The 120,506-nt window shown below is 43.2% G+C and overlaps 1 protein-coding gene across 5 annotated transcripts; it reads left to right on the plus strand.

Annotated features, from left to right (window-relative positions):
- The first annotated feature begins 38,525 nt into the window (after window positions 1-38,525).
- kat2b (K(lysine) acetyltransferase 2B) lies at window positions 38,526-120,038 on the plus strand. 5 transcript variants are annotated; one of them, XR_010967226.1, is made up of 18 exons: window positions 38,526-38,856; window positions 41,304-41,430; window positions 51,260-51,405; window positions 56,513-56,602; window positions 58,931-59,112; window positions 73,107-73,298; window positions 77,355-77,458; window positions 77,724-77,879; window positions 80,022-80,158; window positions 81,196-81,404; window positions 83,286-83,412; window positions 89,912-90,022; window positions 91,732-91,875; window positions 107,639-107,771; window positions 107,891-107,927; window positions 108,647-108,748; window positions 112,713-112,776; window positions 112,886-112,902. XR_010967226.1 is itself a non-coding variant. In XM_068006214.1 (18 exons), exons 1-18 carry the CDS (start codon window positions 38,530-38,532, stop codon window positions 114,707-114,709), a joined length of 2,565 nt encoding a protein of 854 aa, XP_067862315.1. In that variant the 5' UTR covers window positions 38,526-38,529; the 3' UTR covers window positions 114,710-120,038. The 5 variants fall into 5 exon arrangements, 3 of the variants coding, with proteins under 3 accessions (XP_067862315.1, XP_067862325.1, XP_067862334.1); XR_010967227.1 differs by having other exon boundaries at window positions 107,639-107,753; XM_068006214.1 differs by lacking the exon at window positions 108,647-108,748 and adding an exon at window positions 114,516-120,038 and having other exon boundaries at window positions 112,886-112,970.
- The last annotated feature ends 468 nt before the right edge of the window (window positions 120,039-120,506 follow it).

Raw genomic sequence — 120,506 nt, forward strand, 5'->3', positions numbered from 1 at the left:
GGCCATTGTCCGCTGTTCTAGAATCAGAACGGGCAGCTCCTTGGAACCGAACTGTGCCGCGGACATTCCATGACAGCCATCGAAGAGCTCCGGCCGCCGTCAGAATCCACAAAAAACATAAGCATCCCGGATTTGCAAAGAGCATTCCTGTCCTGACAGATGCCGAGGGATTTTATGCAGGCGGCTCCAGGGACTTCTTCACTGCACGCGACGGGCTTTTTCATTTGTAAAGCGGCCGCGTTAGACAGACTTTTGCAACTCGTACCCGAAGTCGATCGTCTGCGGTTCGAGGGGGACTCAAATCTCTTCGAAATGATGCTCCGTCGGTGGAGCCTGGGGGGGGGGGGGGTGGATGGGTCGGGTGCAGGCTGACCGGTACCGCAGCGCGGGTAGGCGCCAGGTGCAGCGCCTTGTGGTGACGGACACTCGGCGCGTGCAGTCTCTGGTCACAGACGGAGCAGAGCGCGGTCAGCACGTCACAAAGAGGCAGATAGTGCAGCCCCCGGGGGGCTGAAGGCATCTTTTGGGCTGAGCTGGGAGGCTCTTCAATCCCCTGCATGGAGGTACAAACACTGGCCCTCAAGGAGAGACCGGGCAGCAACTGCAAAAAAAAGCGAAATAGTGCGCTGCAACGGAATCGGGCTACGGTCGTATACAGGAGGAAGACTCTCCGTTGGCGCGAACTTGAACGAAGTGCAGAAACAATGTTCCGTAGACACGTAAGAAGACATAAAATGAGAAAAATGTTATATTTCAATTAGTCATAAACATACGAAGCAAGCCCCCCCCCCACCCGATCTAGTAGTCATGTTGTTACAAAAGAGCGTTCGAAAAACCTATCACAAAAAACACAGCTCTGAACAAATGTTTGACAGAATTTTGCAAAAAGTAACGTGAGCACCAAATTAGAATTATTTCACATATTTTTAATGTGACCAAACCAATACCTAGAAAAAGAACTTGCATTTACCCACAACGTTTTAGAAAGCAACTTGTATTCAATTACTCTGAAGATCTCTCCCGGTAAAAAAAATAGAAACAGATCCATTTGACGAACAGATCAGCCCTCAGGAGTGTATGTTCAGATAATTCTTTAAAATTATTGTCATAAACACAAAATATTTACTTTGCAGGAGTTTGATGTGAAATAAAGTCTTTTGGCTAAACCTTAATTATCTGCTGGGTGCCCCTTTTATTTTATGAAGGAATATTTTGTTGCTAAACATTGTCATGGAAACAGTTTCTTAGAAACTAGAGTAAGGAGGCGTGACCTGCTGTCGGCATCTGTTACCTAAATTCGATTATAATTATGGATTATACATAGGTGAAAAATAGCACAGCTTCGGTAGTCAGAATCTTTTCTCCGTGTAAACATAGTTTGCAGAGTCCTTAGTAAATTGATCTGCTGGGAGAGAGTAAAGGTTTTGTTGGGAAATGGACATCAAAAACGACAATGATGAAGTGGTTGAGGAGATGGGTGACTGCAGAAGACGACCTAAGCAGTTGGGAGTTTGAAAGTGCAGTAGTAAGTGACTTGGGGGACAGTTTTTTCCAGAAGTGGTTGTGGAATGAATTGTGATTGGTATGGGGTAGGGGTATATGGGTGGTGAGGGAGAGAAGGAAGTGGTCAGAGATGGCCTTGCCTGTGATTGAGAGTCCGCAGGAGATGGCAAGGTCGGGGAGTGGCTGTAAATATGGGAAGCAAATTATATGGAGGGAGAATTTTAGGGAGTCCAGGGGTGCAGTGAATTCAGAGGAGAGAGAAAAAGGGGAGTTGAGATTGAAATCACAGAGGTTGAGGAGTCGCTCAGTGCAAAGGCTGAGGGAGGAAAGAAGGGAAGATATCACGGTAAGAAATTTGGGGTGGAGCTTAGGGGGGACGATAGACAATAAGGATTTTAAAGGAGTGATGAGGCGGGTAAAACAAGGTGAGAGTCTCAAAGGAGGAGAAGGTTCGAGAGATCGAAGTGTGATTTGATGATTAAGGCCACACTGCCACCACGAGGTTTGGGCAGGTGCTGGAAAGTATAGTCTGGCAAGGAGACTTCATTAACAGGCAAAGTGTCACCACCTATGAGCCAAGATGCAAAGCTGTCGTCCACAATAAGATCACGGATGGCAAGTTTTCGTGAGTGAATCGACATTCTGGAGGGAAAGGCAGAGCGAGGCATTGGCAGAGTCCAATGGAGCAGTGGGATGAGTGGAATGAGTAGGATGGGAAGGAGGTTAACGAGGTTAGCTTCCAGTGGGCACTCTGGGTGGGAAGATCAGTGGGAACAAAGGATGGGGCAATTGGGGTTGCTGCTTCTAAGGAGGCAGCGCCAGGTGCCTTGATGGGGCCTTCAGCGATAGCAGTGAAAACATCAGTGGTGGACTCCGCCACCTGCTCTGACAATTCTCATAGTGTATGGGAGGCTGCCCACAGAACATCCAGGTATTCTTGATGCTCAGCCATTGATGGATGTTGCTGGACCGTTTGATCCTCAGCTACTGTCTCACAGCCACAACTCCCTCATCTTGACACCTAATACTTTATGACTCACCCAGTGAAATCCCTTGATTTGTGCTATCTATGGGCCCCTGTGTGCTTTGATCTGTGATGGTGTCTTCCACCAGATGTATCCAAAGAGGTGTCAAGGGATTCATAGATTTTTGTCAGTTTGATGTTCCAGCTTGTTCTTCATCTTCATCTTATGCCTCATCATCTGCATTTTCTTGGGACGTAGAGGGATCTATGACATTACACATCACACTACAAAAATATAAACACTCACATAATGATGATCACATTTCAGAGTTTCAATGGAAGCTTCTTGGTTATTTGGCTTTCATATGACCTGGTTTGTTCATTTGGAATAGGATGACAGTTCTTCTGCTGTCAACCATGGCTCAGTTGGTGGCACTCTCGCCTGTGAGTCAGAAGGCTGTGGGTTCAAGCCACACTCCAGGAACTTGAGCACAAAATCTAGGCTGACACAGCGCAGTTCTGAGGGAGTGCTGCACTGTTGAAGTTGCAGTCTTTTGGATGACACGTTAAATCGAGACCCCGTCTGCCCTCTTAGGTGGATGTAAAACTCTCAGGTGGATATAAAAAAATCCCATGGCACTCTTGAAGAAGAGCAGGGGATTTCTCCCTGGTGTCCTGGCCAATATTTATTCCTCAACCACACCTAAAAAAACGAGATGATCTGGTCATTTATCTCATTGCTGTTTGTGGGAACTTGTGCACAAATTGGCTGCCACGGTTCCTACATCACAACAGTGACTACACTTCAAAAGTACTTCATTGGCTGTCAAGCGCCTCGGGACCTGAAAGACACTATATAAATGCAAGTCTTTCCTTCTTGTTATGGGTTCTCTCATTTCTCAGTTACCAATGCCCTCTGTGGCAAGTCTCCCAGAATCTCAATTGTTTCCTCTTAATGAGGGGTGTCAGGGATATGGTGAAAGCCTATCCCCCACTCCATGGTCTTCCATTCCCATGCATTGTGAGCACTCTTCCCCTAAGACGGTAATGCAAGTATTCTTTGAGGCATGACAACTGTGCAATGCAGTGATGGGCAAGTGGATGTTGTGACGAGAATCATTTGGGTGTTTTAAACAGTAACCCAATAGCATCATCTATGCACCCACAGCTACGAACATATGGACATACAAAAATGACAGTTAAGAAAAGACCATCTGATCCATCAAGCCTGCCCCACACAGTCGTGATGCCTCAAGCATCATGATTAGACACCCCCGACCGGTCAACAGTCATGTAATCTCCTGGGAGAGGCAAAAAACAGATGAAAGCCCAAGGCAATTAGGGGAGGGGGGGAAATCTGGAAAATTCCTCTCTGACCCCCCCCCCCCCACCTTAAGTGATCAAAGTCCAGGAAACTACATTGACCATGCTTATATTACCTGATATTTCACCTAGCTTTTATAAAACATGATCTCCGCCCCAGCCAGGAACTGGTCCAGCTTTCTTTTGGAGGTATGCAGAGAGTAAGCACTCATGTCATGAGCCAGCAACTTGTTCCATAGTTCTACTATCCTCTGGGAAAAGAAAAACTGCCTAACACCTAACCTAGCCCTACCCTTGCGTAATTTATATGCATGACCGCTGTTCTTCCCCAATCTATGAAATTGAAATAATCTATCAACAGGAACACAATCTAGCCCCTTAACTATTTTATATACCTCTACCAAATCACCAGAAAGTCTATACATCTCTGAAGTGAATAGACCCAGCTTTTTAGGCCTATTTGAGTTACTACGGTTGTTTAAATTGGGAATCATTGTTGTGGTCCTCATCTGAGCCTTTTTAAAGCCTCTGTATTGTCCACCATATGAGGGGAATAAAACTGGGCATAATATTCTAAATTTGGTCTAACCAAGGCCTTGTACAAGGACAAAATGATGTGCTTTGTTTTATATTGAATACAACTATTTGTTTTGGTTATGGCATCTTGGCATTGCTCATGAACCTTTAGAGAATTATGAACTATAATGCCAAGATCCCTTTTATCTCTCAACCAATTTCAGTTCTGTTCCATGTAAAGTGCAAGTATTTTTGGTGCTAATTCTACCTGCATGCATAACACTGCACTTTTCTAGGTTAAATACCATTTTGCTAGAATTTGGCTCATTCTCCCAGCGCATCTAAATCTGCTTGTAGAAATTTGTTCTCTTCCACAATTCTAATATTTACAGGCATGTTCATGTTACCTGCAAACTTGCAGATCATTGCCCCAACGCCCATATCCAAATCATTTATGATGATAGTAAAAAGCAATGGCCCCACATCAATTCTTATGGAACACCACTGGTAACCGGCCTCCAAGCAGATCCGCAGCCATTAATAAAAACTTTCTGCCTATGGGAATGCAGGCATTTCTTAATCCATTGTAGCAACTTCCCACTGATTCCACAAGATTCTGTCTTGCAGAGTAGCCTATTGTGAGGTACCCTATCAAAGGCTTTCTGAAAATCCAAGTCTACTGGGATATCATCATTCACTAATCTAGTAACTTCTTGAAAAAATTCTAGCAAATCAGTAAGACTCGGCCTTTTCCAGAAGTTGTATTGAGTGTCTCTGATGACTCCTTCCATATCCAGCTGGTGATCATTCCAGTGTGAGACCAATGGTGCACATGTCCCTGTGTGAAGGGAAGGTGCCAATGTACATGTGGGAAGATAGGAACATAGGAATTGCTAGACAAAAAAAGACCACGGTCCATCTAGCTCATCTTCTATCATCTTGGTAGTTGCATGATACAATGATGGAGTTGACTAATCATGGCAATCAATCTCTTACCAATTAGTTTACAACAGACCAAGATATGAGGCGAGGAAAACCCCCAGTAGTGGAAAGCTTTGGAACAAAAGTCACATGTTCATCCCACAAATGCTACACTTACCATATGTTGTGTCTCAAATTACTCAAATCAGTATCCCAAAATGTTATTTTCTGAAAGAAATCTATTTAATTCGCCTTTGAATTAATCAACATTATCTGCTTCCACCATCTCCCTAGGAGCCTGTTCCAAATATTTATCTCTCGCTCATTGAAATAATGTTTCTGCAAATTAGTTTTGAATTTATCCCCCTACGAGTGCAGGCCATGTCCTCTGGTTCTACTGTTCTGGACAAAGTGAAATGGCTTGTCATGATCTACATTATCTAGTCCCTTTAGAATTCTAAAAACAGCAATCATATCACCTCTCAATCATCTCTTTTCCAATGTGAGCAAGCCCAATTTACATAATTAAATCTCTCCATCCCCTCCATCATTTTGGTTTCCATCTTCTGTATCCTTTTTGTGCTGCAGTGACCAGAACTATACACAGTATTGTAAGTGCAGTCGCACCAATGATTTATAAAGTGGCCTCACTATTTCATCTCAATATTGACCTTTTAATACATCCCAAAATCTGATTTCCTTTACTCACTGCCACAGAGCATTGTTGTGATAGCTTCAATTTATTGTTATTCAGGACCCCCTGATCTCTTTCATTTCTCATACACATTATTTTCTTTCCATTTAAATAATACTTCCTGGATTTTTTTTTGTCCCCGTGTGAAGCACTTTGCATTTCTTTACATTGAATTTCATCTGCCACCTGTCTGCCTGATTCCCAAGTATAGTCAAATCCCCCAGTAGCTTATCCTGCTCAGCTTTGCAGTTTACCACATTCATTAGTTTTGCACTATCTACAAATTTAGCCTCTGTGCTTGGGACTCCTAGCTCCAGGTCATTTATGAAGATATTAAACAAAAGAGTTGTCAAAACAGATCGCTGTGGGACCCCACTGGTAACATTCTCCGAGCTGATGACAATCCCTGTACCGTCACCCTCTGAGATCTGTCAGTCAATGAACTGCATATCCATTGCAAAATATTTCCACAAATTCCCACTTTCTTTATTTTCAGTACCAGCCTTTCCAGAGGAGCTGTATCAAAGACCTTATTGAAATCCAAGTACACCACATCCACTGCCTTACCTCTCTATCAAGCTCCTTTGTCACACCCTCAAAGAAAACCAGTAAACTAGATTAGCAAGACCTCCCCTCCATGAACCCATATTGGCTAACTTTTATGATTTTATTTCTATCCAGATAGGAACATAAGAACAAGATCAGGCCATTCAGCCCCTAAAGCCTGTTCCACCATTCAATCATGGCTGATCTGTATTTTAACTCCATCTACTCTTAATACACTTGCCTAACAAAAATCTACCAATTTTAGTTTTGAAATTTTCAATTGACCCAGCCTCAACAGCTTCTGGGGGAGAGAATTCCAGATTTCCACTACCCTCTGCATGAAGAAGTGCATTCTGACATCACCCCTGAACAGCCTAGCTCTAATTTTAAGATTTTGCCTCCTTGTTCTGGACTCTCCCACAAGAGGAAATATTTTCTCTCTACTCTATCAAATCCTTTAATCATCTCAAACACCTCAGTTAGATCATAGAATCGTAGAATGGTTACAGCACAGAAGGAGGCCATTCGGCCCATCATGCTCTTTGTAAGAGCAATCCAGTTAGTCCCATTTCCCCTGCTCTTTCCCCATAGCCCTGCAAATTTTTTCCCTTCAAGTATTTATCCAATTGCTTTTTGAAAACCACATTTGAATCTGCTTCCACCGCCCTTTCAGGCAGCCCATTCCAGATCATAACTACTTACAGAGTAAAAAAGTTTATCCTCATGTCGCCTTTGGTTCTATTGCCAATCACCTGTGTCCTCTGGTTCTCGACCCCTCCACCAATGGTAACAGTTTCTCTTTATTTACTTTATCTAAACCCGTCATGATTTTGAATACTTCTATTAAATCTCCTCTTAACCTTCTCTGCTCTAAGGAGAACAACCCCAGCTTCTGCAGTCTATCCACGTAACTGAAGTCCCTCAACCTTGGAACCATTCTAGTGAATCTTTTCTGCACTCTTTCTAAGACCTTCACATCCTTCCTAAAGTGCGGTGCCCAGAATTGGACACAGTACTCCAGCTGTGGCCGAACCAGTGATTTATAAATGTTCAACATTACTTCCTTGTACTCTATGCCTCTATTTATAAAGCCCAGGATCCCGTATGCTTTTTTAACCACTTTCTCAACCTGTCCTGCCACCTTCAAAGATTTGTGCATATGTATCCCCAGGTCTCTCTGTTCCTGCACCCCCTTTAAAATTGTACCATTTAATTTATATTGCCTCTCCTCATTCTTCCTGCCAAAATGTATCACTTTGCAATTCTCTGTGTTAAATTTCATCTGCCATGTGTCCGCCCATTCCACCAGCCGGTCTATGTCCTCTTGAAGTCTATCACAATCCTCCTCACTGTTTACTACACTTCCAAGTTTTGTGTCATCTGCAAATTTTGAAATTGTGCCCTGTACACTCAAGTCCAAGTCATTAATATATATCAAAAAAAGCAGTGATCCTAGTACCAACCCCTGGGGAACACCACTGTATACCTTCCTCCAGCCCGAAAAACATCTGTTCGCAACTACTCTCTGCTTCCTGTCATTTAGCCAATTTCGTATCCATGCTGCCACTGCCCCTTTTATTCCATGGGCTTCAATTTTGCTGACAAGCCTATTATGTGGCACTTTATTAAATGCCTTTTGAAAGTCCATTTACACAACATCAGCCACAAGTAGCAAAAGTGATCCAGGAAACTACAGACCTTTAGTTCGTTAAACTACAGACCAGTGAGTTTGGATTAATAAAGGAAAGCCAGCACGGATTTGTTAAAGGCAAATTATGTTTGATGTCCATTGTGTGTAAAGTTATGGAAACCCCTTATTGGAGGTAAGGTCACTGAACATGGAAACTAGGAACTGTGGATGAGCAGACAGATTTAAGGGTCCAAGTATAGAAATCACTAAAAGCTAGTGGACAGGTACAAAAAATAATTTAAAATGGAATGTTGACCTTTATCTCAAGAGGTTTGGAATATAAAAGGGTGGAAGTTATGTTACAGCTGTTCAGAGCTTTGGTGAGACCCCATCTGGAGTGCTGTATACACTTCTGGGCACGGCACCTCAGGATTATTTCTTCTGGTTGCTGGTGCAATTGTACGTGTTTTTGGAGGTTTCCTCTACTTGGATAACGTTTCCGTTCTCTATAGGGAGAGTGGTCTGGCTGGTTTTGCTGTACTATTTGTGTCTTTTAAAATATTGTGCCAAAAAAAGTTGCTTCTAGACATGGGTGGTCTGGTAGGGCTTCCTCTGGGAATTGAACATGACTTGGAGAATGAAGAGAGGCCACAGAGAGCAGGACAAGCTGCTAGAAGAGAGAGGAAGAGGAGGAGCAGGGCACTCAGCAAGAGGCCATATCCGCGAATGGTCTTCAGGAACCAATTCTCTTACCTCAACTTCAGCGACGACCAGTGCACCAGATGTCTTCAGTTCAGGGTATCCCTGGATTCAAGGTGTTCAGGAAAGATAGGGAAGGAAAGAAAGGAAGGGAGGGGTGGCAGAATTGATTAAGGAGAATATCATAGTGCTGGAGAGAGAGGATGCCCTTAAGGGGTCAAGGACAGAATCTATTTGGTTAGAGTTAAGAAACAATAGAGGTGCCATTACACTACTGGGTGTATTCTATAGGCCACTAACTAGTGGAAAGGATATAAAGGAACACATTTGCAGGGAAGTTACATAGAGGTGCAAGAACCATAGAGTAGTGATAATGGGGAACTTCAACTATCCTAATATAGACTAGGATAGTAATAGTGTAAAGGACAAAGAAGGGGAAGAATTTCTGAAGTGTGTTCAGGAGAACTTTCTTGATCAGTATGTTTCCGGCCCAACGAGGAAGGAGGCATTGCTGGATCTGGTTCTGGAGAATGAGGTGGTTCAAGTGGAGCAAGTGTCAGTGGGGGAATATTGAGGGAACAGTGATCATAGTAGCATAAGGTTTAGAATAGCTATGGAAAAGGACACAGAGCAATCTAGAGTAAAAATACTTAATTGGAGGAGGGCCGATTTCAGGGGGTGCAGAAAAGATTTACTAGAATGGTTCCAGGGATGAGGTACCTCAATTACATGGATAGACTGGAAAAGCTGGGATCGTTCTCCTTAGAGCAGAGAAGGTTGAGACGAGATTTGATAGAGGTGTTCAAAATCATGAAGAGTCTAGACAAAGTAAATAAAGAAAATCTGTTCCCACTGGCGGAAGGGTCTCAAACCAGAGGACACAGGTTTAAGGTGATTGGCAAAAGAACCAAAGACAACATGAGGAAAAATATTTTTACGCAGCAAGTGGTTGTGATCTGGAATGCACTGCCTGAAAGGGTGGTGGAAGCAGGATCATTTTCGACATTCAAAAAGGAATTAGATAGGTACCTGAAGGAGAAAAATTTGCAGAGCTACAGGGAAAGAGCGAGGAAGTGGGACTAGCTGGATTACTCTTGCAGAGAGCTGGTGCAGGCTCGATGGGCCGAATGGCCTCCTTCTGTGCCGTAACCATTCTATAATTCTATGACTGAAACTTGTCAACTGCTGCAGCCACAACTGCAGCCTTAAAGCAGGGTAAGGACAACATTACCTGTGGCTGTCAAGGTGACCATGGCTCTTAATTTTTATGGCTCTGGCTCCTTTCAGGCTACTGCTGGAGATATAAGCAACGTCTCATAGTTTGCAGTGCACTGCAGTATAAGGGAGGTCACTGAGGCTCTCTATACAATGAGAAACACATTCATCTCATTCCTTCTTGCCAGAGACAAACAGGAGGAGCGAGCACAAAGTTTTGCTCGCATTGCAGGCTTCCCCATGGTACAGGGTGCTATTGACTGCACACACATTGCCTTGCGTGCTCCTCATCTGAACTTGGGCACATTCATGAACAGAAAGGGATTCCACTCCCTCGATGTGCAGTTGGTGTGTGACCACAGGCAGCACATCATGCAGGTGAATGCCCGCTATCCTAGCAGCAGTCATGATTTGTTCATTCTGAGGCAGTCCTCTGTTTCACCTGTATTTCAACCAGCGCAGCAAGTCAAAGGCTGGCTACTGAGTGACAAGGGTTATCCCCTCATTACATGGCTCTTCATTCCGGTCAGGAACCCACGCACACGTGCATAGCAGGCCAACAATGAGAGCCATTCTGCCACAAGGAACTTCATAGAGCATACCATAGGCGTCCTCAAGCAACACTTCTGCTGCCTGGATCGCTCTGGAGGAGCCCTGCAGTATACAGCTGAGCGGGCATCAAGATTTTCATAGTATGCTGCATGCTGTACAACCTGGCCATTATGAGGGAACAGCCTTTGCCACTAAGAGAACATGAAGAACATGAGCAAGAGGAGGAGGAGGAGGAGGAAGTGCAACAGGATGTGGAGGAAGAGGAAGGGAAGCTACAACATTGACAGGCCCTATCTGCCGGGGCTGTAGGTGATCAGATTATTAATGAGCAATACCAGTAACCTCAACTACACTTCCCCATTCACCAACAGTCCCACACTCCTTACCTTTCCTCTCTCACATGATCATCAAATCGTCCTCCTTAAGATTACACATTGGTTCCTCCCTCAGCTCACCACAGAAATAAAAACCACCACAAAATGCAAATTGAAATCCACTTTTACAAATTAACACGTGAAATTATGTAAACAAAATGAGACTATTCACCCTTGTGCATTCCCTTATTGCCTATCTTTCGCGTGCCTTTACCTTTTCTACTGCTCCTACGAAGTACTTCCCCAATGGCTGGAGCATGGGAGGTGGAAGGCTGCTGACATTCAATTGAGGAGACTGCAGGTGGCCTTGGAGGACGACCACGAGCAGCCCTGGGCCTGAAGGGCCTGGCTTCAGACTGCACCATCTTGGCCTGAGCCGGCTGGCTAACAGGCAATAGCAAGGGCACTGACGGAGTGGCAGGGGTGGGAACAGGAATGCTGTCATCCTGAGAGAGGACAGCAGTTCCATGGAGCCACTGCCACTCTCCCAGGGCAGCGCCTCAGCATCTCTGGTGATCCGTTGGAGAACAGATTGCTTAACTGCTGTGACGCTCTGGAGCCTCTTTCAACAGCAGTACCCTGAGCCATGATGGCAGCAGTCTGAGCTTGCAAGGCAGCAGTCTGAACTTTGATGCAAGATGTTTGTGCTGCAATGGAAGCTGTGACATCGGTAATCTGATGCTGTATCATGGTGGGTTTCAGAGGTGTGCTGATGGAGGTGACCACCCATTCCAGGTTGGAAAGGATGGGCTCCAAGCTCTGCGCAAAGCCCTCTGCCAAGTTGGAGCTGGACTCCCCCATGCTCCTTGACATTGTGTGCAGGCTTTGTGGCAGGCTTTCCAAGCATTCAGTTGTGTACGCCCATCAGCCTTCTTCTGTAGCCTGGCCTATCGAAGTCATTATCTGACTCCTCTGCAGCAGAACTAGTTTGCGACCTCGCCCTCTGGCAAGCTGGCACCTGCGGTATCTGTTCAACCCTCCTGGCTCCTATGCACTTGTGTCCAGTGTCTCACCATGTGCAGATCCTTCCTCTATCCTAGCCTCTAAAGTATGCTCAGTGTCAGTATATGAGCTGGTGTCTTTTCATCATCACTGTATGCTTCCACTGACTGGAAAGGTTCCAGTTCTTGGGTATCTGAAATGACAAAGGGTCAAGGGTTAGGTTGTGATGAGGGGAGAGGAGAAAGTAAGATGTGTGTGCTTACACTATCTGCAGCTTGTGAGTCAGAAAAGATTGTGGGATGAGGGAGATGTGGGAAGAGAGAAGAAGGATTAGGTATGCAGAGACCCTCATCATCGATCCCTCCAGCACCGCCAGTGGCCATGGCCTCAGCGATGGTGCTTCCCATGATGGCCAGCATTGTTTCCTCCATGGGGTTGAAATGTGTAGGTGCGCTTGTCCTCCTCCAGTTGTTACTTGCTGCCTCCTGTTACGCGCCATCTTCTCCTGCAAGAAAGAGAGAAGTGTGTCAGTGAGTGTCCTGCAAGATGTTTGGGTGATGTGGCTGACATGGTTGAATAGCTGCTAGTGTGTGTGAACTGTTAGTTGTGGGTATGAGGCTTGCAACAGTGCTAAGTGTGTGAGGATGAGGTAAACCATGTGAATTGAAGGATTGAGTACTGATTGAAAGAGATTGTTGGTAGGTGGGTGATGGGGGGTGTAGTGCATTGAACAACGGATGACGCCAGTGGTGCGGTTGGTAAGATATGCCACTTGAAACTCACCTTGACAACTCGTGTTAAATCATTGAACTTCTTCCTGCGCTGCATTCATGTTCTTAGAGCTATACTCCTGGCATTTACCTCTTCTGCTATTTCTTTCCACTGCCTCTTGAGTATATGTCTGGAGGGCCTCCTGCCCCACTGTGGACACAGGATGCCCCTCCTTCTCTCCATCTCTTGCACCAAGGCCTCCAGTGCATTATCATAAAATCTTGGTGCATGCTCTCTCATATGTTCAACCATTCCTCAAAGTATCAGATTCAGTTTTCAAACAGCTGCCACCACTTCTTGCAGGCACAATGCACCACCCCCTTAAAAGGTGCGGGCTGCCTTTAAGTTGCGCTAGCCACTCATGATACCGGGCCCCCTATTGATGCGTGCAGCCAATGAACAGCGCAGGTAGCGCTGGCTGCATGCAGAAATCATGGAAATCAGCAGGCAGCACCAATTTAACGTGCTGCCTGCATCGCAATGAACGGGTGCAGGTCAATCGCGGACCTCAATCCCTGTGCCCATTTTCGGGTGTTATCCAATTTAACCCCCCAAGTCTGGATAAATCTGCCATTGCCAATATATGCAGTTAGAAGGGAAATGGTTCCCCATGGACAGCCATCAACAGCACAAGAGAGGCCTTGAGTTTTTTCAAGTGCTGGATTCTCTAAATTCCAGGGTATCATTGATTGCACACAAGCTCCTACACGCAATAGTGGAGCATATACATAGTGAAAAAGCCATCAATTTATCAATGTGCAGGTAGACTATGACCCTCTGCACAGAAATTTGCTTGCTTCCTCTGCAGCAGTTTTGATAATTTAAGGTAATCTGCCTTTACCCTCTTATTTGTCTTGCTAAGAAAAGTACAAAGTTTGCTTCTAGGAGACAGTAGCTCATGACATTTCTGTCGCAGCCCCATACAACCACAAAGCACAAGTATAAACAGGTCTTTGCATCTACCTCAGCCATCGTTGAGTACACCATAGGCATGGTGAAACAAAGATATTTATGGCTTGACAAATTAAACAGTGTCCTACAAGAACAACCTAGTCAAAATGTCATGAATCATCATTATTTTTTGCATGCTGCATAACTTTGCTTTTAAACAAGGAATGAATGTGGACCAGCTGGAGCAGGAGGACATTGAAGATCACTAAGGAGATTTCATTCAGGAACCTGAGGAGCTAGACGATTCATTTGCACAAGCATCTTTGCCTGCTGTGAAAGCCATTCTGCAGGTTTTCATAGATGGTATCTTCTCATAATTACTACATCTGCCCTTTGGATGAACAAACCCTCCATCTTTCACATGCCATGGAAAAATATTCTCAATCATAGAGCAACATACCTAATTACCAGCTGTACCACTCCTCTCAACTGCACATATAATTCCGTGAGCCATACAAATGTTACTCTCAGCACAAACTGCCACATTTTATTATACAAAATGTGATGTGTCACTGATTTTGGTACCTGCTACCATAATGCTTACTCTTGCTAGCAATATGTGTGTGTGTTTGTTCCGTACTACCTTAGGTGTCAGCCTTGGCTCAGTGATAGCCCTCTGAAGTCCCACTTCAGAGACTTGAGCGCATAATCTAGGCTGACACTTCAGTGCAGTACTGAGAGAGTGCTGCACTGTCGGAGGTGCCTTCTTTCGGGTGACGCATTAAACTGAGGCTCTATCTGCCCTCTCAGGTGAACGTAAAAGACCCCATGGCACTATCTGAAGAAGAGATGGGGAGTTCTCTTTGCATCCTGGCCAATATTTATCCCTCATCTAACATTACTAAAACAGATTATCGGGTCATTACCTCATTGCTGTTTGTGGGAGTTTGCTGTGTGCCCATTGGCAGCCCTGTTTTCCTACAGTGACTACTCCAAAAGTACTTAATTGGCTGTGAAGCACCTTGGGATATCCTGAGGTCGCGAAAGGCCCTATGTACATGCAAGTTCTTTACTTAATCTTGTGCTTCGTCACAATGTTATTTCTGTAGCTGAGTCTGTGAGGTGCTGGCAACTGTATGTCCATGAAAGGCTGCTGGAGTTGAGGTGGCACTTGACCTCTATGAGCATGGGGTTGAAATGGTTCAGCTGCAGGTTGCAGCATTTCCACAGCTGTGTGTGCACCTTGGCCCTGCCCACATCCCGGCACATATTAAGTAATCGGAGGTGATGAAAAATGGTGCGTATTTATCATTTGGAGAGAGAGCAACATCATCCATTACCATTTTACACCTGGCCCAGCATCTGATCTCCATGTCACGATGCCTGTGATTTGCTAACCAGCAGATCCCATGACATCATAGTATATACTATGGTACAGCACCGAAGAAGGCCACGGCCCATTGCGCCTGTGCCAGCTCTTTGAAAGAGCTATCCAATTAGTCCCACTCTCCTGCTCTTACCCCATTGCCTTGTAATTTTTTTCACTTCAAGTATTTAGCCAATTCCCTTTTGAAAGTTACTATTGAATCTGCTTCCACCATCCTTTCAGGCAGTGCATTCCAGATCATTACAACTCGCTGTGTAAAAAAAAGTTTCCTCATGTTCCCTCTGGTTCTTTTGCCAATCACCTTAAATCTGTGTCCTCTGGTTACCGAACCTTCTATCACTGGAAAGAGTTTCTCCTTATTTACTCCATCAATACTGTTCATGATTTTGAACTCCTCTATCAAAACTCCTCTTAATCTTCTCTGCTCTAAGGAGAACATCCCCAGTTTTTCCAGTCTCTCCACATATCTGAAGTCCCTCATCCCTGGCACCATTCTAGTAAATCACTTCTGCACCGTCTCTAAAGCCTTGACATCCTTCCTAAAGTGTAGTGCCCAGAATTGAACACAACACTCCATCTGAGGTGAACCAGTGATTTATAAAGGTTTAGCATAATTTCCTTGCTTTTGTACTCTATGCCTCTATTAATAAATTTAAGGAATCTTACAACACCAGGTTATAGTCCAACAAATTTATTTTAAAATCACAAGCTTTCGGAGATTATCCCCTTCGTCAGATGAATGAGTGAAAAGGTTCTCAAATCGCATATCTTATACTATGTTGGGACAGCATCACACCAATCAAAAGGTGTCGTTGTTATTCAAACAGGCTCTATTAATAAAGCCAAGGATCCCATATGCTTTTTTAACAGCTTTCTCAACTTGTACACCTTCAAAGATTTGTGTACATGCACCCCCGGGTCTCTCTGTTCCAGCACCCCTTTTAAAATTGTACCATTTACTTCATATTGCCTCTACTCATTCTTCCTACCAAAATGTATCACTTCACACTTCTTTGCATTAAACTTCATCTGCCATGTGTCTGCCCATTTCATCAATCTATCTATGTCCTCCTGAAGCTTGTTACTATCCTTTACATTGTTTACTACATTTCCAAGTTTTGTGTCATCTGCAGACTTTGAAATTATACCCTGTAGACCCAAGTCCAGGTCATTAATATATATCAAAAAGAGCAGTGGTCCTATTACCGACACCTGTGGAACACTGCTGTATGTTCCCTCCAGTCTGAAAAACAACTGTTCACCGTTACTCTTTGCTTTCTGTCCCTTAGCCAATTTTGTATCCACACTGCCACTGTCCCTTTAGTCCCATGGGCTTTAATTTTGCTAACAAGTCTATTATGTGGGACTTTATCAAATGCCTTTTGAAAGTCCATAAACACAACATTAACCGCAATAACCTCATCAACCCTCTCCGTTACTTCATCAAAGAACTCAATCAAGTTAATCAAACATGATTTTCCTTTAACAAATCCATGCTGACTTTCATTTATTAGCCCAAACTGATCGAAGTGCCAATTAATTTTGTCCCAGATTATTGACTCTAAAAGTTTTCCCACTACCAACTGGCCTGTAATTGCTGGGTTTATCCCTCTCCCCTTTTTTGAACAGGGGTGTAACGTTTGCAATCCTCCAGTTCTCTGACACTGCCTCTATATCTAAGGAGGATTGGAAGGTTGTGGTTAGAGCCTCCACAATTTCCACCCTTACTTCCATCAGTAACCTAGGATGGATCCTATCTGGACTGGGTGACTTTTCTACTTTGAGTACTGCCAACCTTCTAAGTATTTCCTCTTTATCTATTTTTATCCGATACAATATCGCTAATACCTCCTCCTTTATTGCTACAATGGCAGTATCCTCTTCTCTAGTGAAGACCGATGCGAAGTTGTCATTGAATACATCAGCCATACCCTCTGCCTCCACAATCGGACCCACCCTTCCTTTGACTACCTTTTTACTATTTATATGTTTATAAAAGACTTTTGGGCTCCCTTTTATGTTAGCCGCTAATCTATTCACATACTCTCTCTTTGCCCCTCTTATTTCATTTTTTAGATCTCCTCTGTACTTTCTGTATTCAGCTTGGTTCTATACTGTATTATGAACCATACATTTGTCATAAGCCTCCTCTTTCTGTTTCATTTTACTCTCTATGTCTTCAGTTATCCAGGGAGCTGTAGCTTTGGATGCCCTTCCTTTCCCCCTTGTGGGAATGTGTCTACTCTGCACCCGGACCATCTTTCTCCTTGAAGGCTTCCCATTGTTCAATTACTGTTTTGCTTACCAATTTTTAAACATAAGAAACATATGAAATAGGAGCAGGAGTAGGCCATACGGCCCCTCGAGCCTGCTCCGCCATTCATTAAGATCATGGCTGATCTTCCATCTCAACTCCACTTTCCCTCCCGATCCCCATATCCTTTGATTTCCTTAGAGTCCAAAAATCTATCAATCTCAGCCTTAAGTATGGTCAACGACTGAGCATCTACAGCCCTCTGGGGTAGAGAATTCCAAAGATTCACGACCCTCTGAGTGAAGAAATTCTTCCTCATCTCAATCCTAAATGTCCGGCCCCTTATCCTGAGACTATGTCCCCTAGTTCTAGACTCTCTAGCCAGGGGAAACAACCTCTCAGCATCTACCCTGTCAAGCCCTCTCAGAATCTTATTTGTTTCAATGAGATCACCTCTCATTCTTCTAAAGTTCAGAGAGTATAGGCCCATTCTACTCAATCTTTCCTCACAGGACAACCCTCTCATCTCAGGAATCAATCTAGTGAACCTTCATTGTACCGCCTCTAAGGCAAGTATATCCTTCCTTAGGTAAGGAGGCCAAAACTGTACACGGTACTACAAGTGTGGCCTCACCAAAGTCCTGCACAGTCGCAGAAAGACTGCCTTACTCTTGTATTTCCAATCCCCTTGCAATAAAGGTCAACATACCATTTGCCTTCCTAATTGCTTGCTGTACCTGCATGTTAACTTCCTGTGTTTCATGTACAAGGACACCCAAATCCCTCTGAAAACCAACATTTAACAGTTTCTCACCAATTAAAAAATATTCTGTTTTTCTATTTTTCTTACCAAAGTGAATAACCTCACATTTCCCTACATTATACTCCATCTGCCACCTTCTTGTCTACTCACTTAATCTGTCGATATCCCTTTGCATCCTCCTCACAGCTTACTTTCCCACCTAGCTTTGTATCGTCAGCAAACTTGGATACATTACACTCGGTCCCTTCATTTAAGTCATTAATATAGATTGTAAATAGTTGAGGCCCAAGCATCGATCCCTGCAGCACCCCACTAGTTACAACTTGCCAACCCGAAAATGACCCATTTATTCCTACTCTTTGTTTTCTATCCTTTAAGCAATCCTCTATTGCTGCTAATATATTACCCCCAATCCCATGAGCCTTATTCTTTTGTAACAACCTCTTATGTGGCACCTTATCGAATGCCTTTTGAAAATCCGAATATACTACATCCACTGGTTCCCCCTTATCTGCCCTGCTAGTTACACCCTCAAAAAGCTCTAATAGATTTGTCAAACATGATTTTGATTTCAATCCACCAGGGTAAAATCCCTTTTTAACTCACTGAAATTAGTCCTCCTCCAGTTAAGTATTTTTATGTTTGATTGTTTCTTTTCCAAAACTAGTCTAAACCTGATGATATTATGATCACTGTTCCCCAAATGCTCCCCCACTGAAACATGCTCCACTTGCCCCAATTCATTCCTCAGAACTAGATCCAGCACAGCTTCCTTCTTCATTGGGCTGGTAACACACTGATCAAGAAAGTTCTCTTGTACACATTTCAGGAATTCCTCCCCCTCTTTGTCCTTTATACTGTTATTATCCCAGTCTACATTGGCATAATTGAAGTCCCCTATTATCACTACTCTATAGTTCGTGCATCTTTCTGTAATCTGCCTGCAAATTTGTTTTGCACCTATTGAAATCAATAGATGGAAAATAACCATTTGGCGCACCCACAGTTTTCTGATCCACACTTGTAGCAGGCCAGATACCTCGCCATGGGTAGGGACTCAGAAAATCTACCCTATTGAGTTGAAAAGACAGCTGTAGACTGTCATTATCCTATCATTTCTGAGGAGGAGAAAGAAAACAGGTAAAAGATAGGGCCTGAAATTTTTGGGGGTAAACACTACCAGCACAGGTGCGGCGGAGTGGAACCCCTGCCTGCCCTAGCCCCAACCGGAGATTAGGCACATCGCACCTAAAAAGGCAGCCTGATTCCTCTACCAAATGGTGGAGCAACCAAAAGCTGCTCTGCTAGGCCGATCCCCGAGGCCCATCCAAGAATCAAAGAGAAAGCAATTAAAAATACCTTCAGTGCCAAAGGGAGCCATGAACTACTTTAAAAGAAGATAATTGATCCGTTCTGGGTTGATTATCTTTTTCTCAGGGCCTCACCGGTGTTCATGCCAGCTCTCTGCTGAGGCCTGTGGATATGTTAATGGAGAAATATCCAAGGAAAACCCATGAACTCAGGCCCCTAGATGTTGAGGAGGGGGGGGGGGAGGTGAGCAGAAGATCCATCCACGGCCCCACATCCAGAATTTAAAGAGGTTTAAATAGGATGGAATCCTGGTAGGTTACACCTCAAATTCCTGCCCCCCCTTGCCCCACCCCCCTCCCCCCGGTGGAAATTGAATTTTCTGTGCCCTCCTAGCCCAGGAATTGAAGGACCATAGTTTCTGTTTTCCAGTGCCAAACATTCAAAATGAAAGTTTGCAATTTACTCATTTAATTATTTACTTTATTTTTACAGTTATATTTGATTAGTTTCCAGTATTTTTAAATTGACTTTATAATCCAATAAATTTATTTATTAGACCAAATAAATTGTTTTTGAGTTAATGTAGCTTTACATTTAATCAGTATATTGCCATTTAGATAAAGTAAATAAAGAGAAACTGTTCCAATTGGTGGAAGGGTCGAGAACCAGAGGACACAGAACCAAAAGCGACATGAGGAAAAACTTTTTTACGCAGCGAGTAGTTACGATCTGGAATGCACTACCTGAAAGGATGGTGGAAACAGATTCAATCGTGGCTTTCAAAAAGAAATTGGATAAATACTTGAAGGGAAAAACTTTGCAGGACTATGTGGAAAAAGCGGGAGAATGGAACTAAATGGATTACTCCTACAAAGAGCCAGCACGGGCTCGATGGGCCAAATGGCCTTCTTCTGTGCTGTAACCATTATATGATCTGGAGAAGGAGCTACTGCAATCTAAAACTTTTTTCTAAGAGATTGTAATCCTCTGTTCAAATTTATGAGTCTGAACCATTATTGCTAACAATGTGATCTATTCAGAATTTCTCCCTAATCAACTGCAGGTTCTTTCTTAATAATGGAATTATAACTATCTTTCATTTTCAAGTGAATGAGCACAATGGCAGTGACTGTCTACATTGACACCTGCTGCTAGCACAAAATCTTGATGGTGAGCTGAAGGATGGCAAATGGATCCTAGGAGGCCTGAAGAAACTTTATGGAGACACACTGGTAAGCCATTTTATACTTGCACCAACCTTATCACTCACCAGAGGAAGGTATTCCCTCTTGAAGTAGAACCCGTTACATCAATGGTGATGTTCATGACATTAAAACAGAAAATGCTGGAAATACACAACAGTAGAAATGTGGAATTTACAACACAGAGGGAGGCCATTTGGGTCATCGTGTCTGTGCCAGCTTTTTGCTTGAACAATCCAAAATAAATTCCACTGCCCCACTCTGTCTGTTGCCCTGTATCTTCCTCTGTTTCAAATGTTTATCCAATTTTCCCTTAAAAGATGCAATAGTCTCTGACTCAACACTCCTTGTGGCAAAACATTCCATGCACCAACAAATCTCTGCAGAAAGAAATTGATCCTAACCTCTATCCTCACTCTCCCCCCTCTATCCCACAATGGCCTACTCCTGCTCCTATTTCTTATGTTCTCAGTGACACTTTTAAATTGATGACCCCCGTCATCAATTTAAGTTACTGACTCCCCAACCAGAGGAAATAGTGTTTCCATATGCTATCAAAATCTATTCACTCTATCAAAACCCTTTAAAATGTCTTTAAAACCTCTTCTCAGCTTTCTCTGCTCTAATGAAAATAGTCCCAGTATTTCAAGTCTTCCCTTGTAACTATAGATTACCATCTTTGGCATTATCCTGGAGAACCTATCTGTATGCTTGCTATGGCTTTAGTGGCCAATAATAAGGTGCCCAAAACTTCACACTCTATTACTCTATGCCCCTATTTACAAAACCCAAAATGCTGTTGACCTCTTTGTGGCTTTATCTACCTGCGCTCCTAGGTCTCTCTGTTCATCCACGCCCTTCATCATCTTTCCATTGAGTATATACTCCCCATTCCATGTTTTGCATCTCAAAGTGTAGTACTTCACACTTCCAACCTTTCTCCAATCTGAACAACTTCCATTTATCCTTTACCCTTTGTTTCCTGTCTGTCATAAGAACATAAGAAATAGGAGCAGGAGTAGGCCATTCGGCCCCTTGAGCCTGCTCCACCATTCAATAAGATCATGACTAATCTTCGACCTCAAATCCACTTTCCCACCCAATCTCCATATCCCTTGATTCCCCTAGAGTCCAAAAATCTATCAATCTCAGCCATGAACATACTCAACGACTCAGCATCCACAGCCCTCTGGGGTAGAGAATTCCAAAGATTCACAACCCTCTGCGTGAAGAAATTCCCCCTCATCTCAGTCTTGAATGGCCGACTCCTTATCCTGCGACTATGACCCCTAGTTCTAGACTCTCTAGCCAGGGGAAACAATCTCTCAGCATCTACCCTGTCACACCCCCTCATAATCTTAAATGTTTCAATTAGATCACCTCTCATTCTTCTCAACTCCAGAGAGTATAGGCCTATTCTACTCAACCTCTCTTCATGGGACAACCCTCTCATCCCTGGAATTAATCTAATGAACCTTTGTTGCACCGCCTCCAAGGCGGTGCAACGAAGGTTCCTTCCTTAGATAAGGAGACCAAAACTGTACACAGTGCTCCAGGTGAAGTCTCACTAAAGCACTATACAACTGTAGTAAGACTTCCTCACTCTTGTACCCCAACCCCCTTGCAATAAAGGCCAACATGTCATTTGCTTTCCTAGTTGCTTGCTGTACCTGCATACTAACTTTTTGTGTTTCTTGTATGAGGACAGTCAAGTCTCTCTGAACACCAACATTTAATAGTTTCTCACCATTTAAAAAATATTCTGTTTTTCTATTCTTCCTACCAAAGTGAATAACCTCACATTTCCCCACATTATACTCCATCTGCCACCCTCTGGCCCTCTCACTTAATTTGTCCATATCCCTTTGCAGACTCTTTGGGCTCGATTTTTCAGTGAAGTAGTGGGTGCGTTGGGGGTGGGGGGCTCCGAAAATCGGGGAAATCCCGTTTGGGTTCGGAGCCCAGCTCCAAACCGCAGACTTCCGGGTTCCCCACTGACGCGTCTGGATGCGCACGCACCTCCCGAATGTGGAGGTCCCACTGGCAATTAAAGCCAGCGGGATGATCATTTACATAGCTGTTGAGGTAGTTTAAGTACTTGAAGTACTTAATTTTCTCCACATTTTGGCAGGGGTGCAATTTTGAAGCATCCTCTGCGTGTTTCCCGTGATGTGGGGAACACTCCATGTTGCAACAGACGTATTTTAGCTAACAGCCAGTGGGACATTCAAATACTGATTTGACAGTTGGGGAGAAAAGGTCACTTATTGCAGCAGAGCACTCTGTTATTTCAGACGAAGTTTTGGCTGCACGATCTTTGTGTTCGTACTAAAAATTCTTACTTTCCACTCAAAATTCTGCTGTTCAAACATATTTAACTACTTTGCGGACCCCTTCAAACTCACACCGTCAGGATGGGGGGCGCCATGGCTGCATTCACCATTGTATCCGAGGACGAGCAAAATCACCAGCCTCGCCAGGCATGTCGTCCACCTCCGCCATGTGGAGCTCCACAACACAATGCTGCACCACAGGCACCTGCACAAGAGCATAAAGGGCAACAACAGAGACATGCACCGCTTGAGGAGGCCCCATCCACATCTACCACCCATATTGAGGAGGAGGAGGGGAAGCAGGAGTAGGAGCAACCCATGGGCAGAACAGCGGCTCACCTGGCTGCTCGTGAGGCCATGGAGTCACTGATATGTGAATGGTTCTCTGAACATCAGACAGTGTGAAGAATCCAGTCCTCACCACCTGGATAGAGCAGCACCCACACCAGCCTCCCCCCACCCCTCCCTGCACAAAACAGGTAGCCATGATGTGGAGATGCCGGTGATGGACTGGGGTTGACAATTGTAAACAATTTTACAACACCAAGTTATAGTCCAACAAATTTATTTTAAATTCCACAAGCTTTCGGAGGCTTCCTCCTTCCTCAGGTGAACGGTGTGGAAAACGGTTTTCCACACCGTTCACCTGAGGAAGGAGGAAGCCTCCGAAAGCTTGTGGAATTTAAAATAAATTTGTTGGACTATAACTTGGTGTTGTAAAATTGTTTACAATTGCACAAAACAGTGGTGCAACCACACATACACCCACTGTAGAGTGACCCAATGGGTGGCACCAAGTATTGCCGTTTATGGTGAACCTCATGAGAGGGCCTTATTACAGAAGCCAGTCAAGAATGGCCAAGACGTGGCAGTAGTGGTGACAATAATAATATTTAATGTGAGTTTAACAAAAAGCAAATATAAATAAAAAACATGACCAACCGTCAAACACTCTTGTGCCTACCCTTAGTGCTTACAAAACCTTCACCTTTCTCTTCCGACTACTTCTACGAGGTGCATCCCCTGTGGCTGCAGCAGAGGTAGTGGCAGGTTGCTCTTGTTCATGCCCTGACCGATTAGATGCTTTGGCCCTATGCCCTCTGGGTTTCGGTGCCCGTGAAGGCCCCTCCAAAGACTGCTCCACCTGCACCTGTGCAGGGGCAGTCTCGGCCACCTGGAGAGGAGGCAGCATTGTGGGTACTGGTTGAAAGGGGGGCAACGGGTGAAACATGGGAGCACTTTGAGTGGCGTCCCCACTTCCATGTCCCCTTTCGCCATCATCCCTCCCCTGGGCCAGGCCGACATCACTCCTACCACTCTGCTCGACAACAGTTTGGAGGACATGTGTGAAGCCTTGTAAGGCCAGTGCTAGTTTATCTGCCTGCCTGTTTAAGGCAGCAGAATGTTGTTCATTGTGAGTGTGAACGGCCGTTGTCAGTTCCTGAATGGACTCATTTGTGAGCAGTGCTTGAAGCTCAATGGAGGCTAGCCTTCACTCCATTACAGACATTCCCGCACTTACCCATGACAGTATCTCAGGGTGTTGCTCACGTCCCTGTGACAGTATCTCAGAAATTCCCTCCCGTACCTTTGCCACCATTCCACTCATGCAGGAGTTGGACTCCTCTATCCTCTGCGCTATTGTGGAGAGTGTGCGTGGCACCTGTTCCAGCACCTCACAAATGTGCTGCTGTCCCTCGATCATTCTCCTTTTAAAGGATGGCCCCCAGGGTTCAGCATCTGCGTCCAGCTGAGCAGAGCCTGGAGAGGAGTGCTCCCACCGACACGGACTCTCCACAGCTGCCCCTGCCACCAATATCTGCTCGTGTTCACATGTGTGTGGTAACTCACCAGGTGCGAACCCAACTAACTGAGGACTAGGACCCACCGAGGTGTGAGTATCTGCGCTGGTGGATGGCTCGCTCAGATGTGATGGTGCGCCCTCAGAGACCGGCAGGTTCTCTGAGGAATCGCCCTCTGCCGTCATGGCGGTCGCTGAAGGCCCTGTAAGAGAACAGAAGGCAATGTTAAGTATCATCACAGATATGTCATGTTGTGATGAGCATACTGAGGTGCTGAAGATGGCAAGGCATGTTAACATCAATTCATAGTGTGTGTGCTGAATGTTAAAGTTGTGTCACCAGACGTTTGTCGGGTGCCAGTCTTGGCGCACGACGGACAGGCACTCGAGGGTTCGGCTGAGCTCCAGCGCCGCCTGTGAGGACGACGATTTGTTGCGGCCCCCCCTCCGGTCCTCGCCCACTCACGTGCATTCAGGGCTGTCTTCTCCTATAAGGGGAGAAAGTACAGATGCGTGAGTGAGCGATGGTAACGTGGCCAACCGATGAATGCATTGGTTTGGGTGCAGCTGACCGTAGAAGAGATGCATTAGAGGGTGAGTATGAGACAGAGGCATGACATTGTATGAGGATTGGGTTGACTGGTAGTGGTGAGGTGAGTAATGGGGAGGTGAGAAAGTGCTGAGGAAGTGCAGGTAAGTTGAGGATGAGCCTTAAGTGTGTGTGGGGAGTGATGTGATAGAGTAGTGTTGGCAGTGCAGAATGAGTTGGGGGGTGGGGGTGGTGATGTGGAAGATGGAATGTAGGAGAATCAGTAAGTGTACTCACTTTGGCTGAACTAATTAGGTCATTGAAACGTTTCCTGCACTGGACTCAGGTGCAGTAGATGTTGCTGCTGCTGGTGACCTCCTCTGCCACCTCGAGCCAGGCCTTCTTGGTGACAGAGGCAGGCCACTTCCTCCCATCCGCTCGGTAAAACACATCCCCCCTCCTCCTCACCCCATCCAGTAGCACCTCAAGTGAGGCATCGCTGAATCTTGGAGCAGCCTTGCCCCTGTGCTGCTCCATTGTGGTGTGTGGGTGTTTGCTCCAGGAGCAGCCATTGGAGGACTGCCCCTTTAAATAGAGCTCCTCCAGCTGACAGCCTGTGATGCGGGTGCGCAGTCCGCAATCTTCCTGCTGCGCAGCTTTCAGGCAGCAAACCCGGAAGCCATGTTAAGTGGCTTCACAATTGACTCGCGATCACATGGGAAACGGACATTTGTTATTGGCCTTTGTTTCCTCCTCACAGCTTGCTTTCCCACTAGCTTTGTATCGTCAGCAAACTTGGATCCATTATACTCGGTCCCTTCAACTAAGTCAATAATATAGATTGTAAATAGCTGAGGTCCAAGCACCGATCCTTGCGGTACCCCACTAGTTACAGCCTGCCAACCTGAGAATGACCCGTTTATCCCTACTCTCTGTTTTCTATCCTTTAACCAATCCTCTATCCATGTTAATATATTACCCCCAACCCCATGAGCCCTTACCTTGTGTAACAACCTTTCATGTGGCACCTTATCGAATGCCTTTTGAAAATCCAAATATTCTACATCCACTGGTTCCCCTTTATCTACCCTGCTAGTTACATCCTCAAAAAAACTCTAATAAATTTGTCAAACACGATTTCCCTTTCATAAAACCATGTTGACTCTGCCTAATCATATTATGATTTTTTAATTGCCCTGTTACCACTTCCTTAATAATGGATTCTAGCATTTTCCCGATGACTCATGTCAGGCTAAGTGGCCTGTAGTTCCCTGTTTTCTCTCTCCCTCCCTTCTTGAACAGCGGGGTAACATTTGCTGCCTTCCAGTCCACTGGGACCATTCCAGAATCTAGAGAATTTTGGAAGATCATAACCAATGCATCCACTTTCTCTGCAGCCACCTCTTTTAGAACCCTAGGATATAGGTCATCAGGTCCAGGGGATTGGTTAGCTTTTAGTCCCATTAGTTTGTCCAGTACCTTTTCTCTAGTGAGATTAATTGTTTTAAGTTACCCACTTGGTTCCCCACTATTTTTGGTATGCTTTTTGTGTCTTCTACTGTGAAGACAGATACAAAATATTTGTTTAACGCTTCTGCCATTTCCTGATTTCCCATTATAATTTCTCCTGTCTCAGCCTCTAAGGGACCAACGTTTACTTTTGCTACTCTCTTCCTTTTTACATACTTACAGAAGCTCTTACAATCCATTTTTATATTTCTTGCTAGTTTACTTTCATATTCTATTTTCTCCCTTTTTATCAAATTTTTGGTCCTCTTTTGTTGGTTTCTAAAACTCTCCCAATCCCCAGGCTTATTACTCTTCGCAACATTATAGGCCTCTTCTTTCAATCAAATACTCTCCTTAACTTCTTTAGTTAGCCATGGGTGGATCACTTTTACCATGGAGTTTTTATTTCTCAATGGAATGTATATTGAGAATATTGAAATATTTCTTTAAATGTTTGCCATTGCTTCTCAACTGTCAAATCCTTTAATTTAATTTCCCAATCTATCTTTGACAACTCGCCCCTCATACCTATAGAATTGGCTTTATTTAAATTTATAAGTCTAGTTTCTGACTGAAGTATGTTACTTTCAAACTCAATGTGAAATTCTATCATATTATAATCACTCCTCCCCAGAGGTTCTTTAACTGTGAGATTACTAATTAATCCTATCTCATTACATAATACAAGATCTAAAATGGCCTGTTCTCTGGTTGGGTCCATGACGTATTGCTCTAGGAAACCATCTCGAATACATTCCATGAACTCGTCTTCCAAACTACCTTTGCCAATTTGATTTGTCCAGTCCATATGCAGATTAAAGTCCCCTATGATGACTGCATTTCCTTTGTTACAAGCTCCCATTATTTCATGATTAATACTCTGTCCAACGGTGTTGCTACTATAAGGGGGCATAAAAACTACTCCCACCAATATTTTCTACCCCATGATATTTCTAATTTCCACCCACATTGATTCTACTTCCTGATCTTCCGAGCCAAGGTCTTTTCTCGCCACTGTCCTTATTTCATCCTTTATTATTAGGGCTACACCCCCTTTTCTAAATGTCATATACACTGGAATATTTAGTTCCCAACCTTGTCTCTGTAATGCGTATTCGGTCAAACCCATTTATCTCTATTTGTGCAATTAATTCATCTATCTTGTTACGAATGCTCAGTTCATTCAGATAAAGAGCCTTTAATTTTGATATTTTACCATTTTTTCCTACGTTGGCCTTACTTAGCCTTACTTGTTGTTGCACTAAAATTGGTAAACTCTCTGTTCCTTCCTGCCACACACTGCTTATTTTTTTTATTCGTTCATGGGATGTGGGCGTCGCTGGCAAGGCCAGCATTTATTGCCCGTCCCTAATTGCCCTTGAGAAGGTGGTGGTGAGCCGCCTTCTTGAACCGCTGCAGTCTGTGTGGTGAAGGTTCTCCCACAGTGCTGTCAGGTAGCGAGTTGCTGCAGTGCATCCTGTAGATGATACACACTGCAGCCACGGTGCGTCGGTGGTGAAGGGAGTGAATGTTTAGGGTAGTGGATGGGGTGCCAATCAAGTGGGCTGCTTTGTCCTGGATGGTGTCGAGCTTCTTGAGTGTTGTTGGAGCTGCACTCATCCAGGCAAGTGGAGAGTATTCCATCACACTCCTGACTTGTGCCTTGTAGATGGTGGAAAGGCTTTGGGGAGCCAGGAGGTGAGTCACTCGCCACAGAATACCCAGCCTCTGACCTGCTCTTGTAGACACAGTATTTATGTGGCTGGTTAAGTTAAGTTTCTGGTCAATGGTGACCCCCAGAATGTAGATGGTGGGGGATTCGGCGATGGTAATGCCGTTGAATGTCAAGGGGAGGTGGTTAGACACTCTCTTGTTGGAGATGGTCAGTGCCTGGCACTTGTCTGGCACGAATGTTACTTGTCACTTATCAGCCCAAGCCTGGATGCTGTCCAGGTCTTGCTGCATGCGGGCATGGACTGCTTCATTATCTGAGGGGTTGCGAATAGAACTGAACACTGCAATCATCAGCGAACATCCCCATTTCTGTCTTTATGATGGAGGGAAGGTCATTGATAAAGCAGCTGAAGATGGTTGGGCCTAGGACACTGTCCTGAGGAACTGCTGCAGCAATGTCCTGGGGATGAGATGATTGGCCTCCAACAACCACTACCATCTTCCTTTATGCTAGGTATGATTCCAGCCACTGGAGAGTTTTCCCCTGATTCCCATTGACTTCAATTTTACTAGGGCTCCTTGGTGCCACACTCGGTCAAATGCTGCCTTGATGTCAAGGTCAGTCACTCTCACCTCACCTTTGGAATTCAGCTCTTTTGTCCATGTTTGGACCAAGGCTGTAATGAGGTCTGGAGCCGAGTGGTCCTGGCGGAACCCAAACTGAGCATTGGTGAGCAGGTTATTGGTGAGTAAGTGCCGCTTGATAGCACTGTCGACGACACCTTCCATCACTTTGCTGATGATTGAGAGTAGACTGATGGGGCGGTAATTGGCTGGATTGGATTTGTCCTGCTTTTTGTGGACAGGACATACATGGGCAATTTTCCACATTGTCGGGTTGATGCCGGTGCTGTAGCTGTACTGGAACAGCTTGGCTAGAGGCGCAGCTAGTTCTGGAGCACAATTCTTCAGCACTACAGCTGATATGTTGTCGGAGCCCATAGCCTTTTCTGTATCCAGTCCACTCAGCCGTTTCTTGATATCACTTCATCCAAGCCACTACACTGTTCTATTGTCTTAACTTTTCTCATTAGATTTCTAAATTTCCAAACAACTTTCTAGCCATGCTGCTACATTTCCTCTCAGACCATGGGCAGCATTTTAGCACCCACTATCGGGTGCGTTCCTGGCGGGGGGGCCCCGAAAATCGTGAAATCCCAGAGCGGGACCGGAGCCCGCCTCGAACCCGCGCACTTCCGAGTTCCCCGCTGACGCACCGGCGTGCGCGCGCAGCCCCCGCTGGTGGGAATCCCGCAGGCAATTAAAGCCAGTGGGATGCCACTTGAAAGTATTTATTTGGCTTGTTCAGGTCATTAACTGACCTGATTAAGGGATTATGTGAGGGGGGTGGGATTTTTGAGCAAACTGGGACTGTTTCCCACACTGGGGGCAACACTCCCAGTTCAAATGGACCTATTGCAGCCATCAGCCTGTGGCAGCTGCAAAGGTCCATTTGACAGGTGGGCGGAGGAGACCCTCACTCATTGCAGGAGGCCACTCTGTCACTTGGGACAAAGTTTGGCCTCCACCACCGTCCTCCTGACAATCAAAGTCACCAACTTGCACACTTACCCCAGTGTTCAGACACATGTACCTACCTTGCGGACCCCCTCAGATGTACATCTTCCAGATGGGGGCCGCCGTAGCTGCAGTCATGACCTCCTCGGAGGGCGAACAGCATCACCAGCCTCGCCATCCACGCCATCCACCTCTGACACGTGGAGCTCCACAACACAGTGCTGTGACACATCCACCTGCACAGTAGGAGGGAGGTCTACCGCAGAGAGAGATGCGTCACAGAGGGCACTACCCTCGCCACAGGGTCCACAGACCGAGGCTCAGCTTCCTGGACCTCTCTGAGCAGCAGTGCACATGGAAGCTCAGAGTCACTCGACATGTAGTCGTGGACATCTGCAGCCTCCTTCATGCCAAGCTGCTCCTGGTTGGCCCGAGCACCATCTTCTTACCTGTCGCTGTCAAAGTCACCACTGCCCTCAACAACCTCTCCTCCGCATCCTTCCAGGGTGCCACCGGGGACATCGCCGACGTCTCTCAGCCGTCTGCACAAAAGAGCCCTGCAAATACACCTACACCCACTCTGCGGTGACACAATGGGTGGCATCAGTTGTGGGTCTTCATAGTGATCCTCAGGAAAGGGCATTATTGCACAGACCAGACAAGATTCGCGAAGACATGGCAGTAGTGGTGCCAATATAATATGTGATGTGAGTTGGTCAGAAATTCAATATAAGTAACAACCATGACAAACCCTCAAACACCCTTGTGCATCCCCTTCATGCTCACGACACATTTGCCTTACGCTGCCTACTGCACATATGTGATGCATGCCCTGTGGCTGCAGTACAGGTAGTCGCAGGTTGAGTGAGGCTGGCCGTGAAAGAGATGCATGAGAGGGTGAGTACGAGATAGAGCCATGAGATTGTATGAGGATTGGGTTGAGTGGTAGTGGCGGGATGAGTACTGGCGAGGTGAGTAGATGCAGGTATGATGAGGATGAGGTTTGAGTGGGTATGAGGGGTGATGTGACAGAGTAGTGTTGACAGTGCAGAAGGAGATGTGGTGTGGGGATGGTGATGTGGCAGACGGAGTGTAGGGGAAAGACTATGTGTACTCACTTTGGCTGACCTACTGAGGTCATTGGAGCACCTCCTGCACTGTATGCAGGTGGGCGATATGTTGGTGGTGCAGGTGACCTCCTCTGCCACCTCGAGCCAGGCCTTCCTGGTGGCTGAGGAGGAAGATCTCTGTCCTCCCCCTCCTCCTCACCCCATGTATTGATACCTGGAGTGAGGCATCATTAAACTGGGAGCAGCCTTCCCCCTGGGCTGCTTCATGCTGTGATTTTTTTCTATTTGTTGCAGCATCTGTCAGTGGAGGACTGCCCCTTTAAATAAAGCTCCTCCAGCTGACGGATCTTACTGCGCATGCGCAGTCCGCCCGACGCGCAGATCAGCAGTGGGGAACCCGGAGGACAAGGTAAGTGGATCCAATTAGTGGATTGTCTGCTACAATCGCGCGGGGAGCTGACTAATTTCACCGGGCGCGATAGCCCCCACACCGAGAACCCGCAGCCATGCTAACATCGGGCCCCATATGTCTGAATTTTTGTAACAAGCCTCTTGTGAGACACCTTATCAAATGCCTTCTGAAAGTCCATATACATTACATCTGCTGCACTCCCTTTATCTATCCACTTCTTCAAAAAACACTATTAAATTTGTCAAACACAAATTTCCTTTAACAAGTTCATACTGACTATCCTTGATTAACCACAACATTTCAAAATACTCACTAATTTTATCTTAAATTTAGGAGTTTGCCCACAACTGACGATAGGCTAACTGGTTTATAGTTATCCAGTTTATCCTTCTTGCCTTTCTTGAACAATGATGTTACATTGGTTACTCTCCCGTCCTATGGAATTATTTGCATATTTAAACAGGATTGAAAAATGGAGGCCAGAGCCTCTGCTCTTTCCTCTCTGATTTCTTTCAGCAGCCTAATGTGCAAGTCATTAGAGCTTGGTGACTTATTCACCCTGAGTTATTCTATTTTTTTCCCAAACCAATTCCTTTTCTGTAGTTATTTCTAACAATTGTTCTATATCATTCTCCATTACACCCACATTCTTAACTTCCACCATCACTTGTAAAAATTGGTCCAAACTGTGTATTTATATCTCCACCACAACTTCATTCTCCACAATTAGACTCTTCCCTTCATCCCTGAGAGGTCCCACCTTCTCATTCTTTTATTTTTTTACATCCTTATAAAATTCCTTACTATTTCCTTTTATATTTTCTGTTGGCCTTTTTCATATTCTATTTTAGCCCTTCTAATATCTCTGTCAGCATCTGAAAATAGAAAAGTTAGGTTAACATTTCAGAATGAGACCCTTCGTCAGAACCATAAGGGAGATTCTGACAACTTGTTGCATGAAGTGGTGCACAGTTGTTCAACTAACGATGAAGACATTTGAGCAACACTGCATTCAGGAAGTAAATGCAAGAACACCAAGAATGGAAACTATACCCACAGCAGCCCACAGCAAGGGGGCTTCAAGTGTGCAATATGAGAAGGTGGTGCCTATCTTGTATTGGCCTGAGGAGTTAGACATAAGAACATAAGAAAAGTCAGGGATTAGAATGCCTATCCAGCCCATTGAAGTTTATCCCTCCAGTAGAATAGCAACCATGTATATGGAAGTGTCTTTGGTGACAGAATCTGGATTATATTCCAGGTCAAATTGATGGTGTGGTGTTCTGATATGATGAATAAATATGTCACCATTTCCAGAACTGCATACATTAGACCCTGTTTCAGTAACTTGCTACACATTATGCTGGTTTGACGAGTTATATTTATGTGGCTGCCACGTGTTTGTTGTGAAAGGACAACGTGTAAGACCGTCTGTGGCTTCAATTATGCCACTATCCTCCAATTCTTTTAGCTGGTTGTCTACTTGGTCTACATACAGCACACACGTTAAAACTCATTAGTCTACCTTCAGCAGCAGTATGTAGCATGAATATACCAACATGCTTTTTGCAGTGAATTCTCTCAATTATTGCTAGATTTAGGCAAGCTGAAGGGTTTGCAGGTCCAACTGCATATTGACAAGTCTGTTGTTCCTGTTGCTCAGCATCATCGCAATATATAATTTCCTCTATGGAAGAAAGTTGAAGCAAAACTAAAAGAGTCGGAGAAAAGTGGTATAATCGAAAATGCAGATGATCTACAACTTGGGTCCCCCCTCTAGTAATCATTCCAAAGTCCAAGAATCCAAATTCTTGTGTCGATATACAAGCATCAAACAAAGCAATATAGCATGAACACCATGGACTCAATTTTCAAAGGGCAACGGGATGGCTGCGGGGGTGGGGGGGGTCAATGGACGCGCGGCAAACCTGGATAATAAAAATTTACCGTTCCCCACGCAATCGCAAGTTAATTGGTGGCCCTTAATGTGGCTTCTGGGTTTGCCGTCCGGAAGCTCCGCAGTGGACGGACTGTGCACCCGCATGACAGGCTATCAGCTGGAGCATCGCTATTTAAAGGGCCGTTGCTCCAATGGCTTTTGCTGGAACAATGACCAAGAACACACAATATGGAGCAGCACAGGGGCAAGGCCGCTCCAAGATTTATTCGTACCTCATTCCAGGTGCAACTGGCTGGGGGAGGAGGGAAATTTTTTACCCGGCTGACAGGAGGAAGTGCCCTGCCTCTGCCACCAAGAAGGCCTGGCTCAAGGTGGCAGAGGAGGTCACCAGCAGCAGCAACATCCCACACCTGAATCCAGTGCAGAAAGCGTTTCAATGTCCTAACTAGGTCAGCAAAAGCGAGTACACTTACTGATTCTCCTGCATTCCGTGTTCCACATCACCGCCTCCCCCCCCCCCCCCCCGCCAACTAATTCTGCACTGCCAAGACTACTCCATCACATCACTCCTCATACCCACTTAAGGCACATCCTCAACTTACTTGCACTTCCTCAGCACTTCCTCACCTCCCCATTTGTCACCCCACGACTACCACTCACCTCAATCCTCATCCATTGTGATATCTCTGTCTCATACTCACCCTCTGATGCTGCTCTTTCATGGTCAGCCTCACCCAAACCAATGCATTCATTGATTGACCACTTCACCATCACTCACTCAGTCTGTACTTTCTCCCCTTCTAGGAGAAGAGAGCTCAGAATGTACGTGAGAGGGCGAGGACTGGAGGGGGTCCTCCACAAATAGTGGTCCTCACAGACGCGGAGGAGGAGGCCATGCAGATCAGCTGCTCCCTCGAGTGCCTGTCCGTCGGGGACACCGAGACTGGCGGCCCACAAACGTCTGGTGACACAACTTTAACATTCATCACACACAACATGAAATGATGTTAACAATGCTTGGCATGTTGAACACCTCAGTATGCAGAAAACAAAGAGTCGCGATAAAAGGGTCATTTTCAAAATGGCAATCTGTAACTAGTGGGGTGCACAGGGATTAGTGCTGGGGCCTCAACTATTTACAATATAAATCAATGACTTGGATGAAGGAACAGAGTGTATTGTGGTCAAATTTGCTGATGATACAAAGAAAGGTGGGAAAGCAAGTTGCGAGGAGGACACAAAGTGTCTGCAAAGGGATATTGACAGGTTAAGCGAATGGGCAAAAATTTGGCAGATGGAATATAATGTGGGAAAATGTGAAGTCATTCACCTTGGGAGGAAAAATAAAAAAGCAAAATATTATTTGAATGGAGAAATACTACTAAATGCTGCAGTACAGAGGGATCTGGGTATCCTCGTACATGAAACACAAAAAGTCAACATCCAGGTGCAGCAAACGGAATATTGGCCTTTATTTCTAGGGGGAATGGAGTATAAAAGCAGGGAAGTCATGCTACAACTGAACAGGGTGCTGGTGAGACCACACCTGGAATACTGCGTACAGTTCTGGTGCCCTTATTTAAGGAAGGATATACTTGCATTGGAGGCAGTTCAGAGAAGGTTCACTGGGTTGATTCCGGGTATGGAAGGGTTGTCTTATGAGGAAAGATTGAACAGGTTGGGTCTATACTCATTGGAGTTTAGAAGAATGAGAGGAGATCTTATTGAAACATACAAGATTCTGAGGGGACTCGATAGGGTAGATGCTGAGAGGATGTTACCCCTCATGGGGGAATCTAAAACTAGGGGGCATAGTCTCAGAATAAGGGGTCGCCCGTTTAAGATGGAAATGAGGAGGAATTTCTTCTCCCAGAGGGTCATGAATCTTTGGAATTCTTTACCCCAAAAAGCTGTGGAGGCTGAGTCATTGAATACATTCAAGGCTGAGTTAGACAAATTTTTGATCAGCAAGGGAGTCAGAGGATATGGGGAAAAGGCGGGAAAGTGGAGTTGAGGTAAAAATCAGATCAGCCATGATCTCTTAAATTGCCTACTCCTGCTCCTATCTCTTATGGTCTTACGCTCATTGCAAAATGACACATCTGTGATGATGCTTAATATTGCCAGTGATGGCAGAGGGTGATTCCTCAGAGGAGCTCCAGGCCTCTGAGGGCACACCGTCACATCTTAGCGAGTCATCCACCAGCACAGATACTCACACCTCGGTGGGTCCTAGTACTCAGTTAGTTGGGTTGGCACCCGGTGAGTCACCACACATGTGAGCACGAGCAGACACTAGAGGCAGGGGCAGCTGTGGAGAGTCCGCGTCGGTGGGAGCACTCCTCTCCAGGCTCTGCTCAGCTGGATGCAGATGCTGAACCCTGGGGGCCATCCTTTAAAAGGAGAATGATCAAGGGACTGCAGCACATATATAAGGTACTGGAACAGGTGTCACGCACACTCTCCACAATAGCACAGAGGATGGAGAAATCCAACTTCTGCATGAGTGGAATGGTGGCACAGGTACGGGAGCCATCGCGTTCCCCCACCCTGATGGTGTCAGTTTGAGGGAGTTGGTCAATATGTGTAATCAGAAGAATTCTGCGTGGAAACCAAGAATTCTCAGTCTAAACACAAAGATCTCCCAGCCAAAAGTTTGTCTGAGAGAACTGAGTGCCCTACTGCAATAACTCACCTTTTATCCCCATTTGTCAAACAGGCATTTAAATGTCCAAATGGCTGCTGGCTGAAACACGGCTTCTTCAACATGGAGTATTTCACGCAGGACGGGAAACATGCTGAGGCAGAATGAAAATCCTTTCCCTGCCTCAATCACCATAAAATTAAGTACTTTAACAACTTTAACTATCTTAACAACTGCTTTAAATATCAGCCTGCCGGCTTTAATTACCAGTGGGACTTCTGGATTCCTGAAGCGCGCGCACACAGATGCGTCTGCGTGAAACACGGAAGTCGGTGGGTTGGAGCCGGCTTCTTCACCCGCTCCAGATTATCCCGATTTTCATTCCCCCCCCCGCCCTCAACGCACCCGGACGTCTATTTGAAAATTGAGCCCAATGATACTCCAACCTTGGATGAGATTATCACAGAGGTAAACCTATACAATCCCACCTGGTAAATTGTAAATTACTTTGGGGGCTAATACCAGCCTCAAAGGGTTGCGAAACCCAAACTGATTCACTAATGTTATTTGGAAAAGGGAACCTGCCATCCCTTTCTGGTCTGGTTTACATATAACTCAGAACCCACTATGTAGTTGACTTTTAATGGCTTAGCAAATCACTCAGTAATAAATTGCTGCAACTAGGGATGGGCGCTAAATGTAGCCTTGCCAGTGTCACTCACTGAGAACAAATAAAAAAAATACATTATATTGCTGCTCCATATCATTATTTGGCCAGGGAAAACATGCATTTGGAACTATACTCAATGGTGTCCAAATACTGGTTAAATTTATGCTATGATGTGGAGATGCCAGTGATGGACTGGGGTTGACAATTGTAAACAATTTCACAACACCAAGTTATAGTCCAACAAATTTATTTTAAATTCCACAAGCTTTCGGAGGCTTCCTCCTTCCTCAGGTGAATGTGGAAATGGAATTTTCAAATCCTTCGCATTTGAAAATCACAGAACAATGCCTGGTGATTACTGCCCGTTGCCAAGGCAATCACAGTGTGCAGACAGAAAGGTGTCACCTAAAAGGCCACCGAATATACAAACCCCCAAAAAAAAGAGAGAGAAGGAAGACAGTCAATGACCCGTTATATTAAAAACAGATAACATTTGTTCGCTGGTGGGGTTACGTGTAGTGTGACATGAACCCAAGATCCCGGTTGAGGCCGTCCTCATGGGTGCGGAACTTGGCTATCAATTTCTGCTCGACGATTTTGCGTTGTCGTGTGTCTCGAAGGCCGCCTTGGAATATGCTTACCCGAAGGTCGGTGGCTGAATGTCCATGACTGCTGAAGTGTTCCCCGACAGGGAGAGAACCCTCCTGTTTGGCGATTGTTGCGCGGTGTCCGTTCATCCGTTGTCGCAGCGTCTGCATGGTCTCGCCAATGTACCATGCTCTGGGGCATCCTTTCCTGCAACGTATGAGGTAGACAACGTTGGCCGAGTCACATGAGTATGAACCGTGCACCTGATGGGTGGTGTCCTCTCGTGTGATGGTGGTATCTGTGTCGATGATCTGGCATGTCTTGCAGAGGTTACCGTGGCAGGGATGTGTGGTGTCGTGGACGCTGTTCTCCTGAAAGCTGGGTAATTTGCTGCGAACGATGGTTTGTTTGAGGTTGGGTGGCTGTTTAAAGGCGAGTAGTGGAGGTGTGGGGATGGCCATAGCGAGGTGTTCGTCATCATTGATGACATGTTGAAGGCTGCGGAGAACATGGCGTAGTTTCTCCGCTCTGGGGAAGTACTGGACGACGAAGGGTACTCTGTTGGTTGCGTCCCGTGTTAGTCTTCTGAGGAGGTCTACGCGATTTTTCGCTGTGGCCCGTCGGAACTGTCGATCGATGAGTCGAGCATCATAAATTTATGCTAATAGTGAAAAGCAGACTGTGCAATTCATGTTGTGCTAAAATTAAAGAAGTTAAAGATTTAAAAAGTTCCTAGATTTTCAGTTGGATTTCTGGGAAACATCTTAAACTTCATTTTGCACTGATTGTGTCCATATTACTTCCTCAACCTCACAAAGCTCGCTCAAGTTTGATCCTGGGGCTTCACACAAGAAACTATAGATTTAGCATTGGTTGATGCCAAGTGGAGGTATCAACTTAAGACGTGTAGTAGAACCAGCCTGAGGAAGAAGGGACCTCATGTTGAGCCAATACAAGACAAACAAAAACAATAACCATGAATTAGGTAAGAACTGAGTTCAGGGGCAACAAAACATGGGACAACCATGTAAACCGATTCCTTGCGTGAAAAAAAAGTATATTAATTTCACTTTAGCTGATAATTTTTCATTTGATTGTCATTGTATTGGTGTTTCCAATATATGCAGTTCGACATGTTGCTTTTTTTGATTGTAGTGAATAGATACAAAAATAACCGGGTGTGCGCCTGTGTGACAGCTTGTGCTCTGTACCGCCCCTGGCGGGGTGCTGCCAGCGCTGAGGATTACACACAGGGAGGCAGGGCAGTGAGCTGCCACCACGGCTGTGGTCACCATTCCAGCCCGGATCACTTCCTTAAAAAAAACACCACACCGCTGCTGCACGTACAGAGCGGCAGGGAGCCATGGCGGAGAGCGGCGGCGGTGGCGGAGGAGGAGGAGGAGGTGGAGGCGGCGGGCTGCAGCAGGGATCTCCGGTGGTGTGTGTCGGCGCCGGTAGCGGCTCGGACTCGGTGCCGCCCGTGTCGGTCTCGCTGGCTGTGTCCGTGCCCGTTCCCGTTCCCGTGCCCGTGCCGGTTCTCGGCTGCGCTGTGGTTGCGGAGAGCGGCCGTCCCGCCTGCTCAGGGAGTCAGCAGCAGCAGCGGGAGAGGATCGCGCTGAGGAAGGCGCAGCTCCGCGGCTACCCCCGGACAAAGAAACTGGAAAAACTCGGCGTTTATTCCGCTTGCAAGGTACCGACTACAGCCTGCTACTCTCCAAGAAGGGAATTAAATAGTACGGGGCCCGAGCACTAGCAGCAAACAAACTAACTCGCTTTAAAAACAAGCTGTCCAATGAAGTGACATGTCAGAATTAATTTTGTTTTGACCGTATTCGTGTCAGGTCGGGTTGTTTTGCAGTAAGGGGCGGGTTTGTTTTTGTTTCTGGCGATTATGTGTTGTAAACAATGTTGGGATCGCTACATGCTGTGTCATTTTCTAAAACTCGATGTCAGGTTTTTAGGACTGTAATGTCATGTTCTTGCAATTTTCTCGCACGGCAGTGTGGCAGACTCTGTGATGGGTTGTGTACTGTAAATAATGTCAGTGAGGAAGTTTTTATGTCAGTTTGACTATTGGCACTGTTGAACTGCCAGAGGAATATATTGCTTAATTGTAATCATTTTAATTGCCTACAAAAAAGGGGAACTAAACAAATAATATGTTTCATAATGGTTAGGTTCCTTAATATGTGGCTAGTTGAATTCATTGATATATATACTCTACTAGCAATCTTTGTTGGTATGTTTGTTGTTAGAGGTAATCAACTTACTGCAAAGTATTAAAGAAAAAACTTAACTGACATTGAAGTCAGATCAGGAAATATGAGACTGGATGAACACTCTGGCAAAGCCATTTAGTTTATTTTGTGAAATCCAAAGTTTGCACACAAATATAATTGACAACAGGCACTGCATTGCAAAGTCTGAACTGAAGGGATAGTGGTTGGAAAGAGTAATATGTGGTGAACATACTTCAGTTCTCAACTCTTGTTACCTTTTATCAGAACGAAAATTAAGATTCCAAGTGCATGCACCAAGTTTCACCAAATCTGCCTTCTGAAAGCAAGTGCAAGATGTTGGGTGTACCGTGAGCAGAATATGGAATCGGGTAGATAATATTTTTGTAACTGCCACCTTGACTGTATAAAGGTATCTTGTTTATGAAGTGAAATTGCAAAAAAATATTAGCACTTTCACTCTATGTAAGAGGTGCTCTGATTTTTCACCCCCAGCACGGAAGATAACTACTTTTAAAGTAGTTATTAATCATAGAATGGTTACAGCACGGAAGGAGGCTCATTTGGCTCATCGAGTCCGTGCCGGCTGTCTGCAAGAGCAACCCAGCTAGTCCCACTCCACCGCCCTATCCCCGTAGCCCTGTAAAAATTTTTCCCTTCAGGTACTTATCCAATTTCCTTTTGAAAGCCACATATGAATCTGCTTCCACTGGCCGAACCAGTGTTTTATAAAGGTTCATCGTGACTTCCTTGCTTTTGTACTAATGGTTTACTTTTATTAGTCATAAGAACATACAAATTAAGAGCAGGAGTAGGCCATTCGGCCCCTCGAGCCTGCTCTGCCATTTGATAAGATCATGGCTGATCTGATTGTGACCTCAACCCTACTTTCCCATCTACCTACTATAACCTTTGACTCTCTTGTTATTCAGGAATCTATCTAACTCAGCCTTAAAAATATTCAATGACCCTGCCTCCACCGCTCTCTGGGGAAGGGAGTTCCACAGGCTCATGACCGTCCTGAGAGAAAAAATTTCTCCTCATCTCTGTCTTAAATGGGAGACCCCTTATTTTCAAACTATGTCCCCTAGTTCTAGTCTTTCCCATAAGAGAAACATCCTCTCAGCATCTACCCCTTCGAGTCCCCTCAGGAACTTATATGTTTCGATAAGATCACTTCTCATTCGTCTAAACTCCAGTGTATACAGGCCCAACTTGTCCCACCTTTCCTCATAAGATAACCCCCTCATCCCAGGAATCAGTTGAGTGAACCTTCTCTGAACCGCCTCTAAAGCAATTATGTCCTTTCTTAAATAAGGAGACCAAAACTGCACACAGTATTCTAGATGTGGTCTCACCAATGCCCTGTACAACTGTAGCAAAACATCTCTACTTTTATATACCATTCCCCTTGCAATAAATGACAACATTCCATTTGCCTTCCTAATCACTTGCTATACTTGCAAACTAACTTTTTGTGATTCATGTACTAGGACATCCAGATCCCTCTGTACCTCAGAGTTCTGCAATCTCTCTCCATTTAAATAATATTCTGCTTTTCTATTTCTCCTGCCAAAGTGAACAAGTTCACATTTTCCCACATTATACTCCATCTGCCAATTTTTTGCCCACTCACTTAACCTATCTATATCCCTTTGCAGAGTCCTCTTCACAACTTACTTTCCTACCTACCTTTGTGTCATCAACAAATTTAGCAACCATACATTTGGTCCCTTCATCCAAGTCATTGATATAGATTGCAAATAGTTGAGGCTCCAGCACTGTCATATCTTTATATTAGTGAATTTTAATGATCACACCATTTAAATGCAGAATTTACACACTGCAGAGGATCTGATGTTTATCCCATGTGAATGTCATGTGTTCCTAATCCCTTTAGGCTGAAGAATCCTGCAAGTGCAATGGCTGGAAGAATCCAAGCCCCCCTCCCACTCCTCCAAGAGTAAACCTCCAGCAGACAGCAGTCAGTCTTACAGAACCGTGCAGGAGCTGTGGCCATACACTGGGTAAGTACAGAGCTTTCTCTCACCTCCTCAGCAAGAGAGGGGAAGATCCAGGGGAAATCTACAATACAAATGGTACAAACAGTTGTTCAAGAACAAGTGAGAGGGAAAAGCGTAGAGCAGCGGAAAGAAAGTGTACTTTAGGCACGACAGATAAAATAAAAACTAGAAGGCGTAAGGCGATTAACCCAGCATCAAAGCTGTGGCAGGGGGTTGGGAACCTGAGCAGGGAGACAGAGGTAAGCGTGTCAGGGAGGGACAGAAGGTATGGAGTAAAAGGTAAAGTGTTAAAAAAGGAAAAAGTAGGAACTAAGTGTCACAAAACATACTTGAAAGTTCTTTATCTGAATGCACGTTGCATTTGTAACAAAATGGACGAGTTAACGGCACAAATAACTACGTATGGGTATGATCTTGTGGCCATTACAGAAACATGGCTGCAGAGTGACAACGACTGTTAAATACCCTGGCATATTTAATTCCCAATCAGGAAGGACAGGCAGGAAGGAAGGGGAGGTGGGGTGGCTATGTTAATAAAGGAAGGAATCACTGTAATACAGAGAAATGATATTGGGACAAAGGATCAGGATAATGAAACAGTTTGGGTAGAGATAAGGAATAATAAGGGGAAAAAAAACATTCATGGGCGTAGTATATAGGCCTCCTAATAGTTGCAACTCTGCTGGAAGAAGTATTAATTAGGAAATAGTCGGGGCATGTAATAAGGGAACAGCTATAATTATGGGGGATTTTAACTATCATATTAACTGGACAAATCAAATTGGGCAGGGCAGCCTTGAGGAAGAGTTTATTGAGTGTATTAGGGATGGATTTCTTGAGCAGTATGTAACTGATCCTACAAGGGGGCAAGCAACCTTGGACCTGGTCCTGTGTAATGAGCCAGGATTAATTAATAATGTCCTAGTTAAGGATCCCCTTGGAATGAGTGACCATAACATGGTTACATTCCATATCCAATTAGAGGGTGAGAAGGTTGGTTCTCAAACAAGCGTACTGAGCTTGAATAAAGGAGACTATGATGGTATGAGAGCGGAATTGATTAAAGTGGACTGGGAAAATAGATTAAAGGGTAAGACGGTACATGAGTAGTGGTGTTCATTCAAGGAGTTATTTTACAACTTTCAAAAAATATATATTCCACTGAGGAAAAAAGGGTGTAAAAGAAATGACAGCCATCCGTGGCTAAGTAAAGAAATTAAGGATAGTATCCGACTAAAAACAAGGACATATGAGGTAGCCAAACTTAGTGGGAGGATAGAAGATTGGGAAGTCTTCAAAAGACAGCAAAAAGTAACTATAGGATTGATTAAGAAAGGGAAGATAGATTATGAAAATAAATTAGCAAAAAATATAAAAACAGATAGCAAGAGTTTCTACAGTTATATAAAAAGAAAAAGGGTGGCTAAGGCAAACGTAGGTCCCTTTAGAGGATGTGACCGGGAAATTAATGGTGGGAAACATGGAGATGGCAAAAATGCTGAACAAATATTTTGTTTCAGTCTTTACGGTAGAGGACACTAAGAATATCCCAACACTGGACAAACAGGGGGCTCTAGCGGGGGAGGAGCTAAATACAATTAAAATCACTAAGGAATTGGTACTCAGTAAATTAATGGGACTCAAGGCGGATAAATCCCCTGGACCTGATGGCTTACATCCCAGGATCTTGAGGGAAGTGGCAGTAGGGATTGTGGATGCTTTGGTAATAATTTTCCAAAATTCTCTGGACTCGGCAAAGGTCCCGGCAGATTGGAAAACTGCTAATGTAACACCGTTATTTAAAAAGGGTAGTAGGCAGAAGGCTGGAAATTATAGACCAGTTAGCCTAACATCTGAGGTGGGTAAAATTTTGGAGTCTATTATTAAGGAGACAGTAGCGGAACATTTGGATAAACATAATTTAATAGGACAAAGTCAGCATGGCTTTACGAAGGGAAAGTCATGTCTGACAAATTTGCTTGAGTTCTTTGAGGACATAACGTACAGGGTGGATAAAGGGGAACCAGTGGACGTAGTGTATTTAGACTTCCAGAAGGCATTCGACAAGGTGCCACATAAAAGATTATTGCTCAAGATAAAGAATCACTGGATTGGGGGTAATATTCTGGCATGGGTGGAGGATTGGTTATCTAACAGGAAGCAGAGAGTTGGGATAAACGGTTCATTCTCAGACTGGCAACCAGTAGCCAGTGGTGTTCCGCAGGGTTCGGTGCTGAGTCCCCAACTCTTTACAATCTATATTAACAATTTGGAGGAGGGGACCGAGTGTAACATATCAAAGTTTGCAGATGATACAAAGATGGGAGGGAAAGTAGAGAGTGAGGAGGACATAAAAAACCTGCAAGGGGATATAGACAGGCTGGGTGAGTGGGCGGAGATTTGGCAGATGCAATACAATATTGGAAAATGTGAGGTTATGCACTTTGGCAGGAAAAATCAGAGAGCAAGTTATTATCTTAATGGCGAGAAACTGGAAAGTACTGCAGTACAAAGGGATCTGGGGGTCCTAGTGCAAGAAAATCAAAAAGTTAGTTTGCAGGTGCAGCAGGTGATCAAGAAGGCCAACGGAATGTTGGCTTTTATTGCTAGGGGGATAGAATATAAAAACAGGGAGGTATTGCTGCAGTTATATAAGGTATTGGTGAGACCGGACCTGGAATACTGCATACAGTTTTGGTGTCCATACTTAAGAAAAGACATACTTGCTCTCGAGGCAGTACAAAGAAGGTTCACTCGGTTAATCCCGGGGATGAGGGGGCGGACATATGAGGAGAGGTTGAGTAGATTGGGACTCTACTCATTGGAGTTCAGAAGAATGAGAGGCGATCTTATTGAAACATATAAGATTGTGAAGGGGCTTGATCGGGTGGATGCGGTAAGGATGTTCCCAAGGATGGGTGAAACTAGAACGAGGGGGCATAATCTTAGAATAAGGGGCTGCTCTTTCAAAACTGAGATGAGGAGAAACTTCTTCACTCAGAGGGTAGTAGGTCTGTGGAATTTGCTGCCCCAGGAAGCTGTGGAAGCTACATCATTAAATAAATTTAAAACAGAAATAGACAGTTTCCTAGAAGTAAAGGGAATTAGGGGTTACGGGGAGCAGGCAGGAAATTGGACATGAATTTAGATTTGAGGTTAGGATCAGATCAGCCATGATCTTATTGAATGGCGGAGCAGGCTCGAGGGGCCGATTGGCCTACTCCTGCTCCTATTTCTTATGTTCTTATGTTCTCATGTTCTTTCTGGCTCAGGATGCATAATGTAGTCTAACCTCTTAATTCAATTGTAAACAATTTTACAACACCAAGTTATAGTCCAACAATTTTAGTTCAAAGTTGTTTAATTCAAATGATCTGAGAATTTCAACTTATCACTTCTTCGGTTTATCAATGTCAATAGAAAGTTCTCTGCTACTTTGGACCAGACAATAGTATTTTTCAGTGGAAAGTCTATGTTACAGTTGAAGCTAGTGTAGCAATTTTATTTTTGAAAACACAAGAGGGATTGTACTCTGTATGCTCACAAAATTGTTAGATTCCTGTTCCGATGATATTGGTTGATAAGTGTTCCTTTTTAAAATATATATTTTTTTAAAGATAACTCTTTAATGCCAAAGTTGCCATATCTAATTTAGTGACTATTGCTTTAAGGCCATTGCCCACAGGTGTTTTTTTTCCTTCAAATTTCTTTGGTCTTCCCTTTCGGAAAAGCTGTCTTTAAGAAAACAGCTAAATTGTCATACACGGCAGAGCGATATTGAAATTTGATGTTTCGTAACACCCCTGGGCAATAGCAATCATTATATGATTACATCTGGCATGATCTGGTATAAACTATAAATCAATACTCAGTTGACTTCAAAAGAGCCAACTCCAAGAGGTTGAGGGACCTTTAACTAATCAGAGGTAGTATTGAAGAAAACCTCAATTCAGAACAAATGGAGTACCTTCAAAGACATTCACCTGAACATATAAGATAAATACATACCAAGGACTGGTAAGCACAAAGGTGATCCCAGACTACCCATGAGAAAAGGAATAGGAAATCTATTAATATCAGCAAAATGTTCATGGAATCAGGTGTATAATTTGCACTTTAGATCCTGAAAATTTAAGAGGTTTATTTGTGCACATTACACTTCTACATTGTCTAACTTTGCTAGGAGGATGGTTTAATTTTATCAGAGGTGTAATATGGCCCTCAAGATGTCATCTAGTTCTTTATCTTGGAACATTTTTTTCTAAAGTCTGGCTGTGCAATGTTGCCGTCTCTATGGAATTTGTAGATTGTGGTAGCTTTATAAAAATGGGAAAAATTTGACTGACTGAAAATGGTAGTGAAATAGTGTATATTTGCTGATAGGTCTTTTCTTAGAATCATTACAGCACAGAAGGAAGCCATTTGGCCCATCGAACCTGCGCCGGCTCTTTGTCAGAGCAATCCAGTTAGTCCCATTCCCCCGCTGTTTCCCTGTCGCCCTACAATTTTTTTCTCTTCAAATATTCATCCAATTAAGAACATAAGAACATAAGAAATGGGAGCAGGAGTAGGCCAATCGGCCCCTCGAGCCTGCTCCGCCATTCAATAAGATCATGGCTGATCTGATCCTAACCTCAAATCTAAATTCATGTCCAATTTCCTGCCCGCTCCTTGTAACCCCTAATTCCCTTTACTTCTAGGAAACTGTCTATTTCTGTTTTAAATTTATTTAATGATGTAGCTTCCACAGCTTCCTGGGGCAGCAAATTCCACAGACCTACTACCCTCTGAGTGAAGAAGTTTCTCCTCATCTCAGTTTTGAAAGAGCAGCCCCTTATTCTAAGATTATGCCCCCTAGTTCTAGTTCCACCCATCCTTGGGAACATCCTTACCGCATCCACCCGATCAAGCCCCTTCACAATCTTATATGTTTCAATAAGATCGCCTCTCATTCTTCTGAACTCCAATAAGTAGAGTCCCAATCTACCCAACCTCTCCTCATATGTCCGCCCCCTCATCCCCGGGATTAACCGAGTGAACCTTCTTTGTACTGCCTCGAAAGCAAGTATGTCTTTTCTTAAGTATGGAGACCAAAACTGTATGCAGTATTCCAGGTGCGGTCTCACCAATTCCTTTTTGAAAGCCATGATTGAATCTGCTTCCACCACCCTTTCAGGTTGCGCATTCCTCTGTAAAAAAAATTTTCCTCATGTCGCCTTTGGTTCTTTTGCCAATCACCTTAAATCTGTATCCTCTGGTTCTCGACCCTTCTGCCAATGGGAAAAGTCTCTCTTTATTTACTTTATCTAAACCAATCATGATTTTGAACACTTCTATCAAATCTCCTCTCAACCTTCTCTGCTCTAAGGAGAATAATCCCATCTTCTCCAGTCCATCCACGTAACCGAAGTCCCTCATCCCTGGGACCATTCTAGCAAATCTTTTCTGCACCCTCTCTAAGGCCTTCACATCCTTCCTAAAGTGCGATGCCCAGAATTGGACACAATACTCCAGTTGTGGCCGAACCAATGTTTTATAAAGGTTCAACATAACTTTGTTGTTTTTATACTCTATGCCTCTATTTATAAGCCCAGGATCCCGTATGCTTTTTTAACCGCTTTCTCAACCTGTCCTGCCACCTTCAAAGATTTGTGCACATATACCCCCAGATCTCTCTGTTCCTTTAGAATTGTACGATTTGGTTTATATTGCCTCTCCTCGTTCTTCTTGCCAAAATGTATCACTTTGTACTTCTCTGCATTAAATTTCATCTGCCATGTGTCTGCCCATTCCACCAGCCTGTCTATATCCTCTTGAAGTCTATTACGATCCTCCTCACTGTTTACTACACTTCCAAGTGTTGTGTCATCTGCAGATTTTGAAATTGTGCCTTATACATTCAAGTCCAAGTCATTAATACATATCAAGAAAAGAAGCAGTCCTCATACCGACCAAGTTTCTTGACTGAGCTAGGTGAATTACTCAGCATAGCAAACTATTTGAAAGATGGACCCCATGCTGGCATCAGTTACTCGGTTCTAATGCCACTTGAAACTCATCATTCTACCATGGCAGGATCTATCACCGAATAAACACTTCATGTTGCTTTGTTTTTTTTCTTACAGTAGTTGCTGTAAACTTTTGAATGCCAAATTACTCCCAGTGTGTGAATTCCAGTAACAATGGCCAGAAGGCATTAGTAGCAATAGCACCAATGGAGCAATAAAAGATATTGGCACTCTTTGAAGGTTCATTTTAAGAAATCAGGCCAAACACACAGGATAACATTCTGATCATACATATTGTAGGACAGCAGTTTTATTAAAACAATATTGATAAAATGGTTGGTGGGGGAAGGAAAGAAGAAGAATTCATACACAGGTGCTATTTTTACATTGGAGTTTTAAATGCCTTTAATTTCTTTTCTGTCAAATCCTGTTATTATCATTACTTTGTTTTGCAACATTTCTGTGATTTCAACTTTTGTCAATACTTTTTCTTTATATCTGTGTCAATTTTTTCAGTTGCTTTTATTGTACAGTGTTGCTTGAATAGGGCAAATTTATATCACTATTCACCTGTCTTTGTATCTGTGGACATTTTACCTTGCCTTAGTCAGTGGGCAGCTTGATATCGTAACTACACCCCCACCCAAAAGCTAGAGACCCAGGTTGAAATCACTGCTTCCTCTAACATTCAGACACAGAATGAATCTTGCTGTTGTTTTCTGTTTTTCACTGTACGAAGTTCTCACGGTAATAATGTTTCATATGGGATGGGAGGAGAAAGGTGATGTTGTAGATAAAATTATCAATAAATTCCACCTTAAGTCAATTGAGGAGATAAAAACAAAGTAGCAATGCCAGTATCTGTAGAGATTGTGTGAACCAGGCCATTACATGTTCCATAATGAAGGAGGAGCGCTGGCTGTTAGGGCAACCGACTAGTATGTAAAGAGATGGAGGGAAATGATTTTTTTAAAAATAAACTGGTCCAGACTTTAGCTAAATTAAATAGTCTTTAAAAAAAAACCTTTTAGCAAAAGAAAACGCAGCTTTATCTTTCAGCAAATTTCAAACTACAGTGGGGGTAATTTTTGTCTTTCATGTAAAACAGTTCTATTTTAGTTTTCACTGCTTTAGGACCCGCCAGAATCTCAAGTGCTAATAGCACTCAGTCTTCATGTCTAACCTTATTTGCATAATGATTCACAATTCCAAGTGCAAACTGCTGGTTCTACAAAGTTAAGAGACAAAAATTGGGTGCAAGTAAAATTTAAAGGGGAACATCACAAGGAGGCGGACAAAACTTTAGAAAAATTCAGGAGAACCTTAAAAGACACCTCAACCCATCAGCAACCTTTACCAAGGCTGAAAGGGCATGGGATTAAGAAATGACAAGCCACGATGAAAGGAAGGGGATGCATAGGGGCAGGCATGAGTCTCCAGATAAGTGATGGTAGAGCCCAGCATTTGGCCTTCTCTTCGATGGCTACTGAAATTGAGATGATGCTTACGAGAAGGGTTTTCCTCTGTGCCACTCTACAGCACCATCCCATAGGTCAGCATTGCAGCATGCCTGCAAGTAGGTGCAGTCAAGTTACAGGTCACAGCTGACCGTTATTGTATCTGCACAAGTGCAAGCTCTATGCTGCATGGTAGCCGCTGGTATCCTTGCAGCAGATGGCAGAGCTTGGCTTCTTCCCCACTGCTGACCCAGACTCTGAGAAGGCCGGTTACCACTTCGTTGCCAGGTGGGTTTGTCATAGACCACAGAAATGATTAGTGGCATCTTGGCAGGTGTGGCCAAACAGGCAGCCTTGGCTCCTGATCACCCTGGAATGCCTTTTTGAATGCAAGACGACATAAAACATGACATGTTGTGATTGGGATGTTTCTGAAGAATTTTCCAGCATAAGGTTTAGACAGGCGGTCTGCTGGCACAGCTCACATTAGGAAGAGGAGCCTCCACCAAAAGTGACAAAGTGAGGTTGCTACCTCTCTCTGCAGAGGTGCAGATGTGGCTGGGCTGGCCCAGAGCAGCTCTCAGCCAACCCAGCCTGCCTGGCATCCTTCCACTGGGATCAGGTACATAGATCATTGAAGTGTCATGAACAGGTGCAGAAAATAATCAAGAAGGCAAATGGAATGCTGGCCTTTATATCTAGAGGACTGGAGTACAAGGGGGCAGAAGTTATGCTGCAGCTATACAAAACCCTGGTTAGACCACACCTGGAATACTGTGAGCAGTTCTGGGCACCGCACCTTCGGAAGGACATATTGGCCTTGGAGGGAGTGCAGCATAAGTTTACTAGAATGATACCCGGACTTCAAGGGTTAAGTTACGAGGAGAGATTACACAAATTGGGGTTGTATTCTCTAGAGTTTCGATGGTTAAGGGGTGATCTGATCAAAGTTTATAAGATATTAAGGGGAACAGATAGGGTGGATAGAGAGAAACTATTTCCGCTGGTTGGGGATTTTAGGAGTAGGGGGCACAGTCTAAAAATTAGAGCCAGACCTTTCAGGAGCGAGATTAGAAAACATTTCTACACACAAAGGGTTGTAGAAGTTTGGAACTCTCTTCCGCAAATGGCAATTGATACTAGCTCAATTGCTAAATTTAAATGTGAGATAGATAGCTTTTTGGCAACCAAAGGTATTAAGGGATGTGGGCCAAAGTCAGGTAAGAGGAGTTAGATCACAGATCAGCCATGATCTTATCAAATGGCGGAGCAGGCACGAGGGGCTGAATGGCCTACTCCTGTTCCTATGTTCCCTTTTCCTCCAAACACATCACATCAAAAGATTTCCAGCGGCAAATCCTGGTGCTAATAAAGGGAGCAAAATAAATAAATGCACTTGGCACTAAGTACCAGCCTTAGTACCATCTAGGAACAAAAAAAAGTACAAAAAGGCCCTTTAAAAGGCCTATTGCACTTACCTATAAAGGCATAGGCCTTTGAAATGCCCTCCTGCCTGCAGATCCACCCGAGGTTTTATCCTCTGCCAGGTTTCACTATGTGGGAGGCTCAGCATCTGGAACACTCCTGAAGCTCTTCCGTACTCCCCCTTTTAATACAAAATTAGAGCCAGACCTTTCAGGAGCGAGATTAGAAAACATTTCTACACACAAAGGGTTGTAGAAGTTTGGAACGCTCTTCCGCAAATGGCAATTGATACTAGCTCAATTGCTAAATTTAAATGTGAGATAGATAGCTTTTTGGCAACCAAAGGTATTAAGGGATATGGGCCAAAGTCAGGTAAGAGGAGTTAGATCACAGATCAGCAAGAGTTGCAGACGCCCATCCCAAGCCTGATGAATATCGAGCTTGGCGGTAACTGAGTGGGGATCAGGCGGTACTGAGTTCCACTGCATTTTTATTCCTTTTCCTACTCCAACTAAATTTCTTAACTAAAATTAAGCTGCATTTATAGCCTATTTTGATCACTTTTCCTCTAACACTTTTGTGGGTGGGACAGTTTTTCTTAATATTGCTTATTTTTCTGTTTTGTTTGTAGCTTTTCATTTCCATTTGTAAACATGCTTGATTTACATTAATGAAATCCATTTAGCAGGAAAATTGAGAACTCCATTGTGTTTGCAAAATATGCTTCCAAATTGTGTGGCCAGGAAATGGTCAATCTGTTTACAGCACTTGTGGGCTGCTTGATTTTCCTGATCTGGGTGGTGGTCTTGTGATTTTTATGCGGCTGTGTGGGATTCGCAAAGCCAATACTATAACTCTCTTTGTTTACCCAAAGGGAAGTGAAATCCTGTTAAAGCTGAAATGCAGAACCAAGAACAAACTTTGTACTGTTGTGTTTTTCAGCTGATCATGTTTCCCACTTGGAAAATGTATCAGAAGAAGAAATGAATAGGCTTCTTGGAATTGTACTAGATGTGGAGTACTTATTTACCTGTGTCCACAAAGAAGAAGATGCAGATACAAAGCAAGTTTACTTTTACCTGTTCAAAGTAAGTGTAAAGGTAGATAATTTTTCATTGTCCAATTCATTTTGAATCTTTGACAAGTAAGTAGTTGCCTAATTTTATGAAATGTTTACTGAAATGACAATTATTGATAAAAATTTCTGCACAAGCTGTTAAATAACCTCCACTTTATAGAATTCACAGGGCTACTTGAGGCCTAGCAGCATACTTAGCAACAGTACATGTTTGGTGGCTATTTTAATAAGATACATTTAATTGCATCACCAATCATTGTCAAGTTTTCCACACAAAAGCATTTTGAAACCAGTTGCAATAAATGGTTATGGTATAAGTAGAAAATAGCACAATTATCTACAGAATGCTTAAATGCCTTTATGATCTGCCATACATAATCCACATTTAATCTTAGTGCTTATGTGTTTAGAGTGCATGTCACGTGTTACATACATGCGTATATATAAAATGCACAACCAACCATGAAGTGTCTTCTTTTTCCCTACCATTCCTGAATACAGTGACTAATGCTAGGGTACACCCTACAGGTGATTTATATCCTCTTATAGGCTGTTTTATCACATGTGCTTCACCAGTGAGAATCAGCAGGCTACGGAAACATTCGGACCATTACAGCTAAGCTGTGTCCTGACCACTTTGAGATCTGAACACGCACGCATTTGTAGCTGAAATCTTTGGATGGTGATCAAGAGTGGGAACCCTAGCTGACTTTTCCTTTTGTTAGTATGGGAAGAGGGCAGAGGCACTAAAACCAATTGAAATATTTACAGATACCTTTTTGATTTGGAAATGCAGTCGCAATATGGTATATATCCGATAACTATTTATAGCAAAATTACAACAAGCTTCACTTTTTTTCTTTAATTTTTTTTACTTTTATGTAACTTTTTTGTTGTATGTTATCCTCCTGTTTTCAGCTTTGTCTGGCAATCCACCGTCCCCCCACCCCCTTGCTGAGAAGGCAGGTGTATACCTTGCTGCAAGACTGCTTTCAGTGTTCCTGTAGTTTGCATTTGATGATGGCACAGCTGAACGTACCTTGATGGAAATTGCGGGCACAAACCCATTGCATGTTGTTCTATTGTAGTGTATTCATCTGAAGTGTTCCACAGACTCAGTACGTTGTGTTACCCTTAGTGTATGTGTGTATCTAAACCATATTAAAAATCTTGTGTCTGTGTGCACTTCCTGTTAACTTTTTCCATTAAATTCCTATGTGCACATTTATAATGTAAATAGTGCATGTAAACTTGTCACAATGTAATTATGCCTTATTGGAGGTACTATAGCACCATCACTGGTAGGAGGGTGTAATTACAGTTTGACATGTTTACATGGGCGCATTTCATTCTAACTGTGGACATGTGTTTATATTTTCACATTACAAATTCCTAAGGAGAGATTGTATGACTTTAAAATGGAACTGAATCTGCACACCCTAGTCCAATTATTCCCTGCCCTTTAACCATCACTTCACCTGTAGACTATACTTGGTCTTGATTCCCCTTGTACAACTTCACAGGAGATCGACTACCGTGTCTGTGTATTAATATAATATTTGTGTGTGTGTCATACTTATTTCCTGTGTCACAATTTTTTCATGCCTAGGGTATTACTCTCAGCTGTAAGGTTGCCATTATAGTTGCCTTTCAATCCTCCCACTGTTAGGTGGCATGCTGTTGTTCCTTCAGACTCTGTCTCTCAGGTCTGTTGCTGTAAGTGCCACTGCAACAAGTTTAAATTTTATTTCAGTTTTTTGTATTTATTTTTTTCTTCTGCCTCAGACCATCTGGTAATTGTTATCTATAATTTCTTCATATTTATTTTACTTTTATTAGCTGTCATCTCCTCTGCCTTCCTCCGCTGGTCCTCACCTCCTGCTGAAATTTATATATTCCTTTCCAGCTCTCTCAGGCCATCTTTTAGTAGAATTTAGTTGCGTTTTATACCTCTTTGTCATTTTACCATATACCACTGGCTCACGTGGAGCATAAATGCCGGCATAGACCAGTTGGGTCGAATGGCCTGTTTCTGTGCTGTAGTTTCGATGAGTCTGCTTTCCTATTGCCAAACACTATTCTGGGTTTCGTGTGCCTACAAATCCTGAGCCTGCTTTCCACCACCCCCTCTCTAGGGCTTGCCACCTCCTATTTGTCAGTCTCCCATTACCTGTGAAACACAGGCCTGATTCCCACAGGTCCTGTCTCAGAGCCTGCTGCCTCCTACTTACCAGCCCTGGTCTACCTGTAGTCACAACTATTCAACAATAACAGCAACTTGTATTTATTTAGTGCCATTAATGTAGAAAACCATCCTAAGGCATAGTCAGACAAAAGTCAACACCAAGCCAAAGAAGGTTATATTAGGAGGGGTAACTAAAAGCTTGGTCAAAGAGGTGAGTTTTTAGAAGAGTTTTAAAGGAGAAGAGGGAAGTGGAGAGATTTAGGGAGGGAATTATAGCGCTTGGGGCCTAGACAGTGAAGGCATGGCCACCAGTGGTGGAGTGGGGGATGCACAAGAGACCAGAGTTGAAGGAATGCAGTGTTCTCTAAGGGTGGTAGTGCTGAAGAAGGCTGCTGAGATGGGGAGGGCAAGGTCATGAAGGGATTTAAATATGAGAATTTGAAATTTGAGCTGTTGGGGGACTGAGAGTCAATATAGGTCAGTGAGCACAGAGATGAGTGAGTGGGAGTTGGTGTGAGTTAGGATACAGGCAACATAGTTTTGGATGAGCAGAAGTTTATGGAGGGTGGAGGAAGGGAGGCTGGCCAGGAAAGCATCGGAATAGTTGAGACTGGAGGTTAAAAAGACATGGATGGGAGTTTTGGCAGCAGATGAGCTGAGGCAGGGGTGGAGACGGGCGAGCAGCCTCACTGCCCCTCTGGTCTGCTAACTGATCCTTAATTGTTTTCCAGCACTGAACTGGGTAACTGGCAATTTGGTTTTGAAAGCACTCGTTGCACTTATAATGTATTTACTTGACATTATAAGCACAATGAGTGCTTTCAAAACTAAACTGATGGCTTCGCTGTTCTGTACTGGGAAACTGGCCAAGATTATGTAGCAGGCCTGGGGGACAGCAGGTATTACAGCTACAAAAGGCTATGTGATTGGAATGGGAGTGAGGAGAAAAGGGTAAACGATGAATGGGTGAAAAATGGGAGCATAGGAAAGCAGAAGGCAGGAAGGTTAAGGGATGGGAATGACAGGGGGAACAGTAGAGGGTAGAGATAAAGGAAGTTTGAAGGAGGTGAGCAGAGCTAAATGAGAAGGGAAGAGCAGATGTTTGCAAATTAACAACAAATCATAATTCAATAGCTAGGTCTGTAACTAATCAGCAAGTAGGCAAAACAAATAAAAATCACCAATCGTGAATTTCAGAACACTACAAACTAAAAATGGGTGCTCATTAAAAGTTACATAGCAAAAATTGACTGTCAATAACAGCTACCAATTTTTAAAAAGTGGACTAATTTAGTCTGAAAATATGTTTTGAAAATTCATTTATCTGCAGTCCAAAAAATACATGACAAACACAAAAAGTACATATTCTACAATAGTACACATAAATTTGTCTAAAGAATGTCTTTTGTGTCTTTCTTAACTTTTTTCACTGTTTGTGTCTGAGAAGCTTGCACCTATATTTAGGGCTCTGTGCTGTCTTACAATTCATTTTCCTGGGTTTTATAGCCCAGCTTTTGCTTTCAGCTGTGGTCTGTGGCATATGTATGGCAGGTAACCATGTGGTCTGTACTGTATTTTGTTATGGGACCTTTTTAATTATTCTTTAAATCAGTATCTTTCAGTTTAAAAAAAATGATTTTCATTTCATTGCAGTTATTCTGGATTTAGTTTTGGAGCTTTGGATCGTTCCTGTGTGGCAGTACTTGTCGCCCATATTTAGTTTTTTTTTAATTTATGAGCTCCTTCAAAATACATCCTTGAAAATTTTTACTATTTAAAAAAAAATGTCTTATTTATGGCATCTTTATTTAATCCTGATTTTTTTTCTGCAGCACTGAATCGTATATGCAGAGCTGCTACCATATAGGCTGCACATACATTATTGTCCTCTGGGGATACTTTTTATTTTCTTGATTGATGAGTAACAAAATAAAAATGTTTCTCTATGTTGCCTGTGAGGTGGTGCGGGTTGAAAAGGAGATGATTGAGGTTGAAGTAATTGGGGGATGGGAATGTGGAAATTGAAGAAGTGGGGACAGGTAAGCATATTTAGGAGGGAACAGGGAGCAGAGACTGGTGAACAAGGGGTGGGTTAAGTAGAAGGAGTGAGAACATTTTTTTGGCATGGATAATGTTTATATTTTTTTATATATCTTTAAAACTAGTTTATATTATAAATATATATATATTTATATAAATTATTCAATACATTCAGTTTAATTATGTTTCTATTTTAAAAATCTGACTAAGAACAATTAAGCTTGAATTAGTCAGTCAGGCACAGCAATTATGCTTTGTGGCCTTTAAAGGGACACAAACGTGAAGCTGCACACTTTGCATTTTAACATTAGAATTACGCACAGCATGATATAACACCCCTGTCCTTCTAAAAACCGCATATCCCCTGACTTGCTGTGAGCAGGATTACAGAAGATCTGTACTGCTAGTTTTTAAAAATTACATATAAATTCTACATTAGCTGCTGCAAACAGTTTTAATATTCCAACCCTTTTTAGCAAAATATGTTGTCAGTTTCATGTCAGACATGCTTAACTCTGTACAACCCCGCGAGGATCAAACCTGGAATCTTCCTGGTCTATATGGTTCAATACCATACCACACAGTACATGTATGATTGGAGATACTTGGATCTATCTAGTTTTAATAAAAATTATTTCAATTGAATTTGCTATTTTATAAGGCTATGTTGTTTAATATTGTTTGATGTTTGTGTCCTGCTGGAACCTGTTATGATTCCCAATTTCTTTCTTTCCCATTCTTGCTGTAGCCTGGCCTTTGATCATATTTCCCCACAACAATACTCATTCTCTCTGGTACTGAATGCACCCCAAAAGTTTGAAGGATATATTCCTTCCATTTTATGCATCTTTTCCTTTCTGGACTCATGATATGTGTTTAATTAAATTTACAGCTTTTGAGGAAATGTATTTTACAAATGGGTAACCCTGTGGTGGAAGGACCATTAGGAAGTCCACCTTTTGAGAAACCCAGCATTGAACAGGTAAAGAGACTGAAGTTATTTGCAAACTGCAATCTGTAGAGTCACCTTTAGCCTTGGGTATTGTAAGGACAGATTGATGCTAAAACAACAGTATGCCCCAAAAATAATTTGGGGATGGGAGAGACTGTTCCTGCTGAGATTTAGTTTAGGAAAATGTAACCTAAGAGTCCATTGTATAGTTCTTTTTGAACTTTCTTTGCTTCCTTAAGTGTGTTACCCTTTTTTTCTTCAAATGCTACAGTTTGCTCCAAAATTCCTCATTCATGCCTTATTCCTCCTTTTTATGACAACAAGAATGCTGTTTGGGGCAAAGCTGTATAAATAACCCAAAACTTCTTGGAGACAGTGTAACCCTCCTGGAACATGAGTTTCATTTCCTGGCTCAGACTGAAAGTGCTGCACAGCTAACATTGGAGACAGTTGTCAGGTGTAGCTGTCACTAGGCTGACCTCTCAGCCTGCCCGTACTGCCCAGGAGTAGTGCTAAAGTCACAATCACTGCTTTGGAGCAAATGCGTAAATCTCAAGCATGCACAGTGCCAAATCTGCCCAATGGAAACTTGCCCAATTACTGAACTACTTTCAGTGGAAGTGATTCAGTTATACAGTTTTATAAAAGAGATATTAGGAAACATGTTTATGCCTTCTCACGCATCTGGCTGGGATTGGAAGCTGTAAGGATAGGTGTAGGCTGAAATGATAAAATACTCCATGAAATACAATGGTTCGTGTGTCACTAGGGCCAGCAGGGCATGTGAGGAGGGGAATGTTGTTTAAAGGGCAGCAGATCAGAGTTGAATAGTAGAGATGTAATGCAACTCTAGAACATAGGAACAGGAGTAGGCCATTCATCCCCTTGAGCCTGTTCCACCATTCAATTAGAAAATGGCTGATCTGTACCTCAATTCTATTTGCTCGCCTTTGCTCCATATCGCTTGATACCCTTACCTAACAAAATCTATCGATCTCGGTCTTGAAAATTCCAATTATCCCAGCATCCACAGCTTTTTGGGGGGAAGAGAGTTCCAGATTTCCACTGCCATTTGTGTGATAAAGTGCTTCCTGATTTCAATCCAAAATGGCCTAGCTTTAATTTTAATATTATGCCCCTTGTTCGGGATTCCCCTACCAGAGGAAATAATTTCTCGGTATCTACTCTATCAAATCCCTTTATCATTTTAAAGACCTTTGATTAGATCACCCCTCAACCTTCGAAACTCAAGGGAATAAAAACTAAGTTTATGCAACCAGTGCTCATAATTTAACTCTAAGCCATGGTATCATTCTGGTGTATCTCCCCTATCCACCATGCTAGTGACCTTCTCAAAAAATTCAACTAGATTAGTCAGACCTGACTTACCCATCACAAATCCATGCTGACGCTCTATGATTGGCTCAAATTTGTTCAGGTGCTTAGTCACTCCGATTATATTTGGGAATCAGGGTGTACTTTTGCAGAGCTTTTACTCAGGAAATTAAATAGGTGGAGAAAAATCCATAATGGGATAGAATATAAAACATAACTGGCCTAAAAATGTACATGATATCTACCTGTTTTCTAAACGTGGGGCCATGGTATTTATTTCAGATGAGGTAACTGTCTGACCAGACTACTTTCCAGAACTAATTTCCCATGAAACATATTAAGTTTCTTTTTAAATTAAATCACTCTGCATTTTCTCTCACCTCCTTACTCCTTTTGGCCAGGGAATGGCACGAGGCAGAGACTTGAATATAAAAATTGGAACGGGAAATAAATTTTAATAATGTAGGAATGGGGATAGATGAAGATACTAGAGTTTTACTTGGTTGTATTTGGGGACCAGGAAGTTTTTATTGCAGAACTTTCCCTTGAGGCCTGAAATTATACTGTGGGATACTAGCATATAAGCATTAGAATATTGGTCTGTATTTTCTGCTATTTTAGCAGAGCTATTCACCCATTTATTTTAAGCTGGTTAATGCCTCGGCTAAAATAGTAGAGAGATGAATTTCAGATGAACACGTTAACATTTGTACACTCGTATTCCACGTGATCAAATAGATGGTTAGATTCTAGTTGGTTTTAGGAAAGACCATGCTTTCCAAATTGCTTGATTTTTCCTTTCTGAATCTAAAGTACTGCAGCTTTCTTTTATTTTCCGGTTTTGAGATCAGTTCCAGCATACAGAAATTATGCTGTTCTCTAATGTGAGTTTATGAACTGGCTTGAAATTTACAGGTAGAAACAAACACTGTACTTCTTATTGACATGTTTTTGCATGCTACATTGAACCATATGAGATTTTTTTTATGCTGATGCTATTTACATTTGCTCTTTTTTATTTAGGGAGTTACTAATTTTGTGCAGTACAAGTTTAGTCACCTTCCACCAAAGGAAAGACAAACTATTTGTGAACTGTCCAAAATGTTTTTGAATCGAATCAACTACTGGCAGCTGGAAACTCCCTCCCAACGAAGGCTTCGGTCACCAAATGATGATGGTGCTGGATACAAGGTTAATTATACAAGGTATTAGACAGATCCTACACAAAATGGGAAGCCCCTGAATGTTGTGAGACTTAGTGCAGACCAAGTTCCAGCTTTTAATTCTTAAAAAGCTCTCATGGCATTTTTTTTTATTGCAGTTGTTCTTTGGTTACAACACAGTGACATACATTTATAGTATGGTGTACATTATATCATCTATATGGTATATTGTGGTAGTGAGTAAGCTTTACCGTGTGGGAAGGGTGGTCGATAACCCTGGGGACTGTAGCTGAAGTCAAATGTAACAAAAGGACATAAGGGGCTGAATATGTCTCCTTACAAATTCCACTTTAACTCTGTCAACCAAGGCTGGGATTTCTACCATTTTGATACTGTGTGGGAAGTGAAACTACTTGGAATGAACAAATTAGTGGTGTTAAAAGATATTGCTGAGGTTGTTTGGTGATACCAAAGCTTTTTAATAAATAGAAGCTGGGACATGGCCTACACCAAGTTCTATATACATGAACAGATGACTATGGGATTGAGCACCAGAGATGCCAAACTTTAATTCACCTGCTCTTTGAAGATGCTATTGACAAGCTGCAGGTGTGCTAATTCTTCACAGGCTATGTGTGGATTCCATGAAATTTCCTGGTTCAGCAGAAGTAGGGGGGGGGGGGGAAAGGGTATCTGCCTTGTCACACTACCTGAACACAACTAGGCAAGACCACTATCAAATTATTTATTGATCTTTGCTGATCTTGATATCTACACAGCAGCACTTAACTAAAGATAAACTTTATGTTCTGATGGTCCCACTGAACTAAAATGGCCAACAGTTGTGCCCTTACAAATAAATGACTGCCGATTCACTCAAAATGTACATTTCTTGATTTTAAACATCAATCTTCAGATAAGAGTAACAGTCTTAGGTAAGAATATGATTTAGTCCTTGTTTTTTTTCTTTCAGTAATACTTAGATCCCTGCTTCCTGGTTCCCACTCCTCATTACCTATTTTCAGTTGGCTTCCAATTCCTGGCATCTTCCTGGTTTGTTCCTGCTCCCTCAGCCCATTCTTGCCTAGTACCTGTTCCCTGGACCTGTTTTCGTCTGGTATCTGTTCTCCAGGCTTGTCTTCAACTGCTCGCCACTCAAACTCTACTCTGCTGACCTGTCTTCCATTACTGCCGTCCTTTAAAACTGAGGGCAGTAGGATGAAAATTTTCAAAGGGTTGAAATTTCTTATTGAATCATTGGCACCATATGAACATCCTGGCACCGGATTACAATGTGATGGTCCATATGACCACAAAGGGCCACCATTCTACCAATGTAAAGCTACTCACAGACCAGGAACACCAGATTATGGTGGTCAATGCTTGCTTCCTAGGCAGCAGTCATGATGCTTTCATTCTAAAGTAGTCCTTTGTTCATCCTTATTTGAAGGCAGATTGCGAGGACAGGTCCTCAGAGACCAAAGTTACCTTCTTCATCCTGGCTAATGACACTCAGTACGAGCTACGGACCAAAGCAAAGTGCTAGTCCAACAAGGTCCATGCATGCTGCATTCCTTTTCTCTGGGGAGTGTGCCTTGGAGCGCCAAACAGTGCAATCCTTCTTGCACCTACCTCATGTTGCCACACCTCCGCCTCACGTTTGTTTCCTGTGCCACTACCATAGACTCTGTTTTGTGCCTCCAATTTGTTTTGGCCTCCCCAATGTATCCGTAATTTGTGTTTTTCCTGCTGCCAATGGCCACTAACCTTGAAACGGCATTTCCGTTTAAATGGTTGCTGCAACCCATTTCATAGTGCAGCAGCACAAAGAATCTCAGCTCCCAACGTGCATTCTCCTAGTGGCAGCCCAATATGTGGCAGAAGTTCACAATTAACACAGAGTTAACCCAGACCCAGAACATTTGGTGGAAATGGTGGATGGACCCATGTGTACTGTTCCCACTGAGGGTGCAAATGAAATGGCCAAATCAGCCATGGTGAGGAAATAAGAAAATGAAAGCATGAGAAAGGTGCTTGGCCCATCAATGCACACCCCTCTGTAACATCATGGTAAGCCTAGTGTTTTGCCTCTACAATTTTGCATGGCAGATTATTCTAAATATCTTGTCTAAATTTACTTATTACTAATCTCAAATTTATGTACTCTGGTCCTATTGCACACTTTGAAATCAGAAATAGATGAGGATATTGTCTTAGATAGAATAAGGAATCTTAAAATAGAATGGGCTGTCGGCCCAGATGATATCCACCCAAGAGTCCTTAAAGAGATGAGACATGTGCTTTGTGCGGCCCTCGCCTGCATCTTTAATAGCTCACTGGAGTCGGGTACTGTTCCCTCAGACTGGAGGCATACCAACGTAGTTCCAGTTTTTAAAAAGGGTGATAATGCAGATCCGGGCAACATAGACCCATTATTTAACTTTGGTAATAGGTAAGGTATTCAAAAGTATCATTGAGATGCCCTAAATGATCACTTGGATAGAGAAAAGGCCTCATCAGGGACACCAAACACCGCTTCCAGAAAAGACAATCGTGTGTTACGAATTTGAATTAATTTTTTTGAAGAAGTCACCAGAATAGTGGATGAGGGTAACCCGGTAGTCATTGACTACCTAGATGTTCAGAAAGTTTTTGATAAGGTACCTCATAAGAGGCTTCCACGTTAGTGGAATTAGTGGTAATCTGCTGCGGTGGATTGAGAATTGGCTGAATGCCCACCCTTAGGCAGAAAGTCGTTGTCAATGGATCTGGATCTACTTGGAGACCGGTTACTAGCAGTGTTCTGCAGGGAATGGTGTTAGGACCTTTGCAATTACAATTTTCGTTAATGACCTAGATGCAGGTGTTGGGAGAATGGTCCTTAAGTTTGCGGATGACACCAAGATATATGCAAGTGTTAGGACTGTTGACAATGCTCGACTACCCCAAGCAGATCTCAATATGTTGGGGGAATGGGCCCGTGTTTGGCAAATGACGTCTAACTTAGAAAAGTGTAGTGTTATGCTAGGTGTAATGCTAAATATGCATACACCCGACAGGGAACAGAATTGAAGCCAGTGATGAAAGATTGAGATCTGGGTGTTACAGTGCATCACTCTCTTAAAGGTTCATGACCAATGCTGTGAAGCTATAGCCAAAGCAAAGAGGGTACTAGGTTGTATATCCAGGACAATTCACTACAAAACAAAGCATACCATTTTGTCCTTGTACAAGGCCATGGCTAAGCCTCAGAGTGCTGTGTGCAGTTTTGGTCTCCTCAGAGGGCGGAGGATATTGAGGCTTTGGAAAGGGTGCTGGGGAGGATCATGAGATTAATTCCCAGTTTAAAGGACCTTAGCTACCCAGGTAGGCTTAAAGATCTGGGTCTGTATACTTCAGAAATGCATAGATTATGGGGTAATTATAGGCATCAGACATGAAAAAGGCAAACCAAGCCCAGTCGACCCTGCAAAGTCCTCCTCACTAACATCTGGGGACTTGTGCCAAAATTGGGACAAGCAACAGTCTGACATAGCCATAGTCACAGAATCATACCTTTCAGCCAACGTCCCTGACTCTTCCAACACCATCCCTGGGTATGTCCTGTCCCACCAGCAAGACAGATCCACCAGAGGTGGCGGTACAGTAATATACAGTCAGGAGGGAGTGGCCCTGGGAGTCCTCAACATTGACTTCGGACCGCATGAAATCTCATGGCATCAGGTCAAACATGCGCAAGGAAACCTCCTGCTGATTACCACCTACCGCCCTCCCTCAGCTGATGAGTCAGTCCTCCTCCATGTTGAACACAATTTGGAGGAAGCACTGAGGGTTGCAAGGGCACAGATTGTACTCTGGGTGGGGGACTTCAATGTCCATCACCAAGAGTGGCTCGGTAGCACCACTACTGACCGAGCTGGCCGAGTCCTGAAGGACATAGCTGCCAGACTGGGCCTGCGTCAGGCGGTGAGCGAACCAACACGAGGGAAAAACCTACTTGACCTCGTCCTCACCAATCTACCTGTCACAGATGCATCTGTCCATGACAGTATTGGTAAGAGTGACCACCGCACAGTCCTTGTGCAGATGAAATCCCATCTTCGCACTGAGGACACCATCCAAGGTGTTGTGTGGCACTATCACTGTGCTAAATGGGATAGATTCAGAACAGATCTAGCAGCTCAAAACTGGGCTTCCATGAGGTGCTGTGGGCCATCAGCAGCAGCAGAATTGTATTCCAGCACAATCTATAACCTCATGGCCTGGCATATTCCTCACTCTGTCACTACCAACAAGCCAGGGGATCAACCCTGGTTCAATGAGTAGTGTGGAAGAGCATGCCAGGAGCAGCACCAGGCATACCTAAAAATGAGGTGCCAACCTGGTGATGCTACAACTCAGGACTACATGCATGCTAAACAGCGGAAGCAACATGCTATAGACAGAGCTAAGCGATTCCACAACCAAAGCTCTACAGTCCTGCCACATCCAGTCGTGAATGGTGGTGGACAATTAAACAACCAATGGGAGGAGGAGGCTCTGTGAACATCCTCAATGATGGCAGAGTCCAGCACGTGAGTGCAAAAGACAAGGCTGAAGCATTTGCAACCATCTTCAGCCAGAAGTGATGAGTGCATGATCTATCTCGGCCTCCTCCCGATGTCTCCACCATCACAGAAGCCAGTCTCAGCCAATTCGATTCACTCCACGTGATATCAAGAAACGGCTGAGTACACTGGATACAGCAAAGGCTATGGGCCCCGACAACATCTCGGCTATAGTGCTGAAGACTTGTGCTCCAGAACTAGCTGCGCCTCTAGCCAAGCTGTTCCAGTACAGCTGCAACACTGGCATCTACCCGACAATGTGGAAAATTGCCCAGGTATGTCCTGTCCACAAAAAGCAGGACAAATCCAATCCGGCCAATTACCGCCCCATCAGTCTACTCTCAATCATCAGCAAAGTGATGGAAGGTGTCGTCGACAGTGCTATCAAACGGCACTTACTCACCAATAACCTGCTCACTGATGTTCAGTTTGGGTTCCGCCAGGACCATTCGGCTCTAAACCTCATTACAGCCTTGGTCCAAACATGGACAAAAGAGCTGAATTCCAGAGGTGAGGTGAGAGTGACTGCCCTTGACATCAAGGCAGCATTTGACAGAGTGTGGCACCAAGGAGCCCTAGTAAAATTGAAGTCAATGGGAATCACGGGGAAAACTCTCCAGTGGCTGGAGTCATACCTAGCACAAAGGAAGATGGTAGTGGTTGTTGGAGGCCAATCATCTCAGCCTCAGGGCATTGCTGCAGGAGTTCCTCAGGGCAGTGTCCTAGGTCCAACCATCTTCAGCTGCTTCATCAATGACCTTCCCTCCATCATGAAGTCAGAAATGGGGGCGCTCGCTGATGATTGCACAGTGTTCAGTTCCATTCGCAACCCCTCAGATAATGAAGCAGTCCGTGCCTGCATGCAGCAAGACCTGGACAACATCCAGACTTGGGCTGATAAGTGGCAAGTAACATTCGCGCCAGATAAGTGCCAGGCAATGACCATCTCCAACAAGAGAGAGTCTAACCACCTCCCCATGACATTCAACGGCATTACCATCGCCGAATCCCCCACCATCAACATCCTGGGGGTCACCATTGACCAGAAACTTAACTGGACCAGCCATATAAATACTGTGGCTACGAGAGCAGGTCAGAGGCTGGGTATTCTGCGGCGAATGACTCACCTCCTGACTCCCCAAAGCCTTTCCACCATCTACAAGGCACAAGTCAGGAGTGTGATGGAATACTCTCCACTTGCCTGGATGAGTGCAGCTCCAACAACACTCAAGAAGCTCGACACCATCCAAGATAAAGCAGCCCGCTTGATTGGCACCCCATCCACCACCCTAAACATTCACTCCCTTCACCACCGGCGCACTGTGGCTGCAGTGTGCACCATCCACAGGATGCACTGCAGCAACTCGCCAAGGCTTCTTTGACAGCACCTCCCAAACCCGCGACCTCTACCACCTAGAAGGACAAGGGCAGCAGGCGCATGGGAACAACACCACCTGCACGTTCCCCTCCAAGTCACACACCATCCCGACTTGGAAATATATCGCCGTTCCTTCATCGTCGCTGGGTCAAAATCCTGGAACTCCCTTCCTAACAGCACTGTGGGAGAACCTTCACCACACGGACTGCAGCGGTTCAAGAAGGCGGCTCACCACCACCTTCTCAAGGGCAATTAGGGATGGGCAATAAATGCCGGCCTTGCCAGCGACGCCCACATCCCGTGAACGAATAAAAAAAAACTTCTACCACCCTTTGTGTGTAGAAATGTTTTCTAATCTCACTTCTGAAAGGTCTGGCTCTAATTTTTAGACTGTGCCCCCTACTCCTAGAATCCCCAACCAGTGGAAATAGTTTCTCTTTATCCACCCTATCTGTTCCCCTTAATATCTTATAAACTTCGATCAGATCACCCCTTAACCTTCTAAACTTTTCTTCAAGGTATATATAAATAATTTGGACTTCAGTTTAGAAAAAGCAATCTGGAAATTTGCTGGTGATACAAAAGTAGGGGGTTTGGCAAACATTGAGCACTGTAAGAGACTTCAGGAAGACATATGGTGGCAGAATGGGCACACGGGTGACAGATGCAGATAATGTGTACGGTAATACATTCTGGGAGAAAAAAACAAGAAATGGGAGTGTACACAATGGAAAGATGCTGAAAGGTATGGATGAACAGAGAAATATAGGGGTTTAATTACATAATTACCTGAAAGTGTTGAGTGCAGGTAGATAAAGCCATGAAAAAGGCCAACAGCATTTTGGGTTTTATAAAAAGGGACATAGAATAGAAGAGTAAAGAAGTTAGGATTAAATTTATACAAACCATTGTTTGGGCCACAGTGCAGTATTGTGTGCGACGTTGGGTGTCCCAATATAGAAAGGCCATTAAAGAATAGAGAATGTACAGCGTAGGTTAACCAAGGACGAGATACTGGAACTATTTCCATTAGATCAGAGAAGCTTAACGGACATTAAATTGAGGTTTTCAAAATTCTGAATAATTTTGATAGAGTAAATAGGGAAAGATTATTTCCTCTGGCTGGTGAGTCATGACGAAGGGTCAATAATTAATTACAAAGACAGTGAGGAGAGAGGTTTGGAGAAATTTCTTCGTGTAGAGGGTTGTTGGAGCATGGATTGCTTTGCCACAGGGAGTGGTTGAGGCAGAGTTCATGTCTCTTTAGAGAAATGTTTTAAATATTTGAAGTAGAGCAAGATGCAGGGCTATGGGGAGAACATGGAGCACAGGAATTTTGGTTTTCTCTCGCAAAGAAGCAGCATAAGAACATAAGAACATAAGAAATTGGAGCAGGAGTAGGCCAATCGGCCCCTCGAGCCTGCTCCGCCATTCAATAAGATCATGGCTGATCTGATCCCAACCACAAATCTAAAGAACACAAGAAGTCGGAGCAGGACCCGGCCACATAGCCCCTGGGCCCTCTCCGCCACCCACAGGGCATTGACCGATCCGAACTCAGCTTCATGTCCAATTTCCTGCCCGCTCCCCATAACCCCTAATTCCCTTTACTTCTAGGAAACTGTCTATTTCTGTTTTAAATTTATCTAATGATGTAGCTTCCACAGCTTCCTGGGGCAGCAAATTCCACAGACCTACCACCCTCTGAGTGAAGAAGTTTCTCCTCATCTCAGTTTTAAAAGAGCAGCCCCTTATTCTAAGATTATGCCCCCTAGTTCTAGTTTCACCCATCTTTGGGAACATCCTTACTGCATCCACCCGATCAAGACCCTTCACAATCTTATATGTTTCAATAAGATCGCCTCTCATTCTTCTGAACTCCAATGAGTAGAGTCCCAATCTACTCAACCTCTCCTCATATGTCCGCCCCCTCATCCCCGGGATTAACCGAGTGAACCTTCTTTGTACTGCCTCGAGAGCAAGTATGTCTTTTCTTAAGTATGGAGACCAAAACTGTATGCAGTATTCCAGGTGCGGTCTCACCAATACCTTATATAACTGCAGCAATACCTCCTTGTTTTTATATTCTATCCCCCTAGCAATAAAAGCCAACATTCCGTTGGCTTTCTTGATCACCTGCTGCACCTGCATACCAACTTTTTGATTTTCTTGCACTAGGACCCCCAGATCCCTTTGTACTGCAGTACTTTCCAGTCTCTCGCCATTAAGAAAATAACTTGCTCTCTGATTTTTCCTGCCAAAGTGCATAACCTCACATTTTCCAATATTATATTGCATCTGCCAAATCTCCGCCCACTCACCCAGCCTGTCTATATCCCCTTGCAGGTTTTTTATGTCCTCCTCACTCTCTACTTTCCCTCCCATCTTTGTATCATCTGCAAATTTTGATATGTTGCACTCGGTCCCCTCCTCCAAATTGTTAATATAGATTGTAAAGAGTTGGGGACCCAGCACCGACCCCTGTGGAACACCACTGGTTACTGGTTGCCAGTCCGAAAATGAACCATTTATCCCAACTCTCTGCTTCCTGTTAGATAACCAATCCTCCACCCATGCCAGAATATTACCCCCAATCCCGTGATTTTTTATCTTAAGTAATAATCTTTTATGTGGCACCTTGTCGAATGCCTTCTGGAAGTCTAAATACACTACGTCCACTGGTTCCCCTTTATCCACCCTATACGTTATATCCTCGAAGAACTCAAGCAAATTTGTCAGACATGACTTCCCCTTCATAAAGCCATGCTGACTTTGTCCTATTAAATTATGCTTATCTAAATGTTCCGTTACTGTCTCCTTAATTATAGACTCCAAAATTTTACCCACCACAGATGTTAAGCTAACTGGCCTATAATTTCCAGCCTTCTGCCTACTACCCTTTTTAAATAACGGTGTTACATTAGCAGTTTTCCAATCTGCCGGGACCTCTCCTGAGTCCAGGGAATTTTGGAAAACTATCACCAAAGCATCCACAATCCCTACTGCCACTTCCCTCAAGACCCTAGGATGGAAGCCATCAGGTCCAGGGGATTTATCCGCCTTGAGTCCCATTATTTTACTGAGTACCATCTCCTGAGTGATTTTAATCGTATTTAGCTCCTCCCCCCCGAGAGTCCCCTGTTTGTCCAGTGTTGGGATGTACACAATGGACTGAACGGCCTCCTTCTATGCTGTTGACATCTGTGGTGTCACCCTTACTTTACAAGGCATGTTGAACACATCAGTTATTATGTAGATATTATTGTGCCTAGGATGCTAACCAGTAGATGGGGGCTGCATACTGGTTTGGCATCACCTCTAAGGCCTCGTGAGCTATTACATCCATAGTTCCCTCCTCAAAGGTGATCAGTATATGGGTATAATTGCATCACTTCTAGTTGCCTTTTGCTTTCTTTTATTAAATATCAGCTTGTCCTTTTTTAAAAAAAAAACGTTAGAGCAGCGAGTTCACCATGCAGTGACCTTGTAGGTCAGCAAGGTATTGTTAATGCCATTGTGGCTGCTACTATACTATTTGAATGAACTAGTGCTCTTGAGATAGAGCAATTTGTGGTTTTATTCCTATATATATTAAGCCATTTATGCTTTCCCAACCCATCCCCATAACTGCTTATCGTGCCATATAAGTGCAAGCATGATCTTCTCTAAGACTGCCTATTTTTGCAATTCACTTTTTAAGTCATGCATCTTTCACACTGCTCTCCAAGTGTGTTGGGTGGCAGATGCTGCATTTACCACATCAGTTATCTGATATCGTGCTTACATTCTTCACAGGAATGACATGGACCATGCGCTGTTTCTTTCCCCCACATTCCCTGTACAAAGTGTCCGTCATGCTTTTTCATAACCTCTGCATTCTTCTGCAGACTGTTATCATTTATGAGCTAAAATTTTGCACAGCTGAGACCCACTGGAACAATTGCCCCGTTACTGAGGATTCGTCACAAAAACTGCTGACCTAAAAAAACATTGCTTATTACTTTGTTTGATCACTTAACACAATTTCAACCTCTTATGCTGTTGAATTAAATTTTTGTCATAATGCTGAAGAAAACATACTTACATGTACAAAGATGATCAACAAAACAGGTGCAAACTGTGCTGGGACTGAGCTATGAAAAAGGATTAGAATAGTTAATGCTTAGTGGCCTATGAAAAAGGACAGTTAAAGGGGTCCTCATTGAAGTATATTAAACGGTACAGAAAAGGTGAACATAGATTACTACAAAATAAACCAAGGGACCAGAGAAACATATGTAAATTAGTAAATTTAAAGCAGGTATCAAAAGACTATCTTTTCTTAGTATGATAAATATTTGGCATAATCTGAGTTAGTAGAGGCAAGAACATTGAGGTTGTTAAAAATACATTTGGATGCTATGATGGGAGAACTAGGGTACCAGAGAGAAGAGCTTTGATAAGCTGAAAGCCCTTTTCTCATCCATGACTTTTTATTTTCTTACGTAATTTGAAGTAGGAATTAAAGTTCTGAATTTTGACCTATTGCACGTATTGGCGTAGATTGGTCAGATTACACCGATCGAACAAATGTGAAGCAGTGCAACATTGCACTTGCTGACATGTAGTATGCTTTCCTCTGTGTATTTCCAGGGTCAGCCTAACTAATATTATGCGTGGGAAATTGCATAATGCTACAAGTCCTGTAGCAGCTAGACTGGGAAGTCCTGTTGCTTTCTGAAATTTGGAAGTCAGTAAGCTGGTGTGAAAAACAATGTCTGAAAGGAGAGCAGGAGGCTAGTGAGTGGCATGTTTCTTCGATAGGGCCTTAGAGTTTCTCCTAGAGGAAATGAGACAGAGGAGGGGGTCCATCTTTGGCAGTGAGAGCCACAGACTCCATTAAAACCCAGCATGAGGGAATGGGAAGATGTCATCACCAGCATGAATGCCACCTCATTACACCAGCAACTGGAAGCAGTGCATTAAAAATTTTAAAGGCCCACAACATCCTTCTATTTAAGCAGCGTACTAAGCATGTATATGGCAATTAGAATTACCTACCCCTCACACTGTCTTCAAGTACTTTCAAACCGTACCAAAAATATCTATGGGATGCCTTTTACAACCCCAGCCTTCACCTGGAAGAGTTTCTTCACTCACATTGTACATGCATTCTGCCCTAAAGAATATTTCCATCTAATGTAGCTGAATGTTGCATATACAGGTCATCACACCTACTATGGGCTGCTTCCTCACACTTGGATATTATTTCATGTCATCTTAATAATTGGAATGTCTCACTTCTTTTACTCTGCTTGCAGGGGAAGACAGCCCTTAACAATTGAGTGAAAGCAGTTACAGGAGGAGGACCCCCTAACTTTAGACCTCAAACCCCATATGAGGAAGAAACTCTTGAAATCCTGTGAAGGGAGGCCATAGAAGGTGATGGGATGGGAAATAGGAGGTTGCTGCCAGCTTTGGGTTCGTTATAAACTTCTTCCTTCTCATCCTATTCTTTAATTCAGCCAGCAAAGCATATACTTAAACCCTTTATCATGTCATTTCTACTGAAAGCTAAATGTGAAGGCTGCTCATCAGGACTCCATTGGAATCTGTCTTCCTCTTCTCTTTCTCTCGTGTGCCACAAGGTGGTGGGCCAGGCCTCACTACATCCAGGCATGCCAGCACTTCACAGCACACACCATCACTCCCTGTATCCCTCTATAGGACCAGCTCAGATGCATTAATTCCAGGGGATGCTGGTGGCAGAGAGGGAGGAACCTACTATCTAGAGGGCCAACTAGTGTTCTGTCTCAGCTACTGAACCTGGGGATCTGGACCTCACAAGACCAGTTTTAGAAGAGGGATGCTTTTTGAGAACTGAGTATTGGAGCAGACATTAGGAACCATGCCAAACAATGTCTTTTAGATGGTAGCTCAGTGGAAGTAGTCTAATAACTGCATGTGTGCAGCCTTGCATGACAGTTTTTCAACACTGCAGTCCATCTTGGAACATATGACAATTCCAGGGAAATCTGCAGCAGAGCCCTGCCTATGCCAGAGGTCCTAGGGCCAGTTGGGGCTTCTCTTATGGAAGATCAGACTGCTGTTATGATTCTGGGATGTAAAGTGGAATGGGAAATCTCTTCCATTTTCCACAGGCTTGGGGATTGTTTAGATCTCATTTGTGTCATTAGGTTTGCTGTCATGCCTATCAGTGGCCATGGTGAGGCAGTACTCAGTAACAGGGGCATGGCTGCACAGGATGATGCTGTTTCTCAGAATGTCAACACATGTGGACCATCCTGCAAACTCCCTCTGATACCTGCACAGGTGCCAGAAAACACTCTAGTTGCTCTTCATGATCTGTTTAGTGCATCTGAGGTTCTTCCTCCCCTGAGCCCTCTTTGCAGCATGCAAATCTTTGTCCAGGCTGTATTAGCCTAGATCTATCCAGGTATTTGAAGTGCTGCTTCAACATGCCAATAGTGTGCGTGATGATTGCTCTGGTCCATACCAGCACTTCATTATACCTATGCACAGCTGGTGCCCGAGATACTGCAAAGTTGCCATCAGCTAGGAGCCACCCTGAGATTTGTTTTGTGTATCGAATATTGGTGGGATGATGGACTCCCATAAAATGCGGACAGCTGCCTGGGAAGCGAGCATTAACTTGCATAATCCAATGCTATGGTTGCAAATGAGCAGAACATTGAGAGAGTGGAATCCTTTCCTTTTTGTTTATGTAGTAGTATTGTGCAAAGGAAACGGAGGGCCACATGGATACAATCTACAACCTCTAGACCTTTAGGAATCCTGCCACTCTAACGTTTCTTAGGCCTCTCATGCTGCTGTTTGTAGTTGGTGGTGAAGGAAATGAACTTGCTCATTCAAGCAAACAAAACATTGGTCACTTCCTTTACATGTTTACATCTTGGACAGCTGATTGGCTTGTTACCAATGTCGGCATTGTGAGCCTGAAATGATCCCAAAAAAAAAGGTTAAGGGTGTTTGTGATTTTGATAGGCGCTGTCTGTGCCATGCCTGTGGAGGTGTTTGGCTGCAGGTCTGGTTGGATCATGCAGCATAACTCTTGTGGTGTTCTTTATAAATCGCAGCCACTGTTCCTCTTGGACAAATGGAGGTATGTCCAGCTCTGCCCATAGATTCTGGTATGGGGGTAGATATCACCCTTTTTGGGTCCTCCTTTCTATTCCTCCAAAAAGTACAGATTAAAGGTGATTCCCGTGGGGAAACCCATTATGGCACAATGGCAACTGTTGAAGAGAAAAGGCAGCAGCACAACAATTTGGAATTTTCAGCCTGGAAACGAGATGTCTGAGAGGTGATCTTATAGGGGTTTACAAGGTAATTAAGGGAATGGAAAAGGAAAATCCAGAATGTTAGTTTAAATTAAATTGCGATCGTAGGACAAGAGACACTGGTTCAAACTAGTAAAAGGTAAATTCAGGACTGATATCAAGGAATTCTTCTTCACATAAAGAATGACGAACCTATGGAATAGAATAGTGGAGGAAAATACCTAAAATCTTTTTAAAGAAACAATTTGCTACTGAAATGGAGGAATTTTCTGGATGGATGAATGATAATGGGCCAAACGGCCTTCCTCATCCACAGCTATCACCTGATCTTGAGCTGATCTTTTGAATTGCTACAGAAGCTCCTAAAAACTTCCGTGACAACAGAAAAAAAAACAAGAAAATGGGTCCAGAAATGAACTTCCATGTACAACACAGTCCCTAGCAACTGTGCAAGCACATTTCAGATAGGCTGTAGACAGCTTTCAGGAGAAGCTTTCCGCCCCCAATAAATTCAGCACCAGAAATGCACAAAATAGGTGGAGATCCAGAGTCATTAGCAATTTAGAAGTCAACCATATTGAATTTTAATACTGGTTCAGATATGTAACTACTTTACCAAGAAATGTTATGCTTGGATCGTATTATGCTTTGACTAAAATTAAGAAAAAAATTGTACAATGGAAAAATGAGAATTGTATCTTGATTACATATTTACTTGAACTCGACTATGGGTCTATTAATGCTTTTCAGATGGCTGTGTTACTGTAATGTCCCTCAGTTCTGTGACAGTCTCCCTCGACATGAAACCACCCAGGTTTTTGGCAGGACATTGCTTCGCTCTGTTTTTACTGTCATGAGGCGTCAATTACTGGAGAAGTCCAGGCAGGAGAAAGACAAGCTGCCTTTAGAAAAACAAACATTGATCCTTACCCACTTTCCAAAGTAAGTACTTATCTTTCGGTCTCATTCTATGAACGTTTTTCAATCACATAGAGCAGGATCTTGCTGGAAAAATAATAGCGTGTTAACGACGCACACCGTCGTGCAAATTGGCCAGCAAGTTCCCATTATTTTTTAAAATTTGCTGGATTTGCACATTAATTGCCCATTAAACTAGCAGAAAGTTAGGGCTGGAACATAACAGCATAAGTACCTTTGTAACAACATTATAATTGTCAATGCAATGCCAATTAACCTCTCTGGCCCAAAAAGGGAACAATTTAAACTGTTCAATCTCATTACTGCATGTAGTCAATTGTTGTTAGAGATTTTAAAAATGTAAAATTTTAATTTTTTTTTTTACTTTTCCTTTCTTTCTCTTTTTTCTCTCTTGCATAATCCAATCTTTTTTCCCGCATTTCTCTTTCTGTACCTGGTTTGATCTAATTCACCCCCTCTAATTCAACCTCCTTCTCAGTCATTCCTGTTTCTTTCTCAATCCTTAAATCTAATTGGTTAAGGACTGTTGGTCTGGCCATTCACTAAGGTCCCAGATGCCCCTTTACCCTCGCCATGGCTTTATCAGCTCGCACTTCCAGCAAGTTTATGCACAAAATCTTTTGAGATGAAGGGTTCAGAAAAAGTCTAACTAACGCGCTAACTAACGAGATGCCCCGCTCCAACAAGACCTGGGCTATAGTTTTATTTTTTTGTGTAATTAAACTAGAATCCAGATTAAAGCTCTTGTAAAGCAAAATGTTCCATTTAAATTTTCCCACTAAGAAAATTTATCATATTAGCTTGGATGTAAGGAAAGTCTTTGCATCACCGATTTTGATGTGTTTGTAAAATTGCAAACACAAAAGATAAAAAAAGAACTTGCATTTATGGAGCTTAGTTCGCGACCTCAGGATGTCCCAAAGCCCTTTGTAAGCAATGAAGTACGCTTGAAGTATAGTCATTTTTGTAAAGTGGGGAAGAAAACGAAATAATATGGCCCCAAAGTTCCGGGACCTGGGAGGATTTAAAGACGATTTAAATTTGGCAAGGAGGTCGGAATTTGGGGCAGAACCCATTTCTGCTGGATAAATTCCAACTGGTGCGGGGGTGGGGGCGGGGGGGGGGGGTGGGGGGTTGCGGTGGTGGCCGTACCCATTTTACACCACTCAAAAGAGGTACGAAACAGCTGTATTTACTTAACCAATATGTTTGATAGGGGCTTCAGGCTGGTCCAGCGGCAGTTGGTGCTGAAGTGATTGATTCTCATTAGAAAAGTGGCAATGAACACTTCCAGCTACATAAAAATTGTAATGCAGCACAGTGGCCTGCTCCCTTGACAGAGCAGCAAGGTGCCACTTCAAAATTCTTGGGCCACACAGGGTGGACACCTTCTCAGGCGCCTGCCTCCTTTTATGTTAACAATAACAACATGCAGTTATATAGTGCCCTTTGGTATAGAAAAATGCCCCAAGGTGCTTCACAGAGGCATAATAAAAAAAAAGATGCTGAGCTAAAGAAGGAGATACTAGGAGAGGTGACCAAACACTTGGTCAAAGAGGTGGGTTTTAAGAAGGGTCTGAAAGGAGTAGAGGGAGATGGAGAGGGGAGGTGTTTAGGGAGGGAATTCCAGAGTATTGGGCTTTGCTGAAACCACAGTTGCCAGTGGTGGGGTGAATGGATGGAGGGGATTTGTAAAAGGCCCTAGTCAGAGGAACAGAGAGTACGGGGGTGGGGGGTTGAGGTTGTAGGCCTGGAGGAGGTTACAGAAATAGGGAGGGATGAGGCCGTAAAAGGATTTAAACACAAGGATTAGGATTTTAAATTTGAGGCTTTGGGGGACCATGAGTCAGGAGTGATGGGTGAGTGGGACGTTGTAAGATATGATATGGGTGGAGGAGTTTTGGATGAGCTGAAATTTATGGGAGGTGGAGAGTAGAGGATGGGAGCCAACCCAGAGAGCATTGCGTCTGGAGGTTACAAAGGCATGGATGAGTGTTTGAGCAGCAGAGCAACTGAGGTGGGGCAAAGTCAGGTGATTTTACGAAGGTAGAAATAGGCAGTGTTTGTGATTGAGGGGTTATAAATCGGAAACTCAGCTTTGGATTGAATAGGACCCAAGGTTGCGAAAATTCTTGTTCAGCCTGAGACATTGGCAGGGGAGGGGAATAGAGTCCGTCGCAAGGAGTTTATGATGGGGGTGGAAGACGCTGGTTCAGTCTTCCTAACATTTAGCCGGAGAAAACTGCGGCTTATCGAGGACTGGATGTGGACAAACAGTCTGATAGCACAAAGTCAGTAGTGGAGTTGAGAGATGTGGTGGAGAGGTAGATCTAGCTACCATCACTGTACATGTGGACATGATGTGGAGATACCAGTTGATGGACTGGGGTGGACAAATGTAAGGAAACTTACAACACCAGGTTATAGTCCAATAAAATTGTTGGACTATAACCTGGTGTTGTAAGATTCCTTACATTTGTACATGTCGAATCCAATCCCATGTTTGCTGGTGATGTTTCAAGGGACAGCAGGTAAATGAGGAAGAGAACGAGACCAAGCATAGATTCTTGGGGGGCTCTGGAGCTAATTGGGTGAGAAGAGAAGTTATTGCTGAAGGTGCTCTGGTTATGATTGGATAGGTAAGGTTGGCATCAAGTGAGAGAAGTCCCACCAAGCTGGACACTAGAGGAGAGGTGTTGGAGGAAGATGAATCTGTTCCTGAGATTTGGGACAGGGTTAATGTCAGGCATCCTAGCACTGGAAGTCCCACTCTCCAGGAATTTTGGCCCCTATATATTTAAATTGTTTCTTAGCTGAAGGATTGAACTCTAAATTTGATACAGCCTTTGAATCTCAATCTTGACTGACATTGTGTTCCACTTTATCTTTGGGCTAAGATTGACTTTCTGGAGAGAAAGTCAAATATTTGGGCATTTCCCCAACACTTATGTGCTCATAGTAAAAGATGGTTTCTATAAGTAGATCAAGTTTCCCATGATTCAAAGCTTGTGTATAGGATGTCATGCTCACGATTAACAATTATGACATATAGTACATTGGAGATCAGTTTGGATGCTTACCACCACCTTCTCTTCTAAAATGCTGAAAATACTATGTTGAAAGACCAGCATGTATAGGCTAAAACTACTTGGTCAGATTTATTGAAAGGTTATTTGAAACACAGAAGCTCTAAGACATAATAAGTTACTGAGTCAGCACTATTCTTAAAAACAATAATTGGACTAGGCATTACGTCAGTTAACTTTGGGTGGAAAGCTAGCCCAATAAATTGGAATCAGTGTATAAGGAGTTAAAATAATCTTATGAGAACACAATTAAGAGTCTGATAAGTGACAAGACTTTTGGATGAAACTGTTAGATTTGTCTCTTAGTAAACCTTCCAAAGGCAATGTTGCACATGGATGATGTGAAACTTATTTCATCCATAGCATTTGGATTTTGGGTCACAACTAAAGACTTACGGGAGAATTGCTCAGTGATTATCAGGTTCTGAGGCCTCTAAAATTAGCGTTGTCAGTCATCCATGATTAAAAACATAATTGTATAAACTATTGCATCAAATGCTGATAAGTAGGTGCTCAAATATCTGTTTTTGAGGACCTGTTAATACATTGATTGTGTATAATTTAATTAGTAACTAGAACAAAACTCCTATATCTGGACTAATTTCCAGAGCAATCAATCTGGTCTGTTCTTGTAGACTATTTGTTTCCCAGTCTTCATTTTGAAATTGAGCAAGGAAGACCTCTTCCATTTTAACTCCAGCCATTTCAAAACTGTAAAATTAAATTCAGAAATGTTCCTATTTTATCACATTAATTAAGAGGAACACTGTCTGCGGAGGTGCCTTCAACCTGCACTGTTCTAATCTTCCCTTTCACCTGGAGAGGACAACTGGAGAAAAATGAGAGAGAGGGTGGGGAAAGAAAAGTATGAATATTGGTTGAAAACTGTCAAATAAGGTTGTATTCATCTCCAAGTATAAAGTTACTACAACATGTGCAGAAAATAGCACTGCATTTTTTTTTCATATTATAGATTCCTTTCTATGTTGGAGGAAGAAGTGTACAGCCACAACTCTCCTATATGGGATGTAGACTTCGTGGTGTCTTCTGGTAACATCCAACTAGGGATACAACCAGGTAACTAATAACCAGCAATTTTTGAATACAGAGTTGGGAACCTGAGAAAAAGTTTACAGCAAGGGAAAATTAAAACGCATTTTGAAAAGTTTTCGTTTTTTTAGCTCAGGTTTACATCTTGTTTGCTTTCCTAGTTTTCTCTACAACAAACGTGGGTATGTTATACAAGTGCTGAGCTCCTTGTTATAACACCTCAGCTAAAATTATTAATACTTTCAGATCATTATTTAATTAGTTTGGCTTATTCATGTTTTTGAAATGTTAGTTGTCAACTCTCCTGCGGTTCCTGGGATCCTGCCAACCACCAAGCCATTTGGGTATGGATCAAGCCCAGCTTCCGGCAGCATTGATCAAACCAACAGTGGAAGTTCGAGTCCTGTCTGGAGGAACAAAGTGGCTTCTGGCTCAGAGCAAATATTGGGTATGACAGATTGGTAAATCTTAAAAATGGAGAGGTTCTTGCTGAAGCCTGGCAAAAGCTCATAAAAGCCCATTAATCCATATTCTTACTGAAAGCAGACTTCAAGATTTTGGATAGGTCACTGTAGAACACCTTGTCGCGTATTATCCATTCAGACTGAGTGGGCTTTGTCAGAAAACACTATTCAGTCAATAATCTGTAGCATTTTATAATCTGTGGTCTCCATACTGTAGAAAGGATATGGAGGCATTGGAGAGGGTGCAAAAAAGATTTACAAGAATGATACCAGAACTGAGAGGATATACTTATCAGGAAAGGCTGAACAGGCTGGGGCTCTTTTCTCTAGAAAAGATAAGGCTGAGGGATGACTCGATAGAAGTTTTTAAGATAATGAAAGGGTTTGATAGGGTAGACGTAGAGAAAATGTTTCCACTTGCAGCAGAGTCCAAAACTAGAGGTCATAAATTTAAAATAGTCGCTAATAAATCCAATAGGGAATTCAGGAGAAACTTCTTTACCCAAATAGTGGTAAGAATGTGGAATGCGCTACCACAAGGAGTAGTTGAGGCAAATAGCATAGATGCATTTAAGGGGAAGCTAGATAAGCACATGAGGGAGGAAGGAATAGAAGGGTATGCTGATGGGGTTAGCTGAAGTAGGGAGGGAGGAGGATTGTGTGGAGCATAAACACCAGCATAGACGAGTTGGGCCAAATGGCCTGTTTCTGTACTGTAGTAAAAAGAAAGTTTACATATAATTCATGAAATCTATCTTCTTGCATGAAGAGGGTAGAGATCATTATCTACTCTGCACCTTGGAGTGATTTGGCTTTGGTAAGAATTTCATCTACTGAATGTAGATGAAATCTTTCACACCAGCAACATCAATCTTGACTAGTGTACTGTTTCTATGCCTTGTACCTTGGAAGGGGTACAAGGCAGTGTTATCTTATGTCCCTATTATTGCACAGATAGCCGTAGTCAGTTCTTTCCCCATTCTTCACTTTTTCTCGCTTCCTCTCCTGTGTCCATTATTTTAACTTTAATTTGAACTTTTTTCTCAACAAAACACGTTCACACCTAGGCGTGGCTCAGAGCAGCTCATGGATCCCAGTTTTGGGCTTCCAGATCTGTCCTTCATCTGTTCCACTTAGCATGTTCATAGTGCCGTACAACACTATGGAGGATGTCCTCAACTGTTGAGACTAGGCTTTGTCTTCAGAAAGACTATGTGCTGGTCACGCTTACCAATGCTGTTATGGACAGTTATAAACTTTTAAAATATTATGAAAAAGTTCAGGGTAAATATAAAAGTATTTTTTAAAATAATGCAGCATGTTGGATCATCATCTCACAATGCCGTGGAGAGATATGACACAGGTTTGATCCCAGCTCCACTGAGTACCTGATCTCAGCCACATTGCAGTGGAGAGAAGATAAGTAGAGGGACGACAAACTCACCAGATCTGTTATCCCTGACTGATGTCAACATGTTTCCTGGTGGCAGGTATAAGTCTGGAAACGGGTTATCCACTGTAGCTGTAGCTGTAGCTGTACACTCAGCTGTAGGTGATGCACCGTCTCAGGAGGAAAACAGAAAGGGACAAGTAAATAGGTAAATATTGTCAGGAAAACGTGCCTTTTTTAATATGATACGGTATTCATTCTTTATTCTCAGTGTTTTACATAACTGGACTGCAAGTTAGTTTCTTGGTATTTTTGTAAAGGCGGTGTGATACCGCACCACAACACTGGGAGATATAGGTTTGATTTCTCTGTGGTACTTAGTTGCCATTCTCAGCTGTGCATCTGTAGCGTGGGATTATCAGGGATATAATACACTTTTGAACTGCTGTTTTGTGCCTTCTAGAGGTCAGCTCAAAAGTGATATTGGTGCAGGCTTAAGAGCAGGTCACCAGATCCCATTTTCAGCTCTACATGGCCTATGACCCAAGGACCGTGGAAATGAAAATTGACATTCATACCACCACAAAGAAAATTGTAATACTCTGTATTCTATGTTCATAATCTGGTGGTTTGTTACCTAAATTATATTTATTACGTGATTATTTTTATTGCAAGATCTTGAAGGGTTTATTATTAGGTCAGAGGGAATTTCTGATGGAATTGTTTGTTTGAAAAGGAGAGAAAAGGAAACCTACAGAATCTTTTAATATGGAAGATGCCAAGAGACAAAGAGTTTTGGGGGATATCCCTATGGAGCTAGTGAATGAAGTAATGTCAACTATCACAGATCCAGCTGCTATGTTGGGTCCTGAGGTAAGTACGCCACATCCTATTTGTATTGAATTCTTTTTGCTAGAAGCTACATCGAGTGCATTCCAACTGTTCAGCTGCAGTTCAGTTTCACTATTGAGATGTTTGTTTATAACTGACCTAATAAAATAAGAAAATGGTTAAATCCATTAACCCTTTTTTTAAGTTTCTCTCTGTGTTCATAAGTCCACTCCCTCCTCCTACTCCTTCACCTCCCATCCAAAACTTGTTAATGTCAAGGATTTGATTAATATGTAAGGAATCTTACAACGCCAGGTTATAGTCCAACGGTTTTATTTGAAAATCACAAGCTTTCGGAGGCTTTCTCCTTTGTCAGGTGACGAAGGAGAAAGCCTCCGAAAGCTTGTGATTTTCAAATAAAACCGTTGGACTATAACCTGGTGTTGTAAGATTCCTTACATTTGTCAACCCCAGTCCATCACCGGCATCTCCACATCATTAACATGTGAGGATTTCAACACCAAAATTAAAGGCTTGCAATTCTCTTTGTAGCTACATGGCAAGACTCCCGTGAATTAAGAAATATTCTGTAATACTGAATCTAGTTTCCTCATGTTGATTATAATATATGCAGGGTGGTGAATAATCTGGCATCTAATAACCTAATAACTACACAATTAATGTGAAGCATTTGTTTAAAAGTGGGTTAGTTGTTGTAATATGCAAACATTAATGTCAGTCCTTTGGAATTGCAACTTCTACTTTTACATTTTATTTAGAAAAGGGAAGTTAAGTAGTAATTAAGTCTCGGGTTTCAGATAACCTATATACACCATCTATAATGTCAAGTTCCTAATGAGAGTAAAATCTCTACAGTTATAACTTCCTCCTTGTTCCATGTATGGTATTGTAAAATGATGCTATACTTTATTGCAGTTTGTGCATGCAGTGAAAATGGACCTTTTGGTCACCTTGTTAAATCGATGTTGCTAAATTATTCATGATATTAATTGCAATCTGTTTAAAGTCTACAAAATACAACAGGAAAATGTCATCATATTTATCCTGTCCTTTACAAGACTAGTTTACTGTCTGCACATGCAGCCAGAGATGAGGCAGCAAGGCTTGAAGAAAGAAGGGGTGTAATCGAGTTCCATGTTGTGGGAAACTCACTGAGCCAAAAACCAAACAAGAAAATGATGATGTGGCTAGTCGGGTTGCAGAATGTTTTCTCCCATCAATTACCCAGAATGCCTAAGGAATACATCACTCGACTTGTCTTTGACCCGTGAGTGCCATTTTTATTTGCATGGCTTATAATTGGTGTTAATGTGAATACACTATCTCAATTCAATCAATCTACCATGTTGCTTTGTTAATTGACCTGTAAAGCATTTGTTTGTTTTGTGGTCATGCACAAATTTTTAAACCATATTGACTGCAAAATGACTAATAGCGAATCGCCAACCCGTTTCACACCACACCAGATTTTCATTTCCATTAACGGCCAAGACCATTTTCACCCCTGTTATATTTACTTTGTAGAATTTTTAATAAGTACTCATTTTCAACTAATGATAATAGTAACAAATTTAGTAGCATGAAGTCTGTTCTCTTTCATCTGTTTTGAAGGTTGAGTAGATCCTGTTTTACTTGGCAGGTTTTGTCTGGGTACTCTCCAGCTTATTCTGTAGGAGTACAGAATGTCTCAAGGTGGCAGATCACAAGCTGCCAATGTGAGCCAGGTTACAGGACTCAGAGGTTAGCTCTTTGGACCCCATTTCACAGACATCAAGAGATCATAAACAACTCTGTGGTCACAGTCAATACTGCTCTGTAATAACCTATCCCTCCTTGGAGATACATGGGGGGAAATGGAAACTGAATTAGAGACATTAAAGGAACGTATTGACAGAAGGAATAATTTAACAGTTTTGCCGAATGAATAGTAAGGACAGCAGTCTGAGTGGTTGTAGGATGTGTGCTGTTAAGATTTTTTAATTAAAGGATATGTTATAAACACAGGATGTAAAAATGTTGGAAAAGTACTCATAGTATCATAGTTTGATACAGCACAGAAGGAGGCCATTCGGCCCATCGTGCTTGTGCTGGTTCTTTGGTAGAGCTATCCAATTAGTCCCACTTCCCTGCTCTTTCCCCATAGCCCTGTAAATTTTTTCCCTTCAAGTCCCTTTTGAAAGTTACTAGTGAATCTGCTTCCACCATCCTTTCAGGCAGTGCATTCCAAATCATAACAGCTCACTGTGTAAAAAATGTTTCCCCATGTTGCCCTCGGTTCTTTTGCCAATCACTTTAGATCTGTGCCCTCTGGTTACCGACACTTCTGCTACTGGAAACAGTTTCTCCTTATTTATTCTATCAAAATCATTCATGATTTTAACACCTCTATCAAATTTCCTCTTAATCTTCTCTGCTGTAAGGAGAACAATCCCAGCTTCTCCAGTCTTTCCACATAACTGAAGTCCCTTATTCCTGGTACCAGTCTAGTAAATCTCTTCTGCACCATCTCTAAGGCCTTGACATCCCTCCTAAAGTGTGGTGCCCAGAATTGAACACAATACTCCAGCTGAGGCCCAACTAGTGTTTTATAAAGCTTCAGCATAACATCCTTGCTTTTGTACTCTATGCCTCTATTAATAAAGCCCAGGATCCTGTATGCTTTTTTAACAGCCTTCTCAACTTGTCCTGTCACCAGCAAAGATTTGTGTACAAGGATTTGAGTACCCCCAGGACTACTCATTTTAAATGAAAATGTGCAATTTTGTTTTAATCATTAGAAAGGTCAGTTTACCAGAATTTTCCATGTTAATACATCCCAACTAAAGCAAATATTCCAAATGATTCAGGAACTATTTATTGTAGTAAGTGTTATTGAATTTTAGATTAAATAAACTTTTATTTGCATGGGATCGCATCTTTTAGGGTTGGCTGTCTGAGCCCCATGTGCTTATGACCATCGCTGAAGGTAACTATCTTCTTTGATCAGCATCTAGATTTTCAGAAATAAACATTGGAGTACAGGACCAAACTGTTACAGCTCTATCACTTACCACAAGAGGCATTTGCAAAACATAAATAGAGGCTGTAAAAAGATTAGTTGACTGGCTTCAAAATTTAAAAACCATTTTGTTTGGTTATATCTTTGTAGTAAACACAAGACCCTTGCTTTGATCAAAGATGGCCGTGTGATTGGCGGTATCTGTTTTCGGATGTTTCCAACACAAGGTTTTACAGAGATTGTGTTTTGTGCTGTAACCTCTAATGAACAAGTGAAGGTAAGTGAGAATTTAAAAGTAATTTGTAACTTGTGTTCTTCAACATGCTATAAATTAAAATATAAATATTCTGTAATGTGCTTAAAGTTCCCACAGAAAATGATTATACTGGCAACAGAGGTAGGACCATAGAATTCACAAGTCTTTAGATCAATATCCATAATAAATCTGTCCATTAGAAATTTTGAAACAGATAGCCAAGACAGTCCACTAAATTCTGCTCATCCAGAACTAGCCGTGCCTCGAACCAAGCTGTTGCAGTATAGCTCCAACACTGGCATCTACCCGACAGTGGAAAATTGCCCAGGTATGTCCTGTCCACAAAAAGCAGGACAAATCCAATCCGGCCAATTACCGCCCCATCAGTCTACTCTCAATCATCAGCAAAGTGATGGAAGGTGTCGTCGACAGTGCTATCAAGCGACACTTACTCACCAATAACCTGCTCACCGATGCTCAGTTTGGGTTCCGCCAGGACCACTCGGCTCCAGACCTCATTACAGCCTTGGTCCAAACATGGACAAAAGAGCTGAATTCCAGAGGTGAGGTGAAAGTGACATCAAGGCAGCATTTGACCGAGTGTGGCACCAAGGAGCCCAAGTGAAATTGAAGTCAATGGGAATCGGGGGGAAAACTCTCCAGTGGCTGGAGTCATACCTAGCACAAAGGAAGATGGTAGTGGTTGTTGGAGGCCAATCATCTCAGCCCCAGGACATTGTTGCAGGAGTTCCTCAGGGCAGTGTCCTAGGCCTAACCATCTTCAGCTGCTTCATCAATGACCTTCCCTCCATCATAAGGTCAGAAATGGGGATGTTCGCTGACGATTGCACAGTGTTCAGTTCCATTCGCAACCCCTCAGATAATGAAGCAGTCCGTGCCCACATGCAGCAAGACCTGGACAACATCCAGGGTTGGGCTGATAAGTGGGAAGTAACATTCGTGCCAGACAAGTGCCAGGCAATGACCATCTCCAACAAGAGAGAGTAAAACCACCTCCCCTTGACATTCAACGGCATTACCATCGCCGAATCCCTCACCATCAACATCCTGGGGGTCACCATTGACGAGAAACTTAACTGGATCAGCCACATAAATACTGTGATGACAAGAGCAGGTCAGAGGCTGGGTATTCTGTGGCGAGTGACTCACCAACTGACTCCCCAAAGCCTTTCCACCATCTACAAGGCACAAGTCAGGAGTGTGATGGAATACTCTCCACTTGCCTGGATGAGTGCAGCTCCAACAACACTCAAGAAGCTCGACACCATCCAGGAGAAAGCAGCCCGCTTGATTGGCACCCCATCCACCACCCTAAACATTCACTCCCTCCATCACCGGTGCACTGTGGCTGCAGTGTGTACCATCCACAGGATGCACTGCAGCAACTCACCAAGGTTTCTTCGACAGCACCTTCCAAAGCCACGACCTCTACCACCTAGAAGGACAAGGGCAGCAGGCACATGGGAACAACACCACCTGCATGTTCCCCTCCAAGTCACACACCATCCCGACTTGGAAATATATTGCCGTTCCTTCATCCTTGCTGGGTCAAAATCCTGGAACTCCCTTCCTAACAGCACTGTGGGAGAACCTTCACCACACGGACTGCAGCGGTTCAAGAAGGTGGCTCATCACCACCTTCTCGAGGGCAATTAGGGATGGGCAATAAATGCTGGCCTTGCCAGTGACGCCCACATCCCATGAACGAATAAAAAAAAAGTCTCGTCAGAAGTATATCAGCAGATAGCATGTGTGGTCCCCGCAGTTTTCTAGCCATTCATTTTAATTACGGGCTGCATGCCCGTGATTTCCTGGTAGATGAGGTTCCACACCTGAGGCAGAATTTTAACTTTGAAAAATGGGTAGGTTGGGGGCGGTGGAGCATTGAAAATCACATCAGTTTTAGACCCACCTCCAACCTGCCCATTTTTGGTTTTCACCAGGCCAGGACGAGGGGCGGGCAACCAACCCGCTCCTAGGAGGCGGGTTGGTCACTAAAACCTTTCAAAGAGGTTGCGGGCCTCCATTTTCAAAGGTTTTGTGATTTCAATGCCTAGGGGCCGGAATTCTCGGGCCTTCACGCCACGCGAAAGGAGGTGGCAAGGCCCAAAACTGCAGGTAAGTTCCTTTCTGGCACAGCTTGTGGGCCTGGAGGAGCAGGAGTGCGTTCCCCCGACCCAACAAGCCAACCTGCAGCGACTCTTTCCCCCTCCCCCCCCCCCCCCAAAAACGATCATGGACCCCTGATATCTCCCCCCCCCCCACCTCCCAAACGATCACTGACTACAGTGATGACCCCCGATCCTGACCCCCCCTCCGCTCTCGGTGACTGACCCCCGAACCCTCCCCCCATGCCCATCGGTGCCCACCCATGCTCCCTCCCATACAATCAAAGACTTAGCTGAAGACTTACCTTTTCACATCCTCTTCCTTGCTCTGCTCCCATCCAACTGAGACCAGCCTGTCAATCAGGCCAGCCAGTCGGACGGCAAACCAACAGAAAAAATAAAAGACGTCCTTACATCAAAATCGTAAGGACGTCCGGGAAACCCGTACTTCCGGGTTTCCCGTCTGCGTTTCAACTCCCCCCGCCCCCTTCTTGGCTCTGGGTCAAAATCCTGGCCCTGTAGTGCACATTTTAGAAGTTTTCAATACTTTCTTTTGGAGAAGGTGCGTTTAAAGAATAGGGTAGAAAATGAGAACTAATTTATAGACGGGATAAAATTCATATATGGCTTTAAAGAATGATAAAAGCAATGTAGATCAGTGCAGAAGCGAAGATTGGTAATAAATTGCAAAAAGAGAAGCTGCAATGCATTATTTTGAAGTTGTATTTTATACTAATTGTGGCCTTTGGAACTGTAATGGAACTTTCATTTTGCATTTGTGCAATACGAGCCAAATAGGCCTCATGCCTCATCACATCACATCAGACTCTTACAAAGCCTTACTTAGCAACAAAGGAAAAGGCACCATTTAGAAAAATTCTCCATTAATTTCTACTTCACTGATCTTGTTATTGCAATTCATACCAATTCTCTTCTACACGCATATAACCCTCATCTAGCTTTACGTTTGAATGCTGCATATCGATGTATCTCACAAGGTCAAGATTTATATCTCCAGGCTATTTTTTTACTAATGATTAAGCTTAATGGAACTCGTGAAACTTTGTTTTTAAATTGAAAACCGTGGATGAAGGGTCAACACCCATAGTGCAGGAAACAGTTGAAAGAGCAGGATAGAGGCTGAGGTAAATCATGAAGTAGTGATTAAGTGACACCAAGTTTAGGGTTCAAACGCTTGCGTATTGTATGAGGAATAGAAGTAAGGAGTCCAATTTTTTTTAAAGATCTGGGTAAGTATGAGTTATAATCAATATATGGTAGTTCTTAATTTAAGCAATTACGATGGAATGAGGAGAATGGCATATTTGGGGTGTAGGGGGAACAAGGGAAGAAAGGAGCAGTGATCACCGTCATATCAATAAAAACAATAAAAGTTGTGTTGGAGAGGTTACAAACTTTAACTCTGAAAGACAGATTTCCCAATAGCCAACAAGATTTTTTTTATATCGTGTCTGGAGTGCGAGAAAAGCTTCTCCAGATAGGGGAGCAAATAGACATAATTGGATAACAAGTGCACCAACATTGTGTTGTGCTGAATCCTGAGAATAATAAATCACTAACTGGTGAGAAAGATAAAGGGCGAGAAACTGGGCCGTGTAGCGCTTGTTGTTTCGGCGCTACGCAGACTCCCAAAGTGCCAAGATGGCACCTTGGCTGCGCACACACGTTTCCAGTGTGACATGCGCCGGATGCCATCTTGGTATAGGTATTAGCACATGCGCAAATACCAAACGCCGCCGGCATGTAAAGTAAGGAGAAAATGGATACAATCAGTGTGCAATGCTGATTTAAAGTGATAGAGACCATTTTGGAACTTGACGCTCAACTCAACGCAGTCTTAACCTCGACCATCTGAACGTGTCTTAGAGTGCCTGGAGGACCCCCCCACCAGCACTATTTGAAGGGACCATGCAGGATTTACAGGTTAGTGGCTGGATTATTGCTTCTGGCTGCTGATACATTTGTAACTATTTTTGGAGGTTTCCTATATTGAATACTAGGACTAGGGGACATAGTCTAACATTTAGAGCCAGGACATGCAGGAGTGAAGTTAGGAAACGCTGCTACACATAAAGGGATGGAGAAGTTTGGAACATTCTTCTACAAACGGCAGTTGATGCTAGCTCAATTGTGAATTCTAAATCTGAGATTGAAAGATTTCTGTGAACCAAGGGTATTAAGGGATATGGGGCTAAAGTGGGTATATGGAGTTAGGTCACAGGTCCGCCATGATCTCATTGAATGGCGGAACAGGCTTGAGGGGTTAAATGCCACTGCCACTTGCTGCCTCCTGATATGCACTACCTTCTCCTGCAAGAAATCAGGACTTGTATCTGGGTGATGTGCCTAACTGGGTGACATGGACATGTTGGGCCGAAGGGCCTGTTTCCATGTTGTAAACTTCTATGATTCTATGGTTGAATAGCTGCCAGTGTGTGTGTCCTGTGAGTTGTGGGTGTGCGGCTTGCAACAGTGGTAATGTGTAAGAGTGAGAGGAAGCATCTGATTGGAAGAGTTGAGTACTGATGGATAGAGTTTGTTGGTATGGGGGTGATGAGGGGTGTAGTGTGTGGAGCAGTGGATGCGGCTAGTGGTGCAGTTAGTAGGAGATGCCACTTGACAATTGACCTCACTCACCTTGACCACTCGTGTCAAAGCATTGAACATTTTCCTGCACTGCATCCATATTCGTGGTGCTATGCACCTGGCATTGAGTTCATCCCCCGCTGCCTCAGGAGCATATGTCTGAGGGCCTCTTGCCCCCCTCCCCAGATATAGGATGCCTCTCCTTCTGTCCACCTCTTGCACCAAGAACTCTAGTGCATCATCAGAGTTACCTTGGTGTACGCTCTCTCGCAAGCCTGGTACAAACTCAGATCGGCAGATTGGTGAGGTCTGGCGTGCAGATTGGAGGAAGTGGGATTAAGTAGTGCGCAACCTTTATTCAATGTTTTAACATAACTCATCAGTTTATAAACATAGGGGCGGGACCTGCATCTGTGTTTTACGTGTGCGATGTCTGATCTCAGTTCAGACTCCGTGCAGACAGCAGACTGATATTTTCAGCAAATTACAGGTACCGGCTACCTTTAAGAGATCTTGAGAGACATCTGCCCTTTAAGAGATTGGGGCTCCCCCTGCTGGTGGAAAGTGTGAATTGCATTGAATCCTTGTGTCAATGCTGCTTGAAGGTAAATCCTCAGGCCCGACGAAAGTCTCATCCTGCCTGCGCAGGGACCATCGGGCGCGTGTTAATAGCAGATCACGCTGCCCGCGCCCAAAAATAGGCCCTATCCAATTTTCTTTCCCTTCTAACTCTTTATATTGCACCCGTCCTCTATAAGAGTAGCAAGCTCTCTTCAATTTAGTTTCCTGGTTTAATAATTACATCTGAACTATGCTAGAATGAACACATGGCAAACATGGCTGAAAATCTTGAAGAGTAAGTTACTTATTTTAAGTCAAGAACATAAGAATTGCTGCAGCTGCACTTTAGTATTCCAGATCCAAAATGTCCATGTAGAATACAAGCAGTAAAGCTGCCATTCTGTGGATCTCTTTCTAGATAATATTGATGATAAATACTGCTTCTGTTCTCTGTGGTACCGAAGCAGGAATTTTATCCCATTGTTGCCTAGAACTCTGTCCTTGTGTGCAGAGGTTCAAATATAGCGGTTTTTTAAAATTAACGCTGATCATTCATATTTCTCTATTTTCCCCTGGTCGTCCTCCTCCTCCGGATGGTGTTGGTTCCTTGGTAGTGTACAATTCCACAAGCATCATGCATCCTCCAGCACTTCGCCTACATGGCCATTTTCCGTGTAAATCTAGTGAGCATTGGCACGCTATTCGATTGTTGGAAGTGTTACAATTGCAAATATTCCTCTGTCTTCAACCTACATCCACACAGGTGCACTTTACAGAAGGGGTTATTGGTTAGAAATTGCAAGCAGGTAATCTGGCTGATTTACCCCTCCCAAGGCAAGGAATGGTGAGGCCAGTTGTAGTGTCCCGTGCCACCCCAACTGAGATCAGCTAACTAAACGTAGACCAAGAATTGAACCTAGTTTGTATGGCTGAGTTAAAAGCTAACTTTACCAACTGAGCTGCAAATAAAGGTGCAAACCATTAGCAACCAGCAGTGTCAAATTCACAAGCCTCCTTCTTCACTGTTGAACCCTGTTATGCCACCTTCTTTAAAAATAAATTATGGAAGTATTAAAATCTTTCTCCTGTAAAGATGTTTGAGACGTGCTTCAATACATGAGCAGTGCTATATAAATGTGAATTATTGTTTAAAAAAAACTATTAATGGCAAATCAAGCTTAGAATTTTGTTCTTTACCAAGTGGTTAAATGTTTATTCTTTAGGGCTATGGAACACATCTAATGAATCACTTGAAGGAATATCACATCAAACATAACATTCTAAACTTCCTCACTTATGCAGATGAATATGCAATTGGCTACTTCAAAAAGCAGGTATGTAGTTTTGTTGTCTATATACTCTGAGGAGCATAGAAACATTGAGTATTACAGTGGGAACATGCATATACAATTACTGATGAGAAATCTAGATAACATGTTGGAACAAGACATTGCAATTTCCATATAGAATAATTAACTGGATTTTTTTTTACAATACAACACTCCTAAACCTTTTACATGCATATATTGGAGAGTCAGCAATCAAAGTAGAGTTACTTACCCATGTAGGATATAGGTACTGTGAAAAATTCACAGTATGTTGAATGCAGCTGTGCTGCACTTAATGCCCCATTCCCGCTCAGATTCTGTCCACTGTCACATTTCCTGGGGCCTTCAAAACAGGTGGAAGCCTCATTACTTCATGCAGAATTATTATTGTGGGTCCAGAAGAAGCAGATGTGGTCCTCCACACTCCTCAGGAGTGGTGTAGGCTGCTGCCGCTCAGAGCTCCTCCCCCCACCTCACCCCCCACTTTCTGCAGTTGGTGCCTGGACCTATCTACATGCCTGATGGCCGCTTCAGATCCAGGTCACCCAATATTGCACTGTCCTAGAGCTGGCGGCCTGCAGCGGGACACCTGTACAGGGCGTTTAGCTTGCCTGTGGCATGGTAATGTGGCCCGGTTCTCGAAATGGTTTGGGCCTCCTGCCAGCAGGAACGGATAGGTGTTCCACCTGCTGCCTGCCCGTTCCATGTCTGGAGTTAATATCTACCCCCTTAGTCTGATGTTTCAGATCTTCTACGTCTCAAGAATATAAAATATCAGAATACATCTGCACAGATATTTCCATTAACAAAATGTGGGGAGGAATTGAAAAAATGATGTAAGCATTTATGCTGTTTATCTGTGGGTTCTTCCGCTGAAGTTAAGGCGGACAAGCGGGACAACTGCAGCGAAAATTCATCCCCAGGGAGTTTAGTACAGCAAGAAAACAGAGCTGTCCCAGGTAGGGTGAGGTGTTCATGTGTATTGATGTATTGGTGGCTTTAGTGCCAAAAGAAAGGTGTAACCGTCCTGCTTCACCTAACCAAGGATAATAGTTCTGTTGTTTGCCATATGCTATCAATTTAAAAATATTAACATATTTCTAAATTCATTGAAGAGAAATTTACATTCCAATTTCAAAATAAAATAAAATATGCACTGTTTAATTCAACCAAATTAATTAGATTCAGTGGGTCATTGTTCTGAATGGGCTGATTGATTAAGTGCAGCCAGAACAGCTGCCTCACTGGGCACTGCTGTTAATCATCAGTTACTGTCAACAGGCATATGGATGAGGCCTATAAAAGCATGCAAAATTGATCCTAGACTAACCCCATTGGGATTGCACACAATTTACATTCATCTGGACCTAGAGGTAGCCCGTGCAAATAAACTAAATGCAGTTGCAGTTATCAATATATCCTATAATCTCTCGGGGTGTGTAAATCTTGCCATCTGATACAATTTGTAAATCTAAAGCTATTCAATTAAATAACTGGAACTAAAATTCATCCAAATTAATTATTTTACATCTGAGAGATTAGTGATTATTGTCACATTGTCAAAAGAGCGTACCACGTTTGTCAACAAGCTTCAGAAAAGTTTAAAGTTATTAAAAATAGTTCTCAACATAATTGAGTTTGAGCAAATTGACATTTTTTTTGTTATGTACATTGGATGCCAAAAAGAAAAATAGTGATATTCTGTATTGTTTCAGGGATTCTCTAAGGATATAAAAGTTCCAAAAGTGAGGTATGTTGGTTACATTAAAGATTACGAAGGTGCCACTCTGATGGGATGTGAGCTGAATCCACGGATCCCATACACTGAATTCTCTGTGATCATAAAGAAACAGAAAGAGGTGAATGCTTGTGTATTTGTTGCTGATGTTTTACTCCTGATTAGTTAGTAAACAATACAGTGTTTCCACCATGTCCTCGCAGGGAGATTCGCTAGTGCTGTGGGGGATGGACACCAAGATGTAGCATTGGAAAGGAGAAACAAGCGGCACAAAGGATCAACGCAGAAAGATAGCATTAGAACAAGTAATAGTACAGTATTAGGTGGGATCAGACTAAGAGAGAGTACAAGAAAGTCTAAGACTGGTTTGCAGTGCATGTGTGTAAACGCATGAAGTGTGGTAAACAAGGTTGGTGAGCTGCAGGTGTAAATAGCCACATGGGAATACAATGTCGTGGCGATAACGGAAGACCTGGCTCAAAAAACGGCAGGATTGGATACTAAATATTCCTGGATACAAGGTGTTCAGGAAAGATAGGGAAGGAAAGAAAGGAGGTGGTGGGGGGCGGTGGCAGTATTTATTAAGGAGAATATTGCAGTGCTGGAGAGAGGGGATGTCCTGGAGGCGTCAAGGACAGAATCTATTTGGTTAGAGTTAAGAAATAAAACAGGTGCCATTACACTACTAGTTGGTGGCTTATTCTATAGGCCACCAACTAGTGGGAAGGATATAGAAGAGCAAATTTTTTAGGGAAATTACAGAGAGGTGCAAAAGCTATAGAGTAGTGATAATGGGGGACTTCAACTATCCTAATATAGACTGGGATAACAATAATAGTAAGGAGCAAAGAGGGGGAAGAATTTGTTCAGGATGACTTTCTTAACCAGTACGCTTCCGGCCCAACGAGGAAGGCGGCATTGCTGGACTTGGTTCTAGGGAATGAGGTGGGCCAAGTGGAGCAAGTGTCAGTGGGGAGCATTTAGGGAGCAGCGATCATAGTATCATAAGCTTTAGATTAGCTATGGAAAAGGACACAGACCACTCTAAAGTAAAAATACTTAATTGGAGGAGGGCAAATTTCAATGGGATGAGAACAGATCTGGCCTGGGTAAATTGGAATCAAAGATTAACAGGCAAAACTATAATTGAAAAATGGGTGGCCTTTAAAGAGGAGGTGGTTCGGGTACAGTCTAGGCACATTTCCACAAAGCAGAAAGGTAGGGCAACTAAAGCCAGAGCTCCCTGGATGACAAAAGAGAGTGAGTAAGAGTGAGTAAAAAAGGGGCATATGACAGATGTCAGGTTGATAACACAAGTGAGAACCAGGCTGAATATGAAAAGTTCAGAAGGGAAGTGAAAAAGGAAATAAGAGGGGCAAAGAGAGAGTATGAGAATAGACTGGCGGCCAACATAAAAGGGAATCCAAAAGTCTTCTACATGCATGTAAACAGTAAACGGGTAATAGAGGAGGGGTGGGGCCGATTAGGGAACATAAAGGAGATCTACTCATGGAGGCAGAGGGGATGGCCAAGGTACTAAATGAGTACTTTGCATCTGTTTTTACCAAGGAAGCAGATGCTGCCAGAGTCTCAGTAAAGGAAGATATAGTTGAGATACCGGATGGGCTAAAATTGATGAAGAGGTACTAGAAAGGCTAGCTGTTCTTAAAGTAGATAGTCACCTGGTCTGGATGGGATGCATCCTAGGTTGCTGAGGGAAGTAAGGGTGGAAATTGTGGAGGTACTGGCCATAATCTTCCAAACATCCGAAGATTCGGGAGTGGTGCCAGAGGACTGGAGAATTGCAAATGTTACACCCTTGTTCAAAAAAGGGTGTAAGGATAAACCCTGCAACTATAGGCCAGTCAGTTTAACCTCAGTGGTGGGGAAACTTTTAGAAACGATAATCCAGGACAGAATTAGCAGTCACTTGGACGAGCGTGGATTGATATGGGAAAGCCAGCACGGATTTGTTAAAGGCAAATTGTGCTTAACTAACCTGATAGTTTTTTGATGAGGTAACAGAGGGTGGATGAGGGCAATGCAGTTGATGTGGTGCATATGGACTTTCAAAAGGCGTTTGATAAAGTGCCACATGGTAGGCTCATCATCAAGATTGCAGCCCATGGAATAAAGGGGGCAGTAGAAACATGGATACAGAATTGGCTAAGTGACAGGAAACAGAGAGTAGTGGTGAACGGTTGTTTTTTGAACTGGAGGGAGGTGTACAGTGGTGTTCCCCAGGGGTCAGTGCTGGGACCACTGCTTTTCTTGATGTACATTAATGACTTGGACTTGGGTGTACAGGGCACAATTTCAAAATTTGCAGAACTCACAAAACTTGGAAGGGTAGTGAACAGTGAAGAGGATAGCGATTAGAGTTCAAGTGGATATAGACAGGCTGATGGCATGGGCGGACACATGGCAAACGAAATTTAACGCAGAAAAATGCGAAGTGATACATTTCAGTAGGAATATAAACTAGAGGGCACAACTCTAAAAGGGGGACAGGAACAGAGAGATCTGGGGGTATATGTGCACAAATCGTTGAGGGTGGCTGGGCAGGTTGAGAAAGCTGTTTGAAAAGCATATGGGATCCTGGACTTTATAAATAGAGGCATAGAGTACAAAAGTATGGAAGTCATGCTGAACCTTTATAAAACACTGGTTCGGCCACAATTGGAGTATTGTGTCCAGTTCTGGGAACCGCACTTTAGGAAAGTTGTGAAGGCCTTAGAGAGGGTGCAGAAGAGATTTACTAGAACAATTCCAGGGATGAGGGACTTTAGTTACGTGGATAGACTAGAGAAGCTGGTGTTGCTCTCCTTAGAACAGTGACGGTTGCGAGGAGATTTGATAGAGGTATTCAAAATCATGAAGGGTCTAGACAGAATAGATAGAGAGAAACTGTTCCCATTGGCAGAAGGGTCAAGAACCAGAGGACATAGATTTAATGTGATTGGCAAAAGAACCAAAGGTGATATGAGGAAAAACTTTTTTACACAGCGAGTGGTTAGGATCTGAAATGCACTGCCTGAGGGGGGTGGTGGAGGCAGATTCAATCGTGGCCTTCGAAAGAGAACTGGATAAGTACTTGAAAGTAAAAAATCTGCAGGGCTATGGGGATAGGGCAGGGGAGTGGGACTAGCTGGATTGCTTTTGCATAGAGCCAGCTTGGACTTGATGGGCCGAATGGCCTCCTTCCGTGCTATGACCTTTCTATGATTCTATGATCTGCCCATAAAGTAAGCAGTCAAAATACCAATTTAAACCTGTATTTATGTTTGAATCCAATGAACTCTGATTGCTATTAACCTATATTTGCTTTGTCCTGCTGCCTTGTATTAAGTCATAAAAACATCAATAGTGGTTTATAGTTTATTGTTCATCAGATAAAAGCAATGTCCTAGTCACAGATTTTGCCTTTTTCAGAAGTTTATCTTCAATTCCCAAAAATGGTTAATGTTGAAAACTGATTACTGGGAAATAAAATCTGTATAATTTACTACAAATCATCACTCAATGTACTGCCAATGATTATGTCATCCTCTTCCTGTAGAGACCCCTATTTCTTTCTCCCAGTTTCTGTGAATCATCTACCCTGTGACTCCACCTTCTGCAGCAAAGCTTCTGAAATGCCCTCTTTTTTCAACCATGGTTTTCCCTTGACCGTGCTTAACTGTGTTTGTCCCATTTCCAGGCCTCTACTTTCAATCTTTTACAACAATAACAGCCCCCCTTCCCCCAACCCCATTGTCCTCACTTTCTGCTCCACCAGCGTCTGCATTCACCAGATTATATTCTACCACTTACAACACAATCCCATCATCAAGCATGCATTCCTTTCCTCTCTTGTCTGGAATGCCTTTAATCATCCTTCCAGCACATTTTCCCCTGGCATTCTCCACTGCAACTGCAGCAGATGTAACATAGAATAGAATCATAGAATCATAGAAGTTTACAACATGGAAACAGGCCCTTCGGCCCAACATGTCCATGTCGCCCAGTTTATACCACTAAGCTAGTCCCAATTGCCTGCACTTGGCCCATATCCCTCTATACCCATCTTACCCATGTAACTGTCCAAATGCTTTTTAAAAGACAAATTTATACCCGCCTCTACTACTGCCTCTGGCAGCTCGTTCCAGACACTCACCACCCTTTGAGTGAAAAAATTGCCCCTCTGGACCCTTTTGTATCTCTCCCATCTCACCTTAAAAAACATCTTTCCAATCACCTCTTATACCATTATACAGGGCCCCAAGCACTCCTTCCTCTAATCTAATATAGTGTATTCATCCTTCACAGTGTGCTCTCCTCTATATTGAGGAGGTCAAAAGCAGCTTATGCGACCACTTTGCCAATCACCTCATTTCTGCATGTCTGCACGTATGACCAAGACCTTCCTGTGGCTTGCCACTTTAAGTCCCCTTCACATTTCCTACTATGACCATTCTGTCTTCAACCTCCCACACGGCTCCAAACAAACTCAATGTAAACCAGGAACAGTGTCTCATATTTCTCCTGGGTGCTCTGCAGATCTCTAATCTGAAATTTAGAGTTTAGCTATATCTACCATTTTTCTTTGGTAGGGCGAGGTGGGTTGATACAATTCTGTCATGGTCCAGAGTGGGGGTTCTTTGTTAGTGTTGGCTTTTTTTTAAACCTTTTTAGACTGATGGACCTACTATGTGTTTTTCCAGAATTACCTGTTTCCATTTAGACCTCACTCAGCAGCTTAGCTATTCGCACATACTTTTGTTCTTCTCATCTCTTTTCATTGCCTCACTAAGATTATCTCTTATCAGGATCCTGCTTCTCTATGAAGCAGGTTGCAAGTAATTCAATCCCTTAATGTGGGAACCAATGACATAGGAAGGAAAAGGGTCAAGGTCTTGCAGTCAGAGTTTCAGGAGCTAGGGAGGAAGTTAAAAAGCAGGATCTCAAAGGTAGTAATCTCTGGATTACTCCCAGTGCAACGGGCTAGTGAGTATAGGAATATACTCACTAGTACTATTATAGTACTGGAAAGGGATGATGTCATTTTGGGGTGAAAGACAGAATCTACTTGGTTAGAATTAAGGAACAATAGAGGAGCTATTATGCTACTGGGTGGAGAAATAGGATAAGACAGGTTAATGCGTAGCTGGAGCAATGGTGCAGGAGGAAGGGCTTCAGATGCCTGGGGCATTGGGACCAGTTCTGGGGCAGGAGGGATCTGTTCAAGATGTACGGATTGCACCTCAACAGAGCTGGGACCAATGTCCTCGTGCGGAGGTTATCTAGTGGTGTGGGGGAGGGTTTAAACTAATTTGGCAGGGGGGTGGGCACCAGGATGAAACATCAGGGAGGAGAAACAAGGCGCACAGAGGACTGGGAGGGACAAGTAACACTAGAGTAAAAAATAGTTCAGAAATAGGAGGGATCAGACAGGGGGGCAAATGTGAGGCAGTCTAAGATGAGATGTAAATGCACGTAGCGTAGTAAATAAGGTCGGTGAGCTGCAGGCTGAAGTCGCCACATGGGACTATGATATAATGGCAATAACAGAGACCTGGCTCAAAGAAGGGGAGGATTGGGTACTTAATATCCCTGTCTACAAGGTATTCAGGAAAGATAGGGAAGGAAAGAAAGTGGGGGGGTGGGGGGTGGGAGTTTTGATCAAAGAAACTATTATAGTACTGGAAAGGGATGATGTCATTTTGGGGTGAAAGACAGAATCTACTTGGTTAGAATTAAGGAACAATAGAGGAGCTATTATGCTACTGGGTGTATATTATAGGCCAACAAATAGTAGGAGGGCGATAGAGGAGAACATTTGCAGGCAAATTATAGAAAGTTGCAAGAACTGTAGAGTAATGATAATGGGGGACTTCAATTATCCCTATATAGACTGGGACAGGAACAGTGTAAAGGGCAAAGAGGGGGAGGAATTCCTGAAATATGTTCGAGAACTTCCTCGAACAGTCTGTTTCCAGCCCAACCAGGAAGGAAACACTGCTGGATCTAGTTCTGGGGAATGAAGTAGGGCAGGTGGAGCATGTTTCAGAGGGAGAGCATTTGGGAAACAGTGATCATAATATCATTAGGTTTAGAATAGTTATGGAAAAGGACAAGGAACAATCAATGTGAAAATGCTTAACTGGAGGAGGGCAAATTTCAATGAGTTAAAAAGGGATCTTGCTCAGATGGATTGGAATCAAAAATTGGTAGGCAAAACAATAATTGAACAATTGGAGGCCTTTAGGGACACATTGGTTCGGGTACAAAGTAGACACATCCCGACGAGTGGGAAAGAAAAGGGATCCAAAGCTAGAACTCCCTGGATGACTAAAGATATAGAGATTAAAATAAAATAGAAATAGGATGGCTTATGACAAATGTAAGGTTCATAATACAGTAGAGAACCAGGGTGAATACAGAAAGTACAGAGAAGATCTAAAAAAGGGAATAAGAGGGGCAAAGAGAGTGTATGAGAATAGATTAGCAACTAACATAAAAAGGAACCCAAAAGTCTTATATAAAAATATAAACAGTAAAAGGGTAGTCAAAGGGAGTGTGGGACCAATTAGAGACAAAAAAGGAGATTTTCTTGTGGAGGCAGAGGGCACGGTGAGGCACTAAATGAATACTTTGCATCGCCTTCATTAGAGAAGAGGAAGCTGCCATTATAGCAGTAAAGGAAGAGGTAGTAGCGATATCGGATATGATAAAAATAGATAAAGAGGAGGTACTTAAAAGATTGGCAGTACTCAAAGTGGAAAAGTCACCCAGTCCAGATGGGATGCATCCTAATATACTGATGGAAGTAAGGGTGGAAATTGCGGAGGCTTTGGCCACAATCTTGCAATCTTCCTTAGATATGGGGATGGTGCCAGAGGACTGGAGGATTGCAAATGTTACACCCCTGTTCAAAAAAGGGGAGAGGGATAAACCCGGCAATTATAGGCCAGTCAGCCTAACATTGGTGGTGGGGAAACCTTTAGAGACAATAATCCAGGACAAAAATAATTGGCACTTGGAAAAGTATGGGCTAATAAATGAAAGTCAGCACAGATTTGTTAAGGGAAAATCGTGTTTGACTAACTTGATTGAGTTCTTTGATAAAGTAACAGAGATGGTTGATGAGGGTAGTGTTGTTGGTGTTGTGTAAATGGACTTTCAAAAGGCATTTGATGAAGTACCGCATAATAGACTTGTTCGCAAAATTAAAGTCTGTGGGATTAAAGGGACAGTGCAGCGTGGATACAAAATTGACTAGGGGACAGAAAGCAGACAGTAATGGTGTACGGTTGTTTATCAGATTGGAGGGAAGTATACAGTGGTGTTCCCCAGGGGTCAGTATTAGGACCACTGCTGTTTTTAATATATATTAATGACCTGGATTTGGGTATAATTTCAAAGTTTGCAGATGACACGAAACTCTGAAATGTAGTAAACAATGTGGAGGATAGTAACAGACTTCAAGAGGACACAGACAGATTAGTGAAAAGGGCAGACACATGGCAGATGAAATTTAAAGTGTGCAGTGATGCATTTTGGTAGGAAGAATGAGGAGAGGCAATATAAATTAAATGGTACAATTTTAAAGGGGGTGCAGGAACAGAGAGACCTGGGGGTGTCCATACACAAATCCTGAAGGTGGCAGGACAAACTGAGAAATAAAAACAGAAAATGCTGGAAAAGCTCAGCAAGAGAGGCAGCATCTGTGGAGAAAGAAACAGAGTTAACATTTCAGGTTGAAGACCTTTCGTCAGAACCGGAAGATGTTAAAGAGTTAAAGTTTTTAAGCAAGTACAGAGCTTGGGAAAGGGGAGGGAAGAATAAAAGGGAAGGTCTATGATAGGGTAGAGGGCAAAAGTGATTAAATGACAAAAGGGATTTTGGTGCAAGGCAAGGAGGGTGGTAATGGGACAGGTTAAGAAACAAAAGATGGGTCTAGAGCAGCTGTAAATGGCAACATCAGAACCGTAACCAGCAGCTGCAGTCCAATAAATAAAAAAAGAGGGAAAAAATGGGAGCAGTGGTTATCATCTGAAGTTATTGAAATCAGTGTTGAGTCCAGAAGGTTGTAAAGTGCCGAAACGAAAGATGAGGTGCTGTTCCTCGAGTTTCCGTTGAGCTTCATTGGAACAGTGTAAGAGGCCGAGGACAGAGAGGTCAGAGTGGGAGTGGGACGGGGAATTAAAATGGCAAGTGACCGGCAGGTCAGGGTCACACTTGCAGACTGAGCGGAGGTGTTCAGCAAAGTGATCACCCAATCTGCGTTTGGTCTCCCCAGTGTAAAGGAGACCACATTATGTGCCGTGAATACAATATACTAATTTGAAAGATGTACAAGTAAATCACTGTTTCATCTAGAAGGAGTGTTTGGGGCCCTGGACGGTGGGAAGGGAGGAGGTGAAAGGGCGGGTGTTGCATCTCCAGCATTCGCACAGGAAGGTGCCACGGGGAGGAGAGCAGGTGTTAGGTGTGATGGAAGAGTGGATTAGGGTGTCACGGAGGGAGTGGTCTCTTCGGAATGCTGAAAGGGAAGATACGTTTGGTGGTGGGATCGCACTGGAGGTGGCGGAAATGGCGGAGGATGATACGTTGAATGTGGAGGCTGGTGGGATGGAAGGTGAAAACAAGGGGGTCCCTATCATGGTACTGGGAGGGAGGGGAAGGGGTGAGGGTGGAAGGATGGGAAATAGGACGGACAAGGTCGAGGGTCCTGTCAACTACAGTGGAGGGGAATCCTCAGTTGAGGAAAAAGGAAGACATATCGGAAGCACTGGTGTGGAAGGTGGCATCATTAGAACAGATGCGATGGAGACGGAGAAACTGGGAGAGGGGAATAGAGTCCTTACAGGAAGCGGGGTGGGAGGAAGTGTAATCAAAGTAGCTGTCGGAGTCAGCAAGCTTATAATAGATATTGGTCGACAGCCTATCCCCTGAAATGGAGTTAGATAAATCGAGGAAGGGAAGAGTCGGAGATGGACCATGTGAAGGCGAGGGAAGGGTGGAAATTGGAAGCAAAGTTGATGAAATTTTCCAGTTCGGGGAGAGAGCAGGAAACGGCACTGTGGTCTCCTTTACATTGGGGAGACCAAACGCAGAGTGTCCTGGAAAAAAAGGCAAGGGAGGGGATCTGAGTAGGACTGGAACAAGGAATGTTCCGCGTATCCCACAAAAAGGCAGGCATAGCTGGGACCCATACAGGTTCCCATAGCGAGACCTTTTTATTTGGGGAAGTGAGTGGAGTCAAAGGAGAAGTTGTTCAACGCAAGAACAAGTTCAGCCAGGCGGAGGAGGGTGATGGTGGATGGGGACTGGTTGGGCCTCCATTCAAGGAAGAAGCGGAGGGCCTGCAGGCGTAGAGGGACTGGACGTCCATGGTGAAAAGGAGACTGTTAAGGCTTTTAAAAAAAAAATTTGTTCATGGGATGTGGGTGTCACTGGCAAGGCCAGCATTTATTGCCCATCCCTAATTACCCTTGAGAAGGTGGTGGTGAGCCGCCTTCTTGAACTACTGCAGTCCGTGTGGTGAAGGTTCTCCCACAGTGCTGTTAGGTAGGGAGTTCCAGGATTTTGACCCAGCGAGGATGAAGGAACGGTGCTATTTTTCCAAGTCGGGATGGTGTGTGACTTGGAGGGGAACATGCAGGTGTTGTTCCCATGTGCCTGCTGCCCTTGTCCTTCTAGATGGTAGAGGTCGCGGGTTTGGGAGGTGCTGTCGAAGAAGCCTTGGCGAGTTGCTGCAGTGCATCCTGTGGATGGTACACACTGCAGCCACGGTGCGCCGGTGGTGAAGGGAGTTAATGTTTAGGGTGGTGGATGGGGTGCCAATTAAGTGGGTTGCTTTGTCCTGGATGGTGTCAAGCTTCTAGAGTGTTGTTGGAGTTGCACTCATCCAGGCAAGTAGAGAGTATTCCATGACACTCTTGACTTGTGCCTTGTAGATGGTAGAAAGGCTTTGGGGAGTCAGGAGGTGAGTCACTTGCTGCTGAATACCCAGCCTCTGACCTGCTCTTGTAGCCACAGTATTTATGTGGCTGGTCCAGTTAAGTTTCTGGTCAATGGTGACCCCCAGGACGTTGATAGTGGGAGATTCAGCGATGGTAATGCCATTGAATGTCATGGGGAGGTGGTTGGAGATGGTCGGAGATGGTCATTGCCTGACACTTGTCTGGCGCGAATGTTACTTGCCACTTCTCAGCCCAAGCCTGGATGCTGTCCAGGTCTTGCTGCATGCGGGCATGGACTGCGTCATTATCTGAGGGGTTGCGAATGGAACTGAACACTGTGCAATCATCAGCAAACATCCCCATTTCTGATCTTATGATGGAGGGAAGGTCATTGATGAAGCAGCTGAAGATGATTGGGCCTAGGACACTGCCCTGAGGAACTCCTGCAGCAATGTCCTGGGGCTGAGATGATTGGCCTCCAACAACCACTACCATCTTCCTGTGTGCTAGGTACGACTCCAGCCACTGGAGAGTTTTTCCCCCGACTCCCATTGACTTCAATTTTACTGGGGCTCCTTGATGCCACACTCTGTCAAATGCTGCTTTGATGTCAAGGGCCGTCACTCTCACTTCACCTCTGGAATTCAGCTCTTTTGTCCATGTTTGGACCAAGCCTGTAATGAGGTCTTGAGCCGAGTGGTCCTGGCGGAATCCAAACTGAGCAGCGGTGAGCAGGTTATTGGTGAGTAAGTGCCGCTTGCTAGCACTGTCGACGACACCGTCCATCACTTTGCTGATGATTGAGAGTAGACTGATGGGGCGGTAATTGGCCGGATTGGATTTGTCCTGCTTTTTGTGGACAGGACATACCTGGGCAATTTTCCACATTGTCGGGTGGATGCCAGTGTTGTAGCTGTACTGGAACAGTTAGGCTAGAGGCACAGCTAGTTCTGGAGCACAAGTCTTCAGCACTACAGCCGGGATGTTGTCGGGGCCCATAGCCTTTGTTGTATCCAGTGCACTCAGCTGTTTCTTGATATCACGTGGAGTGAATCGAATTGGCTGAAGACTGGCTTCCGTAATGGTGGGAATATTGGGAGGAGGCATGTGTGCCGGAAGTGTGTCCAGCTGCAGCTACTGGCTGACCGCATTTCGGAGCTGGAGCTGCGGGTGGAGTCACTGTGAAGTATCCGCGATGCTGAGATTATCGTGGATAACACGTTCAGTGAGGTGGTCACACTGCAGGTAAAGATTACGCAGGCAGAAAGGAAATGGGTGACCGCCAGGCAGAGTAAAAGGACTAGGCAGGTAGAGCAGGAGTCCACTGAGGCCATCTTCCTCTCAAACAGATATTCCACTTTGGATATTGTTGGGGGAGATGGCTTATCAGGGGAATGCAGCAAGAGCCAAGAGCACCACGAGTGACTCAGCTGCACAGGAGGAGAGGAAAAAGAATGGGAGAGCATCGTAAGGGGATTCCATCGTAAGGGGAACAGATAGGCATTTCTGCGACTGCAGACGTGACTCTAGGATGGTACGTTGCCTCCCTGGTGCTAGGGTCAAGGACGTCACGGAGCGGCTGCAGGACATTCTGAAGGGGGAGGGCGAACAGTCAGAGGTCGTGGTCCATATCGGTACCAACGACATCGGTAAAAAAAGGGATGAGGTCCTGCAAGCAGAATATAGGGAATCAGGAAATAAATTAAAAAGCAGGACCTCTAAGGTAGTAATCTCAGGATTACTCCCAGTGCCATGTGCTAGCGAGAGCAGAAATAGGAGAATAGACCAGATGAATGCGTGGCTTGAGAGATGGTGTAGGATGGAGGGTTTATATTCTTGAGGCATTGAGACCGATTCTGGGAAAGGCAGGACCTGTACAAGCTGGACTGGTTGTATCCAAGCAGAACCCAGGACCAATATCCTCGCAGGGGCATTTGCTAGTTATGTTGGGGAGGGTTTAAACTAGTATGGCAGGGGGATGAGAACCAAAGGGCAGGTACAGATAGGACAAATTCAGACCAGCAAACGGGAAGTAGAAAAGCAGTTAGTGATGTAGTTAGCGACATGGAGGCAAAAGAAGCAACGGTTAAATAGTGTTGAGCACAGGAATTTGACGGGGTTAAAGGGTATATACTTCAATGCAAGGAGTATTACAAACAAAGCTGATGAGCTAAGGGCACAGATAGTCACATGGCAGCATGATATCATTGCCATAATGGAAACCTGGCTTAAAGAGGGGGTAATTGGCAGCTCAATATCCCTGGATATAGTTTTCAGGCAGGATAGAGTGGGTGATAAAAATGGAGGGGGGGGGGTAGCATTATTGGTTGAAGAACCAATTACAGTTGTGAGAAGGAATGATATGATAAATGGATCATCAATTGAGGCCTTATGGGTTGAGCTAAGAAATAAAAAAGGGGCAGTCACACCACCAGGAGTGTACTATAGACCCCCGAATAGTGAAAGGGAGATAGAAGAACACATATGTAGGCAAATTTCTGAGTGCAAAAATAAGAGGGCAATAATTATAGGGGACTTCAACTACCCTAACATCAACTGGGATTCAAACAGAGTGAGGGGCACAGAGGGCGCAAATTTCTTGATCGGTGTCCAGGAGAACTTTTATTAGCCAGTACGTGACAAGCCCAACAAGAGGGGATGCAATTCTAGATTTAGTCCTGGGAAATGAAGATGGGCAAGTGGGTGAAGTGACAGTGGGTGACCATATTGGGGATAGTGACCACAATTCAGTTAGTTTTAGCATTATTACGGAAAAGGACAGAGTTAAATCAGGAGTAAACGTTTTAAATTGGGGGAAGGCAAATTTTACAGAATTAAGAGGTGATTTGACAGAAGTGGACTGGACACAACTACTTGAGGAGAAATCAGGGGCAAGCCAGTGGGAGGCACTAAAAAATGAAATTCTATGGGTACAATGCAGACACGTCCCCTCAAAGAAAAGGTGTGGCACTGCCAAATTTAGAGCCCCCTGGTTGCCAAGAAGTATATGGGGCAAGATAAAACAGAAAAAGAAAGCTTATGACTGTCACAGAAAACTAAATACTGCAGAAAGCCTAGAGGAGTATAGAAAGTACAGGGATGATGTTGAAAAGGAAATAAGGAAAGCAAAGAGAGAGCATGAAAAAATATTAGCTAGTAAGATTAAAGAAAACCCAAAGATGTTTTATCAGTACATTAAGAACAAGAGGATAGCTAAGGAAAATGTGGGGCCGATAAGGGATGATAAGGGTAATGTGTGTAGAAGCAGAGGATGTGGGTTGGGTTTTAAATGAATATTTTGTCTCCATATTCACAAAGGAAAGGGATGATCTGGACGTAGTAGTTAAAGAGGAGAGGTGTGAAATATTGGATAAGAGGAAGTACCAGAGGGACTGGAATCCTTGAAAGTTGATAAGTCAACAGGGCAGGATGGATTGTTTCCTAGGCTATTGAAGGAAGCCAGGGAGGAAATAGCAGATGCTCTGAGGATCATTTTTCAATCCTCACTAGATACCGGGGAGGTACCGGAGGACTGGAAGACTGCAAACGTAGTACCATCGTTTAAAAAGGGTACGATGGAAAGGCCGAACAGTTACAGGCCAGTCAGTCTCACCTGTGTGGTGGGCAAACTATTAGAATCAATACTGAGAGATAGGATAAGCTGTAATTTGGAAAGGCATGGTTTAATCATGGATAGTCAGCATGGATTTGTTCAGGGAAGGTCATGCCTTACAAATCTGATTGAATTCTTTGAGGAAGTGACAAGAAGGATTGATGAGGGCAGTGCAGTGGATGGTTGCCGACATGGATTTTAGCAAGGCATCTGACAAGGTCCCACATGGCAGACTGGTCAGAAAGGTAAAAGCCCATGGGATACAGTGAAATGTGGCAAATTGGATCCAAAATTGGCTCAGGAACAGGAAACAAAGGGTAAAAGTCAATGGAATGGAAATCCATTTCCAATGGTGTGCCACAGGGTCCCATGCTGTTTGTGGTATATATTAATGATTTGGACTTGAATGTAGGGGGCATGATTGGCAAATTTGCAGATGACACAAAAATTGGCCGTGTAGTTGATAGTGAAGAGGAAAGCTGTGGACTCCAAGAAGATATCATTGGGTTGGTGGAGTAGGTGGAAAAGTGGCAAATGGAGTTCAACCCAGAGAAGTGTGAGGTCATGCACTTGGGGAGGGCAAACAGTAAAAGGGAATATATTGAGAGGGGTAGAGGAAGTGAGAGACCTTGGAGTGCATGTGCATAGGTTCCTGAAGGTGACAGTACAGGTAGATAAGGTTGTGAAGAAGGCATACGGAATGCTCTCCGTTATTAGCCGAGGTATAGCATACAAAAGCAGGGATGTAATGATGGAACTGTATAAAACGCTGGTAAGGCCATAGCTGGAGTATTGTGCACAGTTCTGGTCACCACATTACAGGAAGGATGTTATTGCTGTGGAGAGTGCAGAGAAGATTTACAAGAATGTTGCCAGGGGTTGAAAATTGCAGCTACGAGGAGAGATTGGATAGACTGGGGTTGTTCTCCTTGGAGCAGAGGAGGCTGAGGGGAGACTTGATTGAGGTGTACAAAATTATGAGGGGCCTAGATAGAGTAGACGGGAAGTACCTGTTTCCCCTAGCGGAGAGTTGAAGAACTGGAGGACATAGATTTAAGCTGATTGGCGGAAGGATTAGAGGGGACATGAGGAAAAACTTTTTTACCCAGAGGGTGGTGGGTGTATGGAATTTGCTGCCCAAATTGGTGGTAGAGGCAGGGACCCTCAACTCTTTTAAAAAGTACCTGGACCTGCACCTAAAGTGCTGTAAGCTGCAGGGCTACGGACTGGGTGCTGGAAGGTGGGATTAGAATGGGTACCTGGTTGTTCTTTGAGCCGGATCGGACACGATGGGCCGAATGGCCCCCCCTTCTGTGCTGTATCTTTTCTATGGTTCTATTTCTATTCTGTGAGGCAGAGATGGATCATCTACTCAGCACTTCTGGCTGAAGATGGTTGCAAACGCTTCAGCCTTGTCTTTTGCACTCACATGCTGGACTCTGCCATCATTGAAGATGGGGATATTTACAAAGTCTCCTCCTCCCGTTAGTTGTTTAATTATCCTCCATGATTCACGACTGGATGTGGCAGGACTGCAGAGCTTTGATCTGATCCGTTGGTTGTGGAATCGCTTAGCTCTGTCTATAGCACGTTGCTTCCCCTGGGGAAAGTGGCAGAGGGCGTCAGAAGAGTTGCGGATGTAGGTTGGAAGAGATTGGACAAGGGGAGAAAAAATCATGAACAGTTTCGACAGATTAAATAAGGAGAAACTGTTTTCAGTGGCAGAAGGGTCAGTAACCAGTGGACACAGATTTAAGGTGATCAGCAAAAGAGCCAGAGGCGACATGAGGAAACATTGTTTTTTATGCAGCGAGTTATAATGATCTGGAATGCACTGCCTGAAAGGGTGGTGGAGTAGATTCAATTGTAAGTTTCAAAAGGCAATTGGATAAATACTCAAAGGGAAAAAATTTACAGGGCTATGGGGAAACAGCAGGGGAATGGGACGAATTGGATAGCTCTTTCAGAGCCAACACAGGCATGATGGGCTGAATGGCCTCCCCCTGTGCTGTACTTACTATGATACTATGAATTTCCTTTTAGTGATCAGTATTTCTGTTTTCACTTTCCCTTTTTTTTTTCTATGTCACCCTACAAAGGGACTTGTTTATCTTTCAGTTTCAATTCTGAACAAGGGCAACACCCATATTAACTTGTCTTTTTTCTTTACAGATGTTGATGGACTTGCTGTGTATTTCCAGAATTTTCTTATTATTTCATGTTGAATGTTTTCCTAGTGGCCATGTGTTGTATGCAGAGCACAGTAAATAAAGAAACTGTTAAAGCTATTTCTTTTCCCTAATTATGTTTCTTTCTTTTTTAAGATCATAAAAAAGTTGATAGAAAGAAAGCAAGCACAGATTCGAAAGGTGTACCCAGGACTCTCCTGCTTTAAAGAAGGAGTACGACAAATTCCTATTGAAAGTATACCTGGAATAAGTAAGCAACCTAGCACAGGTTTGAAGTATTTCCACTACTCTTTATAACAATACCAGCTTATGTTACCGAATACTTTTTAAAAATTGAACATGATTTTAATGGACTACAGCTGAATGACTGATTTAATTTATCTGCAGGGGAATCTGGATGGAAACCTAGTGGAAAAGAAAGAGGGTAAGCCTGTTTCTAAAAAGGCATAACTGTACAGCTGTCTTTTAAATAAACTGTGGTAAAGGGGGATCATATTGACACGAGGTTGAATGTGTTAAAATCGATAAAGATTGGATCAGCAATGGATAATCTAAAATTTCCTCCAATTGACCACCCCTTAGAGCAAAGCCAATGTTTTTGGCCCTCTGCATAAACTCTGCTCCTTTGTCACTGACTATTCTCCTCCCCAGCCACTCACTCAGCTGAACCAGACTGTAAAACCTTGGTGTTCTGTTCGACCCACAGCTGAACTTCAAACCTTATATATTATCCCTAACCACTGGACCAGCCACATAAATGCCATGGCTACAACAGCAGGTCAGAGGCTGGGTATTCTGTAGCAAGTGGCTCACCCCCTGACTTCCCAAAGCCTCTCCACCACCTACAAGGCACAAATCAGGAGTATGATGGAATACTCGCCACTTCCGTGGATGGGTGCAGCTGCAACTTCACTCTAGATGCTCGACACCAGGACAAAGCAGTCCACTTAATTGGTAGTGGACCGTAGCTGCAGTGTGTACTTTCTACAGGATGCACTGTAGCAAGTTGCCACAGCAGCACCTCCCAAACCTGCGACCTCCACCATCAGGAAGGACAAGAGCACCAGGTGCAAGGGAACATCATTACCTCCAAGTCACACTCCATCCTGACTGATATATATCGCCGTTCCTTCATCGTCGCAGGGTCAAAATCCTGGAACTCCCTACCTAACAGCATTGTGAGAGTACCTTCACCATATAGACTGCACCAGTTCAAGAAGGCGACTCATCACCACCTCCTCAAAGGCAAGTAGGGATGGGCAATAAATGCCGGCCTTGCCAGCAATGCCCATAATCCAAGAATGATTTTTTTTAAATGCTTACTTCACCTCCACAACATCACCCACCACTGCCTCACCTCACACCACCCCCTCCCCACTGCCGCTGAAACCCTTGAACATGCTTTTGTCACCTTTAGACTTGATTTCTCCAAAGATCTCTGAGCCTGCCTCCCATCCTCAGTTGCACTTGTTCAAAACTCAGCTGCCTGTATCCTGTCCCACACTATTACCTGCTTGCCCATGTTGATTCCCAGTACCTCAACTCATTAAATTTAAAATCCTCGTTCTTATCTTTAAGGCCTTCTGATGCCTTGTCCCATGCTATGTCTGCACTTTCTTCCAGCTTTATGTCCTGTCCCATATCCTCCAAGTTTGGCCTTCTGATCATTCTCCTCCTTTCACTCCACCATTAATGGCAGAACTTTCAGTCATCTTGGCCATACTCTCCAGAACTCCCTCCCCAGACCTCTCTGCCTCTCCATTTCTCATTCCACCTTTAAAAACCACCTCAAAACCCATCCTCTCGACCAAACCTTTGGTCACCTCTCCAACTCTTCCACCATGGCTCAGCGTCTGTTCCTTTATTGCAATCATCTATTTTCTCTCCCCTCTGCAAAGCACCTTGGGATATTTTCTATGTTAAAAGGTACTATATACAAACGTACAAAAATGTCAGACAGGAAAAACCCAGCTGGACCATCTAGCCTGTCGCATACAGTTGTGATGCCTTGTGCATCAGGTCAAAAGATTTGCTACCCACTCTGTGCCATGAAACCAGATCAAAAAACCACAGCCAATTATGGAAAAAAATTCAGAAAATTCCTCTCCTATCCCTCCAGGCAATCAAACTAGTCCATGAGCCCACATTCACCATGACATATTAACTGGTATTTACCTCTTATATGATGCGATCTCCGCCCTTGCCAGGAACCGATCCTGCTCTCTCGAAGGTGTATCATGTATCAACATCCATGGCATAATCCACAGGTCTACTATTCTCTGGGAGAAGAACCGCTGCCTACATCTAATCTGTTACTTTCCTTGCATAATTTATATGACCTCTGGCCCTCTCCAACCTATCAAATTGAATTAATCTCAGTGTGCACACAATCTAATCTCATTATTTTGTCGACCTCAATCAAATTACCCGAGTCTGTGCTTCTGTAAAGTATTAGACCTAGCTCCTTAGGAATATCTGGATACTTAAAGAAATTTTAAACTGGTTTTGCAGCAATCATTTCAAGTGCAAGCCACTTCATGCAAATTCTGGATATACACATGGAATCATCATTGAAAATGTTGAAATGGTTTCAATGAACCTTTTAAAAGTTGGGTCCAGTATACAGACTTAAATAATACTAGGAAATTGCTGATCAGTTTTTAAGCATTGCGTTTGTAATAATTTACAGGAACCGCATTCTTCACTTTTGCTCCAAAAAAAGGTTACCTACCTTGCAGGGTCTCCTTCTTTCTTAGATAGAACGTAACTTCAACACACTGCTGGAGTGGTGCCAGGCCTGGACCAGATTCTTGGAAACCACAAGGGGCGCTATTCCTTTAAGATGTCAACAGCTGGTGCTGACAAATCACATTGAATCACTGGCTCCTAGACTGTATTAAAGCGCTAAATATGCTTTGGAGCAGCTGTTACTCATAACCCAAGTTATAAATCAGAAATTATTATATGAACTCCCCAGAAGACCTGAGGTGTTCCCTGCTTGATTTAATGTCACCTGAAACAATGGAACAAAATCACATCGAATCATTGGCTCCTAGACTGTGCTAAAGCACTAAACGTGCTTTGGGCTTAACAAAACCGTGCATAATTTCTTGGGGGACCTACCTTAGTCAGTACCAATTGGTTTTGACACCTATAGGGGTGCTGTTCATTTTACAAGCACAAGTGCCATCACCGGTCAGTGGCAGCTTTGCCCAGTGATATGGATGAGGGAACTGAGGAGGTGCTGGTAAATTGCCTGATCTGCACCATCAGGGTGTCAGTTGGAGCATATGCTGCAATGTGTGTTGGCACAAAGCGGAATCTGCAGTGGCACTGTTCAGTGACTGGCACACTCTCCTGAGCCAATATTGGCTGATGCTAGACTGTCTTCTCCAAAGTAGTGGTGTTGGGTATATTGCTCAGTATTGTTTTAACTCTATTACATAGAGTTACGTAGGGTCTACAGCACAGAAATAGGCCTTTTGGCAAAACTGGTCTATGCTGGAATTTATGCTCCTCACAAACCTCCTCCCACCCCTCTTCATCTAACCCTATCAGCAAATCCTTCTATTCCTTTCTCCCTCATGTGTTTATCTAGTTTCCCCTTAAATGCATCTATGCTAGTCGCCTCAACTACTCCTTGTGGTAGCGTATTCCATTTTCTTACCACTCTCTGGGTAAAGAAGTTTCTCCTGAATTCCCTATTGGATTTATTAGTGACTATTTTATATTTATGACCTCTAGTTTCAACTCCCCCACAAATGCAAACATTTTCTCTACATCTAACGTATCAAACCCTTTCATTATCTTAAAGACCTCTATCAGGTCACCCTGGAGCTTTTCTAAAGAGAGCACCAGCCTGTTCAGCCTTTCCTGATAAGTATATCCTTTCAGTTCTGGTATCATCCTTGTGAATCTTTTTTGCACCTCCTCTAATGCCTCTATATCCTATTTATAATATGGAGACCAGAACTGTGCACGGTACTCCAAGTGTGGTCTAACTAAGGTTCGATACAAGTTTAACATAACTTCTCTGCTTTTCAATTCTATCCTTCTGGAAATGAACCCCAGTGCTTGGTTTACTTTTTTTATGGCCTTATTAACCTATGTCACTACTTGTAGTGATTTGTGTATCTGTACCGCTAGATCCCTTTGCTCCTCTACCTCATTTAGACTCGTTACCCAAGCAGTATGTGGCCTCCTTATTCTTACTATCAAAATGCACCACCTCACACTTATCTACATTGAAATTATATTGCCAATTACATGCCCGCTCTGCAAGTTTATTAACGTTGTCTTGTATTTTGTCACAGTCATCCTCAGCATTAAATATACCCCAAAATTTGGTGTCATCTGCAAATTTTGAAATTATACTTCCGATTCCCGAGTCCCAATCGTTAATGTAAATTGTGAACAACAGTGTCCCAGCACCGATAACCTGTGGAACACCACTTCCCACCTTTTGCCAGTCTGAGTAGCTACTCTTAACCCTTACTCTGTTTTCTGTTTTGTAGCTAGCATGCTATCCATTCTGGTACCCATCCCCTGACTCCACATGCTGTTACCTTGGTCATGAGTCCACTATGCAGTACTTTATTGAAGGCCTTTTGAAAATCCAAATATATTACATCTACTACATTACCCTTGTGGGTCAGAGATGCACAATGTCACATATGCTGACAACAGAAACATATTAACTGGATGTTGTATTAAAAGTAATGTATGTCAGTTTTATAATGGCTGCTTTTCAATGCAAAATCAACTAGTTTATCCAAAGTGAAATGCAGGCACTGTACATGCCACCATTGCCTTTGATATCTGCATTTACACAGCAGGAATTTTGGAATTTCAATAATATGTTCAAAGCATTGGACCTACTACTGTTATAAAGCTGAAGGTTTTCACTGCCAATAGGCTAAACTTTGTACTTGGGGTTATGAATCTTTCTAAAAAAAATATGTATTTTCAATAAAATCTCTGGGATTTCAGGTATGATTTTTTTAACTTCAAATTTTAAGGAGGGTGAATATGAAAATAGTCTAGGGCAGCAATTCAGTAAGTGATTAAATTACTGTAGCAGAATGATTTGTTGTTTTGAAATTATTTTGTTCACTTAGGTCCGTTTTTCTTTTGCTCTGGAAAATCCGAGCATTTCAATATGAGGTTCCACTGCAGTTTTTTTTTTAAAAAGTTGACCACTTTGTTTCAGAAAAGACCCCAGAGACCCGGACCAGCTTTACAATACCTTAAAGAACATCCTGCAGCAAGTAAAGGTAAAGACCAAATCTCATCTTAATGTTGACAGCCTTTTATTTATTTTGTTTTTTGTGCCACTTGAAACTAAAATCTGGACTTTTCATTTTACTGTGTTCTAACTAACAGAGTCACCAAAGTGCTTGGCCATTCATGGAGCCAGTGAAGAAAACTGAGGCCCCTGGTTATTATGAAGTCATTCGTTTTCCAATGGGTGTGTAAGAATTCTTTTATAAAGCTACACTTACAAGTACATGGGCTCCTAATCAATTCTTTTTGAAATTGCACAGTTCGGAGTCTGACCTAAAAGTGATCTTCATGTTACACTTGCTGAAATGTTACCGATTTTCCCTGAAAACTGCTTCAAGAAGAGATGTTTTTACGAATATATGAAAAAAGACTGGAGACCAGTCTGTTCATCTACCCTGTCCATCCAGACACGGTGCAGCCTACATGCACATAAACTCATCTCCCTCTCCTCCCCAGTCACACAATCATCCCGGAAGGGCCAATTCAGTCCAAAATGGCACACAATGTCTTATTGACATCAAAGGACCCCAGTTTTCATTCGAAATGGGTCTACTGCCTGCCTTGGGTCGCTGTCCGCCCAGCAGTAAGCCGCGGTGAACATAGCCGCAGTCACAGCAATGGTGGCATTAGGGCAGCAGCTCATTTCGCCTAGCGGTAGGGCTGAAAATTCAGAATAATTTCAGTGAAATTATCGTAGGTACTAAAATAATTAACTTGTGTGTTTTATTTGTACAGAAATAGGTTATTGAATTAGTTAGATTGTATAACTAAGGCTGTAAACTGCAAGACAACCTCAGATAATGAAGCAATCCATGCCCGCATGCAGCAAGACCCGGACAACATCCAGGCTTGGGCTGATAAGTGGCAAATAGCATTCGTGCCAGGCAACGATCATCGCCAACAAGAGAGTCTTACCACCTCCCCTTGATATTCGACGGCATTACCATCGCAGAATCCCCCACCATCAACATTCTGGGGGTCACCATTGATCAGAAACTTAACTGGACCAGCCACATAAATACTGTGTCTACAAGAGCAGGTCAGAGGCTGGATATTCTGCACATCCTGACTCCCCAAAGCCTTTCCACCATCTACAAGGCACAAGTCAGGAGTGTGATGGAATACTCTCCACTTGCCTGGATGAGTGCAGCTCCAACAACACTCAAGAAGCTAGACACCATCTAGGACAAAGCAGCCCGCTTGATTGGCACCCCATCCACCACCCTAAACATTCACTCCCTTCACCACCAGCGCACCATGGCTGCAGTGTGTACCATCTACAGGATGCACTGGAGCAACTCGCTACGGTTTCTTCGACAGCACCTCTCAAACCCACAACCTCTGCTACCTAGAAGGACAAGGGCAGCAGGCACATGGGAACAACACCACCTGCACGTTCCCCTCCAAGTCACACACCATCCCGACTTGGAAATATATCGCCGTTCCTTCATCGTCGCTGGGTCAAAATCCTGGAACTCCCTACCTAACAGCACCGTGAGAGAACCTTCACCACACGGACTGCAGTGGTTCAAGGCGGCAGCTCACCATAACCTTCTCAAGGGCAGTTAGGGATGGGCAATAAATGCTGGCCTTGCCAGTGACGCCCACATCCCATGAACGAATAAAAAAAACACAAAATAGGCAGCAATTATTCTAAATTCTGACATTTCACATGCATCTTTTAAGCAGTGAGTATGCCTCTAACATTTTTGATGTAATTGCTTCACAGATCTGAAAACAATGAGTGAACGTGTCAAGAACCGCTATTACGTGACCAAAAAGTTGTTCATGGCAGACATGCAGCGCATCTTCACTAACTGTCGAGAATACAATCCACCAGAAAGTGAATACTTCAAGTGTGCTAACATCTTGGAAAAAAATTTTTACAGTAAAATTAAAGAAGCTGGACTGATAGACAAGTAAATTCAAGGTTTTATTTTTTTGCTGTACTCTGACCAGCCTATGTTAGTTTAATGTACTATATAGTGTACAGAAGGTCTATTACAATGCTTACCAGTAGCTTTAGTAACTGGCTGTTATAGACTTTGTGGGAAATTCTTGATGCAGCCAGTTGCAATTTGAGGCAGACTGGATCAGTTTTACACACTGAGAACAGTCCTGCGAAGATTCTTCCACATGATGAGAAAACATTGAGGCTTGGGATACTACCTGGTGTAAATAGGCAGTATTTGGAGCACAGGTATGTGAACACATGCTCATATATCCAGAGTCCAGTGATTACCTAGATTTGGTCGCTGAAACTCCACGTGTCCAACCAGTGGAACTACTGAGCAATAGGGCATGGTGTGTGTCCACGATTGGTCAGGAGGCTGGTGGCCGTATACTCACAAATTTTTGAGTGAGCCCTGCTCCTTACCACATTGCTTGAGTTTCTGCTGTCTGGTTAGTGAATGCTCAAACCCACACTTGAGTTGTTTAACAATCAACTGACTCTCCTGTTTTTGGTGGTGGGGTGGGGAGGTGGTGAGCAAGCATGGCAATGAGAGAATAGAAGCAAGTCAGTCCTCTTGCACAATCAGTGAGGCAATATCTGAGCCAGACAGGTCTGCAGTACGTTTGAGTGTTGTTGATGATTGACCTGGCTCATTGAGGGGACCTGATGGGCTCGGCCTTTTATTGGGGGCTGGGAATTCTTCCCATTGAACTCCATATCACTACATGCCAAGGCCCTCACAGGTACGGTGGCTCTGGCTGGATAAGCTGCTGGGAGTTTCCTCCTGCTCTAAAGCCACAAACACACTTGGGGGTCCCTAAACCGTGCCTCTTAGGCATGGCCCTAAAGAGATATAGTATCTGCTCCACATCAGTAAATAGAAACTACTTATGTGGATTTCTCAATAATTTGGTTTGAAAACTGGAGTGTAGTTAAAGGTTTCTGTGAGTATCAGAAAAATAATCAGTGCATCAGGAGAAAGTATAACATTTTCAATCTGTATAATGTAATTGAAAAAAAAGTTTTGCATTTGAAAGAAATATGCATATTAAAAATAAGTCAGGATATTTAATATCCAATTGTATGTAAAAAGATGATTTCCAGAATATGAAATTCTCTCTCTCTGTAGACAGAGGGTGGTCATCTTGTATTGCTCATGACAGTCTGATTACAGTCTCCTTTTCAGGAATAAGATTGATTGATTTCAGGAATTTTCTGTGCAGTTATGATTGGAGCTGCCTAATGCTGCTGGTGGGGTTTGTACCCCGGATTCATCACCTCACAAAAGGAAAGGATAAATGTGAAACTGCCTAGAATATTTAAGAACATTCTTTTTCTTGTAATTAATGTGATCTGCAATATTTAGAGATGTATGCAGCCTAATGCTTGCCTATCAGACTGCACCATAAGATGGTGGTATTTTGGCTAGGTACGTTAGTGCATCTGTATCTAAAACAGTTAGTTGACTACAGAATTAACAGATTATATTTAATTCCCTCACCACACATTGGCAGCCTGAGTTCCCGTGCTAGCCTGCACTCACTCTGAATACTCCCAGCAATGATGCAATCTAAAATTGAGAATCACAGTAGTAATCACATTAGATTCCATCCTCAATAGTAAATCAATTAAGGTTAGCTAACACGTACCTTCCACCCTCTTCAGTTTTTTTTACATAAACACAGAAGATGGAAAATCTTGTTACTATAAATGGAGGGAAAATTTCAGCAATTGAAATACCGAGAAGCTTGACATACTGTAAAACTAAGCTGTTTAGAGAATAAGAGAAATGCAGTCTGGTAGATTGAGGCCCCCCTGCCCAGCGAAAACAGGGCAGTGACGTCCCAAAAATGGTGGGGAATGACTGTGTCCACCATCGCTGTGGCCGCTGAAATCTTTCCCCAAGCCGACTGCTAAGTGGCCAGAGCACCCACCCGAGTCAGGTGGTAGGCCCATTTAAAATACAATCGAGGTCCTATACATAGGACCTCATTGCCCAGTACTGTCCTAAAATGGCAAAAGTATACACTGCACATACTCTGTCCAGTATCAGCTGTCAGTCAAACTGAAGAGGAGCCCAAAGGTAAGTTTTACTGTATTTGAGAGGCCAGAAGAAGCAGGAGTGCTCCACAAAACCAGCCTGGGCCGTTGCCCCTCCTCTCCCTCTCCATAGACCTACCTTCTTCTGGCCAGGCTGCCTGATATTGCAGTGGCCCGCAGCAGGCAGGTTGCCCCTGGATGCTCGTTTTCTGCCTACAGCCTGCCAGCTGAATACATGAGGCACAGCCCTCAAAATGGACCAGGTCTCCTGCTCGGCTTGTCGGGTTCTGAAGGTAGGGAAAATCTACCCCATTTTGTTTTACAGTGAACAGATGAATTTTTTCTGTTCTCCCCACCCACCTTTTTTGGTTCCAAATGCACACCAGTATATTTTATATAATTAGTTTAGATCATATTTTGAAGTTATATCCCCCAGTGAGCTTTTAACGTTGGCCTCTTAAATTAATCATTATTTTTTGTTACAGTTCAAATGCTTTACTGCAGAGCTAAAGGCTAAGTTTCATAATCTGGGGTTCAAATCTTTTTTTTAAAGCGAGGATTGAATTTTTTTTTAAGCTAGTCCTTTTTACATTTTTTTGATCCTCATCAGAACGTGAGGATTATTTAATCAAATACTGAGAATTCTAGAAACTAAGCCATGCAATTACTTTTGACCTCAGTGATAGATTTTTCCTACAATCGAATCTTTTAGAACTGTACTAAAACATCCCACAGTGGCAGCTCCATAATTTTCACGAGGGAGAGGAGGAAATGGATACAATGTCTGTCTTAAGCCGTTACAATAAATTCTGAGCATTTTTAACAAAAAAAGCCTTCTGTTATTGCTACATTGGCCAATAACTAAATTCATGGTTATAAACAGAACTTGTGTCTAAGTGACTTGAATTCCTGGTGCATTCTTCATTATACAGTTAACTTCACATTAGGCTTTTTCCATTTCTTTTAGCCAGTTATCTTATTTCTGTTGATACCTGTTGTAATCATGTTTGAAAAGAAACAAAAATCACAGAGCTTTACATCACTTTTCAGCAGAACAGGGGGTCCAAGCTTTTGTATTTTTGGGCCATATAGGCATGTAATACGGAGCTTTGGGAGCCACGTATAAAGTTTATTTCTATGTTCCCATTAATGTGTATTGATCTTAAGTTGCTAATGTGAACACTTCTTGGTGTTCTGATTGAAAATTTATCTACCACTGAGGCAACAATGCTAAAAATAGCCCTTTCTAAATCTTCAGGCCCACAAAATCCAAACAGGACAAAACAAAAAATATTATAAATGCAATTTAGATTGACTTGCCTGAGGACTGGTTTACCAGTGCTTGGGGGCGGGGGCAGATTGGACACCTCTATAACACTTCACAAATCTAGATTGTTGGTATGCCACGATTAATGTGCAAATTGCGCAGCTGACACAGGTATCTTGCATGGTTTATGCACGTGACAAGAAGCAGACACAATCCTAATACAAGTACAATAAAATGCTAGACAATACCAAAACCCATTTTCTTTGTTAAATATATAAAAATGTAATAATGCTTGTCCCTCATAATTCAAGTAGCAAATATTATAAATGACGAAATAATGTGGTGTGACAATGGATAAATGGCCATTAGCACCAATCTTCACAAATTTTTTTTTTTGAAGAGTATTTTAAGTTATCCATATGTGAACACTTATGTAGGCAAGCAAGTGGAACTGGCAGTTTAGCTATTTATTGCAATTCATTTGATGGGAGATTCATATCCTTACATTGAGTTGGGATATGACAAGCTGTCTACATATTTCAATTAACACAGCCAGTAGATAACAAAACCTTTAGTTTCTATTTAAATAAATATCTATTTATCAGTAATGATGTAGCTTCCTGACTGGAAATTGTGCTCATCCTCATTTAGGGTTGTTCATACTAAAGTTAAAGGTATTGCAATGCCTACAAAAAAATTAGAAACCCCTCAAATTTCATTGGGTCTTATTTTCATAAAAATTTCAAAATATTGCACTATGGCAATAACTACAGATGTACCGTAGTTAAAATGCTGTGATCTAACTATATCTACATGTAATCCTATTTGTTAAAGAAACCTAGTCAATATTTTGTACAGCTATTGTACCATTTTCATAAATCTCTTTTCATTTCTAACTTTAGTTTGCAAAATTAAATTTAGAAACTTAAAATGTAACCTTCTCAAAGTGCTTTTAACAGCATTTGTTTTGCTAAACATATGGAGTTCCTATTCATTATAAAATGTAGCAAAGCCATGTCCTGCTTAATCACATTGCTATGTATTATCGGTGTGTTTTTAAAAAAAATGATCCAAAACCACTTTAATTTGTTCTTAAAAGCAGAAGAGCTGCTCTGGAGAAATTGTGCAAATATGATTTGTTTATATGTGGTTAAAACCCAGAATCCACTTTCCCTCTTCATGGAGCTTTCCCATGAATATGAAATTAATCATCAGAATCTTTAATAAGACAAGTCTCAACCGGTGACTACATTTGTGGAACACCTACAAGTGCTACAGTATGCTTGGTAAAAGTAACCTTATTTTCTTTCATATATTGTTATGGGTAGAATTTCTGAAAGCACTTTGGTATTAGGTCAAAAATCTTACATTAAATGTAACAAATACATCACAAGTCATATTATTGTTGAAGTGGGAGGATGAATATTCCAAAAATAGTGATTAAGGATGCATTACATAAATCAAGTATTTTGTTACATGTTGGATACACCCATGGGGCCAGTGGTTCCAAGCATGTTCATATTAGTTCTCGAGAGTGGTGTTAATACTCACATCATTTGAATGTAAATCAGTCAAAGTAAGATTCCAAACCAAACTAAGACTTAAGATGCTGTGATCCAAGCCTGTATGGCTTGTGTTCCCTACCAATAATCTGAATGCCAGCCTTAATTGTTGGAACATGGTGAACATAATTTAGGTCATTGAACATCTAAGCTTTTATTCAATAGCAAAAACAAAGTAATTTAAAATGTTCAGTTTTTTTTCTTTTTTTAAAAGTTATCACTTTTCCTGTGCTGCAAAATTAGAATGTAAAAAAAGTGTTACTAACTTATTAAGAGGATTTCTAAATTTATCAATTTTGGGGGGAAAAAAGTAGATTGTGCAATACTGTAAACTTCACTTTTGTGGTTTTGTAAACTCCTTTTGTATTTGCTACCTATACAGTAAATGTCCTTTTGTAAAATTAATATATTGTACTAAGAGGAAAATAAATGGTGTAATTTTCAAAAGAGGTACTTGAGTACTGCATATTAGTGTATTTATAGTTTCCAGTGTTGGTTAATTTTTCTTTAAATTTTTTGGATCATAATGTTTTTTTCCACTGCTTCCTCCTGAATGGGTGCAGCCACAACACTCAAGAAGCTCAACACCATCCAGGTCAGAACAAGTCTCCTAATCGGCACCCCGTGTCACTGGACTTCATATCCATCCCCTCTATTACTGGCACACTCTGGCTGCAATATTTACAATTTGTAGGATGCACTGTCGCAATGCACACCCTTCCCTCCCCTGCAACCCATACCAGTGAGAAGAATAAGAGCAGGAATGTCATGGGAGTACCATAACCTCCCAAGTCAGACACCATATATCACCATTCCTTTATCGCCACTGGGTCAATTTCCTGGAATTCCTTACCCAACACCAGTGAAAGCACAAAGACTGCAGCGGTTCAAGAAGGC

The sequence above is a fragment of the Heptranchias perlo genome, chromosome 2 (assembly GCF_035084215.1).
Source record: "Heptranchias perlo isolate sHepPer1 chromosome 2, sHepPer1.hap1, whole genome shotgun sequence".
Lineage (NCBI taxonomy): Eukaryota > Metazoa > Chordata > Chondrichthyes > Hexanchiformes > Hexanchidae > Heptranchias > Heptranchias perlo.

Bases quoted from the DNA above. Each gene is read 5' to 3' on its own strand.
- kat2b (XM_068006214.1), top strand. From the start codon at position 38,530: ATGGCGGAGAGCGGCGGCGGTGGCGGAGGAGGAGGAGGAGGTGGAGGC. The intron at 51,406-56,512 runs GTAAGTGTAAAG...TTAAATTTACAG, and splicing joins TTTACTTTTACCTGTTCAAA to CTTTTGAGGAAATGTATTTT. The intron at 80,159-81,195 runs GTAAGTACGCCA...GTCCTTTACAAG, and splicing joins CTGCTATGTTGGGTCCTGAG to ACTAGTTTACTGTCTGCACA.